Source organism: Arvicanthis niloticus, chromosome 24, assembly GCF_011762505.2.
Source record: "Arvicanthis niloticus isolate mArvNil1 chromosome 24, mArvNil1.pat.X, whole genome shotgun sequence".
NCBI lineage: Eukaryota > Metazoa > Chordata > Mammalia > Rodentia > Muridae > Arvicanthis > Arvicanthis niloticus.
Window position 1 is genome coordinate 3,622,865 of NC_133432.1, and position 131,553 is coordinate 3,754,417.

At 49.3% G+C, this 131,553-nt stretch overlaps 1 protein-coding gene across 2 annotated transcripts; it reads right to left on the minus strand.

Annotated features, from left to right (window-relative positions):
- Positions 1-1,509: 1,509 nt before the first annotated feature.
- Grk3 (G protein-coupled receptor kinase 3) lies at positions 1,510-97,399 on the minus strand. Of its 2 annotated transcripts, XM_076922412.1 has the most exons (21): positions 97,202-97,399; positions 72,387-72,463; positions 57,503-57,576; positions 51,428-51,529; positions 49,326-49,400; positions 45,834-45,895; positions 42,178-42,229; positions 40,180-40,271; positions 39,048-39,147; positions 32,023-32,101; positions 30,780-30,910; positions 27,506-27,600; positions 23,641-23,748; positions 16,635-16,701; positions 15,636-15,736; positions 12,549-12,615; positions 11,243-11,338; positions 7,279-7,441; positions 5,953-6,089; positions 3,535-3,648; positions 1,510-2,755 (listed from the first exon to the last, which is right to left on the minus strand). In XM_076922412.1, exons 1-21 carry the CDS (start codon positions 97,312-97,314, stop codon positions 2,594-2,596), a joined length of 2,067 nt encoding a protein of 688 aa, XP_076778527.1. In that variant the 5' UTR covers positions 97,315-97,399; the 3' UTR covers positions 1,510-2,593. The 2 variants fall into 2 exon arrangements, with proteins under 2 accessions (XP_076778527.1, XP_076778528.1); XM_076922413.1 differs by lacking the exon at positions 72,387-72,463 and having other exon boundaries at positions 2,450-2,755; positions 97,202-97,250.
- Between the last annotated feature and the right edge of the window lie 34,154 nt (positions 97,400-131,553).

The following is a 131,553-nucleotide window of genomic DNA, read 5'->3' on the forward strand; positions in this document are numbered from 1 at the left end:
TAGCAAGACAGGTTCCTCCATCAACCACTACGAGTGGCAATTTCCACAGGTTTTGTTTTTTTTAAAAAAATTTTTTTTTAAATCACATTTGATTATGACCCGGAGGCAAAAGCAGGACGCCCCAAGGACAAGAGGGAATTTTAGGTTAAAATAAGTGAATAAACAAACTGGAGCTTGCCAAAGGTTTTAATTTGGTGTGTGTCACACAGAGGCTTTAAAATCACCTAATATCCTTGGGCTTTGTGCATTGATTCTCGCTTTATGAAACCAAGCCTATGTAGAGCATAATTGTCTAAAAACAGCATCACGTGGAACATCCCCGACCATGTCAAGTGCTCCAGTCCAGAAACCGCGAGTCACCAGAATGTATGGCTCATCCTGTTAACGGTCTAAGTGCAAGAGGCATCTAGAGACCTGTCCATAGGCTGGGAACTCTGGGAACTCTCGTAGAGCTGTGCATAACAACCCCAGCTGGTTTCTCCTTCCACCCTACGAACCCTAGCCATATGCTGGGTTGGAAGGACGGCCTCTGAGGTGGTGTTAGCAGATCCATCACCAGCTCATTCGAATCTCTAGGACTCTGCCAGGGACCATCTGCCTTCTCTGTCAGTTCTGTCCTCGAGGGAAATGGGGTTGAGGGGACAAAATGGTTTACTTGGAATCTGAGGCAGGAGAACTCATAGGAAACGTCCTTCCACCACACACACACACACACACACACACACACACACACACACACACACACACACACTTTTTCTAAAAGGGAAGGAGCCTTAAAATTAACTTGGCCAAACTTGGCCAAATAACAACACATGATATCTGCGACAGTCTGGCGTGACTTTGTGCAGGTGCAGGATCCCATGACCCTGTGTCACCTTAAAAGATTTTGGTACAGCTATAGCTCCAATAAGAGATTTTTATAGCTAGCTCAACACCTGCTGGGGTCAAGCCCCCTCCCAATGTGGAGGGATTGGGGGGGGGGTCTTTATATGCCCTAAAGAGGCTGGAGATACAGTTTTCACCCTTGCAGGTCTGATTGAGCATGTGTGAGCTGTCCATTCTAACCATGCCTACACAGTAACCACCATAACTCTGTGTGTGTGTGTGTGTGTGTGTGTGTGTGTGTGTGCGCGCGCGCGCGTGCGTGCGCACATGCCTGCACACAAGTGCATATGCATGCGTATGTATAGTAGAATCTGAATACTAATCTTAAGCAACCAGGGTACCCATGCTAGGTGATGCCACATTCTCATCCCAGAAGGCAGTGAACAGTGTGGTACTGTGTGTGAGCTTGAACCCTGAATGTTCAGTGAGACAGGCTCTGAGCCTCACAGGTTCTTCGTGCACCTGCAGAGTAACAGACCCTCTCCAGAAATTATCTTCCAAACTCTCAAAGGGTAATTGCAATTAAAAAAAATACATATAAATAAATAAAACACCTTATTTTTCCCCAGCACAGGAACATAATACATACTGGGAAAACGTCAGGAAGATCCAGAACGCAAAGAATTCTGCTGTCAGGTTTATGTGCTCAGGAGTTCATCTGGAGACCCAGAAACACCACCCCCAAGGGATTTGACAAGTCCACAGAGACCTTGCAGGACTTCTCTCTCCGTGTAGTGACATGGGGCCTTGGCATTTATTTATTCAGGGCAGCAGTGGGGAAAAGAAAACACCTTTAAGGGAAAGGGGGGCTGGGCAAACTGCTGCCAGAATAACCCAGCACACAGTGCATTAGTGACAGAGGGTGTGGGGTGTTGCCAGGGTGCACAGGGGACCACTGGACATTGTCCCACCAGTGTGAGATCATTATAAATTATACTGAAAGGCAAGGCAGAAACCCTTCTCTATCTTGGGTACATCTTCAAATGCTCCCCAGGTCAAACAGGGGGAGCAGGAGGACTCTGTCGTAGACCTAACCATCAATGGTGACCCCAAGTTCATGTGTACCATGCATGGGGGGGCACTGTCTGGTGGGTTACCTATGTCCTACTTGAAGTCCTGGTCATGCCCACCAGAAGTGGCCATGATGGATGCCGTTGGAGTTTCTTTAAGGGGACATCCTACCTCTTCCCTCTGACTGGTATCTCTGGAAAGAAACCATCAGAGGCACATGATGCTCAGGGCTACCTCTTCACCTCAGGGACAGCAAGGAGTCAGCCCCGACCTACCAAGAAGCTTCCTCCAGGACCTCAACCCCCACACCTCAGGCAGGCGCTCAGATACAGCAATGCCTAGGACAGGCCACTCTAATCCCAGATACTGTGATCCCACCCCAGATATGCTCCCTGCTAGACGTAAAAGCTAGAGAGGTAAGGACCGTTTTGCGTTCTGGGTCCATGGATACCAAAGTCAGAGGGTTGCACAGAGAAATGCCTCTGCTTCTTCAGTAATTTCAAATGTGGATAGGCCGGCCCAGAAGATGTCCCAGCTCCCCAAGGGCCGCCCTGGTGTCATGGGCCTCCTTGGCCTGGAGCAGCCCAGTGCTCAGAACCACTGTGTTTCAGCCCTACATGGTTCCCCGTGGCTCCACTCCACTCCTGGGCTGAAGAGCTGGGGCCTCTCCTCTAGGCCCTGCTGCTTGCTCTGTGGTTCAGAGGCCACTGCTATTTCTGTGACACAGCGGTGGCTTAGAGAACTCCAGGATGTTGGCACGTGGTTTGTTGAGGAACTTGGGGGCACGGCGCAGCAGTCTCTGGGCCTCAGTGAAGGTGCATGTGAGCTCCTTCAGCCACTGTGCAAACTCGGGGTCACTCTGCAAGGAGATGTAGGTGAGAACTGGGGTGTATCTACTCATCTGCCAACAGTATCTACAAATGGAGTCTGACACAAGACATATGCTACCTGCACTGAAGCCTGACCCCCTACCTTAAGGTCCTCTGGCACCTGGTGAGACAGAGGGAGAGCCGGCTCTGGGCTCTTCTAGTAGGCTCCCTGCACCATGTCTACTGCCTTAATCTACTTAGGGATTTTTCTCTAGGTCCTAAAACCACAGCCTATAGAATAATAGTTGGGGGAGGGGGATCTGATACTTTGAAATGGTCTCTCACATATCTAAAGTAGTTATAGTTACTTAAGGAGAGTGTGAGCACAGGGGAAGCTGAGCCAGCAGAGACCAGAGTTCCTGGCCACCCTGGACTACATAGTAAGACCCCTGTCTCAACAACAGGCTAAAGGGCTACCTTGTTCTACTGGCTTCTCTGCCTCTGCTCAATGAAAACACGCATGTACACGTGCCTCAGTACACCAGGGTTAATTTACCTAAACCTCACACTCCTAAATCTGTGAGAGAGACAAGGGGAAGCTTGGGGTCAGTGTCCAGGGCCACTGTTTTTATTCCAGAGGATGTCAATAAAAACTTAACTTACCTTGCATAATTCTGCAGAGACTTGATGCACCAGGGTGGGAGTGGGAGACACCCTCTCAGAAGTGAAGGGGAGAGTGAATGGGGGAAGAAACCCTGTGTGTGTGTGTGTGTGGGGGGGATGGAGGGCCCTCATTTGGGATGTAAATTAATTAATTAAAAATCCTTACCTCGCATTGCAAGACAAATTGCTTCCCTCCCTTTATCCTGAGTAAAATGCACTTTCTGTCTTTAATCTGGGTCTCCTCCACAGACATGATCTGTTCCATGGTCAGTAGATTTTGCTAAACACAAATAGTTAATGATTACTTTGGTATTTGGTGCTCTCTTGGGATAAATCAAAGAGTGTGTTTTCAAAAGCAAGTGGCATTACTTTTTCTTTCTTGCCCAATAGTCTAGAAATAAGGAGAATGGCCATAATGACCCAAAAACCAAGTTCAAAGTGAAACACCAGGACAGCCACACTTCTGTGGAGGCCCATGGTCTGGCATTGTGGATGGCAGTGTTGGTCTGTGAAGGGCCGTGGCCCAGCATTATGGATATGGATGAGTGTCAGTCTGGTCAACTGTGAATGTGCAGGGCCATGTCACATGTCACAGGAGCATCTGCCACTGTCCAGCCATTATCAGAACAGTGAGTATGGCAGGTGACAGCTGAGGCATTGAGATGGGCTGAGACACTATAGCTATCTTAATCTGTGTCAGAAAGACCTAAGGCAGGTGACATTCTTGCAGGATCCTCACAGGAGATCTATTGTGATGGCAGGAGGCCATCACACAGTTCCTTCCCTACCAGGGAGGTTGTTTGGTTGTTTATATTTTAGATAAATTCTATAAAAATCTGGAGTGAAAAAGCATAATGAGAACTGTCTCAGTTCTCATGTCTCTCAGAGAGGCAGTGAGAAAGGTAAGAGAGAGACAGAGAGACAAAGACAGACAGACACAAAGAGGCAAAGAGAGACAGAGAGACAGAGAGACAGAGAAACAAAAACAGAGAGAGATAATGTTCTCGTTCTGCCTCTGTTCATTCTGACAGATCTACCTCAGGGACTGCCCAGCTTCACACAGAACACTGAATGGAGGGAGAGAGGGAAAGACAGAGAGACAGAGATAGAGAGACAAAGACAGACAGAGACATAGAGGCAAAAAGAGACAGAGAAAGAGTCAGAAATAGAGACAGAAAGACATACAGAAAGACAGAGAGACATCACACAGAGACAGAGAGACAGTGAGAGAGGCAAGAGAGAGACAGAGAAACAGACACAAAGAGGCAGAGAGAGCCAGAGACAGAGAAACAAAGGCAGAGATAAAAAGGCAGAAAGATACAGACAGAGAGACAGACAGAAAGACAGAGAGACAGCATACAGAGACAGAGACAGGGAGAAAGACACAGAGAGAGACAAGAGAGAGAGAAAGAGACTGAGACTTCGTTGCAACCGAGACAGTTTGCTGTGGCCTCCTCCACGAGGCTTCTAGAGGACTGTCTACCCAGGCTCCAGGAAAACACTTCAACACCCACCAGCACAGAGCTGCATCTTGGGGCAGCCATAAGACACCCAACTTGAGTGCATCAAGTCTGACCGACTTTAATTTCAAAGAGCTTCCTGGCACAGCAGGGAGGTGACCACTGGCTATTGCTACCATTCATAACTGTCTTGGACTTCACCGGCAGTTAGCAAGCACCATGGCTCAAAGTCAGGATCAAGGAGTTGAGCCTCCTGCTTGGCTTCATGGACTGGGGCACTGCTGAACCTCAATCCTGCTTCCCAACACACACACACCGTGTTCTGACCCTGGGATGGACCAGGCCTGTATTCACAGCACTGAACCCTGTCCTGCCTCCCCGGTCCATCCACCCAGGGGACTCCTTCCCTGGCTTCTCACATGGTGGGTGTTTAATAAAACACCCTGACTTATCCCTTTGCTAACAGAAACCTGAGAAAGGCTCCGAGGGACTATGAAATTTGCCTAGAGTCCCCGCAGGATGCAGATAGCATGGGTTGGTGTCCTAGCCACTCTACATAGAGCCCACTGGTGGCACTTCGTGTAATGTGACCTGGGGAGAGACCGGGAGAGCACAGGCAGACCTGAGTCAGCATCCCTCCCCACCCACAGTAAGTTGGCTGTGCCCTTGGCTGCCCTGGATTCCCCTCAGTAAATCCAGTGTTGGACCTTGGAAACCACTAAACCAGTGAGTTTGTTTGCAGCACCTAGCCTTGGGTCAGCTTGCCTTAATTATAGGCGCTCTGAGGCTTTCTGTGTCTCTAGCTTCTTGATGAGGAAACTGAGGCCCAGAGAGGCACCTTGGGGTGTCCTGAGTTCTAAGAGCAGTGAGCTGGGGTGGCCCTCTCCCCGCTTTGCTCTTCTTGCAGTCCACCCATCCCCTCCTCCAGCCTCCATTGGCCCTCCCCCAAGACTGCCAGACTTGGTCTCAGTCTTTTCCTGCATCACACTAGAGGAGGGGACTCGACTTAGACACTTAGAAGTTACGGCAACCCTTGTTTCTGTGACACTAGACACTGGGTATAAAGCAGGTATGAGGGGGCTGCTGCACCCCAAGTCTGTGCAGGGCCCACCCCTGGGACTCACCCGAGACTCGCTCTCTCCTCGCCACTCCAGTCTGTTGGGGAACAGGTAAAAATAGCGTCGTTGCCACTGTGTGAGGAAGGGGTTCCCCAGCTTCAGCATGTACCCGTGCATGATGCAGTCCTTCCCCATGGCGTAATCTGAGGGTAAAGATACAATATTACTTAGGTCCTGAACCAGTGCCACTAAAACAGGCTCTGGGGCTGGAGAACCGGCACGGGTCTCCACAAAGTAACTCATTTTGAACACCATTATCTCAGACTTTGGACACACAGGACCTGGGAATTGAGAAGGTCCCAGACTCTTGGTATTGAACCTGCAGTGCCTACTGAGAACTCTGATAGAGCAAAGGTCTGTTCCCAATCCATTTAAAAAAAAAAAAAAAAAAAAAAAACAAAAAAAAAAAAAAAAACAAAAAAAAACTATGTGTATAATAATGACTACCAAATAACAGAGACTATTTCATTGTGAATTCTCTCTAAAGTCCCATTGCCACTGGAGGGGATTGTCCCTTAATCCACTTTGATCCTGCGAATTGTTCTGAAGCCAGGCCTTCGCTCTCCAAGGTTAAGGTGGCAGCCACAGCAGACTCATCCTCAGCTCACTGAAGCAGCTCAGAGCCATGCTGGGCATTGACTGTGTCTCTAAGTTGGTCCATTCTTTAAGGAAAACTGGGACTGTTTCAAATCATCATCAAAGCCTTGGCAACTGTGTTAAAACCACTCACTCATCCAGCAATGCGCCCACGATGCCACGGAGGCGAGGCAGGGGGCTATGCTTTGTGGGTGCCAGAAACAACAAATGAAAAGAGATAAAGCCCATTCACCCTTGGGAGCTTCCTCTCCAGAGAGAGATCACACTCAAAAGGCTGAGACCCACATGTCCCCCGAGATGGAGACAGGCAGGGGTTGGCATCCACAGGATTGCCCTTCTGACACAGGCTTGCATTTCTGGGAAGACTTAAAATGCATTTATTGCTGTATCTGTCCTGGACACTGGCACCTACAGTGTACACTCCTGTCACAGAGACTTGTGGAATCTCCACGGACCTGTTCCTGACTCTGATGCTCTGTCTCTAAGGACTAAGTTGTTAAGCCTGCTCTCAAAGTTCCAGGGGGTGAGGGTACCCCAGAACTGAGACAGCATTGCCTCCCTCAGTGGGCACCTTTATCCACCTGGTGACTGGAGTTTTTGAGAAACTCAAGTTGGCCATTAAAATCCACATAAAACCCAAGTTGGGTGTGCTCCTTCCTCTGCCGGGAAGTACTGGATGACAAGAGTCCGTGCTCTCCTCTGCCGGGAGAGCTGTGGGGCCACAGAGTGTTTTACCTTCCTCTTGACCAAGTAGTTTATTTTTAGCTCTCTTCCTGGCCTCGATTTTATCGGTATCGGCATTGACGGCGTCGTAGATGGTCTCCACCACTTCCTGCTGCCAGCGCTCAGAGATCACCAGCGGGAAGTTCTTATAGAGGTCCTGGTCACAGTCCAACAGCTGGGTGGGGAAGGAAGGAGGAGGCCGTGTTCTAGCACCTTCCCAGATGCAGGGCTTAGCCAGCACTGTGGTCATGGGACCCCACCATGACCGCATTCAGGGAGGGCTTCACCGTGGCTCCCAGCCATGCAGCCTAGGCCTTCAATAGTATCAGGTATTTTTGCCAATGAAAATAAACATGTTGCCGGGCAGTGGTGGCGCACGCCTTTAATCCCAGCACTTGGGAGGCAGAGGCAGGTGGATTTCTGAGTTCGAGGCCAGCCTGGTCTACAGAGTGAGTTCCAGGACAGCCAGGGCTACACAGAGAAACCCTGTCTCGAAAAACCAAAAAAAAAAAAAAAAAAAAAAAAAAAAAAAGCAACAACAACAACAACAAAAACCAAAAACAAACAAAAAAAAAACATGTTGATTTTTTAAAATTAATTTTTAAACAAGTTTTGTATGTGGCACAGCTATTCCTGTGTGTGTAAATGTGCATAGAAGTACATGTGTATGTATGTGTATGTGCATATATATGTATGTGTGTATGTGTGTGAGAATGTATGTGTGGGCGTGTATGTGTGTATATGTGTGAGAATGTGTGTGTGTATGCATGTCCATGTGTGTGCATGTGTGAGTGTATTATATATATGCATTGTGCATGTGTGTGAGAATATGTACATGTGTCTGTTTATGTGTGTGTACAGGTCAGAGGTTGGCATCTTCCTTATTTATTTATTTATTTATTTATTTATTTATATGTGGAGAACAGAGTCTCTCACTGAATCAGTGGTTAGCAACTGAGTAAACCAGCTGGTTAGCAAGACCCAGGCTTCTCTTGTCTCTGCTGCCCCCTCACTTCCCAGTGCTGGGTTACAAGTGTGCACCACCATGCCAAAGTCCTGCACATGTGCTAGAGCTTTGAACTCCAATGTTCATGTACAGCAAACACTTTACTGTGTATCTTCCCAGCCCCAAATACTGGGTTTTATTTAGGAATAATAGAGATTTTGATAGCCAAGTGGACTTTCAGTTGTGGGTGCTGTATTTGTAAAACTGGGGACATGGGTCTGCACAGAATTTAGAATCTGATAAGAGAGAAAAAAGCCAGGCTGGCTGACCAACCTCCCTCAAACACTCTGAAAAGTGGGGAAAGCTTGTTGCAGAGTGGGTCTGCCAGTATCTCACAAACATTGACTCCCCCACCACCGTGAATGGGTGTTTAGATACCAGTATCAGAGAGTGCAGGCACTGGGCCTTCGAGAGCTGCAGGAACTCAAATGTCTCTGTCCCACCCTCTGAGGCAGGCTTCACTGGGAAGCCAAGAGAATGTGGTGACTTTACAGCTCAACCCCAGGTAGTGGGAGCTGCACCGTTGGAACGACCTCTCTGAGACCAGTCCTCCTCTTGCCACTGGGAGACGGAAGACTGACCAGGACAGCAGCAGGCAGGGTGTTTAGAAGGCAGAGAGGAGGCTGAGGCCCTGAAGGGAGAAGAACTTATCCCCACATCCATTCAAATGACCAAGTTAAGCCCAGAGCAGAAGTCCTCAGTTTTTCTGAGTGTGACAAGAGACATGCATACGTGTGTGTATGTGCATATGTGTGTGCATCCATGCATACATGTGCGCACATCCGTGTATAGATGTTTGTGTGTGTGCGTGCATGTAGTGTATACAAGTGCATGTGTCGTACGTGCACACACGTATACATGTTTATGGGAATGCATGTATGTAAACATATGTATGTATACCTGTTTGTGTGTGCATGCATGTATCTGTGTATAAATGTATATGTTTGTGTGCATACATGTATATATGTGTGCATGCCTATGTACAAGTTTGTGTGTGTGTGTGTATGTGATCTCTGGGTAGCCCTAGGATGGCAGAGCTTAGGAAGTCCCTGGACAGAGAACACACACACACACACACACACTGCATTCCCAAAACAACCACCACTCTGTACAGACACATGGTCTCACCTCCTGAATTTCTGAAAGTTCAGACGTGTACTTTGCCCAGGCTGTTAATAATGACCTAGATCAACAGGACAGGGCACACCTGTCACTGAAGCAAGCAAGGAGGGACTTCTCATTCAAGGCCAGCCTGGGCTACATGCCAAGTTTGATGCCAGCCTGGGATATATAGCAGAAACTCATCTCAAATAAAAGAAAAAAAAAAAAAACCCTGAGGAAGAAATAAATTAGGATAGGGGAATTTATGTTGCTATGAGATCATGAAAAACATTTCTTTTTAAGAAGAAAAAATAATCAAAAAGCCCAACGGAAAATGAACCACCATGTATTTCCAGCTGTTTTAAATCATAAAGTACGGAGCTCTTTCCAGCTCCCTCCCTGGTCACAGCTCTGGCTCCCTGCTTCATGCTGGACACAGAGGTCATCTCCCTGCTCCCTCCCCCCACCCCCGGTACTCTTTGCAAAGCCACAGTGTATCACAGGTGGGGAGATGGAGGCTTGTGGCTCAGGCTCGTCAAGCGCTCATCAACCAAGAAGCATCATCTTCAAACCCAGTTTTGCCTCTAGCATCTTTGACAGGGAACCTTGCATCTGATGGGGAAAATGTTTGGGTGGATCTGGAAGTGGACCAACCTAGTACTGACCACGTGCAGTACCTGCACACCTACACCTATGTGTCAGGTGTAAGATGCTTAGAGAAGCCTGCAGGCCTCCAGCCACCCCAGGTCACCGATCCAAACCTCACAAAAATGAATCTGAGTTGGTCATCAATGTTGCTCAGGGCTCTTTGCCCAACACAGGCTCCATACTGGGGGTCACACCTGTAATACCCCGTGGTCTCCTAGGGACAGCCTCTTCCTTAGGAGCCTCTGGCTCTGCCCGGTCGCCCCTGTGCACAACTGCTTTCAGCTCACAGTTGCTTCTGTCCCCTGCCTCTTTCCTCCAGCCGCTGTTTCACCCCACTCACCAACACTCCTGTGCTGTCCCTGTGACAGACTCAGCCTGTGGCCATGATACCCACTGTTCTCTCTCCAGGTAGCAGGTGTGGGTTTGACACTCAGAACCATGGCCTGCCACTGAAGGGAATGCTTTTAGATGAGAAAGTGTGGGGATACACTCAGGCAGCTGAGAAGTGCCAGGCCCGGGGATAAGCCATCAGAGTCAGGGGCAGATGACAGGCTGGCAGGCAGGCAGGCAGTGACCTGCTGACTTGGGATTTTTGAAGATGGTAATTTTCCGTCATGACTCACTCGCTGTGAGTATGTCTTGTCTCCACTTGGAAAACTAGAGCCATGCACCAGTGTCTGGAGAATGCAGGAGGTGACTCTAAGACCACAGACAATTCACCCTTGATTGACAAGGGCAAAGCTTCCTGCTGTCTGCACATTCTCTCCTGACACAGGGAGACCCTAGACTTAGAAGCACGAGAAAGCCATGCATTCTTCTGCTCTGGGTGGAATGCTCTCTCACTCCCAAGTTGGATTTCAACTGCAAATACCACATGCCAATCATAGCGACACGAGCCCCTCCCTCTGTCGCTCGGCAGTGTGAAATGACGGGGACAGAGGAAGCTGCCGAGGTTTTGAGGGTAAAACTTAAGCCATCCCTAAGTTTAATGAATTCTCTCCTCCTCAAGCCACGAAGGGAGGGTGGCCTGTTAGCCCAGCATTGGGCAGGCTGAGGAGAACCTGGGGTTCAAGGCCTGCTAGGCTGCAGAGTGAGATCAGAGGCCGGGGATGGAGCTCCATCCTAGTAGCGTGCTTGCCGAGCAGGTGCGAAGGTTAGACCCTAGCCAACTGCACACACAGTGGTTCTTAGCAGAAACCTCATACCCGGAAGAGTGTGTACCTTAATGCCTTTGGTGTCTTCCTCATCAAACGAGCCGATATCGAAGGCATCCGCAGCGTTGACCTCTCCCCGGGGAGGGATTAGGGGTGGTGGGTACTAAAAGATGCAATAAATAGGTAAGGCCCAGTTATCAGCTGACAACAAGTATCCCAAGACAACAGTCTATAAAAAGAACACAGCCCAGCCTTCAGTAAGCGCATGCCCGGAAAGCCCATGCCCACAAAGCGCATGCCCACAAAGCACAGCCCGCCCAGAGCGCCACACTGCCAGCTCTCATGAGTGCTGTCTGTCTGGGTGGTTGGAGCATGGCAGGGTAGGCAGGAAATCCCCCCACCCCCCATAGAAGCTACTGCTCTGTATCAGGTTTCACACAGAAACACATTTTTAAAAATTCAGCCATTCCAGAGGTCCTGAGTTCAATTCCCAGCAACCACATGGTGGCTCACAACCATCTGTAATGGGATCCGATGCCCTCTTCTGGTGTGTCTGAGGACAGTGACATTGTACTCGTATAAATCAAATCATTTGGAAAAAACCTCAACCAGGGTGTTCCCTGTACCAAAGAGAACACAGCAAAGCTTTAAGACAGGGGAAAGGGGGAGGGGCAGCTCCATGGGAACGAATGTGCTTAGTGGGAGACAGGCCTGGGTTACAGCTCCAGCATAAACCATAAAATAAAAAGTTTTAAAGACTAGGAAGGGGTGGAATGGAGCCAGAACATATGTATATTCAAGTCAGATGTTCCTTGCACATGTTGAGTCTGACTCTACACATATCTCAGCCGGAAAACTGCTATAGTGTGCCTTCTATTCATTTGTTGAGAGGAGATCACCAAAAATTTTTATATGGTTGCCCCTCAGCCCCTCCAGGCCATGGCTTGGCTACAAGGTCCATGGGTGAGCATTGAGGATTTGCACAGAGCCTGCGCACAACCTCTGCAGATGTTAATCGCTGGGTGACAGTCTAAGTAAGTGCCCTGCAGATAGTGCTCAGTCTGTGCCGTTGTGACATGAATGACCAGGAGGGAGGTCACGTGTGCTCAGAACACCTGTGAATTTTTTTCCCCTTGAATATTTTCCATCCATAGCTGGCTGAACCACAGATGCAAAACTAAGGCACACGTGCTCTATATGAAGAAAACGAGGAAGAGGAGCCTCCCCTGTGGACGTTCCCTACGTGGTGATAAGTCCAGGCAGAACATGTCAACATGGCAGAATTGGTGTGGGAGGGATCCCTGGTGGGACAGAGTCAGGAAGACAGCAGCAGAGAGACACAGAGAGCGGGCTCAGGGGGTCTGGAGGGATACCTTCCGTAAGTACACATACTGCCAGTCGATGCCCTTGAAGAAGATGTGTTCCTTCAGCTCTTTCGCCCTGGGGAAGAGGAGAGAGAGTGAGTCCTGAGGACAGGCACTGCACCAAACTGTCCCCCAATAAGAACCACAGGGAAAGTTCCATCTCATTCAGAAACCAACAGACTGGAAAATGGCTCAGGGGGGTAAAGCGTTTGCAGTGTGAGCATGGGAACCTGATCAGGGTCCCTGGCTCCCGTGTAAATGTCAGACTGCCACAGTAGCAAGAGGCAGAGACCAGGGATGCCCCAGGGCATGCAGCTAGCTAGACCCAATCAAGAATCTCTGGGTTCTAGGGAAAGATCTGCCTTAGTATACACTGTATAGATAGCTCCACAAGGAAGATACCATCAATCTTGGGTACACACACACACACACACACACACACACACACACACACAGAGAGAGAGAATCACATGTGCATGTACACATACACACAGAGTCACATGTACACACACAGTCACATACACATGTACACATATACAGAGTCACATGCACATGTACACACATACACACAGAATCACATATACATGTATACATTCACATACACTGTGCCCTTCCCCCAGGCCTGAGCAGGCCTGCAAGTCATTTACCACAATAGACCAAGCAACATTAGGACCTGAGAGGCATTGCATTACCAGCCTTGGTGCCTTGGAGCCTGCTACCTGAGCTAAGAAGAATGGACTGCCTGCTGAGCTAGCCTTGACACCTTCAGGACTGCTATCTCCTTGCCCAGCCCCTGGGATGAACCGAGAAGAGACTCTGAGGGCTGGGGCTTCCCCTTTATGTGTGAAAGCAAATTATTAAACTTCAGGCCTTGATCAGAATACTTTGTCTTGGCCCCACGTTTCTCTTGCCCTCCATTCCCGTTCATTCCTAGGCTTCGTCTCAGGAGAACCCGGTAACCTATAGCTTCAGACAGCTATAATACATGTACACACGTGCACAAGAAGCATGCGCATGTGTATGTATGCATGTGCATGCAACTGTGCACGTGTATATAAGTGTGTGTGTGTGTGTGTGTGTGTGTGTGTTCAGAAACCATAGACCAAAGTCTTTACTGTCCTTAGCCAAAGCAGCATGGATCCCCCTCCAAGGCCTCTCTCTCTGAGGTCCGTTCCCTGCAATGCTCAAACCTCTCTTCACAGGCTGGTGCTCAGTGAACCACCTCCAGCACACTGCTGTGTGTGTTACCTCACGGCTCCTCCCTGAGTCATTGACAAGTGCTCGGAGCCAAGTCCTGAGCTGATGAAGGACCCCAGGGCAAGGCTGGTACCCATGTCCTCAGCATCCAAGGGCCTTGTCTGGTTCCTGCCTACAGCCTCTGCTGTCTATATACAGCGGATTGAATGTGTGACAGGCAAACTAGCAAGGGGGCTAGAGTCTAGCCTGGCTTCTTCCCTTCCACCCACAGGAAATGCTGGGTGAAGCAGCACAGAGACACGTGTCCATCAGAGAGGCAAGCAAGAGGGGCTGTGCAAAGGTAGATGGGAGTGAACAGAATAATCTACAGAACCAGCAGGTGGCAGAGCAACTGCCCTGGGATGGATGCAGTGTGTACTAACTTCCAGGCTGGTGTGTGTGTGTGTGTGTGTGTGTGTGTGTGTGTGTGTATGTATGTATGTGTGTGTACGCACATGTGCATGTGTATGTGTGTGCATGCTCATGCATGCGTGTGTGTATGTGTGTGCGCACATCAGGGCTGGAATTCTTCAAGGACACACACACACCATACACACTCACACACACATACACACTCACACACACATACACACACACACACACACACACATACACTCATCCCCACACCAAACCTTGTCCCCACCCCTGAATCCTCAAACTCCCACAACTAGTTGTGTATTCAAATAGGAGAGTAAACCCTGGAAGGTTTGACATTTGAGAAACAAAACTTGCCAAAGAGCTTTTTTTTTTTTTTTTTTTTTTTTTTTTTTTTTTTTTTAAATCAATAGATGAGTTAGGTATCTAAATGAAATGATCAGAGAATAAAATAAGGAATCAAAGGGAAGAGACGGCTGACACAGGAGATCAGGAGGACAGAGGACCATTCTGCCAATCATAATAGGAACGGGGTGGGGTCGGAGGAGATGGCGCATGCCTCTTGAGCTGAGGGACACCAGCCTTGGAGAAGCCCCAGGATTCCAGAGTAGTGCTGACAGCATAACGCTGCAGACTCAGAGCTTCAGATGCCTCTGCTAAACTGCAACATTAGGCTGGTTTAAGGGGGGAGGGTTCACCCCTCAGTCCCTCTCTAGGGAGCAGCTACTTGGGGACACATTGCAGCTAAAAGACAAGGGCCCAGGAAAGAGGAGGGCTTGGGGTCAGGTAAACAGCAGACCCAGGAGACACAGGGATAGTGAAAGGAAGAGACAGGCTGCGCCCAGTTCTCACAGAATGTGGTAGGAAAAATAAATCCCTCTCCATCTCCCTCTCCCTCCTCTCTCCAATCTCTCTCCTTCCCCCTCTCTCTCCTTTCCTTTATCTCTTCTCTCCTCCCTCCCTCTCCCCCTCTTACTTACCCTCTCCCTCCTTCTCTATCCCTCCCTCTCTCCTCCTTCCCTTCTCCCCTCCTTTCCCTGCTCCCATGCCCCCCTTCTCCCATCATCCTCCCTCTCCTCACCAGCTGTTTGAACACTGGTTTCCCAGCTGGCAATACTGTAGGGGGGTGAAGAGAGGCTGGAGTCTTTAGCAAGTGGGGCTTGGCTCCAAGAACAGATTTACTTTGAAGAAAAGCCTCCCAGTTCCCCCATCTCTGCATCCTGCTCTACTGAGATACAAGCCTCGCCCACTGTGCCCACTGAGGACTGGCCCTGTGCTTTGACTCCAGACTCCTCTAAAACCATGAACAGAAGCAAACGTCTCTTCCCTTAGGGCATTTCCATCTGGTGTTGTAAGGGCAACAGGACAGACAACCAAGCAACTCCCATGTGACCCCTCCCCCCAGTGGATGAGGAGGGCTCCTAGTGACTTGATACAAGAGACCAGCCTTTTCCTTTGGAGTGGAGACTCTGAAAGATGGCCCACCCTCCTCCTCCGCAGCCCAGCCGTTGGCTCACGTCCCGCTGGAGCAAACCCTCCAAGAGGGACCTCAGCTCAGGGGAGAAGGCATCTGGAAGCTGCACGTTCTAGGGAGAGAAGAAACAAATTTCAAAGGTCCATCCTAAGACAGTGGCCTCATACCCAACCCAAGTCAAGGGTGGCCCTTAGGAAAGAGACAAGCCAAAGTCACAACAGATTAACATTAAGCCTCATATGGTTATGGTTTGTTTTTGGCAGATCTAAAGAGCCTACAGCCCTGACCTCTTCTGTATGGGGGTCATCTCTTCTTTTATCTGGTGGCCATGTCTGCTCCCCACCATTTAAATCTTTCTCTGTTCATTTGTAAATCCTATCTTTTGCCCTGGCGTGTATTTCTGTTCTTTTTTTTTTCTTTCAAAATTTCCACTAGGAATGGAAATTCCTTCATGTGTAATTTTAACTATGCAATTCTCATGTTATGCATGCAATAGTTTTCATATGTTACATAATATATTTTATGTTTTATACATGTGTTTTAAATATATTGTTTTATAATTCTTTATACCCTATGTATTGCATGGTTTTGTATCCGTCTTTATTGTTACTTTGTATCCATATCTATGAATCAAGAAACAGTGAGTATTCAAATAGGTGTGGGTGTGCCACGGGGTGCGCCATGGGGCCACGTGAGGAAGGAGGGCAGCCTCGGGTGACTGTCCTTGTCTTCCACCTGTTGTCTTCATTGCCTTTTTGCTGTGCACATCAGGGAGAGGAGCCCAGCATCCCGAGGCCTCTGATGATTTTCCTGTTCTCAGCAGACATTTTGTAACTCTCCTGCTATTACAAATGTAGCAACTGCATCTGACTTCGTGAGGGTTCTGGGGATCAGAACACAAGGTCTAGGTCTGTGCGGCAGGCTCTTTATCCACAGAGCCATCTCTTCAGCTCTAGGGTACCTTATACTATTCTACGGCACATTTACAAGCCTCTCGATCATCATCTTACCACGGTCAGGGTCATGCGGTCTATCTCGTGCTTGTCTTTGGTTTTATGCTGCCTGAAGGGGCTGTGGCTGTAGAGATAAGACATAGTTCTATTAGAACATGGCAGGTGCTGACCAATATTTGGGTAAAATGAGACACATCTACATTCAGAGATTGCAACATTTGTCATTTCTGGAAACAAAGCCTCGCCACGGAATAGACTGGGTCCTGAGCAAGCCAGACATGTCATTGGTCCCCACTACAGCACAGTGACATTTGTGACAGTAATTAGGCTGCTTCTACCAAAATCACCAGCAGAACACAGGCCCCAGGCAGCCATGCGCACTGAGAGGTTAGAGCAGCCATAGCTACAGTGCAGACTTCTGTAGTCTGGCTCCTGAAACAGCCTGGATCGCTCCAAAGAGTCCCCAGGTGAGTGTGGATCAGCTTAGAAGCTGGGTGCCCAGCATAAACACAGCCTCAGTGACAAAGGACCACACCCGCAGGCCTAGGTTTGTTTCACCCAGGAGGAGTCAGGAAAGCTGGGGTCGACTGTGGCCTGAGGACGCAAACCTTCCGTAAGGTTCCATAAGGTTCCTGTGGACAATGGCTCAGGCTACATGTCTCACAGAATGTGTGGAACCAAGACTGTGGCAGTAGACAGTAGGTGCCAAGTATGGCACTCGGTTGTCAGGTAAGAGCCGAGTCCTGCTTGGTAAGTCCCGAGAAGGACTTCTCTTTGCTATGTTGTTTATATTTCTTCCTTTTACTTTTTAAGCTATCATGTTGTTATTCTCATACAGAGATGCACTAAATGCACTAGGCTGTTTTCAGGCACATACACAATGTTGCCCTGCTCCCTGCTTCTCTCTCTCTCTCTCTCTCTCCCTCTCTCTCTCTCTCTGTGTGTGTGTGTTCCCCCTTCTTCCCCTCTTTCCCATTCCCGCTTCTCTCTCCCCATTCCCCCGACTGTCCCCATGCACTCCTCTACTCCCCTCTGCTCTCCAGTTTCTTTCCTGTAATTCCTACATACATGATTTTCATGTCTCTCTAAAGTAATCCACAATGACAAGATACACATAATGTTTGTCTTTCTGGGATCGACTCGGTTTGTTTTATGGGATTAGCTCCTGAGCAACCATTTTACTACAAATGGCTGATATTCATATTCCCTCATGGCTGAAAACAATTCTGTACTGTCTTCATCTATACCTCTGCTGATGGACACCTGGGCTGCTTCTACAGCCCAGCCGTGGGTGAGCATGGCTCCGTGACCTTGTGATGTGCTCAATATGAAGTTTTGCATAAACATCTGGGAGTGCTATATAGTCATATAACACACATTCATACACATACGCATACATACCCATACATATACATTCATACACACACATGTGCATACACACACATGCATATATGCATACATACACATATGCACATATACATACAGATACAACATACACATACACACATGCACATACACACCCCAGGAAGGGTCTCTAGGCAACCCAGGCTGTCCTCAAACTCACTTCAATCCTCCTGCCTTAGCTTCCAATGTGCTGACATTTCAAGTGTGAGCCACACCTTTTGTGTCTTTGAAATTCTGGGGAAGCGAGCTTTCAAGGGAAATGTTATCACTAAACAGCATTTTAAATTTGCAAGTTAGAACGAGTGGCCTATTGATGTATTTGAAATTGATGAAGGGCCATCTAGGACTGGGGTTTCCTTACAGAAAGGCATGTGTACGCAGTGACCCCGCCCCTTTACAAGGTAAAGCTTTAAGGCAAAGCAAGATTCTATAGAAAACATCTGGAGGCGGATTTCCCAGAGTGCAGCAGTGCATAGAATCCATGGATCCAGCCCCACTTGCCCCAGGCTGCCCCTCCCTGATCCAGGCAAGCTTCTTAGTGCCAGACTCCTTTCTCCCTCTGTGTGAGAGAGGGCGCTCCAGTGTCTCTGCAGAACCACCAAGTAATAGCCATCTCCCAAAAGCACTAATTTGAACAACAACAACAAAAAATCCCAACAAGGCAAATTGGCACTAACCAAGGACATGCTGTAATCTTTAAATAGATTTGATTGGAAATATTCTTTTCTCCTTGTTTCCAAGGAGAAAAATGTGCAATTACTGTGCTCAAAAAAGGAAGTGGAGAGTCAGGCGTGGTGGTGCATACCAGCAAGGGAAGTGGGAGAGGCAGAAGGATCCAGAGTTCAAGGCCATCCTCAGCTAGCCAGGCATTCCAGTCAAGCATAGACACCACCAAACAAATAATAAAAACTGAGAGCACAGAAGACGGCCTTCCCTTGTTCCTGGTGACACCTTGCTTGGCACTGGTACACTTCATACACAGATGCTTCTCTTTTGTATAAATCCACAGAAATATCAGCGTGCTGAGGTTCAGAGAGCGGGATGGCAGTCTGTCTGCCAACCTTCTGTCTCGACCTCACAGTGTTTCTCATGGTTTGAGGGATAGGTGAGGGCTTTGAATTTAAATGTATGTTCATGGCTGTGAGGGCAAAGCCAGCAGATTTGACCTCTGACACGGTGTGAAGGTCATCCCCAAATGCTGCTTAAATGTATCAGTTATGTGAGAAGGTAGGGTCTCTCAAAGTCAAGGTCAGGAGGGCTGCAGTTCCAGAAAAGGATTGAGGTTGTTATTCATGGGGCCAGTTAGAGAAGTGAATCTGGCTTCCAGGTCTCTCCTCACTCCCCTCTCCTGTTCTCTCACACAGCACCCTGGCCAGGGCCTGTAATGATGGTATAGGAAGTCCCTTAAGTTGCTGACTAAACCCTGGCTTCCAAGAGCATGAGCCCAAATAAATTCTGTCTGTTATAATTCTGTTATGATTCTGTTTCGGCTGCACAAAATAGTCAGAGTCAGAGAAAGACCCCGGTTTTTCCTACACCAACCTTCCTACCCATCCCTCGGTCCACAGGTCCCTTCCTTCTGCAAGTTCAGCGACTCCACATCTGAGTCAGTGAGCACCATGGGAAAGCTCCTTGGTCTCCAGCTCTTCATCCTTGTGCTGCCTCACCGGTAACACTTGAGGTTAGAGGCTCGTTCCACGCGCGTGTGCCGCCTGTGCGATCTTGATTACTCTTTCTGAACCAAGCCAGGAATTTGGCTAATTTCCAAATATGTTAAAAGAGGAAAAACAACCCTTGGATAGTAACGTCTCCATTTGGAGGAGTGACACTCACAGACCACGGATGGCAGCCGTCCCCTGGTGCAGGCTCTGTAGATGAGTGTCCCACACTAGGCTGTCATCAGCAGAGACACACTCCCCAGCACCAGGCGGCTTCTGACCGCAGGAGGAAATTTAGGAGAGGAAGCCCACACCCCAAGCGCAAGCACAGCGCTCTTAATTAGATAGTGTTGTTAGATAGTGCAGCGGTGAACACGCCCCCCTACACCTGCCAGGAAACCAAGGAGGCCCACCCACTCCTACGACAAGACACTTCAAAACCCACAGGGTTGACTCTGAGCCCAAACTGATATGACATTATGATTAAACACTCCCACAATTTAATTTTAGAATGCAAGAGAGACGGCATGTCACATCGAATATGCCTTTGGAGTTTGAGCCAATAACAGTAAAATAGCTACAAATGATCCCACCTCCCCCAACAGGAAAAAAGCCAGTAACTCCAGGGGCACTTAACCCCACCCCCAGGCCTCAGCCCAGCCTCTATCCTCATGGAAGACACATGCGGGGGAGGGGCCTTCCCCAGAGGGAGAATTCTTGGTTCCCACAATTCTGCTGGGGACAGGGACTCTCCTATGCACTTGGATACTTGAGTAGTGCCCATGCATCCAAGCTATGACAACCAAAGCTGTCCCCAGGGAGTGCAGAGTATCCCTGGAGACTGAAGCCAAGTGTTGATGGTTGTCTGGCTATGGTTGGCCTAAGATGAGATAGGAAAGGAACAGGCTGCCCCAGGCATGCAGCATTCCTCCAGACCTAAGCTCTGTCTACTCAGTGTCCTGCCCCAATCTTGTGTTCCTCCAATCTTCTGCCGCTGAAGCACACAGCATGGTGCCTCTCTGTGGGTCTCTCGCTTGTGTCTCTGTCCCTCTGACACTATAATGCGGCTTCCAGAATCATCTTACTGCAGATCACGTGGTCCTGTCATCCCTTTAAAAGCTCCCACTCCCCTACACCAGGAAACAAGGCCACCATGGTCCGTAGCATACACAGAGGCTCTCAGGTCTTCCTTGCTTTCTTTAACACTCCCTCTCCGAGACAGCAGGTGCCACTCACTGGACCCCAATGGTGAACTGCTCCTGTCCCTGAAACACCTTCTCCATCTTGAGAGCCCCGTCTCCCACACAGCCAGAGCGGGCCTCCCATTTCTGAGCTTCCTAGCTCCCAGGACTTAAGGGAGCCTCCCTCTCGCCTACCCTCCTCTCCACTCCATCGGGCAAAGGCCCTCGTGTGCTTTAAGTACTCAGTAAATGTGTATCAAGCTCAAATCACCAGAGTTGGGACTCATTTACTGTTCTTTGTTCGTTGTGTTATACAACTGCCTGGAAAGGCTTTTGAGTAAGCAGCAGAGAGAGAAGCTGGGTGGGGAGGATGCATCAAAGCCCATTTGCCAGACATGCCCAAGATTCCTCCTCCAGGTTCGGGAAATAATCAGTAGACAGTGACCTGGAACTAGCTATGGAGAAGGTCGAACAGATTCCTTTGGGAAGCTAGAGGTTTGCACACACAACAGATTCTTCTGTGATGTCTTCAGTCTTTTCCTTGTTCACACTCATTCTCCCTCTGTGTGTGTGTGTGTATGCGAGTATGTGCAAGTATGCATGTGTGTACATGCATGTGTGCATGTGTGTGTTGAGGGCATATGTGTGCAAGTATGTGTGTATGTGTATACACAAGTGTGTGCATTGTGTGTGTGCATGTGTGCATGCACGTATGTATGCGTACACGCACACATGCATGAGCGTGCTAGGGTGTGTGTACATGTGTGTGCGTGTGCACCTGTGTGTGTGTACACACACATGTGTGCATTGGGGTATGTGTGTGCAAGTATGCATGTGTGTACATGCATGTGTGCATGTGTGTGTTGGGGGCATATGTGTGCAAGTATATATGTGTGTATGTGTACACACATGTGTGCATTGTGTGTGTGCATGTGTGTGTGCAGGTATGTGTGTGTACATGCACACATGCATGTGTGTGTTAGGGTGTGTGTGTACACACACGTGTGTGCGTTGGGGTGTGTGTGTGCAAGTATGCATGTGTGTGTTGTGTGTGTATATGTGCACACATGCATGTGTGCATTGGGGGAGCGTGAAGGTCAGAGGACGACTTTAAAGAGTTGGTTCATCTCCTTCCACCATGTGGGTCCCGGGGATTGAAGTCAGGTCCTCAGGCTTGGCGACAGGTGTCTTTACCTGCCGAGTCACTTCACCAGGCCAATCTTTGTCCTGTCTTCATGAGATGCTTTTTTTAAGGGCTGCAGTCTGGCATTTTGGTCACCCAAGCTGTGCCCATTCTCTGGCTTCCAGCTCTCCCACATCTCTCCACAACTGTCCCTAGGACCACCCTCAGAGGCCTTTGGGTCTGTGACAAAAAACCTCCCACCACAGGAGATGAGGACTCTGCCAAGGACTTTTATCCCCTCATTCAGACAGACTCAGATTAAACAGTGGCTCTGTAAAACTCACCCCGCGCGATGTGCAAACCACAGCTGCACGGGACGAAGGTGATAATTAGACAAGCTGACTCTTCAAACACAAAGTCATGTGATCACGGACCCTCTCCAGGCTACAAGCATGGGCTGTTTTACAAACAGCTAGGCAATGAAGAAGCGAATCCTAGCCTTGCCAGGCTTGCACCGTTTCCCTGGGGTACTTTATTGGGAACTCTTATATCTTGTATCCTGTGAGTCAACTTGGACTCTGGAAGCTCAGACTCTGCATCTCCAGAGAGGACTGGAGGAGATCCTGAGTGTCCCCCAGAACCTGCATTGACTGTAGTGCGGGGGCTGGGGGGAGAGAAGGGATCCTCCCTGGGAAATGGCTTCCTCTGGCTCGCATAATCGCTAATCAGGTCAGCTAGTCTGCCCACAGAAATTAAGGGCGCCTGGTCTCCACCAACATGGTACTGGTAATACAATTATGGAATAACAGACCCGACTTTCTCAGCGGTAATAGAATTTTGGATCATGGGGGAATACAATGGGCATAGCGGAATTGGATTACAGAAGCACCCAGGATGTACTGAGTCGTACTTGGAGTCAAGTTGGGAGGGTGGTAGAGTTCAAACAGCTCTTCAAATGCACCAGATAGTTCATACGGCGGCCACAGTACATTCAATGAGTTATCCCAGGAGTGCAGTAAGCCCTCAGCAGGCTGTGGAGCCAGGCTTCTTGGCAACTGATAAGAGGGAAATCTGGATAGGAAGTGGGGACGAGGGCCTTTCCTAGACCTTTTAGTGAGAATGTCTGGGTTTCACTAGACTCACTCAAGGAGAAATGTGGACTGTTCGGGAAGGGCTACTTTGGCTCTTTCACACACATGCCCCACAACTCCTCAGATGTTCAAGGCTCAGGAATCACAAGAAATCATCTGTCTGTAGGTGGGGTCGGGACAGGGAGCCCCACCCCTTTCTCCAATCATCCGCGCTTTCATACTTTTGCCTAGTTCCAGAACACCATCTACAGTGGAAGTGCTTCGAACGTCCTCCTGGTTTGCTCTATAATTTTAGCTTAGACCTACTGTGTGGCCCCATGGCAATGAAACAAAATATGAAACCACAGGCTTTGAGTTCTGAGCCCTCAGGACAGAAGCCGGCCTGAGTAAAACAGAAAAGTGACTGTGACCATCACCCACATCAGTGTGGCTTAAAGGATGCCCTGTGCTTTAACAAGACATCTGGTAGTAATTAGGTGATCTTCTCATCCCTATGCTGAGGATGGAGCTCTCATGTACATGAAGTAAGTCCTCTACCACCACGCTAACCTCCACCCAGGAAGTGCCACTTGATTCCCCAAGACAGGATGTCTGTGTTCCACTCACCCCCGCAGGAGCTTGAAGAGCATGCAGCCCAGGGAGAACCAGTCGGCACTGCTGTCATAACACGTCCCCTTCTGCAACACCTCGGGAGCCATGTACCCATGAGTGCCCCTAAAGAGGGAAGGGAGACTGTCACAGGAGTACACTCACTCTGAAATCAGGATGACCAGTGCCAAGAGGGCAGTGACTGAGCACAGAGGAACAAGAACACGCACTATACTGAGCGTCCTGTGGGAGGTAACTGTGAGTTCACACGGGTCAGACATGTCACCCCACGGACCACCAGGGTGGATTCAACTGCTCTGGCCAGCTAGGTGGTAGGTGGGTGTCTAGATTTAACTGTCCTGGCCAGCTAGGTAGGTGTCCATGAAGACCCAAGAGTTCATACACTGTGCCCGAGGTTTGTCCAAGGGACCCAGGGAACAAAGCCCTTATCTGTAGCTGATCTGTCTTTAATAAGAGGATGAAAGTGCTCTGAGGAAATGCAGATGTGGCCAGGACTCAAAGAAGTCACAAGGTCCAGGAGGTGAACTGACCTCATGCAGGACAGGAGGCAGGTTCAAATCCCAGGTTCCCTGTGGCGAGTGCTACTGACTTGCTTAGACACATGGAGGATCGGCTCGGAAACCATTGGCCAGTAAGGATCATGGGCGATCACTGGAGCCCACGGGAGAGGCTCGAAGAAACTGCATAACTCGTGATGTAGGTGCTGCAGGTCACAGCCCACGTGGCTCTCTGTAAGGCGCCAGCATAAAATCAAGAGAGCTATGCCGGGAAGAGAGGAGACCTCTGCCAGGGCTTCTAGAAACATTATCTGGGAAAGTTGAGTTTCAGCCTTGCCTGGAACCCCTTCGAGGTGACTTTTAGGTGGCATCCATGACTGAACTCCAATTTGGGAGTGGAGGGACATCCTCCAGAGGCATCAAACGGGCTGGTGGAGATGGGTGGGCTCTGCAGGTGTTCTCTAGAGCCAACCAGAGTCACTGCCACTGGGGTTTCCCTCACTGGCCTGCATGGCAGCCATGCTCATTGATGGGCAGCTGGGCCACTGTGGACACAGGAGAACAGCTCAGCAAGGACACGGTGGCACAGGTAAGATCTGCACTCCTCCATAAAGTAAACACAGGCTCAGAGTAGTCCTGTCAAAGCACTCAGTTCTGGAAGTTTTTCTTTCCATCTGCTAGGGTTCTCCACAGCTACATTCACAGAGGCCATAACCCGAGAGCCTGCAGCCCAGGGGAGGGGAGATGGTGCTCAAGATTCACATCTGTGGCTTTGAACAACAACAAAAATAACCAGGGGTAGGGTTGGGGTAGGGGATCCTGGCCACATATCTTAACCCCAGGCCCATCAGTGAAGGCAGTCGACTTCAGAGCCTGAGTCAGGGAGTTTCCTCTACCTGGAGTGCAGCCATCTCCACAGGGCAGAGGAATTACAATTGTAGCCCCCACTGTGCGCCTTCGACTCAACTTTATTTCTTTGTACCTTAATCTGCACATTGTCAGCAATGGCTATTAATGCCCATAATGCATGGGGTGTCTTGTGCAGACACCATATTGAATGCAGATAGCTAGGCACACCTGAAACGGCTGAGATCTGGACCAGGACACACACCCAGTCTTGCCGGATTCCCTGGCACCCCAGTAGTCCCTATCTGCCTGAGGTGCTGCCAGCTGCCAGGTCCAGCAGGTACACAGACTCATGCCCAAAATTGTCACGGGAGGGGCAACATCCCCATCCTCTCCTTGCTGCAAGAGAGAATAGATCTCTCAGGAGGAAAAAAATTCAAACCCAGGTCTATGACTCCAAAGCCTTCATCCAGCCCTAACCACAAAATGCCTCACTAGAAAAAAAATTTAAAAAGACATGCTCTCTATCCCCTTTTCTGCATAAAGTGGTGGCCCTGGTACCAGCATTTAAACCAGGAGCTTGTTATCCTCAGTCCAATCTATTTGTGAATGCTGTTTGAGGGGTTCAGTATCAGCTGTCAACATAGAGGATCTGGAGCACCTGGGAGACGAGCCTCTAGGCACACCCAGGAGGGATCACTCACTCTTGGGCATGCCTGTGACTGTATTGGTTAGGTTAACTGAGGTAGGAAGACCCACACTAAAAGTGGGCGGCACCATTCCCTAGGCTTGGGTCCCAGGCTGTATTAAGAGGACAAAGTGAGCCAAGTGTGTGCTGTTTCCAACATGGATGTAATGTGTCTGGCTGTCTCCAGTCCTACAGCTGGGATGCCTCTGCCAAGACGCATTTTAACCCAGAATTATGAACCAGATAAACCCTTCCTCTCTTAAGCTGCCTTTTGTCAGGGCATTTTATCACAGCCAAGAAAAAGATGCCAAGACACTGTTCAAATACAAATCCTCAAGAAGCAGGCAGAATGGTCCTCCATTTGGAGCTGGTGTGACTCTCAGGATGGAGGCAGCCAGGCTAGTGGGATAAACAAACTACATACAAAGCTGAGGTTCTGGGAAGATGAACTCTTACAACCTCCTCTACTCAAGGTATAAGTACAGTAAACTGAAGATGTTAGCACACCAGAGAGTGGTAGCATTAAAAATTCAAAAGCATCTCTCAAAAACAGCCAATGAACCACCTGGGAGAAGCGCAGGTAGCCACACTATGGCAGAGCACGAATGCTTTCAGAGTCTTATCCCAGCCTCTGTGCAAAGAGCAATGCATTCACATAAACTATGGTGTTTAGTATCGCCCTAGGAACCCGTGACTGGGGCTTTCAAAGATGGTTCTGATTTAAGGCAGCCCCTGATAAAGCACCACAAACCCATCCCTTCAGTTCTAGTTACAAAAGAAGGGTCTGTGGTTTATTCTTCACACAGACACACGGAATGAGAGCCTGGGGACTTATCTCCAGATAACCACTCAGCAGAGAGAACACTTGCTCAGATAGCAAAGTGTGATTTTAGTCGGTGTCTGTGTGTACGTATGTAGGGGGGGCATACTCAGGCTACAGCTTGCCTGTAGGGGTCACAAAACAACTTACAGGAGTCAGGTCTCTCCTCCTATCATGTGGGCTGCCGGGGACTGAACTCGGGTGCTCGGCTGCATGATAACAAAGTTGTCTATCCAGTTAGCCATTCACAGAGGAAAAGGAAACATTGTAAACAAAGCAGAATGGGAGTTGGGGTGTGGCTCACCAGAATGCTGAGCTCAGAGCTTAGCCTATCTATGCTTTTATCTAGAGGTGGTCTCAGGCCAGGTCACCTGCACTTTGCCACCACTATACAGGGTTCTGAGCCCTCAGAGATTGCTCAGGGCTGCAGCCTCAAGACATACTTCCCTTGTGGCAACCAACTGGTTCACCCTCCTGGGCTAACAGCATGACCTGTCAGTAAGTAGGTGGCTGGCTCCCAGAAGTTCCTGATTTCTCAGAAGTGCAGCAGAGGGAGATGGGAAATGGGTCCCGAGCCCTCCCTGGGGCATTCCGGGCAGCAGTCACATGCCTCTCTGGGGCATGGGCCCTGACACACACTCTGGCAATGGCATAAACCAATTTATTAGCTTTATGGAAGAAGAGACCGAAGGTCAAAAAAGGTGAACAGGCTCGCAGAGTCTCGCAGGCAGTGTGCACTCAGCCTCTGCAGAACCAGGTCCTTTCCCATCAATCAGTCAGTTCTGCGTGGGGCCGGCTCCCAAGGAGCCAAGTCCATCTCCCCAGACCTTGGAGCACTCTGCCTTTATCTCTGCTTCCATCATTGTGATACTGAATACAACACACAGCATCCCAGCTGGTGAGGGAGGCAGGCGGGGGGGGGGGGGGGACAGACGGCCAGGCGGTACGGCCCGAACACAGGTGCCATGGTGCCAAAGGAAACACAGCAAATGGGGCAGACGTGATACTCACACACTGGCGTGAGGCTTCTTTTTGGAGAAATCGCAGGCGAGGCCAAGATCCGATATCCTCACATGTCCATATTCATCCAGGAGAATGTTCGCAGGCTGAAAGGGATAGAGGTTCAAGTCCCCAAGAGTCCCCCAAGAGCTCTGGGTGGTGCATCTGAACATCATTTCATCACGGATGGCGTGACCTTCATGGGGTACAACTCAACATCACTTCACTATGGTCACTGTGATCTCTACAGGGTGTGTACCCCTATGTCATCACTGGGAACTCTGGTGTCCTCAGACCTAGGCAGCAGGACAATGAACCCAGCTCCACTCTGCAGACTTCAGCAGGAAGGGGCTCTGAGAGTGAACCCCCCGCCCCCGCCCACTCCACCCCTGTCACAAGAGAGTAACACCCAGTGGTAGGGTGCAGGGGCAGGAGGGTTCCCACCATAGGCTTGAAGCATGCCCTCCCCATTACTCCAAGAGCTTTAGTGTAACCAACACAGACATCCTAGCAATGGGGCACCGGCTTCATGCCACCTGCAGACTGCAAGGTTTCAGGGAATACGGCTGCAACGACCTAGACAGGGAGGAATCGTGCATAGACAGATGTACAGCTGCTGACCCAAGGGCTGGAAGTTTCCCAGAGCACCAGGCCAGTCCTGATGGACAGCCATCACTGACCAAGGGCCCTACCAATTGGATCTGACCCTGACTCTGATCTAATCTGTTTCCATCCAGATTCAACTTGGTCAGTGCCAATCACAGAAAGAAAGGACACCCCCACCACCCACCCACCCACACCCACACACACCCACACACACCCACACACACCCATACACACCCACACCCCCCCACACACACACACCTGCAGTCACCTCAGGAATATCTTTCTGCCGTTGGAACACCTATTGTTTGGCCCAAAATAAAAATAACAGCAAGCTCTTAACAGCACTAGAACATGAATAAACATGAGAGGCTAGAATTAATTTGAATGAGAATTAAATGACATCATCGCCGGCTAATAGGAATGGGAGAAGCCATTTCCAGGGTTTTCAATTAAGACAGGGGGGCAGCAGCCCTGGGCTGTCTGTGTGTATCTGCTTCCTCATAAAATTCATGCACAACTAGTGAGCCAACCAGCATCTGGCTATTTCTAGTTCAATAAAAAAAAAAAAAAATCTTTGCTTCTGTACGTTCACATAAAAGCTAAGACTAATTATTTTAACTCCCCAAACACTTTGAGTTTCACAGAAGAAAAAAAAAAAAACTTATGTGCCCAAATCAAAACGTAGCATTTTTCCTTCCTAGATTTTAACAAGTCTATTAGTAGCAGGGCCCAGTGGCACGTCTGTCATTCAGCCACTCAGGAGGTTGAGGCAGGAGGATCTCAAGTTCTATGCTGTCCTGGGCTACCTAGCGAGGCCCCTCCTCAAACACACACACACACACACACACACACATACACACACACACACACACCACACCTTACAGACTCTAGGAGAAAGGAACGTGACTTCATTCCAGCCCATCGCGTGTTTAAACCATTCCAGAATGAAACGAAAATGAGAGACAAATACTCCAGGTGTTTTCCCATCCCATGGGTAAACTGTCACCCTCTTGCAGTTACTTACCCATCTACACAGGTGTGGAGGATTGCTCTGTTGCTGTGTATTGTGAGGCTAAGTGCAGGCCCCCAAGACCTGGTTGCCCCCAGAGACCGAGATTCTGCACGTAGAACCCATGGGATACTGTGCAACTCTGACCCCAAGTTATTTCTGATTGGTGAATAAGAATGCCAACAGTCAATAACTGGGCAGGCAAGATATAGGTGGGATTTGGGGGTTCCCGGGTTTGGGGATCAGAGGAGAACCATGAGAGGGAGAAGAAGGTGAAGGAGGAAGGATTAGATGCCATGGGTTAGGAGGCAAGAAAACGGCCCTGAGGGCTAGCCAACTGGAGTTAAGAGCAGTCCAGATAAAATAAGTGATAATTTGGGGTTATCGACAGGAAAGTAGATTCTAACAGCATAGAGGGCAGGCAGCTGCCCAGCTTTGTGCTGTTTAAGGCTTACTGTAAATACAAAGGGTGTGTGTGCCTTTTATCTGAAAACTACAAATGATCAAGGCAGAGTAGAAACTCTGGATTGGGATCAAATAAATTCTACAACACACAGGTGTCTATATTCTGTCAGGGTCTTTGTCCTGGATTACCTCGCTTGTTTGCTTGCTTGCTTTGTTTTGTTTTGTTTTGTGTTTTGGCAGGTTTTGCCAATTTGACACAAGCTGGAGTCATCTGAGAAGGGAGAACCATAACTGAGAACCTGTTTCCATAAGATCAGGCAGTAGACAAGTCTGTAGAGCACTTTCTTCATTAGTGACTGATGGGAGATGGCCCCGCCCATTGTGGGTGGAGCCATCCCTGCGCTGGTGGTCTTGGGTTCTATAAGAAAGCAGGCTGAGCAAACCATGAGGAGCAAGCCAGTGAGCAGCACCCCTCCATGGCCTCTGCATCAGCTCCTGCCTCCAGGTGCCTGCCCTGACTTCCCTCAGTGATGGACCACAGGTTATAAGATGAAATTAAACCCATTCCTCCCCGTGTTGATTTCGGTCATGGCAGTTTACCACAGTGACAGAGTGCCTCAGTAAGGCAGTCCCTCTTTTTTTTTTTTTTTTTTTTTTCCTTGCCTGTCTGCATCACACATCCATGCACTGCGTCACCATGGACACTCGGAGCAACCGCCCAGATCCTCCCTTCCTGGAGAGCCTATCTCAGAACACACCTCTAGAGTGCAAGTCACAGTGCTTGGAGGCATGGGTTTCTCAGCCCTGGGGCAAAAACAGATGTGAGCACAGCTCAGAGAGTAGCCACCACGAGACGTCCCCAGGCTGAGCTATACTGCACAACTCATCCTTCTCCCTCCAACCAGACTTGTCCACAGGAGTCAGGACTGCATCTTTATCCTGGCTCACAGTCATTATCCCTCTCAAGCGCCTTGCTGTGCGGCTACTGAGCGACAATTACATATACAAAGTGGGAAATGCCCAGAAGATGCTGCCCAGCATCCCCTTTATTGTGTAACTCCTTGACTTAGTATGAGCTGCACCCAGCACCTTAGTAGGCACTGAGGTTGCCATGACAACGGAGAATGGACACAGGTACCACCCCCAATGTAATCATACAGTGGACCACTCTGCCAGGGCTGAGACAGAGTTGGGAAGACAAGGACAGGGCCCTGCTGCAGAGAAAGGGGCACCCAGAGGTCCTTGGGCGGGCTGTGCCCTCCTCACCTTCAGGTCTCTGTAGACTACGAAACAGGTGTGCATATGCTCAAGGCCCAGGATAATCTCACTGGCATAGAAGCGTACCTCCTTCTCAGAGAACACCCCATGCTGGGAGAGATGGTAATGCATGTCGCCACCTGCAACCAGAGACCCAGAGGGCAAGTCATGGAGACAGAGGTCACCCCACGTAACAAGGGTGCTAGAGAAAGGGGGAATGGCTCCTCCTTTTGCCCTTAACATATGTCTTTGATTCTGTTAATTTGGCTAGAGGTATTGATCATTACAGAAACAACTTCAAGGGGATAATGTGGAAGACTTTGTCTCATGGATGGGATAGAGCCACCACTGGGGTTGCAGCTCAACAGCCAGTGACACCATTGAGCGTGGGCCAGCCAGCAGAACCTCTGGAGTATTTAAACCCCACCCAGTAACTGAACCCACCCATGGAGTCCACTCCACACACACACACACAAATAACACAGACCACACCCACATACCCACACACCCACACACGGCCCGCACTGTTGGCTCTGGCATCGTCTGTAACTCACTACCAATCTTTGTCCTTCCTATTTTGGTGCTAGATGCAAGCTAAAATCACACACGCAAAACATAATAAAACCTAAGGGGACTAAAAAAGAAAGAAAAAAAAAAAGCAACTGAGCATCTGAATGGTTCATATTTTGTTTCAGCTTTTCCTAAAAATACTCCGAGTGCTCAGATCCCGCATTCTCACACTGAAAGCATTTTCTGGATGAACATTTTGTGTCTGCGCCATTTGGGGTGGCTGTTCATGGTTTCAGAGATGAACGTAGAGTTCCGAGGACTCAGAAGGCACAGAAAATAAAAAGCAGAATCCACACAAATAAGCCCTTGAAAGCCAGCTTCTAAATGCATGTCTATCTTTGGCCTATGTTCTTGGGAGATATTTCATTCCTAAGAGTTGAGACCAGGAAATAAACTAATTAAAGCCGGAAGCCGGTTGCAGTCCAGAGGGCAATACTTCACGGCCAGTATTTATCTTGTGAGAAGTTTTGAGACTGAGCATCCGAGGCAGAAAATGGCAGGCTGAGAGAAATCACAGCCAGTGTTGCAAGATAAAAAACAAAGGGCAAAGATGCCCTTAAACTACAATGGGAGTCTAACTACGGGACAGACTCATGGAGCCCAGTGTGTCTGGGGGCCACCGGCTCGGAGGGAACACCATGCAGGGCTCACATGGCAAGCCAGACATCTGGGACTTGCTTACCGTTCATCAGGTCCAGGATGAAGCAGAGTTTGTCCGGCGTGTGGAAAGCATAGGTCATGCAGACGATGAAGGGACAGTCCTAGAGTGGACAGACAGAAACTGAAGTGAGACGGACAGAAGATGCCCCAGATAGCATTCCACTGCCAAACACCCCACGGTGGGACTCCTGCTGAGCCCTCTCTCAACGAATGGTTGAGCTCACACTGGGGATGCAGAGAGGGAAGGGTCACTGGGGTTCACTGGCCATCTGGTCTAGACATCTCAATGAGTTCCAAGTTCAATGTGAGACCCTGTCTCAAAAATCAAGATATAGAACAACCAAGGAAATCAGCATGCTATGACACATGCTGGCCACCTGAGGAGCCACAGAGCAGCGGATCTAGTAGATGGCAGAGCCCACTGATGGAACAGGAGGACGTGGGGTACCCTATCACCCTGATTCACCCTGGCACTGTCCTTTTTGCGTCTGGGCCCCTCCAAAAGACCACAGCCACCAGGGATGCTGTTACCCTACTGGTCTCTGCTGTCTGAGGTTTGAATCCTGGCCAGCCAATTATGAATTTGAATTTCTGCTTTGAACTCAAGAGAGCCAAACGAGAGGGCAGTTATTTATCATTTGTGCTATTAGAATGAAATTAGCTTTTGAAGGTGGGAAACATGCTGTAGAGTGACTGACTGACGTGAGTAACTCAACATAAATGGGTGTTCGTGTCCCGTGAATCGTCCGCAGAGCCCACAGAATCCTAATAGAAATGAGCGTTGACACGTTGATTAATGTGTGTGGGACTATAAACAGTCAGAAAGTATAGACACGCTTTAAGAAAAACAAGCCAGGAAAGTCACGGCGCGGTAGACGTGGTGACTCCTTATGGAGCTGGGGGAGGGTCCTGTAGGGACCTGAGCTCACACACCCCGCACACACTGGGGATGCAGAGAGGAAAGGGTCACTGGGGTTCACTGGCCATTCGGTCTAGCCATGTCAATGAGTTCCAAGTTCAATGTGAGACCCTGTCTCAAAAATCAAGATATAGGACAACAAAGGAAATCGGCATGTACCTCTGGCCTCCACAGGCACGCACGGGTGAGCATCCCATACCCCTCTGTAAAGGTTATCATGCACTCACGTGTGCATGCACACACACACACACATATCCACACATGCATACACAGATACATACATATATACACTCATACACACACAGATGCACACATGCATACACACATATACATGTAAAGATGCACGCATACATGCTATTTGCACATGGACACATGCACACTCATGTATACACAGAGGTGCATATATGTGTACACAAATGAATTTACACAGGTACACTCATTTATACACATATAAGGACACACACTCATGTACACGGCACAAACACGTATATGTATATGCACATACACATGTGTACGTGTCCACACACACATGCACACACAGGTACATGTCTATACATGCATTCACATACATAGGTATGCACACATGTACACAAAGACACAAGTACATATATGTATATGCACAAACACACATGCATATGTCTATATACACAGGTATACACGCAGGTAAACACACATACACATAAATGTAGTTCAGATAGCATGGCCCTAAGCTCAAGCACAAAATGATTAACAGAGGAGCCCTGCTAAGAACACGCATGTAGATGGTCCCTTGAGTGCAGTAAACATAACATAAAAGGCCAGGGTGGGGTCAGTGTTTTCTATCTATTCAACAAATCCCAGCCATGTCTTCTGCATGACCACCACCACTAGCGCCATGGTGCTGAGCCAGGACCAGCTGTTTGGAGCTATTACCTGGGTTGTGCATTACATGACTTGGCCACTCCACCCCGAGTTGACAGTCGGTGGCCGTCTGCACTATGGGTGCAGGAGGGCTATCTCAAGAACTGTCTAACATCTCTGCTTGGATTAGCCTAGCCTAGAAAAGGCCTCAGGGAAAAGTTGGGGAGGGGACACATGACTGTGGCACAAGACTCTGGACCTCAACATTAGCTCAGGTTCTCCCGACCACACACAGTGTCTGACACTGATTCTCTGTGTCCTTTCCTTACAAAGCCTCTAGATATGGGTGAGACATTCTTGGCTCACGGGTTGGCTTTGGCGACAGTGTCACACAGTTCTTGCCAACCCTGCCATTCAGGTATTATGTTATATACAGCAGCATGGGCTATCTCACACTCCCGGGGAGAGAAGAAGAAACAGCCACAGGTGTGTCCAGGCTAACAGCAGAGATAGCCACCTTGGGAGAGCTCAGGAGAGGCATGGCCTGGGCAGGGAGCTGGTGTCTTAAGCCTCGGGGTGACTTCAGGACTTCAGCCTTCTGACAAACCTCCATCTCCTGCTGACCATTTACCAGCTCTCAGATCCTGATTCAGCAAGATTCTCTGCTGGACCCTGCACAGGATCAGTTCAGACTCTTCCCACGTTCTTGTCACTAGCAAGCTTCAGCAACAATATGACCTTCGATGCAATAGAGCCTGCCATACAAGATGGTCTTTCTCAACACTGTGAGCTATTAAAATTCAAAGAAGGGTTGAAGTTTCCCCAGTATAACCTTGCAGGTATACTTTTTGAAGCTACTTTATCGGGTTCTTATATCTACCATCCGTCTCCACCTCGATCTCTTCCAACCCCCAACACTAGGTAGGAGGGAAAGAAAGAGGGTGTAGGGGGTGCAGCTCTCTTTAGACAACTTGCTGCTGACTAGGGGTGTTGAATCTCGAGAGGCAAGCCCAGTCTCAGTCATCAGGGTATCTCCAACCAGCAAGCCAACAAAACAGCAATCCAGCAGAAACCAGCAGCAGCAGCAGAACCAACAACTACCCCCAGCCCTCTGGGACACTCGTGTTTGAGTCCCCAGAATTCCAAATGTAAACTGTACGCAGCTGGCAAAAATCATGCCCCTCCTGGAACATGAGATAATCATAGTTAATGGCTGTGGGCAAACTGAAAGAGCCCCGTGTCCCACACCTGGGATTAAAAGAAAAACAAAATCACATAAGTTTTCACTACATAACTTCCTTAAAACGTCAGTGTTGGGGAGACTCTCAGTCTGTAAGATTCTTGACATATAAGCAAGACAATCTGGATTTGATCTCCAGAACCCACATTAAAGAGCTAGGCATGATTGTATGCACTTGGGATCCCAACACTGTGGTGGCAGAGAGAGGTGAGCCCTGGGCCTCCTGGCCCAGCTGGCCTAGCCCAATTGTTGAGCCCCAGATCAGAGAGAAACTCTATCTCAAAACACAGGAGAAAGCCAACAACCCAAAGAGTAACCCCTGACATCTGACCTCTTACTCTGACCTCCACACTGAAGCAAAAGAGTGCACACACACCCACACACAACACTCGAAATAACAGACTCTGAAATCTCCATGTTAAGGGTATGCAGATGATTTCAAGTTGGTATGCGCTATAAACTATGGACGTACAGACTTGGACTTATTTCCCTAAGTCTTCTAGAGAAAACTAGGTCAAGATGACTGACAGCTTCCTCTGCGGGCCTCTGGTCTGCTGAGATGGTGAATTTACTGACTCTGAAATGTGCATTCTCAAGTACATGAAGCACAGAGCCATCTTCCCATAAGCCAGTGGCCTTCTGGGACCCTCTCGGTTAGGGTCACCATTGCTGTGCTGAAACCAAATGACTGAAGTTAAGTTAGGGAGGAAAGGGTTTATTTGGCTTATACATCCTAAATCGCAGTCCACTGACGAAAGCCAAGATAGAAAGAGGGCAGGAACCTGGAGGCAGGAGCTGATGCAGAAGCCATGGAGGGGTGCTGCTGACTGGCTTGCTCCTCATGGCTTGCTCAGCCTGCTTTCTTATAGAACCTAGGACCAATTGCCCAGGGATGGCCCCACCCACAATGGGATGGCCCCACCCACAATGGGATAGCCACACCCACAATGGGATAGCCACACCCACAATGGGCTGGACCCTCCTCCACCAATCACTAATTAAGAAAATGCACTGCTTGCTTACAGCCTGACTTTATGGAGGCACTTTCTCAACTGAAGTTCCCTCTTCTCAGCTTGTGTCAAGTTGACACAAACTAGCCAATGCAGGCCTCCGTGCTTCTCCAGATCTTCCCGCGACCTTCCCATGCCACACTTACCCCCTCATCCTCAGTGGGCCCCCCTAAACACATGCCCTGTGACCTAATGGTCAACTCAGTGGAAAAGAGAAGGAGGTGGACCTGAAACTCAGCAAAGCTAAGGTCTTTCCCACCTGGGATGGGCAACAATAACCAGGACATCAGACAACCTCACAGGGGAGATCCTGGAACACAGTGGCTTATGGTCCTTCTAATGACAGCCAGCCCAGCATCTTTAGCAAGATAGGGAACAAGACTTAGAGTTAGAATTTAGAATTAGAGGGGGGAAGAGGAGGAGGAGGAGGAGGAGGAGGATGAGGAGGAGGAGGAGGAGGAGGAGGAAGAGGAGGAGGAAGAGGAGGAGGAAGAAGAAGAAGAAGAAGAAGAAGAAGAAGAAGAAGAAGAAGAAGAAGAAGAAGAAGAAGAAGAAGAAGAAGAAGAAGAAGAAACACAGATGGTCTCACTTCCTTGTTTAAAGACCAGCAAGCCAAGCCCTGAATGGGGAACTTCTTGCCTGAGGCCACAAAGAAATGGCCAGCCAGCCATGATGGAAGCCCCACGTTCTCTGAGCATCCCCCGAGACCCCACCCCCAACAGCTCCTTATAAGGTGGTTTTGCCCAGTGTCATGTACAGGCTCCCCTTGACCCAGTTCCAGCTGGGTAGATTTGAGTACTTTTTTTTTTTTTTTTTTTTTTCACCAGCCCCAGCCCTGACCATCGAGTTCTGAGCACTTGAGCCATTCAAATTTAAGTCTCTTTAACAGACAAAGCTTGTTTCCCTAGCCTCAGACCACATCCCTTGGGATGACTTCTGCCCACCTGGGAAAACCCAAAGCTACTGCCTCTGGCCTGGCCACCCTGCCACCACAGCCTTCCCTCATCTCTGTGGGAGAAGTCACAGCCTGACAGCAGCCAATGGCAAACTCAGCTGGACCGCTGAGGGTCATCTGACCAAACTAATAAGACTGAACAAAACATCTGTGGCTGGCCCCTCCCACACCTAGGAACACCCCCCCCCCCATTACCCCCACACTAGTCTGGAGCTCGGTTGCTTCCCTTGGGTAGTCTCCCCAGTGAGACTAGAGAGAACACTATTGGCTGCAGTCTCACTAGCCTACCACAAGCCCTATGGTGCTTTTCACTGACACAACGTGAAACACACCCAGCAGGGGAGCCTCATTGATCTGGGGGCTAAGCAGACACCAGAAGGAGGGTCACATGGTGTCCAGGACACACAGAACTGAGTGCTTACACTCCCAAGTCACCTTACTATAGCATGGTGCCAGGCTGAAGCACCTGGGCCGTCGTTAGCAAAACAGTTCAGCATCTGAACGTGTGTAGGATTAATTCTCTTAAGTTAGTTCAAGTTAGTGGCCCAATACAACCTGGATTTCAAGCTTATTTCATTCAGGTTGGACCAAAGCAAAGATGGTGTACTTCTCACACCAACACCCCCTCGTCTGAATAAAGGAAATATTAAGAGAATACACACAACTTGGCCTTATACCTTTCCAACATAAGAAAGGAAGGAAGGAAGGAAGGAAGGAAGGAAGGAAAGAAGGAAGGAAGGAAGGAAGGAAAAAGCCATTCTCCATCAGACGTCTTAAAAACCAACAGGGCTTTGGAATAACTCATTAAAAATAAGGCTAAATGTCCAGAGTTAGAAGACAAACTTGCGTAATTAGGGGTTAATTAGAGCCCCCTTTCCCCTCATTTCATTTTAGGGTTCACCTAAATGAAGTGGTTGTTTTACTTCAGTAGCAAACAGTCCTAGAAACTCCGAAAAGAAGTGCTGGAATCATTATCAACCTCAATTCAATAAAAACAGGTCACAAAAAACAAAAAACAAAACCACCCCCCCCCAAAAAAAACCAAAAGCACTTTGCCTCCAAAAGAATGATCTGAAAGATGAGCTCAGTGTGGCCAAGAACAGGAAGGGGGGCGGATCTGTTCTGGGGTATCCACAACCCTCTTACCAGCTGAAACAGGTTCTTAGCCATTAAGGTTTGATGCCCTTCAAATCCTTTAGGCAGAGAGGACTGTGCATAGAATCCAGCTGTGTCAGTCAGAAGGGCCCCACAGAAGGTGACCGCCTATGGTCTGCACAGTGACAGTCAGAGGCCTCTACTTATATTACAGGGAGGGTTAACCTGCCAGCCACACATGCATAGTATGCTCTACCATGGTACAACTCCATCCTAAGGCTCTGGCCAGCTCTGAGCACTGGCTGACAGCCATGTGGTGTCCACGCACCTGCACAGATTTCAACAAGGAGAGCTATCTTGGATGGGCTGTCTTGTTTGGTGGCTCTGTACAAACATGTAAAGGCCACTGAGGGGTTGTGGTGGTGGTGCTTGTGGTGGTGGTGGTGGTGATGGTGATGATGATGATGATGGTGGTGGTGGTGTTTGCGGTGCTGGTGGTCATGGTACTGGGATCAAACCCAAGGCCTCATGCCTGCTTCTCAAGTGTTCATTCTCCAAACCGCATCTCCAGCTCTGAAGCTGAGGCTTGTATGCCTAACACCATTCCCAGACAAATAAGTCAGAGCTGAAGCCCCACCCTCTCTGCCTGGCTTTTGGCGGGCAGGGCTCGGTCTTTCCTCGTCTGGCTAGCTTTCCATCATGAAGGCCATTTTAAAATCACATTGGAGTGTTCTTATCATCATAATTGTCTACCCTTGGGGCACCACGCTCTGCAAAAAAGGAAGCCAGGAGAAGGGAAACTGTTCTGGGGGAGGCGCTGGTTCTTGAGGCCTCCCCTCCAGCTCAGATAGAGGCACCACACCCCACCCAACCAGCATGAGCCTGTCCTGTGTCACACCCTAACCCTCCCCTGGTCAACCTACTTTGTGATCAGCTGGGACAGACAATAGCAACTGACCAAACACCAGAAGCCACGGGACCTACTCACCCCAGTGCTGACGAGAGACAGCATGATCCTCTCGTTCAAAGCCAGCGTTTCTCCCTGCTTCATCTTCACCCTCTTCTTGTCTAAGCACTTCATGGCATACCTGGGGACATAAAGACGAGGGTGTGGTCTAGGCCGGGAACCCACGCCAAGCTACACCAACTTCCAGGTTATTTATATCACGGCAAGAGGAAGCAAGATGGCGCCCAGGTGACCTCTGGGGAATCTCCACTGTGGGGAGAAAGCAATTACACGGTACTACAGGGATCTCTCACGCCTGCCGTGTAGATAGAGATGCATTAGATAAGCAGGGCAGAAGCAACAATAATAAATACTTAACATGTGCTCTGGTGTTACGGAGCAGGGGAGGTGAATGCACGGATCGGATTTAGCTCCTTGGACTCCTTGCTGGAAGATCCTAACTGGGTTCTCCTACACTCACACGTGGTCTGTGCTCTTTCAGGTGACAAGAGGATTGATTTTTCATGTCCGATCCCGGCTATCTAAGGGGCCCGATGACAACTGAAAACTTGCAAGAACCAGTAACAACTCAGAAAACTCATAGCTCGTTAACTGAAACACAGTGAGCACAGCGTGTCGGTGAGCGCGCCGAGGCAAAGGCAAGTGGATCTCTGAGTTTGAGGTCAGCCTGGTCTACACAGCAAGCATCAGGTCAGCCAGGGCTACATGAGACTGTCATGTGACCTATAGAAAAACAGTCTGTGAGGCAACAAGAAGCTTAACCACACCATGGAGCCCAGAGAACATGGGAAACAATGTATCCCTGATGAGGGAGGGACCTTCAAAATGTTCCCCATGCTGCTCCAGTCTCCACCCTTTGCCAGGATGGTTTTCATAGAATCTCCCACTGAAGAACTAGCAGTCAGTACAGTCAGGTCCTGGGCACACACTCAGCAGGATCCCAACATGAGGGAAGACACCATGTCACTGGATCAAGCTTGAAGGGGAGCGGTAGCAATTCCAGGACAGGCTCCCTGCTGCAGGCACTCCATGTTAGCTTCCCAGTGGGCCCTAAGAAGCGAAGGGCCAGGTTTCCTGACCAAATCCAAACATCTATTTCTTTCTGTGGACCGAGGCCCCCTCAACAGTCCCGTGAGACAAGACAGAGGCTCACATTTTACCGGTGTCTGCTTTCCTGCAGCCGTAAACTTCCCCAAACCCTCCTCGGCCGATGATCCTGTGCACACTGAAGTCGTTCATGCTCAGCTGTGGAGGCCCAAGACAAAAGAAAGACATAAAATCACATAAAGTCAGGGTAAAGACAGGTAGTCCAGTGTCACCTCCCACTCCCAGGACCTCCCAATACCGATTCCTTAAGCTGAGAGATGAGACTGCAGGATGCTGTGGCCAGGAATAACCCTCTGCCTCAGCAGCCTCCCCATGGCACCCGAGGTCCAGCATGAAGACAGGTGTGGGGGAGGAGGAAGTGAGGGAGAAGACTGTCCCTCCACTCTTGAAAACCCTAAGTTATACAAGCTCTGACATGGGGCAGCAGAAGTGTAGAATTACTAGTCTATATGAGAGGTGATTCCAAGCACCAGGAAGCTTAGAGTTTGGGGGCAAGCAGACCCTTCTTCTCCACACTTGTCCTGGTGGGAAGGCACGAGTACATGTGGAGGGCAGCTGTTTCAGAACAAACACCCTCTGACTGGAAATGCTGAGAGGCAGGCCATGGGAGTTGGGACTCCTCACACAAACATAAAAGAGCCACAAAAAGAGACTTCATTCACACACATTTCCTCCATCGACAGTCCAGGGGCCAGGAAAGGGGTGTGTATGTGTGTGTGGGGTGTGTGTGTATGTGTGTGTGTGTGTGTGTGTGTGTGTGTGTGTGTGTAAGCCTGTGTATATATGGGTGCACCCTTCCTTGTGTGTCTGTGTATGTATGTATATGCCTCTGTGTGACTGTGTATATGTATGTAAGTATATGAGTGTGTATGTCTGTGTGTACATGTGTGTGTAAGCCTGTGTGTATATGTGTGTATGCTTGTATGTCTGTGTGTATGTGAGTACATGTGTGTGACTATGTATGTGTGTGTGTGCATGTGTATGACTCTATGTGTGTGTGGGGGGGTTGATGTGTGCATGTGTTACAACCCCTTTCTTTTAAATCATCCGAGACACATGATGCAAGGGGAAGGTTTAAAAAGCCCTTTCCCCACAATACTGCTTTAAGTACAAACCTTTCCTGAAAAACAAAAATACAACTGATTCCTTTATCCAATCCAAATCCTGTATTTCCAGAAGATCCATGTGAGGAGAGGGGAGGGTGGAGACAGAACTGTGCATCCAAATGTGCTCCACAGAGCAGTCCTTTCCTAGAGTGACTGACATTTCAGCTTAGAGGATGGTGAGATCCCTAGAAACCACACAGCGGGCAGCCTGTGGTCAAGGGTCACTCTGTTGTATTTCCCTGGGTTTGTTGTTGTTGTGTATCTCTCTCTCTCTCTCTCTCTCTCTCTCTCTCTCTCTGTGTGTGTGTGTGTGTGTGTGTGTGTGTGTGTGTGTGACAGAGAGACAGAGAGAGAGACAGAGAGAGAGAGAGAGAGAGAGAGAGAGAGAGAGAGAGAGAGAGAGAGAGAGAGAGAGAGAGAGAGACTGGCTAGCCCAGTGTTCTACCATTGAACTGAATACCCAACCCCCACTTCCTCTTAGTCCAAAGCGAGAAAAAGGAAACCAGACCCTGAAACGTTATTCTGGAAAACTACTCTGCTCATTTTATTATATCCTCTAGTAAGACAGGTGAAGGGAACTTCACAGTGTGGCGAGAGCCCAGACCGAGCAGGCATGATAGTGAACGGAAGGCTTCCATTACCACTGTTATTTTTGGTAGAGGGTCAATCAATTGCAACCTAAAATAGCCCTTCTTACGTACATAAGCTCCTTCTCACACTAACACGAGGAAAGAAAGTTAAGGTCGCAACTGCTTATCACCGAGCATGGGAGCCCAGCTTTTAGTTCCACGGATTTGTATGAAGCACATCTGTGCTGCATTGCACTGTGCTGCATACCCTTGGGGAGAACGTTCCAGAACAAAGCATTTTCTCACGACATTAGGGCAGAGGAAGTTTTTATTTAAAGGGGGGGCGGGGCAGAGAAGTATGACACTCACGTGAATATTCAGTTCCACGTTCTTCCACTGACAGAATCTAGTGAATTTATCGCTGAAAGAGAATATAAGTAATTACTGGAGAGTGAGCACCTAACTGGAGTTCTAGAAGAGCCTATGGGATGGAATCCAACTCTTGTGCTGCCTCTCACACAGGAAAACACTCTCAGACACCACAAACCGGCATGCCTCCAACACAACCCCTGTACCTGTAGCTCAGGAAAACCTTGGAAGAGGAGCAGAAAGATTATAAGAGCAGAAGACCAATGTACGATGGGGACACTGCACCCACGAATTCTTAGCAATATGGTTGCCGGAACAAGACCAGCACAGCGGCAGTACCAGGTGACCTACCAACCGGGACAGGAGACATTTCACATGGTCCCACCCCTAAATGAAAACCAGTCTACTCCAAGGGTAAGCACCCACATAGGTTTAATCCTATGTGACCAGTTCTGCACACATATACATGTGAGCAAAGCGAAATGGACTCAGGTTACATACCTGTGTGAATATGTGTACACATGCACTTATACATGTAAATTCACATGTATATACACATAGCAATAGCCATTATAGACAAGACCATGAACTTGGGAGGAGACAAACAGGAGTAGCTGGAGGGAGGAGGAGTAGCTGGAGGGAGGAGGAGTAGCTGGAGGGAGGAGGAGTAGCTGGAGGGAGGAGGAGTAGCTGGAGGGAGGAGGAGGAGTAGCTGGAGGGAGGAGGAGGAGTAGCTGGAGGGAGGAGGAGCTAGAGGAAGGAGGAACTGAAGGGATGAGGAGTAGCTGGAGGGAGGAGGGCAGGTATAATGATATACAACTCACAAAATAAAATATTTTTCTGTTTAAATGAAAGACTCAGTGGCTCTCCTCAACTGTCCTGTGCCCATGTATAATTTGATTTATCGGTGGTGTATTGATGCAAACCAGTGCAATAAAGTTACTACTTTGAGATCAGTGAAAATCACTACCTTCCAGAGCTGGCTTCTTCTGTACTCGAGGGACATTTCAATTTGTAGCTACGGATGACTCATGACCACTCGTTTAGCCCTTCTGTTCTAAACAACCAAAAAGACAAGCAATGCACACGAATAATTCTAAGAGTAGCAAACACAGCCTGTGGTCACTGCCTGTCCAATCCACAAGACTCAGTGACTCCTTTCAACAGCTCTGTGAGCCGGGGCAGTCTGACCCCACTTTACTAAGAAGACCAAAGCCAGCAAATGGAGCTGGGCAAAGGTCATGTGTGGGTGAGCAGATGGACCCAGACCAACAGGCTCCTGAACTCTCAGAGACGCATGGAACACGGCAGAGAGCCCCTCACACTGCCTTCCCTACTGCTTGCTAATCACTGTCTTCATTCATGCATGCTTTTCAAACACGCACGCTTGCTGTGAGTGTGGAGATTGGGTTTAGAAAGCACAGGCTTTGACCATCACCAGAGTTGTGCAGGCAGGTGGGTGGTGCACTAAGGGGCTGGAGGGCTTTCCTGTGAGCCCTGCCATCTGTTGGGAAGGAGGAAAAACCTTAGCAGTGTAGCTGTGGCTTCCTGTCGCTTCTGGGGAGCACAGAAGCTGAGAGCAGGGAAGCTGGGAGCCCAGCTGGCACGATGACCTTCTTGTCCTGAGCATCAGAGTCAGTGCCGGAGTGGCAGCAGGTGAGCCTGAGCCCCTCCCACAGCCAAGTTTTTCCCTCTTAACCCTCTGACCTCCTGAGGACCTTGGGCTCTGGCTGCCAAAGGTCATTGGTCCCTAGAGATTTCCACTTCTGTTCTCAACAACCCCAAGGACAAATGGACTCAGTGGACACACGTCTACCCTCCTTCTTCTTAGAACAGCCATTACTATGTTTGCTTAGTCATCAATGAAAGGGATATTTGTGTGGTGGTGTTATTACAGAGGTCCAGAAGAAATGCAGAATGCGGGCTGGGGAAGTGCAGTGTGGTGGAAGAATGTCTACCTGACAGGGTCGGGCTCTGGATTCAATCCTTAGAGCTAGAGAAAGAAGAAAGGAGTGAGAAGTAAGGAAGGGAGGATTGGGGGAGGGAAAGAAGGGGAGGGGAAGGAAGGAGTGAGGAGGACCAGAGGTTGCATCTCACCTAATCCCTGACTGATTCCCCATAAAGACACAGAATCCAAGGTTCTTTAAATAGGGGGGGGGGAAAGGGGGGATCTTATAAAATCACAGGTGCCAGCATCCTAGGAGAAAGCTTAAGTTGCTAACTGCTGGGCCTAGGTGTACACACACACACACACACACACACACACACACACACACACACACACCAGGGATCACTAAACAGACCCTGAATAAAATGCTTCCAATGCCGGTGACCCAAATCTCAGTGGTCTTTTTGAGCACACAGCAACTTTCCCCTTGAACCTGAAAATGGCCTCTAGAGGGTCCCCCTCTGACCCTCCCACATCTCTACAAGGCTCATGGTCTAGGAATGCACTGGTTCATGTGCATTTGGGACTCCTCTCTTCTCAGAGTCTGGGCTCCACAGCATCTGACACATTTACAACCAGCCTTAGAGTTCTGGTCAACTCAGGGGACAGAATAGCCTGCATGTTGGCCAGCTAAGCATGAAGTTGCTGAAACAGACGCCTCAGGGGGCCCAGATGTCCCCTGGCTGTGCACCAGAGTCTCTGCTCCAGGGTCACCTGGGCACAGAGTGGGACCAGGGCCTTTGGCAGCCTAGCACTTTATTCAGAGTCTGTTTAGTGATCCCTGGTGTGTGTGTGTGTGTGTGTGTGTGTGTGTGTGTGTGTGTGTTGCCTACAATGCAAGTCACACCCCTGGTATCCCATGATGGGGAATCACCAACTCTTGAAGTAAAGACAGACCAGGCTCAAGGCATGGAACAAGTGAAACCCAGTCACACAAGACTAAGATGGACTCAGAGGTGGGAGCCAGATTTGAGAAATCTAGGCAGCGGGGCTGGTCCTGGATGAGGCCAAAGCTCAGCTGTGAGCCTGCATTCCTCCCTGGCTTTCCTGAGCCTCTTTCCAGAGCTTTCTGCTGACCCCAGGATCAGAGGCCAAGGATCACATATATAAATGTCAGTCCCCAAGATACTGAGTGCATTCCAGGATAAATTATCTCTCCATTCGAGTAGAATCACAACACATACAGTCAAGGGAAACACACACAGGGGGCTGCTCTCGGAGGCGCGGAGGAGCCCTGTGTGCGAACTGACTGGGAGACACATGCATAAACGCCTCAAGGGGAACCGACCAACTTAAGAATATCAGATGACACACTACTCTGCAGCCTGGAAACCCATGGAGATGAATTCATTAAGTGTGTGAATGATGCCCGTGAGTACACAGTCTATCCTTTCCAGCTTGTCCTGCCTTGGGAGACATGTCTCGAGATCCTAAGATGCGAATCGGACAAAACACAACCACTATGCCAAATTAGCAAAGGCTTCCCTTATGATCCTTTAAAACGGAAGTTCCCTAGGCTGTCCCACTCTTAGAACATGATGAAGTAGAATGTGGGGGCCAAGGGCTACACACCCCAGAGCTATAACATAAAGCATCAAGGGGGAAGTGTGACAAAGGGCTGGCTAGGGGTCCCTGCCAGGAAGGGTCTGTGGATCGATAAAGCAGCACACACCGGGGAAATGTATTGTGCACACACCAAGCTGCATACCTTTCCATAAACTTTTGGAAAATATCTCCTCGAAGGCTTTCGCAGATTTCTTCTATGTATGGCTGCAAAGAATAGAGAAGAAGCGACACCATGTAAATAGGAACGAATCAGAGAAAGGCTGCTTGCCAGTGGCCTCGGGCCTGAGGTCTGCAACCATGATGCCCGAGATGCTGCCCATGGGATGCTGTCCCCATGCTTGTCCCTCTCACTGTCCCCTCGGCGTGATCAGGCTCATTCCAGGGTTATCATCTCCATCAGCTCCTACCTCGTTGCACACAACTCTTCACGAGCTGCTGTCATCTCCTTACTGACCGGAGTTGTCTTCCTAAGGCACGTAAAGGGTCCCAGCCCTTAGCTATGTGGCCCTCTGTCACCATCTTGGAATTCTGACTAATTTCTAAAAAGGGGGTTTTGGGTTTTCACCTGGCACTGGGCCCTGTGAGTGAGTTTCCCAGCATGCCTTGCTATGGTATGCGTCCACGTGGACTGAGTTTTAAAGACCAGAAGCTGATAGACCCATGGTTAATTGTCCTGATTGGCCCTGTTATTAATTAATTAATTAATTAATTAATTAATGTTATGCCTTTTAGACTCAGGGAAGGGGAAGGAGGCTGTGGGTGGGGCAGAGTGGGTGTGGTCAGGGCTTCTAAGGAGTATCCTGGGAGATGCTGAGAGCTCAGGTTCCTCCAGTGGGGATATCACTCTCTGCCTCAGCTCTGCTTCATCTTCATCGCACTGAACAAACAGCCAGGACTTCTGTCCCACACGCTCCAGTTGAGAGCAAGAAGTTGGCAGATGGCCATGCTTCAGAGTTCACCAGAGTCCATTAGATCTTTGGGGAAAATATCTTGATATGTTTGATGCATTGGATGATGGGAAATTTAACCCTTTCTGTGTCTTCACTCAAAAGTATATCAAAACAAGTAGAGAAGGTAGGAGAAGGGAATGTCCTGGCGGCAGGAAGCTCAGGTGGGGGACTCGCTAGTGAGATCCCATGTTCCTCCAATAGACTTTCTCCACTGGGAACAGTGTGCTTATTCATAGTTCATGTTTCTGTCCCATCAAATGCTCCATTCTTCCTTGTAATCGAAGAGCAGCACAGCCTCTCTGGGACCCCTTGACCACAGCCTGGCGACGTTTTAACAAATCAAACCTGCACTAGTAGCTACTGATTGCCAACCTGAGAGGATCCAGAATTGCCATGGAGACAGATCTCCTGGCATGTCTGTGAGGGAAGAGCCAAGCGGATGCAGAGAGCAGCTCCATTGCAGGAGAGGCTGCTTCTACCCCTCTTGGCTTCCTGACTGTGAACTCCTGTTACTATACTTTCTCCACCACAATGGCTGTGTCCCCGTGGACTGCAAACTTCAACAAACCCTTCTGTCCTTAGGTGGCTTTTGTCAGGTACTTTTCAGAACCAACACACACGCATTCAAGCAACAGACATACTACTCACATACACATTCACATAAGCACACACACACAAACATGCACACATGCTCACACACACTATTCACACTCACATGCACACTTACACAAGCACACATACGAACACACACACATGCTCACACACACACTACTCACACATGTACACATGTACTCACACATGCACTCTCACATGCACACACATGAACATGCACACATACATGCATACACATACACACACACACCAGTGAAGGGAGAAAAAGTCAGCATTCAGCAGCTGGGGGGTGACAGCACACAACCCCTCTAGGATGCCCAGTTACCTCAATCTAAAAGTGGGAAGTCACATCTAATAAATGACAACCAAGTAAGTGAACTGTAAGAATGTTACCTGTGGAGCACAGGGTGGAGCACCTTTTAGTCACCCGCCAGCCAGGCCTCTCTCCCACCTCCAAATGTGCTTATGCAATTATTTCTCTCTAAAGCAGATTGGCAAACACAGGAATAACAACTGATCCCTTTGCATTGACTTTGCTACATCATGTCACACTGTATCCTTTGTTACTTCACAAGACAACGTCCCTCCATCAGTCCTTCTAGGCATGCATCTAGTTCCTCACTGGACTGGGAGGATGCACTGAGCTGCACTGACATCTTCATGTGCTGAGGAAACAGCTTGTAGGTGGGTCTGCCCTGGGGTTCAGAAGCTGCAGGGGAGGGTAGCAGGCCCAGAATGGAAACATAGACTTTTTCTGTAAAGATGGGACAGGGATGAGGACAACCTAAAAAGATACTGTTTCTTCCCTCAGCTACCAGGCTAGGAGATAACAAAGTAGCAGAGAGCTAGAATTTCCCAGGAGTGTCATGCTCCCAGGAAGAGAAGGCTGAAGCCCCGTGCCGGCTGGATGAGGAGGAGATGGATCCAGTGATTCTACGAACTCATCAGTACACAAATGTGACAGACATGACCGCCTCATCACCAGGGCTGCTCAGCTATGCATACAGCTTAAACCTTATCCTCACGTCAGGACCCAGATGATGGGCATCGGGGTGGCCTTGCTTCAGAAATTCTCCTCCTCTGTGTTTCACTATTAACTTGGCTTGTGTATATTTCTTGTTAACGACCAGTAGTCCAGCCCAGCTTGTCAGGGTAGCCTAGGAACATGGGCTCTGATCCTAACTCTGGGAACATTCTGGAATATGCAGACAACGTCTGATGTGCTGCTGGGCAGGTGCTCAGCATCTGAGAATTATCGATTTTGTTTTGCAGACGTTCACCTTGTATTAAGACATTGAATCCAGAACCACTAGGGTACAGTTATGTGCACCTGTAATGGCTGTGGGGAGATGGATGATCCAGGGGCTAGCCTGGGCTTCACCAGTGTATCTCACTGTAAAGAAGCTGGTAATCTGATAAAGGATGAATCCATTCACTTCACTTTTGAAAATTGATTAATGAGATTTCTGTTTCTTATAATTCACAGAAACATAAACATATTGCTACCCATCTGAGACTCCGACTGTCCTCACTCCCATGGCTACCTCTACAGAAAACCTGGGCTGGAAAAGCTTCTCAGGGGAGAAGCCTGTCAGCCTATATAGCCAGCAGCAAACACACACAGGCCTGTCACAAGGGGCCAGCTCTTGGTTTAAACCTTTGTAATGTTCAGGATAGAAGCAGTCAAGTGGTATGCGACCCCAGAACGCTCAGAGCATCACCTCTAACTCTGGAACATAAATCTCACTTAATCCGGAAGATAATCACCACAAGCCACATCACCCCCACTTATCACAGACACTAAATGCCAAGCAGGAGGAAGGCTCAGCTCTGTCTTAGCTCAACGGATTTCCAGAACATTGAGTTACGAGACCGCCGCAGTCAGCAGCCCCTTTCTAGGAACATCTGTAACATCCGTCAGCACTTGCAGCAGGTTGCAGCCAGAGGACCTGCATGCTCTGAGCAGACAGCCACGCACATCAGTGTGTTTGACAAGCTGGGGAAACGTTACCAGGTCTGCTCAGGAGGCAGGTTGGGACATTTGTTGAAGATTTGAAGTAATCTTATCTTACCTGAAAAAGAGTAGCTGTCACCTGCTTCTTGGAGAGATGGCTCTGGACATGTTCTACAGCTTGCTTTGAGAATTGCTTTAAAAAGAAAAAAAGAAAGAAAGAAGGAAGGAAGGAAGGAAGGAAGGAAACAGCAATTATTTTTAATAAGGAGGTGACATGTCTTCAGATCATACAACAGATGGTTTGACATAACGATCCCCTAAAAGTGACCCGTGGGCTCTCAGCAGACAGTCCAAGCACATACTATCCTCTGGGTACCCAGAGTCCTTCATTGGGTGCCCAGAATAGACCCCTCAGCAGGTCAAGGTTCCCATGGCAACAGAGTGTCAGGAGGCCTACCACTGCCTGACTACATACATAACCGTTTCCTTCCTTAATGAACAGTTCTACAGATGTAAGCTATCTGCTGTGTCAGAGAAAACAGATGCAGGGTCATGCACCTAGGAATTGAACACAGGGATTACAAGCCAGGCCACAGTGGCAGATGGCTCTGGGGCCTGGAGGTCTCACAGAGCCCCAGTAGAGTTTATCGGGGCCAAACAGAACGGAACTTTCGTTGATGTGGGTTGTAAACGGTGTCTTCCAGAAACCTTTCAACATGGTCTCCTTTATTCGAATTATTTCTCAGTGGTTAATGGGATTCCTGTTTCTTATAATTCACAGGAACAGGAACATATACTACCTACCTGAGACTCTGACTGTCCTCACTCCTGAGACCGCCTCTACAGAAAACATGGGCTGGAAAAAGTTTTAGGGGAGTAGTCAGTCAGCCTAACAACCTGTGTAAAAACAGCCTAGCAGCAAACACAGGTCTGTTGCTGAGGGACCAACTTTCAGAGTCTCAGTTTAAACCTTTGTAATGTTCAGTATAGAAACAGTCAAGCGGTATGGGACCCCAGAGTGCTTAGAGCCGTCACCCCTAACCGTGGAGCAAAAACGTCACTCAACCCCCAGGGGGAGATGGTGATCTCCACAAACATTTGAACAAAACCCACCACTCTGCTGAAGTGCCCCCCATAGCTGAGCTAAGGAAAGCCAAATTTACACAGCCTCTATGAACTACGTGTGTCCTCGGGGGCTCAGCCGTGTCCAGCCAAGGCACCAAGGTACAAAGCAATGAGCATGTGCCAGGCTCCAATGTCTTCTCTACAGCACAGTGAAGCAACAGAAGCTTTGAGAGAGGCCAGCGTGTGCCACAGCCACTCACACACACACCACCATGAACTGTAACTACATCCTAAGTGCTGAGGCGTGACTGGGCCATCCAGGCAGCCTTCCTGATCAGGTACAACGTCGTACCTTTGCGTTGGACCTTTGTGTTGGGAGCCTCTGGCCACACGGAGCTCCCGGGTACTTGGGACACAGCTCATGGGGAGCCCAGAAGTAACTTCAACTAATATTAATGTCTTTAAATAAACTCAAGTAGCTACATGTGGCTTGTGGCCACGGCCCTAGACAGAGTAGGTAAAGACTGTGTGTGTTGGCATAGAGACACCCACATTGCAATTTCTACCTTGCTAATTAATCCATGTGCTCCTAAAGTCACTTCCTAGGACCTAGTTTATCCCAATTAGACTGTTTATCCAACTTCTAAGGAAGACAATAGTTTCAACCATCACTTAACTACTCATGAATAAAATTAGCATAATAATTATAATTATTATCCTGATCAATCCCTAGACATCACTGAAGATTTATATTAATAGAACTCTGATTCACCCAATTTGTTAAAAGTTCAGCTAAATTTAATCCCATGAGGCAAGGCTAGGGCGATGGCTCCGTGGTATTTGCCTAGCAAGCATAAGGCCCTGGGTTCAATTCTAGACCCCTAAATGATACAGCAACACTAATCCTCCTCCTCATCACCACCACCACCAACATCATCATCATCACCACCACCACCAACATCATCATCACCACCACCACCATCATCATCATCACCACCACCACCATCATCATCACCACCACCACCACCACCATCATCACCACCATCAGGGTGTCCGTGTGTAGGAAGCTGTTGAAGATCAGCCAGGTTACAGACAGAGACCCTGTCGATGCCCTGCATGGTGCCATCTGGGGATCAATCAGGATGGGACACTCACGTGTGTGCTGGATAGAAGCTCCCTCATGATATAGGCGTCGTACATCTGCCGGCTCCGGTGTAGCCTGTCCTCTTCGTTGTCCAGTTTCTCGTATTCTTTTATCTAGATTTCCAGAGGTTGTCAACATTAGTTCGTGACTTCCCAGAAACTGGCTTTATTTACAACTATGGCTGACCCGGGAGGGAACCCTTCCCCATGAGATAAAACAAATTACCAAAAGCAGCGATTCCCCTAAAAATGACTGCTTTGCAGGAGGAGATAACGAGATTGCCACAGGTTAGACCCAGCTAGAAACACAAAGGAGTTTCCCTCTGTGATGACCCTGAGCATTTGAATGTAGAAACAAAGACTTCCCTGGCCACAATTATCCCACACTGCATAGAAGCCTGGGGCCACTTTCCTGGTCAGTTCTCTCCGAAGCACAAATCTTCCAAAGGTGGCAGGACTTCAGCTCTGAGGTGGAGCGTGCTCACACTCTACCAGCTCTGAGGTGGAGCGTGCTCACACTCTACCAGCTCTGAGGTGGAGCGTGCTCACACTCTACCGGAGTCCCAGCAGGGGAAAGTAGCCAGAATTTATCAGATTTCCACCTTCACATGGGGGAAGTGTGTGTTTGGAGTGAACTCCTAGATGAAAGCATGATTTTTACAACCCTACTAGTTATCACAGGCCAGGTGTGCTGTGCATGGCTGGCATCCCGGGCCTTGGTAGGCAGAGACAGGAAGAGTCTGTCTGAGTCTAGCCTGGACTAGATAGAGAGACAGTTGGAAGGAAGGATCCACTGTGTTTCTAGCCGCTAGGAAAGGTTGCCCAGCTGGCCTTTGGGCTGACTAAATAGTGAAAGGGGATTTTAGAAGCACCCGTGGCGTGTGGGGGTAATGAAATTATGCCACTTATTGTGATCTGATCTCGAGAGGTCCCTGGTCAGAAAACTGTCCCCATTTCTTTATTTTTTTGTCTCCATGTCTTTATTTATATTTTGACAACTCAAGGCAAGACTAAAAACAATAAAATATAAAGGTCAAGACACCTTCCGCATGCCACCCTTCCGTGTGCGACCCACTTACAGTCACTGTGTGACACCTGAGAGCTGTCCCTTTGGGCTGGCAGAAACGGGACTTGCTCCCCATGGGGATAGCTTTGACCTTACAGGCTGGTATTCATACACTGGAATCTAAAACCAGTCAATCCTACAAAGATTCCTCATGCAGATGAGGTCACAGTTTGGGGGAGGGGGAAGAGAATGTCACCACAGAGGCCCTGTGACAACTAGCCAGTTTACACACTGAGGTGTTACCAGGATCCAATCGGCAGTGTAGCGTGGTGGCTGGCAGTCATGCCAAAGGGGCTTCTGGGGCTAGGAATGGGGTCTTCATGGGGCAGATGACACTGTGGGACTATCCCAAGAGGATCAGAAGGTCTCAGCAAGGCTGGCATAACCAGGTCCAAGCATCCTACCTCAGTCTCTGAAAACTAAGCACAAAGCAACCACATAGATACGGCCATTGAAAGGGAGACAATGTCAGGCACAGTGCACCCAAGCCATCAGAGAGGGTGGGGCTTAGTCGGTTCCTCTGGTTGGTTGACTCCTCTGGTTGCATTTTGGTCTTGGAATAGTCAAAAGTTAAAGCCAGAAGGCCCTAACGCAAGAACAGATAGATGCCAGCCAACCAGAGGCCAAAGCATGTCCCTTGGTAGACAAACAACCTGGACCAGCAGTGCACCATCCCAGAACTAATATCCTGAACACAACCACACAACCGTAAAGGGATGCGTCCAGGGGGCCCATGAGGCACAGTGCTCCTGGCGAGTCAGATGCTCACTCCTAGAAGTTTTCACGATTTGTCTCCTGCAGCAACACAGATAATCCTGGCTTCGTGAACGAATGAAACGCAGCACTGAGTCTGTGCTCTGGGACCTGAGTCTGATTAACTCCGTGTGAGCACCAGACAGCATAGAGAGAGCATGGGGTCAACAGCTGAAAGAGCATGGGCTCGGAGGCTGAGAGAACAAGGGGCCGCGGCTGAGAAAGCACGGGGTCGATGGCTGAGAGAACAAGGGGCTCGCTCGCAGTGGCTGAAACTCACATCTCGCTTTCTTTCAGAAGGCTCGCTAAGGAATAAGCTGTCCGCCATGACGTGGCTGCCCAAGGGACTTCCTAACCACAGCACACATTTCATAATGGTAGGAGAGCTAACCTGGTGCTCAGGTCATGAGCGTCTCCACTGCAGAACAGGGGTGATAGCATACGCGCATATACAGTCATTCTCTGCTTGGCCACACATATGACTGTGCATGTCACACTGCCCAGCCTGCCTCTGCGTTCCAGCCTCACCTCTCTGGAATCGGAACTCTGCATCTCCAGGATTTTGTTTTCATTTCTCAGTCTCCCATTGACTTCAGAACCCTGGACATCCTGTGAGGCTGGCACTAGCCATGCCGTCCTTAGAGAAAGGAACCAGGCCCTCGAATGTTGGGGCAACATTGGCAGCCACACATCTGATGTTTCCCGCTGGGTATCTACAGAGCAATCCCACGAGAGTTCATGTAGAGGAGCCCCGCCTCTCCTTGCCGTCCTTACTTGCCGTCTCTGCTTGCAATGGATCACAGCCACCCTGTCCCACTGGATTTCTCTGTCACAAAACCCAGCTGAAAGGAGGGTCGTCGTTGACTTTTCCCTTGGCCTTCATGCTGCACCCTTGTGTCTAGCCCGTCAGCCCGTCACACCCGTGCTTCATTCAAAATCCATCACAAACCCCAGACAACCTGCTTAGAGCAGAATGGTCCTCCTGAGACCACGACTGTCAGTTCAAGGAAGCATGATGACACACCAGAGAGTGACCTAACAGGCACGGATAATGTGAGAAGTTGACAAAATCTGGTGCTGGAATTTGCAACTCCAGTAAGCCCATTAAAAAAAAAACCCATACAGTCCAGTTATTATAGGTTATATGCCAAGGTTGGGCAGATCTAACACTATACTATACTAACTTATTCCCCAGCTATGAAACCCCTGGCTACCTGCGTTTTTTCCTGGCTACAAGGTTCTGGTCCATCATGGCTTCCTCCTCCTCTTCTTCAGTCCTCTTTCTTTCCCCTCTGTCCCCCCTACCCCGTCCCCACTCTCAAACCCCCAGTCCCACCTTTTCCCCCCACTGCCCGATCACAGGCTCTAGCCATTATTGGCCAGTTAAAATGGAGAGATGGCTCACATGACATCACCTGAGTACGCAATGGTCTGCTCCTTAGGCGCAGCCCCTCTTGAGAAAGCAGAATTAACATCAGAATACAAACAGCATCAGGACAACTCACAACAAAAATCCACATAGATAATTCTGTCAAGCACGCTGGACACCCAATGATGTATGAGCATCTGCGCATGGCCAACCTCAATAGCCAAAAGGCTGAGGGGCTGAAGTCACTAATGGTATACCACAGAATTGGGGAGAGCTGGGCTCAGGGTCTGCTGGCACTAAACTACCCATACCCTTTGCTGGAGGCTAGGGGCTCATCGATCAATCGTCGATCACACCAATGTATATATGTGTTTTTGCTGTTCACCTGTGAAGAAGATGGGCCCACACAGGAGAATGCAGGCCAGCCATGAGGTCCAATCCAACAAGACCGGGGCTGGAATTATCAGGCAAGGACTGTCCATCAGTGCTTATAATTAGACATAGTAAGCACATACCTGTGTGGTGGGTGGCAGTATAAAAAAACAACCTTGCTACTTAGTTTTTGCCTTCAACTTGCTCCAGCCTGGTGTTACCCAGGAAGACAGGAGTACTGAAGCATTTTCTATAGTAGGTGGCCTGTCTAGGGAACACTGTCTTGATTGTTCTTCTTACAAAGCCTCAGCCCATTCATGGAAAGCACTTCCCTGGGTGGAAGAGGAGGCTCCTGAACAGTGGGAGGAAAAAGTTAGCCTACAGCAAGGGATAGCCTTGGGGTCTTTCTGCTCTTGACTGTAACGTGACCAGCTTTGAGCTCCTGCCTTGGCTTCAACACGGACCGACTGTTACTGGGATTTTAAGCAGAATAATCCCTCCCTCTTCTCTGTTTCTTGTCTGGGCATTTTTATCACAGCAGCAGAAACGAAAACCCGAACAGTAACTATCAAAAAAAAAAAAAAAAAAATCAACTGGGAATTTCAGAAGCGGAAAATATAAGTTACAAAATAAACCGGTCAGTGGATGGATGGGAGGGCGAGCCCTGGAAGCTGAGACAAAGGGTCAGTGGGTTCTAACACAGATGAAAGATATTATCTCATTTCTAGAAGGGAAAAAGAGTATCAAAAAGTAAAACTGAGCACAGTTTTGGGGCCAGCACAATAATATCCATCGGTCAAAAAAATAGGACCGGAATCTGGGAAGAGAGGGAGGGAGTGTTCTAAAAAAAAAAAAAAAAAAGTAGCCCTAGTTGTTTCTGATTCAGTTGAGGATGTAAATGTAGAGGCTGAAGGATTTCAGCAAATGTTGCAGAGATGATTATGGTACCTGCAGTCACTGGGAAGCAGACATTGCCAGTACGGGGATGAACAGCCGGCCCGTGTACCTACAAAGCAGCACCATAAAGACCCAAGCCTGAGAGAGACCTCCTCCCCAGAACCACAAGCACCGGTGGCTGTGTCCATAGCATAGGGAGAAAAGAGCCACAGAAAAGGTTCAGATGACGGGCAAGTCACTTCACACTGTGACATCGTAGCGATATGTCTGTGAGATTGACCACAGAGCTTCAACGTACAAGGAAAAGAGACAGCAGGAATCAGGAATGCATTCCACCATCCGAGTGGAAGATTTTAACATCTCTCTCATGCCTGGTGACAAAGACCTGAGGTAAACTGGGTCAGGGTGAAGAAACCCAACCCATGGCAGAGGCACACGGAGCAGCACACCCAGGACACCTGCCGTATGCTTTAGAATCAGAATCTGCCACTGTTGTCTGTAGATTTGCTCCCTGTCCTCCCCCTCCCTCCATGTCCACGATGCCCTCCTCAATTTCACTTCCTTGTGTGCCACCCCCTCCCACCACAGTAGCTGTGTGGCCTCCTGTGTCCTCCGAACCCACCCAGAGGCCAGTCTTGTCACCCGAGCTCTTATTTAAATGTCACCTTGCTGTGATGACCTTGGACATATCCACATTGGGTAGCCACCAACCCACAGTGCCTGTTCTGAGCCGCCCTGAGTGGTTGTGTGTTCACACTGGACAGGACACTCCCACCAGGGTCTCCCTGGTTTACTCGTTCGGCTCCCAGGATGTCTGCATCCTCTAACCCCACGAGGCTAAGTTAGATTTTGATGCACTTTCCAGAAACTTCTACACTAACTCTCCAGGCCCCTCCAACCCCAAACTTCACCCGATGTCTTAGGGAAAGCAGATGTGTTTGTGAGACCCATAAAGTCATGACTCTCAAGTCCTCCAAGATACCCAGCAAGCCCCACGTTAGCTTCTCTTTCAAACCCAGCAGCCCCCAGCCTCACCTCTCATGGACGCAACCAAGATATAAAGATGGCCAAGAGCCAGGTGTCACCTGTGACCTCCGAACAACTCTGGAGCCTCTGGAGTCTCTCTCTCTCTCTCTCTCTCTCTCTCTCTCTCTCTCTCTCTCTCTCTCTTTCTCTTTCTCTCTTCCACTCCAAAGCCTCTAGGGCAGTGGTTCTCACCTTCCTAATACTGAGACGCTGTAATACAGTCCCTCATGCTGTGGTGACCCCCAACCATGAAATCATTTCGTTGTTACTTCATATCTGTAATTTTGCAACTGTTGCGAATCATAATGTAAACATCTGGCGTGTAACATAATGTAAATATCTGACCCATGACCCCTGTGGAAAGGTCGTTCAACCCCCAAAGAGGTTGCCATCCACAGGTTGAGAACCGCTGCTGCTTTAACGCCTGAGCCTTGTGTGCATCGGCCCTGGCTTGTGGGCATGGCCACCACTGCTGAGACATCTGCACCAGGAAGGATTTTAATGAACTTCTGAATTACATAAGGTGTTTACGATCCTTAAGATTTCTCCAACGCTCAGCCGAACACACTTTGGAAGGGAATTTCAAGAGAGGCCTGAGTCTTACCTCTTCATAAAATTTCACCTGAGGCACCGCTTCGCCAATTTCGTTCAAGCAGAAATCTTTAAATAGCAGGAAGCCTAAAGCGAGGGAAAAAAAAAAAAAAACTTCAGGCTAGGAAATGAGGAAATTTTATCCCATGGGGCTTCCCTGAAGTAATATGTTCAAGGCTCAGCACCTTGAATTAGACAGCGACCTCAGGTGACTGTGCCATGCCTGTTGTATTTTAGAAAAAAGAAAAAGCCAAGATGTTTTGGTAGAGGCAAGGTGTGGTGTGGGGGAAGAGGGTGCCTCAGTGGGGCGCAGGCAGGTCCATGCCAAGGCATCTCTTCCCTGTGAGGTACCAGCCCATATGATTATTTTAGTATAGGATAGTTTATTAGGGCATGGGGAGGGGAGTTGAGGAGGTTGTAGGGACAGAGAGATGGGGAGGAGAAGGAGAGGGAGAGGGAGAAGAGGAGAGGCCAGCCAGGGATGTGTGGTGAGAGAGGGGGCAGTGGAGAGGGGAGAGAGGGAGAAAGAGGGGTTAGGGAGAGAAGAGAACAAGAGTAATGGCATTTCTCCTCAGCTTATGGCCCCTCCCATTATGTAAATGAGCACTCTCTACACCATCTGAGGTCCTAGGTGACCATATGGAGTAGCAGTCTCCAAGAGGTCAGAGAGCAGAGACAGTTCCTGTGGAGACAGGGCTGGCCGCCTGAAGTGGGTCCAGCTTACCTGGCCCTTCCCTCAACCGTCTCTCCTACCTCACATCCCAGCAAACACAAAGGCCACAGCAAGCTCCCCATTCTCAAGGGGTTCTTGGCTCAGGACACCAAAACCACCTGAAGCCAACCATACCTCATGCCTGGAACACCCCATGCCCCACCCAAACAGTTCTGAGATTCTTTATTCCCTCCAAAACTGCCCCAGGAGCCACCTGTGCTCTGAGGTCTGCCCTGGAAGAGACAACTCCAGGGTAGACTCCATATGGGAGAGGGGGTGTCACTGTCTGTGCACGATTGCTCAAAGGTGAGTGTGCAGGTAAGTGTGTGCACATGTCTGCACATGTGCGTGCCAGATGTCAATTCCAGGGGTCTCCTGTTGGCCCTGGAATCGACAGTGTGGAGTTAGAGGTGAACGCAGACACACCGGGGTTTTCAGATGGGTGCTGGGCGTCTGAATGAGATACTCAAGTTCCCATCATAGGCTCATCTCACTTAATTGCCCCTCCCCCAGCCCAGGAGAGGGTAGCCCTTTCCACAGCTTCTCTGACAGGCCCCTAGGGAGACACCTGCCACTCTAGCTAATTTTCTGCCTCTGAAGTCTCCTGTCATTCACAAACACAGCACCTAGCAGAAGCCTCAGAGTCAAGCCTGAGCCAGCCAAATGCATTAAGGGTAGAGACAGGGGAGTTAGAAAAATACAGAAAGTTGGGGGTTGGGGAGATGGCTGAATCAGTAAAGGTGCTTGCCTGCCAAGCCAGAAGAGGGTGTTAGATAACCCTTGGAGCTGGAGTTAGGGGTGGGTGCGTGCTGTCAGGTGTGAGTTCTGGGGTCTGACCACCCTGGTCTCTAGAAGAACACACAGAGCCACCTTTCAGCTCCCAGATGAAACTCTTGTAAGTTTTGAAACAGAAACACTCCAGTAAAAGAGTGGGTAAGCTGTCTGGGTGTGAAGGTTGAACACTTAGGGTGCAGGCAGACAGAAGGGTCCTGATGCAGCTGCTATTCTCTCGATGTAAAACAGGACCTCTGAGACTCCCCCTCCCAACCCCTAGACAGCCAGGTTACAAAGACCACACTCAGCGTGGGCCTCCCCCATTGCTGGGGAGGGGTAGTAGTGGCACAGCACCTCCCACTTCTGAATGCAGGGACACAGAAGAGACTGTGCTGAGCGAGTGAAGACCAAGTGCCTTCGGATGGAGACTCACCAGGGGATGAGAAAGGATGCTATGTGGGAGGCGGTGCCTATGCACTCAGCTCCACTAAGGACCAAAGACTATGGCAAAGGAATTAAAGCCAGTGGGAATTGAGGCTCAACTCAGAGTGGACCGCTCAGGATCCAGACCCTTCAGGAGTGAAGGTTGTTTCCCCACAAGACCTCAGTGCAGGAGTGTAGAGCAGCAGAGGGGTGGGGGTGGGGGATAGAGGCAGCTGTGTCTGCTAGCCAGGACCAACTAGCCAGGCTCAGAACCAATCAGCTGTAGTAGACTCCACGAGGAGGCATGAGTCTATGTAGACACCAAGCAGACGGCTCTGCTTTCTTCCCTCGTTTATCTGCTCACCAGACGGACCAACTTCCCCTTCGTGTGTGAGCACTGCTAACTCCATGTGGCTTGTGGGATAGAGAGGAGGGGAGAACTGTAGCCTTTTCTCCAGGCCTTTGTACCCTCATGGAAAAACAGTTACTGCGTTCTCAGTTGTACAAGGGACTTGGACATGAGAAGAGAGACACACAAGGCAGGTGCAGCAGCTGACACCCACCTGAGGAGGCAGAGGACTGACTGTAAGCTGCACAGGGTAGCAGAGAAAGGCTGTACCAAGGTTACCCTTCCTATGACTCTGTGTGTGTGTGTGTGTGTGTGTGTTTGTATGTGTGTGTGTATATGTATGTGTTTGTGTATATGTCTCTATGTGTCTATGTGCATGTTTGTGTGTATGTGTTTGTATCTCTGTGTCTGTGCGTGAATGTGTCTCTGTGTGTATGTTTATATTGTGTGTATGTGTGTATATATGTGTGTCTGTGCGTATATGTGTGTGTTTGTGTCTGTGTATATGTGTGTTTGTGTGTCTATGTGTGTATATGTGTATTGTTGTGTATGTGTGTGTCTATGTGTATCTGTGTGTTTGTGTACATGTGTGTCTGTGTATGTATGTCTGTGTGTTTATGTGTATGTATGTGAGTCTGTGTGTTTGTGTGTGTATTGTGTATATGTGTGTCTCTGTGTGTACGTGTATATATATATATATATGTGTGTGCGTATATGTGTGTATATGTATGCATATGTGTGTATATGTGTTTTTATGTGTGGGTATGTGTGAGTATGTGTGTATGTGTTTGTGTGTATGTATATGTGTGTGTGTATAGTATAGATTGTGTGTTTGTGTGTATGTGTGTGTGCACAGAGAGCTGTAACCGACAACCACAGTCACGGATGTTTCATGGAACAATCATCCCATGCACTTCCACAATGAAAATCCCTATAAACCCAGGGAAAGCTGAAGGCTCACCAGGAGAGAGGATGTGGAGACAGACGACGGAGGACACCGAGGCTCGGGTGTGAGCCGTGAGCGGGTCAGTGCTAAGTTCCTTGGTGGGTGTGGACTGTGGAGTACCTCATCCGTGAGTTCCCTGGCACTGTACCGTGTGTGGACCCTCAGAAAGGAGCGCTGCTTTCAGACACACAGGCTCATTCACACAGTGTCTGAGGGTCATGGCGCATCTGATTCACCAAAGGACACGCACACACAAAGTAACAACAAAACCACAAAAGATCATGAAGAGATGGGGGAAACAGCGCACAGGGCTTCTAGGATGAGCCTCCTCGGGGCTAAGGACACTTAAAATGACAGAAAATACAAAATTATGGTTTTTTAAAGAAGACAATCTAGAGACAAGTGGTGCCCACCTACAAACCAGCACCCAAGAGGCTGAGGTAGAAATACTGTTAAAATGCTGGACCAGCCTGGGCAGCAGTAGAGTCCAGGCTAGCCTGGGCTACAGTGTGAGACTATGTCTGAAATAAAACAAACTCCAACACAAAAGGAAACAGAGGTAAAATAAAAAGTAATTTAAGGTTATATAATACAGGAGAAGCTATTTTATTGTGCTGGAGAAATAACCAAACCCTTGCCTTTAACAATTAAAAATAATTTTATGTGGCCATAATAGGAATAAGTGATATCGTGGCGGGTTTCTAATGCATGTTGCTTTTATAATTAGCAATTACCTAACCACTTGAGATTGTTGAGCTTGGCATTAAAGAAAAAACAAACTTTGAGTACATTATATCCTTGAGCTAACACACAGGGGAAAAAATGTAAATGCTAGTACAATTTACCGGGAGTGCATTTCAGATCCACTGCAATTAACCTGATGTCGAGAGGGAGGGAAGGAGTTGCCATAGAGCCAGCCAAGACCACATGCTCCAAGAGCTCTCTAAAACACCTTTGGGTGGCTGTTTCCACCCTCCACATCTGCATCTTCAGGAACAACTGACGAGCCTGCCCTCTCACACTCTGCCCTGCCATCTTGTCAAGTGGCTCAAAACAAATGTCTTTATGCCAGTATCATGAACAGATCATGTGAATTACCCTGAAACACTGCACGTCTATTGAGCCTCAATAAGGTGAACAAGCTCACAAAACCCAATCTCGGGTGCCTCTAGCATTTGTATATAGTTCAAGTTTAAAAAGAAAGAAAAAAGACTTTGGTCAGGTGAGATGGCTCAGTGGGTAAAGGAGCTTGCCACCAAGCTGACAACCTGAGTTTGATCACCAGGACCCACGCAAGAGAAGGAGCAAAGTGACTCCAACAAGTTGTCCTCTGACCTCCACAGATGCACTTTCATATACACAGACACACACACACACACATACACAAACACACACATATACAAACATGCACATACACAAACACACACATACATACAAATACACACATACACAACACATACAAACACACACATACATACAAACATATACACACATACATATACAAACACACATACAAACACACACAGACACACACAAACACATGAACACAAACACATACATATAAACACACACATACACACAAACTCACACATACACACACATACAAACACACATACACAACACACACACAAGCACATACACACACACACACACACACACACACACACATACACATACATACACACACAAATAATGCAATTTTAAAAAGAAAAGAGTCTTGGACCAATTTCCAGAGGCTTTCGGCTCTCAGATTCCATTTCTTCTAAACACAGCAAACTTAACTGAACAATCCCATTATGGGATGGGTGGTGGGACATCAGCATAACTAAGAACCATGTTGCAAAGACCAGAGGACAAGGAAACAAAAGCAAGTCAGAGACTCAGAGACACCTCGAGCTTGGAGCCTCCAGGCGGGAGACGCCAGAACTGGATGGCCCCAGAATAAAAATAAAATTACCCGAAGGGCAGACAGTGAACACTTGCCATCATCACTCTGTATGGAATAACAAATCACCCCAGTAATAAAAGCATCAAAGGTTAGCCAAGAAGCTTCAGATGGAACGCAAGCTAAAACACCGTCTTGAAAGAGCACTGTCTGTCTAGAAACTGGGCCACGATAAAATAAAATACTTCCCTGTGGCAGGTTGAGCTAACTGAAGAGGTTCACGTTGGCTTTCGGTACACAGCACAGGGAAATGTACGTGGCGGGGCCATTCATCATAACAACAGACAGTGCAACATTAGGGACAAGTCTAGCCAGATGTGTAGGACTCCTAGGCTAAATGTCCAAACCACCCGTGAATAAGACCAAGAGAACACACATCGGTGAAGAACAACATGTTCCTGGGCAGCAGTGACTAAGCCTGCCTTTGACTCAGTGTGATCCCGGCGTTCAGAGCTTTTGCGTTTGAACTTAAGCCTTCATAGGGAGAAGCCACAGGGAGGGCACTGCCACTTTGGAATCCTCAACTCAACTCAGGGTGGCCAGGCTACACTTGTTGAAATCCAGGCCCCAGTGGTTCCCAGGAAATCCAGCACACTCTTAGGGGAGTTGATGGGATAGTTTAGTCATCATGACGTGACTCCTGTGACCAAGAGAGCAAATGGCTGAAGGACAAATCCGTGGAATGCCCTGGACTGGATGCCAAGACAAAGGAAAACAAAACAGGAGGAGAATTCTAGAAGGCTGCCACAGGGAGATAGCACCTGTCCCTGCTGAAAGCTGGACTCCTTCAAGCTTTATGAAGTAGCCTTGTCGAGTAATGACAATTTCAAGCCACAGAGCAGGGCAGGCTCCCTCCAGGTTACAATCCTCTCTTCACCCTTCTCAGTCCTAGGCTCCTTGTCTTAGGGTTTCTGCTGCTGTGGGAAACGCCACAACTAACAGCTGATTTTGGCTAACACACCACAGTCCATCATGAAAGTCAGGACAGGAACTCAAGTGGGGCAGGAATCTGGAGGCAGGAGCTGATGCAGAGGCCATGGAGGGGTGCTGCTTACTGGCTTGCTCATCATGGCTTGCTCAGCCTGCTTTCTTATAGAACCCAGGACCACCAGTCCAGGGCTGGCCCCACCCACAAGGGGTTGGCCCCACCCAAAAGGGGCTGGCCACACCCACAATGGGCTGGCCACATCCACAAGGGGCTGGCCACACCCACAAGGGGCTGGCCACATCCACAAGGGGCTGGCCACACCCACACGGGGCTGGCCACACCCACACAGGGCTGGCCACACCCACACGGGGCTGGCCACACCCACAAGGGGCTGGCCCTTCCTCATCAGTCATTTAGTAAGAAAATGTCCTGCAGGGTTGCATCCAGACAACCTCATGGAAGTTTTCTCAGTTGATGTTCCCTCTCTTCAAATGGCCCTAGCTTGTGTCAAACTGACAGAAAACTAACCATGACATTCTTCAACAGCACAATCGCTGACAATTAAACAGATTTCTAATGATTCAGGAAGGAATAGGAATACTCAAATAAACAGTCCAACATTACTCAAAGGCCTGTGTAGAAACATCCACCCACACGGGTATCTGCGGATATCAGGCAGGAGAGTGTCACAGACCATGAACGCCCAGCACGTCCAGCCTCAACATGAGGTAGCCAAGAGCAGCCATCGAGCAGATTGTGGCCCCTCTGTGCTCCGTGCTGACTCTGAGTCCCATGGGGACATCTTTCCAGGGGTACCACATTCCAAACAAGTTTCCTGAGAGTAAAAGAATTCTGTGTCCCACACGTGTGTCATACTACACATATGACTGGGGAGCCCTCAGAGCTGTCATGCACTGACATGCATCCAGAGAGCCAGAAAGCCAACAGCTGCCTTGAGTACAGGGACAGACTGCCTCCTTCTGATGCCAAGAGGCTGCAGCCCTTCTGTTCTCCAGTGTCTTTTCCCACCAGTCCGTCCCCAGTCACCCAGACCTTGCCTGATGTTTTAGTTAGGGTTGTACTCCTGTGAACAGGCACCATGACCAAGACAACTCTTATAAGGACAACATTTAATTGGGGCTGGCTTACAGGTTCAGAGGTTCAGTCCATTATCAACAAGGCTGGAACATGGCAGCATCCAGGCAGGCTTGGTGCAGGAGGAGCTGAGTGTTCTACATCTTCATCTGAAGGCTGCTAGTGGAAAACTGGCTTCCAGACAGCTAGGAGGAGGGTCTTAAAGCCCATATCTACAGTGACACACCTGTTCCAACAAGGCCACACCTCCTCCAAGGCCACACCTCCTCCAACAAGGCCACACCTCCTCCAACAAGGCCACACCTCCTCCAACAGGGCCACACCTCCTCCAACAGGGCCACACCTCCTCCAACAGGGCCACACCTCCCCCAACAAGGCCACACCTACACCAATAAGGCCACACCTCCAAATAGTGCCGCTCCCTGGGCCAAGCATATACAAACCTGACATCCTGGTGATTTTCAGATTCCAGGGATGCTGCTGGAAACATTAGAAAACAGACATTTCCCCACAGCGCACACCTGCTTTGCCCCACAAAGGATAATCTCCCCAACCTGCCTGCCCAGGCCGGCCAGTTCCAGCAGATGGGCTCCCCCTGCCATATTTACATACTGTATTTACTGTACATCTGGCCTCCATACCCGCTAATTCTCCACAAGACATTCCTCAGCCATCCACCCTCCAACTTCAGCTGGCGAGCACTCACTGTGCCCACAGGACTTCAAGCAAACTTCACATAAAGCGGCAACCCGACTGACCCCTCACAGGTCCAAGAAGCCATCCATTTCCTCTAATCCCCCTGCACTGGGGTCCTAACCTTCCCAAGACAAGGTCTCAGGATCTGGAGTCACCAAGGAAACAAGCTTCCATGCTTGCCTGTGAGAGGTTGTCTTGTTTGAGTTAACTGAGGCAGGAAGACCCACCCACTGTGGGCGGCAGCATTCCCTGGCTGAGGTCCTGGACTCTGGGAGTGGAGAAGCAGACTGCATTCATCACCATCTGCTTCCTGCTTGAGAATGTGACGTCATCAGCTGCTCCAGGCTCCTGCTGCCTTGAGTTCTATGCCACGACAGACTGTGCCTTGAGCAAACCCTTCCTCCCCAGAGTGCTTTTGTGAGAGTGTTTATATCACAGCCACAGGGAAAGGAACAAAGATTTGGGCTGTCCTCATATCTTTCTGCTTCCCCCTTCCCAAGTTCAGGGACTGTGGGCATGTACCACCACCCAGGGTTGGGAGTCTTCATGCCAGCTATGGAGAGCTATGTGTCCCCCACAGCAGCCTGGCAGTCTGTTCTGTGGGGTTACCATGACAGAGGGGACTATTATGTGAGCCCTGGGTCAGTATGGTTGATGTGTATGGTCTTTCTCTGCTCCTTCCCACATTCCTGGAGTGATAGGGAGACCACTCATGTTCCCTTGTCCACATGTCACAGGCTTTGGAGATGACAGCTAGGACTATGTTCAGAGAGTCGCCCCACCTCATGGGGTAAGTAGCCTCTCTATTTGCTTCCATTTGCCTATCACCTGGTCAGAATCATGTGAGGACAGGGCCTCCCCATCTCCTCTTTGTCCCCTGGTTAGGGTCAACCCAAGTCAGAACTATGGAAAAATCAGTGTGGCCATGGTCAGCAATGGAAGGTTCTAGAAGGAATGTGTCAGCTGGGCCTGGATGTGTGCACAGGCCACAGAGAGAACAGTGAAGGCTCTGACACAGGGACTTTCCACTGAGATGGAGCCGTGACTTCAGCTCAGAAGAGTAAGTCCCTGTAGGGAAGTGGAGGGTAGGACTCATTTGCCACACTGCCACACCGCAGGGTCTCCAATGTGCTGTTAGAGCTGCCGCATCCAGCAGCCCAGGGACCCATTTGCAGGAAATCCACATTTGATATTTATCAGCTGGACAGTATCGTGTTTGCTGGAGGCTCCCAACTGCCAAAAGGCCTGTGGGGAATAATTCTAATAAAGTGGGCAATCTGGGTTTTTTTAAAATATATATATAAGATATGAAGATTCAGCTTGCAAGTCCAGAGCTGAAGATATTTGAGCCAAGACACCGCCTGAACACTCAGCCCCGAGCTAAGCTGAAATTTCATTGGGGAATTCAATTCCTTCACCACTGGTCCCAAGGAACATCATGTGCGTGCGCGCGCGCATACACACACACACACACACACAGAGAGAGAGAGAGAGAGAGAGAGAGAGAGAGAGAGAGAGAGCACAAACTACATTCTCCACAGTAATTGTCAAAAGTGCCAACGGATGCTTCAGAAAGAAAGGGCTGCAGACACTTCAATGAACTGATGGTTCATCCGAGGCATTGCTGCCCATCCTCCCGTGCTCCCATCATCCTATCCATCCTCCCATCCATCCTCCTGTGTTCCCATTGTCCTTCCACCCATCATACCATCCTCCCATCATTCTCCCACTTATCCTCTCATCCTCCCACCCATCATGCCACCCTCCTGTGCTCCCATCCATCCTCCCACCCTCCCACCCCCTCATCATTCTCAGTGTGAAATGCTGAGAGGATGGCAGTGCTGCTGCAGTGTACCAGGAACAAGGACCAGGAAAAGTCGGCAGCACCCAGCACTGGGGTGATTCACTCAGGCACTTCCGGTCTGCAGCTTCCTGAGCCTGCAGGAGTAGAAGCTGCCTTGGTGGACAGCAACTGTTTTTAAACCCAGGCATGAAGTTGTGAGCTGAGCGCTGCTAAGGATTGCCCAGGGGCCATTTCTCAGGTGGCAGGACAAAGGAAGGGAAGAATCTGGAGGGGGCAGAGGTGAATGGCGAAATGGAAGAGAACAAAATTGCCGAGCCTCTTTTGTGGACCCGAGTCACCGATCCTGGGAGATCTATGCCGGCTCAGGGTCACAGAAGGAGCCCGATGTGACATCGTTCGTCTGGATAACCACAGGCAGGGTAACAATCTGTCAATCACCTGCTAGACTGTTGGGTCCCCAGTGGCCAGAGTACAGGAGAGTCATCAACACCCACAGGAAGCAGAGGTGTGAGCACACGTGTGCACATGCACCTGTGCGTGTGCACTATGCTGAATACATGTGTGTGGGTTGTATGTACGGGTCACCCGTGAGTGCCGTGCATAGCCTCTGCGTGGCAGTGCATTGTGTGTGCTCGGCACATGTGCACACACTTGCCTGTACATACCTATGCATTACAGGTACTGAGTGTATGTTTGGGTGCCCTGTGTGTCCCTATGGCTCCGTGTATGTGTGTCGGGGGCTCACAGGGGCGTGTCTGCATTGAAGGCGAGCAGCCTGCCAAACGAGCCTCGGCCTCAGCTCTCTGGATGCACAGCTGTACGCGTTGTTTGCTAGTTTGGCTGTATATGGAGAGAGGAGATGGTGGCTGAGGTTAGCTCAGTGGTAGAGGGGCAATGTCACATAAACAGCACGGCTCCCTGGGGAGTGAGCCACACATGGAGCCGGCAGTCGGGGGCTGAGCCTGGTCTCAGGTGCTCATAGGAGGGAAGTCTACCTTTAAAAAAAATAAACACAGGTCGTTCTGCCAGCCTGTGAGTCATGGATCCAAGGTCAGGGACGAGGAGACACAGCGTAGCAGACTCGTGACTCACTAAACTGGGCCTTTCCCCAACCTTCCTCTGGGCAGTGACAATCATGCCCACTTCTAGACTTTGAGTAACTGACAGGGAGACAACCGGGTTTTCCTGTGAGGTGATTATGATCTACCGTAGGCTTGCACCTCAGACCTCTGATTGGTCCACAGTTCTCAGGGATGTAGAGGCTGTGGGGTGGGACAAACAGATGCCGGGTAGCTGACCCCAGGTTGACAGAATGGTTGCCAACACTACCTTGCCAGTGTCAAACCAATACCTCTTCTCCCTCCTACTTCCATCTGTGTGGCTTCTCTACCCAAAGTGAAAGCTGAGGTGTCTGTGACTGACCAGCCCAGTGCACTTCCTGCTGCTCTGAGGCCTTTTCCATTGAAAATCCAATTAGCAATGCTTAGCTCAGTGTCCATCCCTGCTGGGCGGGGGGGGGGGGGGGGGGGGGTGGTGGGGGGGATGGGGGGAGGGGGGGGTGGGGGGCAGGGGGACTCAATGCGAGCCTTAATTCTCCCCTGCAGGGGAAGCCATACAAAGCCTAGATGCTGAATCAAAGCAGGACCCTAGTCTCTCCTCTCTGGTGGTGGAAGGTAACTCTGGACTGGGGGACGCTGTGCCAATGGCATGGGGATGGTACCAGCAGGAGAGGGTCAGTCCAGGGAGAATGGGGTGACAGGATAGTCACAGACACAGAACCCACTCTAGGACTACAAGCAGAATGTTTAGTTCCCAATGGACAGAGGCTGCATGGCTATAAATGCCTATAGATCCTAGATGTCTATTTTGCTTTAAGGCACAAAGCATTGCAAATAATCACCATATGAACCATAAAACAGATGGGTAGCTTTGCCCATCGAGATCGACAACAATGAATCCTAAGCTGTTCTCTTTGTTTGTAGACAGGGACTCAAGGAGCCCAAGCCAACCCCAAGCTCACTGTGTAGTCAAGGGTATCCCTCAACTTCTGTTCCTCTGCCTCCTGAGTGCTGGGGTTATGATGAGACAAGAGGTGTTAGCCACCACACCCAGTTTGTGAAGAGTTGGGGATCAAACCCAGGGCTTCATGGATTAGGGGCAAGTGCTCTACCCACTGAGCCACACCAGCGGTCCCTAGAACGTCTGATTCGGCGTTACCTATAGTTTCTAGTGTGCCAGTGGTTCTGTGTGGGCCATCACACTTACTAGAATAAGACCCGGCATGAATCTGTCTCTGCAGGGAGCTCTCAGCAATGCTCTCTTTTTCAAAAGGATGCTGTGAGGCCGTGGCCTCTGCTTCACCCACTTGGTCTTTTGTTGTTGTAAATCGGAAAACACACACTATTGTTCTCTAACCTTGTGGCAAGCCTAATTCTTATGCCTGGCCTCCCAGAATCAAATGCAATTTGTGTATTCTTTCTAGATAAACATTATTTTAAATCATGCTGCTACAAACAATTGAGAGAAACATTTAAAAAATTAAGGATTAATGTGAAAAATGAAAACAATACAGACAAAAAATTAGAAGAAAAAAGTAAAACTCCATTAGTCAGGCAGGACATAAATGTTGTGCATGTACACATGCACTCACAGGCACACACATGCAGACATGCACACAGGTGTACACACAGGTGCACACACACAGGCACACACAGAGATATGTAAACAAGTGCACACACATAGGTACACAGACATGCACACAGGTGCACACACACGGGTGCATACACACACATACAGATCACACCCATCTGCCCACAGGTATATACACATGCACCCACCCACACACACACAGAGGAGAGTGAACAGCCAGACACAAGCACATAAACACACAAAAGCACACACACACAGAGACATGAACACAGGTGCATACACACACATACATGCCACAACTGTACCATAGACACATTAACAGACACACACACAGGAGCACATACACACATGCAAACAGGTGCACACACACACATACAAACCACAACTGTACCACAGACATAGCAACACACATACAGAGGAGCGTGAACACACATAGGAGAGCCACACATAGGCACACACATACACACAAGTGCACACACACAGATATGCACACAGGTACACACATACATACAGACCACACCCAGCCACAAGTATGCACACACACACACACACACACACACACAGAGAGAGAGAGAGAGAGAGAGAGAGAGAGAGAGAGAGAGAGAGAACTTTACTAGAACTAATATCCTAGTTCAGACTCCAGAAGCTGCTAGCTGTAGAACACGCCATTATTTCTGCATCCCAACAACGAGCAATCAAAAGTGAAACCAAGACAACAGGTCCAGCTCCAGACTACAGACAGGGTCTTCTCACTTAGGAATAAACTCACTGAAGACTGCAAAAGGCCAGCAGCGGTGCCTGAAGAAGCAGAGGCTGTTCACCAACAGTGTCAAATGGGGGCTCCCAGCAGCACAGATTCAAGGCTCTCAATCACAGACCCAAGGGAAACTGTAAAGTGATTGCAAAAAAAAAAAAGAAAGAAACCTCACACAGAAATGCAAAGGGTCCAGAGCAACCCCAAACAACCCTAAAGCAAACAATCAGATCATCATGGGGACTTTTATTTCTGGTTTCAAACTTCGCTCTAAAGTCTTGGGCCTAAGCAGACACAAGGGTAGACAGACAACACCAGAGGCCCAACTAAGCCAGTTCTACAGTCAGTTAATTTTCAGCAAAGATTATCAAAGACAATCCGATGGAGAAAAGACCGTGTCACACGTAGAAGAGGGGAAGGGGCAGGCGAGATGGCTCATCTGATAAAAGGTGATTTCAGCCAAGCCAGACAACCTGAGTTCAATTCCAGAGCCCACATGGCAGCAAGAGAGAGTCGACTCCAGGAAGTTGTCCTCTGACCTCTCATGTAATTCTTGGCATGCATGTGTGCCCCCAACATGCGAATACATAAATAAATGGAGAATAATTTATACAAATAAAACAATCCCAGTAATTTAGACCTACATACTATAAATTAAACAAACAAAAAACTTGCTCAATAAGCCAGATGCTCAATGTAAGAGAAAAAGCCAAAACCTTTAGTGTATGTATATATATGTATACATACATATATACATATATATACGTATATATGTATATGTGTGTATATATATATATATATATATATATATATATATAAAATATGACTCCAGACTAGGATCACAGAGAAAAATGTACAAACTGGACTGTGTTAGGATTTAAAAGCTTTTGGTTTCAAATGCCACCAATAAAGTGGAAACGAAGCTATCGACTACAAGAGAACATTTTCAAACATGCCGTTGACAATGACAGAGGTAACGTTGAGTCCTAAAGAGAGAAAGTGTAAATACAGGTTTCTCCAACCACCATCTAGAAACGGGGTTAATTACGCAAACACCCTCAATACCATTAACTGTGAGGGAAAGAGAAATAAAATCCACAATGAGATGCCGCCTCAAACTCATGAGGTGGCTGCAAACACACAGACAGACAGACAGACAGCAGCCAGGGTCAGGCGCTGAGGACTCAGGAAACCAGACCTACCATCAGGCATAAGCAATGGCACAGGGACTTTAAAAAGGAGCCTGGAGCTTTCCTCAAAGGTTTAAAGTGAGTGGAAAATGAGAGATAGAGAGACAGAGGCACAAAGAGGTTTGTAAATAATTCACAGGCTGCAGCACCTTTGTTTAAAATGGACAAAATGTGGAGAGACTCCAACCATCTATCACCTCATGTATGAACAATCACACTGTACGGACATACCACTGACACGGGATGAACTGCTAACACGTGTAGCAGCGGACGAAACGAAAGCCCATTGTCAGTGAGAGAGGCCAGACACAGAATCGCAGGCTCCATGGGGGTGGGGGTGGGGACTCGCTCTCCCTGAGGAATATCCAGACCCAGAGATCACAGGGTCCATGCACAGTGACACCCTCTCTCCCTGAGGAATATCTTCAGACATAAAACTCAGCCACACAAAGCAAGCCCGACCCTTCTGGGTGCACTCTCACCGAGAATGGGAGTGGCTACACGTGGGGGGTGAGGGGTCTTTCTGGGACATAACGTATGTCCTTCCCATGGGAGTAGTCTAGGTCACTGTGACATCACCTGATACCTCAGCTGCCGTCACAGTTCCAGAGGGAGAAGCCGACGGGACTCACCGATTTTCTGATTGAAAATCTTGTCGAAGGTGATTTCGTTTCTTTCTGCCAGATACCTCTGCATCACGCTCCGGATACTGCAAGATAAAATTAGCTGTCAGGGTGCAGGTGCACACAGCCCTCCACATGCTCCAGAGTTTACTGTGCCCTAGGTAGTGAGTGACACTGTTTGCGGAAGCTGGGGAATGTTCTGGAGATGGGACCTAGCTGCAGGAAGTGGGTTACTGGGAGCCTCACTTACTGACCAATCTCAAGTTTTGTTGATGCCGTTGTTTGGATTTTTTTGTTTCATTTTGTGTGTCTTTGATTGATCCAGATGTGAGCGAGCAGTCTCAACCTCTGGTAGCCACACCCATAAACTTCTCCTGCCACCATGCCTTCCTGGCCATGACACCTTTTACCCTGCTCAGAGTTACTGTTGATACGATAAACACCCTGGCCAAAAGCAAGTTGAGGAGGATTTACTTAGTTTACACTTCCATATCAAAGGTGTGGTGGCTTGAATAAGAATAACCCCCATAGACTCATATTTGAATGCTTAGGGAGTGGCACCATTAGGGGGTGTGGCCTTGTTGGAGGAAGTGTGTCACTGGGAGTGGGCGTTGAAGCCAGGCCCAGTGTCTCTCTCTTCCTGATGCCTGCTGAGCCAGATGCAGAACTCTCGGCTCTTTCTCCTGCACCACGTCTGCCTGCACGATGTCGTGCTTCCCGCCATGACTATAGTGGACTGAACCTCTGAACCTATAAGCCCTTCCCAATGAAATGTTCTACTTATTAAGAGTTGCCTTGGTCCTGGGGTGTCTCTTCACAGCTATAAAAACCTTAACTAAGACAGTAGGCCATCACTGAAGGAAGTCAAGACAGGAACTCACACAGGGCAGGAACCTGGAGGCAGGAGCTGATGCAGAGGCCATGGAGGGGTGCTGCTTACTGGCTTGCTCCTCATGGCTTGCTCAGCCTGCTTTCTTACAGAACCCAGGACCACCAGCCCTGGGATGGCTCCACCCACAATGGGCTGGACTGGGCCCTCCTCCATCAATCACTAATTAAGGAAATGTCAGATTTTATGAAGGCATCTTCTCAGTGGATTTCCCTCCTAGCTTGTGTCAAGTTAACATAAAACTAGCCAGCACAACCTTCAAACTATAAATCAACACAAAGCCTTCCCCTCTCTTGCTATGCACCTAGTCACACAGACCCAAAGGAGCGAGTGAAGCAGAGGACCACTGCTGAGACAGGGACATGGCTGTGACTGCCTGGCCATGCCCCTTCTTAGGCTGATGACCCAGTTAGCAGAGGAATTTGGAGGAGCTGAGACCTAGAGGCCAGAGAGGCCCACCATTGCTTCCTGATGCATCTAGATGTGAGCAAGTGGCATCTCATCCCTGCAACCACATCCAGAAGCCCCGCCCCCCACAGCCACTTTGTCTCCACTGTGCTGGATCTCACCCTCAAACCTTGAGCTGAACCTGCTTTATCTGGTTCTCTCCGGCATTCCGTTACAGCAAGAGGGAGATCAGTCCTTACGGTGGCAGGTTTTAGAAACTGTTAAAGGTGCAATGTGAGTAACCCTGATCTACAGAAAGACGAAGAGTTGGCCACTACCACCCAAGGACATCAGCTGTTGCAGAGTCCTCCCAGGCCTACCCAAAACTGCAGGAGCTGTGCAGGGTCTGACAGGGGCCAAGGCAGACACTCCAGCCGCCACCCACCCCCTTTCAAGACCTGGGGCCAACTCTAAATGTGGCAAATCCATTTCAGAGTGTCACATGAAGATGCCAAAACTTACCCTCGGTATCACCTCTCTCTAAAGTGTGCATGAGCCTGTGAACACACACATGCATACTGCACACACAGCCCCATGCATGTGTATATATACACACACATAAACACCACACAAACACACATACACCACACAGCATACAATACACCACACACATACCCCACACAGTCCCATGCATATATACACACATATACACATGCACACACCACACACATACCCTGCACAGTCCCATGCAGACACACACACACATATCACACACACCATACACACACCACACACACACCACACACACACACACTATACACATACCACACACATACCACACACAGTCCCATGCAGACACACACACCATACATATAACGCACACACCACACTCACATACCCTACACAGTCCCATGAACACACACGCACACCACATACCCGCAACATGGGGCCCCATGCATGAACACACATATTCCTCACACTACCCTATACATGCACACATATTCTACACAAAGACCCATGCTTACATTCATATCCCACACAGTTACATACATGTACACACACCACACACATACCTGACACATGGCCCCATGCATGGACACATACCCTGCACACAGTCTCAGATATGCACATAGCCACATGTGTACTACCTACACAGCCCTGTGCACATACACACATACTGTACATATACCCCCACACAGTCCCAGGCATGCATTTGCAGAAAACGCTCCTTATCAATCTCTTCCTAAAACAAAAGCAAAAGACCCCCCCAGGTACAGGATTGGTGTTTTGAAATCACTTCGGTACACCACCAGTTCAAAACGTGATTAAAAGAAATGAGTCTAGTTACAATAAAAAAAAAAAAAAAAACCCTGAAACGCCTCAAAATTAAAACCTTCCAAATTTATGCACGAGACATTTACGGGAGGAATTATAAATCACAGGGAGGGGGAGACTAAAGAGTGGAGAAACGGTTATGAGCAGAGAAATTGAACATTAGGAACACTCAAAGACCTGCCAAATTTCATTACAAAGTCGGTCTGAGCCCATCAGGACCCCGAGGGGACTATCACGGGATGCAGAAACAAGCAGCAATTTATATAAAACAACACAGAATCAAGGGCAAGGCAGTGCACTTCTGAAGGAAGAAGTAAGATTCCGAAGCTAGGTATGAAAGGACAGCCAAGCGCCGGGTGCAGGAGCGGTGAGCTCGGAAAGTAGCTGCGGACACACTGAGCCATGAAGTGTGATACAAACAGGGGTGGAGACGGGAAATGGAGAAGGGTGGGCTTTTCAAGTGAGCCTCGGGGCACTGACTCGGCTGGAGTGAAATGCAAGTGTGCGGGCCACTGACTGTGAGCGTGCAAGCTACTGCTACACTTCACACGTAGAGTGTTATCTGTACCTGCAGTGCAAGTGTGGACGGCAGAGGACAATGTGTGGGGCTCAATTCTGCTCTGCCTGTGGGTTTGGGGTTGTAATTTCTATTGTTGGGCTTGTCAGCAGGTGCCTTTACCCAATGAGAATTACTTTTTAAAAAGCCTTTCAAAGGGCTAGAGAGGTGGCTCAGAGGTTAAGAGCACTGACTGCTCTTCCAGAGGTCCTGAGTTCAATTCCCAGCAACCACATGGTGGCTCACAACCATCTGTAATGGGATCTGACACCCTCCTCTGGTGTGTCTGAAGACAGTGACAGTGAACTCATATATATAAAATAAATACTTTTGATATGTAAGTCATAATTAAATGCATATTTGGTAGCACTGTTGGGTGAGTCCTGCACACGTACACACACCCTGTAAATGCTTGTCCTAACAACAGACATCAAAGTTTTCCATCAGCCCCAGAAGGGTGAAAGGCCTCCCCCAATTCCAGAGTCCAGGCATCCAGGGATCTTCCACACAGGACACATGCTACAGGTCAAGACTGTGTCTCACACCAGCCTACATGCTGGGCTGTCTCGTGTGCTTGCTTTTCTCTTTAACCAAGGGGCTACACCCTCAGCCTTCCCCCCAGCCAAGCTTCTGTTACTGCCTGGGGCTTGCCAAATTCCTCCATTTTTTTGTGGACGTCTGTGTTGCCACCACCAGTTTGGGATCATTATGAATAAAAGTGCCTTAAGTATCCATGTCCCTGGCATTTTAAGAACACATGCTGTCATCTCTCATGGGGAAATACTGAGAGGTGAGAGAGCTGGTCACGTGGTTAAATCCTACCATCCTTCTAGGAAAACCATGAACCCTGCAATACCAAATGTTCCTGTGGCCTCCCGCCCCCATGGACCATCCGTGATGTTTCAAGCCGCCCCTCTACCCTGCCAACACGTAGCTCATACTCTCTACGTTTAGACACCTTGCTGTGTGTGAAGATCTTGTCTCAGTTTACATTTTAACTTTCATTTCCCTCGTGAACCGCGACGCTGAGCGCGTCTGTATGTGCTGACTGGGATCAGTACGTCTGCTTTTGTGAGGAGCTTCATCAAATATCCCGCCTTTTCACTAAGCTGTTTGCCTGGCTATTGAGTGTAAGGCTCCTCCTTCACATAGCCTGAAAGAAAATGCTATCGGATGTCTATATAACTCTGTGGTCTCCTCTGAAGTGGAAACTTCTAGCCCTTTGGAAAGTTAGTTATGTCACATGATGGCTTACTGGGGCACACAGGTGAGAGGATGTCTTGCTAAAACAAACACGTGAAAGAATGCTTTCCTGAAGCAGACACAGGTGAAAGGATGTTTGGATAGAGCAAACACGTGAAAGGACCCATAATGAAGGAGTATGAAGATGACCCCACAGACAGTGGGAGAGGAGCACTGAGCCTTGGTTTGCTCTGCCTTGCTACTCTTCAATAAAGACACACACATATTGGTTTGCCTTACATAGAGTTCAATTTTCAATAACACCGCCATTGAGAAAACCTACCCCAAGAACTGCTCTCAAGGCTCCTGCGGTAGCCTGTCACTTTAGCAGCCTTACCTCAGGCTGGTTGGCGAGCCTGGTGGTTCCTTCAGGGCTGAACTATAGCTTCGTGGTGTCTGATTGCCGAAAGGACTGGACTGTAGCTGCCGGTTCGTGCCTGGTGTCTGCCTGCCTAGAGGGCTGGTCTGCAGCTGCTGAGTTGTATTTGGTGTTTGCTGTGGGACTGAACTGCAGCCAAAGAAGATCGAGCTCACTCCTAAAGAACTATTGCCAACAGGTTCACTTCCCCCATGCCCTGATAACTTTTCTCTTCCACTACCTCTGCTGGGTGGTGGGCTAGAGGAGAGGTTGAACCCTTATTAAAAGTAGGTTGCAAAAAAATTATGTCTATAATTCCCCTAATTGGTCTAAGCATCTTCTGTGTTTCTCATGACGGACTTCACTGATGACTTCCAATTTATTGATCATTCCTTTGGTGGCCAATCTGTGCCTTGACATCTGTCCTTGGACCCTCCAAGGCCATTCATATTTCCCTTTAGAAGGTTTCGTAGCTTTGGGAGCTGGAGAAACAGCTCAGTGGTTAAGAGCACCGGCTGCTCTTGCAGATGACCAGGGTTCTGTTGCCAGGCCTCCATATTGGTGCCTTACCAATGTGCTCCAGTTCCAGAGTGTCCAAGGTCCTCCTTTAGACCCACGCACAGATGCATACACTTAAAACAACAAAATAATTCTTTCAAAACAGAGAGGTTTCTGAGCTGTAGCTCTCCTGTCTGAAACAGCGTTCACGTCAGACTGACGTCTGGGTAGAGGTGAAAGTCTCGGCTTCTGTACCATCATCCCTAACAGTTCCCCGCCCTGTGACGAGACCATCATCGGTCCCCACTGAGTCATCCGGGAGCCTCTTCAGAGCCAACAGCACAGATCTGTGTTTGCCCTGCCCGGCTCCTCGAGGAAACACCATGTGGTCTGGTTTCATTGCTCCTTTCCTGGCATAGGGACTTATACGGACGACCTTAATTCCTTCTGAGGTAGCCTGGCAGTTACTGAGTTCCCTCTAGGTGGTGATGTAACTATATCCCACAGCTCGTGACACACCTGCTTTAGTTTCTCTCCCCATTTGTGTGGCTCTTTACTTCCTTTGGTACTTGCTTCCCACTCTGCAGTTTATTTACACACATGTGGCTTGTTTCTGAGTTCTTGGAGACGTCAGGTATCCTGCCAGTTATTGATTCTGGCTTAATTCCATGGTGGCTGGAAAGTACACACCCAACAGTTCTGCTCTTTCTAGACTTGTTGATCTTTGCTTTACTACCGGCACGTGGTCTACCTGTGAGTCTTCCATGCGCACATGTGAGCAGAATGCACATGTGTCAATACCGGAAGAACAAACTAGTAAGTGCTCACTGGGTCAGGATGAGTAGAAGAGCCACTTAGATTTTCCAGATTCAGGATCACCGAGTTCCTGACTTATTTTTCCATAAGTTGCTGGGGTGACAATGCAGAACTCTCAAACTTTAGCCCAACGTTGTCTGTGTCTGCTTTTGATACCACCTGCATTGTCTGTCTTGTAGCTCAATTAGACTCACAAGCAGGGTTGCTACGCCTTGGTGACAAGGGACCCATCATGGTGAAGCTTTTCCTCCTGATGTCGGTCACAGGCTTGTTTCTTCTGCCCTTCTTTCACCAAACTCTGACCAGGTTGTTGCAAGTTTCTCTTGGCTGGTGTCTGGGTGGGATCTGCTAAGTATCTGTGTTTCCTATCTGGCTGAGTTGAGTTTCTGGCTTACAGCACACAGTTGGACCTTGCTTCCCTGTTCTCTTTGGCAATCTTAGCCTTTTAATTGAAGTATGTGGGCAACTTTCACTGACTATTAACTATGTATGTGGGTCCGTTTAAGTAGATTATACTGCCATTGAGTTCTGTTTCAGAGGACAAACCATGGGGAGTCAGTTTTCTCTTTCTACAGTGTGGGTTCCAAGGCTCAATCTCAGGTCGGGCTTGTCAGGAAACACTGCTGAGCCATCTCACCTGCCTGACTTGTATGATGTTAAATAAACACAGCTTAATCCATCCTAAAATCATTTCAGTGTTTGTGTAAAGAGGATCCCTGTGCCCAATGGAGATCTAAGCTCCCAGCACAGGCTAGCCATCCATTGGCCACGAATTGCTGTACCTCGTGACCTCTAGAAATTCCATGTAGAATCGTGCCATGTAGTTTTCATGTCTGACTGCATGTGCCGCTCGTCTTCAACATTGCTGAGGGGAATCCCCTGGACTGCAGATACCACATGACTCACCTACCCGTGATTCCAGAACACATGCATGCTCTCCACATGGAGCCAATGCCACAAACACACTGTGAACAGTGTCTGTCTTCTGGCCTCTGTGTGAGCCTGGATAGTAAATTAGGCAGAGCAGACCTAAACATAATAAGTACTTTATCTGTTGCTGGTGTGTCTTCCGGGCTGGAATACCTGCAGATATTTTGCTCACTTTGAGGAGGTATTTGATTATTTAGTTCTTTATATATTCAGGACTCAAGTTATCATGTATTATTGCTGTAATGCTGTATCAGTGATCACCTGGGGAACTCTCTCACTGAGGGATTGTCTGGATTAGGTTAGTCTCTGGAAAAGGGGGATCAACTTGATTGTGTTAATTGACTCAGGAAGACCCAGCCTAAGAGTAGGCAGCACCATGCACTGGGCTTGAGACTTGAATGCTATAAAAGATGAGAAAATGGCTCAGAGTGTATAAGCATGCATGGTTTGTCCTTGCTGTTCTTGTCTGTGGAGCAGCCATGGCTGCTCCAACTTCTTGCGGCCTTCACCACTCTGCAGGAAGGTTGTAACCCAGACTTAAGACTTCAGAGTTTCTTTCCCATGTTGCTTTTACTGAAGTATTTCCTCACAGCAAGTAGAAAAGAAACCATGTCAGTTATTTAGTTTCTCAGAGTTCAGAGTTTGTCTTGAAATTGCCTAATGTCTTTGAAGGGCGATAATCTTTGAAACTTGATTAAAAACTCAAGTTGTGCCGGGCGGTGGTGGCGCACGCCTTTGATCCCAGCACTTGGGAGGCAGAGGCAGGCGGATTTCTGAGTTCGAGGCCAGCCTGGTCTACAGAATGAGTTCCAGGACAGCCAGGACTACACAGAGAAACCCTGTCTCGAAAAACCAAAAAAAAAAAAAAAAAAAAAAAAAAGAAAACACCTCAGACACATAGGTTTTATAAAGATGGTAGCTCCTTCCCTGCCCCAGGGCATCATTTAAAATGACTTTAAAGTGCTTGGAATTAGGGAGGCGGCGGGTGCGTGACTGTTGACCCCACAGATCATGACGGACAATCACAACCCACCTCAGAAGGAAGAACGCACAGGGGCTGATGTTAAAAACAGCCATCACAAAGTGTCCACGGGGACACAAGAAGCCAGGTGCTCAGCCGAAAGGGGCAGACAGGCTGGGTAGAACAGGGTGTCCAGATCCAGGGGAGGAGAGCACCGTCACATGGACTCTGCCTTTCTGGTATTGAGTCTGTATTCATCACGGGATTTTGCTTTGACTTTTAAAAATGACTTTTTAAAAAAAAGTACTCATTCAAAGTATTCTTTATTTTGATCACGGGCTGTTTCATTGTTTCCCAGTACTAAGGAGTGGCCCCACGGGCCGTGCCCAGCCTCCTGCCCTGCCCTGGACTACCTAAATCAAGTCACAGTCTGTAATTGGCTTTACTTAGCCACTGAGAAAGTAACTAAACTTCTCGGATTTCTTTCACAGATGAAACCACCAAATGTTTCCTTATCATGGATGTGATTGGTTGGCCCCTTCCCATCCCCCACATCTAGAGGGCGTACTTGGTCCAGTGCATTCCCACATCATGGGCATGCACTTTTGCCCATGAGTCCAGTGTGCCATCCCTAGAATGCAGTCTGACTCACAGTTATACAAAGGGTGACCATATACCTCAGTGACCAGCCAGCGAAGAACTCAGAACCCAGATCCCCTGTCAACAGGGAGACCAGCCTGGAGCCATGCTGGGGGCAGAGGTCACCAGACACCTGTGTGTCCCCAACTATGTCATTGCTCAAGTCCATGACCCAGCTTCAGAGTTAGCAACCAGCATAGTCCCCAATGTCTCTGCACGGCCGCTTTTTAAATAATTACTACAACATGACTCCACCATAGCCTGTCAGAGTAGCCTCTCTGAGGAAAAACCGAATTCCGTGTCGGCGAAGATGCCGAATAACCACTGGGAATGGAACAGGAGCCGCAAAGAGCTTGGCAGTACCTTGAAGTTCAGCCACGTCATCGAGCCTCAACTTCCGTGAGACCCACATTCCTTTCCTGGGCACTCATCTCGAAAATGTGCCTGCATACAACCAAATAAAAGTTGACATATGACTGGCTGGTGATTTCAGCCTTCTCCACAATGGCTAAAACCTGGAAATAACACACATTCCCACGAGAGCTGCGAAGACACGCACCTAGTGGAATAGTGCTTGGCAATAAAAAGGCAGAACAAGGCAGAGGCAGGTGGATCTCTGTGAGTTCAACGCAGCTTGCTCTTACATAGTGAATCTGAGACTATCCAGAGCCAGTGTCTCAAAACAGGGCATCGGAGGGAAATGAACTAATGTTTTACACACCAGACAGCAGAGACGGGTCCTAAAATAATTGCATTGACTTAAAGAAGTGAAGTTCTCAATCTCCCACAAAACAGTGCACGCTCCTTTGATTACAGAGAACCGAACCAGGCTCTGAGACGGAGGATGTGTGTACGTGTGTATAGCATTCCCTAGTACACGTTCTTACACATGTATTTGTATGTTTAACTTGGCAGAATCAAACATCAGATTTTCTTATAGTTCACAGTCTGTCTTCTTCGTTTTTTAACTTTTAAATATTTCACATGTATTGGTGTTTTGCCTGCATCTACCTCTGTGTGTGTAGTATGTCTATGTGCATGTACATGTGTGTGCATATGTGTGCATGTACATGTGTTGTGTGCATACATGTGTGTGCATGGGCATATGTGTGCACATATACATGTGTGTGAGTGTGTCCACGTGTGACCATGTACATGCATGTGCATATATGTGTGTGCATGAACATGTGTGTGTGCATGTGTGTGTACATGGACATGTGTGCGCATGTGTGTGTGTGTGTGTGTATGCACACGTGTGGGTATGAATATGTGTGCCTGGTGCCAAAGGAATCCAGAAAAGAACATCAGATGCCCTGGGACTGGAGTTACAGGCAACTATGAATAGCCATGTGGGAATTGAACCACATGTGACTTGATTGAACATCTGAAGAAATTTGTTGTATCTGAAAAGAATAGAAAGAGCTAGGGTGTGACAATATGTCTGCCTGGATGCATTTGGTGGAGGGAGATGAAAATGGCCAGGTGCTTCTAGCAGACAGACAAGGCCAGAGTAGGGGTGACGGCTTTCATGTGAGATGAACCAAGTTATGCAACAGATACTGATTGGAGTTCAGTGGGTACCTTCAAATTTAATGGCAGCTAGGTAGAGAGACAGCAGCACTGCCCATCAGTGCTATGGAGAGCCTGCTGAGTGCACAGAACAGTCAGCTCCATGGATCAAATATCTCTGTTGCTAAACCAGGCAAAAGGGCTGGCAAGATGGCTCAGCTTGTAAAGGTGATTGCTGCCAAGCCTGACAACCTGAGTTCAATATCCAGGACCCATATGGTAGATCCAAGCTGTCCTCTAACTTCAATGTGCACAAACACACACACACACACACACACACACACACACACACACAACCACACACACACCTAATTAATTGAAGGGCCAGTCACCTAATCTCCTCAGGCCACAGGAAGAAAGGCAAGTCCCAGTGCCTATTGGAGAAGACTTAATGGCTGATCTAACTGTGCAGCTTCCACAGTTAAAATCAAGTTCCGCCTGAGGTCTGGCTGTTTTATTATAGTGCATAAATATTTTACCCGGTAGGCATCACATTCCTGTAAAAGTCTAGATGCACAGGAAGCAGGCGGGGAGACCAGGCCAGCTGGCGTGTGTATGCAAGTGCTCTGCACACCCAGACTGCAGTGGCCGCTGTTCATCAGGGCCACAAACCACAGGCCAGCTTCTTTAAGAGAAAAAGAAAGGACTCGGCAGTCACTTCAAACTTTAAGCCCTTCAAAAGGAAACCACAGGATTTCAGCATTCTGTTTCTTAATGTACAGTTGCTAGAGATTTTCCACAAACAACTCATTAGGCACACAACCCAGAAGGAAATATCCAAAGTCACCATGGAAACTTGGTTCCACTGTTTAAAGCCACCAGACCACACAGGCTGTTCAGTGTCTCGCCACGCAGATGAGGGCCAGCTCCTCCCTGATCTCCCTCATCCCCCAGCTCCTCCCTGGTCTCCTCTATCTCCAGCTCCTCCCTGGTCCCCTGCATCCCCCAGCTCCTCCCTGGTCTTCTGCATCTCCCAGCTCCTCCCTGGTCCCCTGCATTCCCCAGCTCCTCCCTGGTCCCCTGCATCCCCCAGCTTCTCCCTGGTCTCCTGCATCCCCCAGCTCCTCCCTGGTCTCCTGCATCCCCCAGCTCCTCAGCATTGGATCTTACATAGAAACCTCACAGTCTTGGACAGTCCAGCCATTTGTCCCTGAGAACACACCAGCAAAGCTCTGTGACTTCAAAGCTCCTCGTGGTACTCCAGCCAACCTGGACAGTCAATGCCAAGTCGTGTGTGTGTGTGTGTGTGTGTGTGTGTGTGTGTGTGTGATGCAAACATGCCCACACACTCATGTATTCAAGCATGTGAAGGTCAAGGTCTATAGATTTCTTCCTCTCTATATATAGTGGTCAGCCACACTGACCCCCAGACTGTTAAAGATCACTCCATCTCCTGCCTTTTTATTCCGTGCCTTTTTCTCCTCCACATGGGAGCCTCCAACTCAAGCCCCAAATTCCCTTTCAGAGTCTTCAGAACCACGAGGCCTTTGACGACCTCCCAGGGCCAGCCCGCAGGCTACTCTGCCTATCTCCCCCTATCACTGTGAGCCTCTGAGGAGCGGCAGCCACCATCCTGGCATGGAATCACACCAGTCAGTACATACCCATGTATCACCATGGAATGTCCACAAGAGAAGGAGTGGAGAACTATCAGTTTTCTGAATAAATCCATGAATAAATCTGAAAAAAACCCTCATGTTGGTTCGTGTTTACTTAGAACGCAATTCAGGCTGAAAGTAGTCTTTCCTTAAAGATACAAAATAAGGAAGCCATTCCTACATCTGCCACCCGCCCCCCGCCCCCAGGACGTCCTCCACATTCAGATGCTGCATTCAGTGCAACTGCCGAGAGGGAGGTTCACTGACGACGGTCCTCCACAGTGCGTGCTCCCATCGATGGTCCTCCACAGTGAGTGCTCCCATTGATGGTCCTCCACAGTGAGTGCTCCCATTGACGGTCCTCCACAGTGAGTGCTCTCATTGGTGGTCCTCCACAGTGTGTACTCCCATTTACCCTCTCTGAATGTGTCAAGATGACCCAGGGTTCCCAGGGGTGTCACTAAATTACACCTTGTCAACTCTCTGACAGATCAGAGCCAGGAAGAGTGTATGGAGATTGAGATCCGAACCCTGAAGGTCCCGATTGGCCAAGGGCAGCTTGTGACTCTTTAGATCCAGGACCCTTGATGCTAAGGGGTCACATAACCAAGTTCTCATCGGAAACCTGACCAAAAACGGGCAAGCTCCTCCATGCCACCTCCTTAAAAGGAAGTTGGCTTGCCCTGGGCTCCTCCCTCACTTATGCACATGAGCATGCACACACACGCACATCCACATGCACACTCATGCACACACACAATTACATGCACACTCATGCACACTCATGCACACACATCCACACGCACATCCACACACACATCCACATGCACACTCATGCACACTCATGCACACACATCCACATGCACACTCATGCACATCCACATGCACACACATGCACATCCACATGCACACTCATGCACACACACACCTACATGCACACTCATGCACACACATCCATATGCATATCCACATGCACACGCATGCACATCCACATGCACACTCATACACACACATCCACATGCACATCCATATGCGCACACACACACACACACACACACACACACGCATGCACAGATGCACATCCTGAGCCTCTCCAGTGATCTTGATGTAGTCTTTTCTATCAGAGCTGAACCCACACCCTGCCCAACAGCACTGACCTCCACCAAACCCCCAGAGAGCACCCAGTTTCCCTTTGTCTCAATTTCTCAGACAGTCAACACCGGCGAGGCGGGCTGCCAACTGTGACATCCTGTACTCATGGGGAGCCTTCAAAGTTACTTTTCAAAACAAATAGGCCTCCTAGGATACGTTCCCCTAAGACTCCAGGCTTCTAACTCCCCAGCCTTGCCCAGAGCCCAACAGGTTCTACGTTCTACTTCATTAGTCACACCAACGAACGCCCAGGCCCCTCAGCTGGTATGTCTCCCATGTAAGGGTCCCCAGAAACGTCTAGAGAGATGGATTCTCGCCGCTTAAGAAAAGCTATTGAGCCCAATGTATCCAAATCTGCAGTTTAAAAATAATATCACCTCCTAGGGCCGTGTTTCTCTCTTCCTAACAACGCTAAGACCGTTTAACACAGCTCCTCATGTGGTGGTGACCCCTAACCATAGACTTGTTTTCTGGTGGCCTTAAGTGATCCCTGTGAGAGGGTTGGTTATTCACCCCCACCCAAAGAGGTCAAGACCAACAGCTTGAGAACCATTGTCCTAGGACATGGTTTTTGCACATACAAAGAAACCGAGGAGTTCTGGATGTCACAAGCATGGAGAGTCCCGCCTTATACACTGCTGTCTTAGAGTTCACTGCTTTGGCAAACTCTCTCTCTCTCTTTGTAGGGACTGAACCCAGAACCTAGTACATGTTACACAAGTACTCTTTCACTGAGATATATCTCCATCACCCCTCTTTATGAGACAGGATCTCACCATGTTGCCCACTCTGAACTTAATCTATCAACCTGGCAGGCCTTCATCTTGTGAGCCTCCTTTCTCAGCCTCACAGATAGCTTGTATTACATGTCTGCGCCAGCCTACCATAAATTCGTGCTCTCCCTGGGAGGAAGAGGTACAGACAGTTCATTCGGTTGCTATTCATTCATTTGCTCAAACTCAGCCCTGGGCTGATGCTTCCTGGCCGGCAGGGCCTTGGTCTAGAGAGGAGGCGTGAAGTACTCAGCCAGAACAATGGGGTGCACACACTCTCACGCTGTGCAGGGCTGCAGTATCTGAGGGGTACCCCACAAAGACAAAGAGAAGAAGCAGGGCCCAGAGGTGGCTGGCTTGCAGGCAGGAGAACACAGCAAATAAACACGCACAAAAGACCAGAAAGCTTTCTTTAAATACAGGAAAACAGCGAGCCGCAGTGGGACTGGTTTGCCTGCACAGCCATGTGAAGACTCCTGAATGCCCAGCACAGCAATAGGGCCAACGTGTCTGTTGGAGGAAGAAGCACCTCCCTCCTGTGAGGAAAAACTGGCCAGCAGACCGTCACTCGTCACTCGCTGAGAGAAAAGGCCTGCTCCTCAGTGACAGCTGCCTGCTGTCTCCTCCTGAAGCAATGTAAGCCAAGCAATTCAGCAAGTATGTTCTCTAACCCAGTAGAGGGTGGTCACCCAGTGCACCCCAAATCTGAGGACCTGGAATTCAAAGTGCTTCAAATCGGAAAGCTTTGTCTGTTTTTTTTAGTTGGTTGGTTTGGATTGCTTTTCTGCTTTCGGTTCTGTGTGTGTGTGTGTGTGTGTGTGTGTGTGTGTGTGTGATTTATTTCAATGCAGGCTTAACTAAAAAAAAAAAAAATGTCTTTTGGGGTCATGTGTGGGAGGTGGGTGTGTGACACAGTTTCCTCTTCGACTAGACTCACGTCCTCAGATACTCAGACGTCCTTATGGACCTGCAGATATTCCAAAATCTTTAAAAAAAAAAAAAATCCTCAATCACCTCTGGTTCATCCACCCCTCCTAAAGGCACTCGAATCTTTCAAGCTGGAGGATGACAATCTGAGTCACACGAGAGCTTCTGCTTAGCGGGTCTTCATATGCCTCAGTCTCCCCAGACACAGTCTGTAGGCTCAGTTTGTTTAGGAAAGCTGTGTCCCCCAGGCCCACAGACATGCTGCGTTCCTTTGAATTCTGGTGCAGTGCTTCCATGAAGACTTTGTAATTAAGATGCTCTAGAAAGTCATTTTTTTGCACACGACGTAGGGTTATAATTTGGCACAATAGGGACAGCTATCAGAGACCACCAGTCCCTCACAGCTCAGAGCTACTTGTTCACAGATCGAATCCTCGGGCTGGAGACGTGGCTCCATCACGCGCCTTACGATCTTTCAATGTCCTATTGGTTTGCCTCTTCTCTCTTCTGGGTCAGCAAGAACCCACTTACAAAGTGCCTTCAGCACAGTGGTTCTCAACTTGTGGCTTGCAATCCCCTTGGGGGTCAAACGACCCTTTCACAGGGGCCATGTATCAGATATCCTATAGGTCAGATGTTTACATTACACTTCATAACAGTAGCAAAATTATACTTATGAACTGTCAATGAGGCTAAGTTTATGAGGAGCTGTGAGAACCACTTCGCCGACCTTGTTCACTGGTGGGGACGGAACCCCACGACTGTGTTCCCTGTGGGCAGGTGCTCTCTGCCACAGATGAGGTCCCAGCCGCCGTGTTTTCTGGAACGCACACACTATCTCGAGCTTGGTCTGATATCTGCACAATGCTACACCTTCTCTAGAAACTCTGTAGCGCCCCCTACCCAGATTCTCGAATGCGGCTTTGCTTCTCCTCGCACTGGTCTGTTTGGAGACGCATACATCACTGTGAAATGTTAGAGGAGGGTTGTGCGCATGTCATGGTGCAATGCGGAGGTCAGGGGACAACTGGTGGAAGCTGGTTCTCTCCTCCCGCCACGTGGGTCCTGAGGATCAGACTCAGTTCACCAGGCTTAGCCTCAAGCACCTGCTGAGCCAGCTCTCAGGCCCTCGGGTAATTTTAAAATAGAAAATTGTTGCCGGCATCTTATTAAGAAGCCGTGGGGGGTGACAGTGTGAAGCGTAGTTCATCTGAACTAGCCAGCGTCTTCCTCCCTTCCTGCCAGGTTTTATCTTCAACACTTCGACTCTAGATCCTGAGGAGGCTCAGTGAACTTCTTTGCCCCAGGAAGTTTCAGAACACTGTGCATCTGCGTGACGCTGTCATAGTCGACGTACGTGTGACAACTGAGGCCCTTCATCCTGCAAGAGTACAGCTAGCACCTTTGATACCTCACCATCACCACATAAATTCCCAAACCAGAGCTGGGGATGTACCTCAGGGCACAGGCTGCTTACCCAGCAAGTAACAAGCCCTGGGTTTTGTCCCCAGCTCTGCCTAAACAGGGCATTCTGTAAGCCCGGCACTCTAGAGTCTGAAGGTAGGATATCAGACATTCCAGGTCATCCTTGGCTCCAAAGTGAGGTTGAAAACAGCTTGTGTTATGTGAGATCCTATCTGTAGTAGTAGTAGTAATATAGTAATAAAATAATAATAATAATAATAATAATTTATTGTTTAGCAGCAGCAGCCAGCAAGTATGGAGGTTAAGGACACCCAGAACCCATCCTTAACAGTCACCATTATTTTGAGATCCCACACTTCCTCCATCTTTAACTAATTTTAAAGCACATCTCCGGCAGCAGGTCCCTGATCCCATACCACTCTGGTTTTGCAGTTCTCAAAACTGTGAGCATTTCCTCACACGGACACAATGTCCTCTGCCCCATGCCCTCCGTCCCAGAGCTGTGACTCCTGAAGATGCATAGGTTGGTCTCTCTCCAGACGCTAGGACCATGCGAGGACCTGCCTTCCCATGGCTACTGGGCTTGAATCTGCCAAATCCATATCATCAGATTGTCACCCACTGCTGTGGCTCTGCCCTGACCCAGAGCAGCCAACAGTTAAATAGTAATTTTAAATTTAAGTCTATGACTCAACAGGGGCCAGCGGGTCTCGGGTCTCACGTGCACGCACATACAAGGGGAAGTGGGAAGTCAGTCAGTCATGGTAGTCTCTTCGGTAAGGACAGGTCTACACCTCAGATCCAAACCCATTTCAGGAAAGCAGAGGGACCATGAAACCACAGTCTCGTCACCTCTTCCTAAATGGACTCTGCCAGCACGCTCACTGTCCCAGACAGCTGGGAGAGGGAGACAGAAACCAACACTGCTTGAAATGGCAGTGGTGCAGAGCCGCCAAAGAGAGCAGCCTTGGTTGTGTGCTGCGTTTTCTGCAGCAGTCACGGAAAGGCCACTTAGTCTACAGCACAGAAACCCAGGTGGCCATCTGTTCTCACGTGGACCTAAGCAAGCCAACCAGCTGCTGATTAGACCCTGGATGTGTCTGTCAGAGTGGAAGGACAGGAGTCAGCAAAGTCACTGGCCAAGACACCTGCCAGTCAGCCGGTATCCCTCCTGAGCCACCACTTAGCCCTTCCTGAACACGGTCACTTCTGCACTGAGTGGATTGCAGAGCGATGTGCACACTTGAGTGTACAAGGAACCAGAGATCTCCCCCCCATGAAAGCCAAGGCAGGATGGAGAGCCACCATGCTTGGAGGCTGTGTTTGGAGAACCACAGAGAAACCGAATTAAACCTAGCGTTTAGACTGCGCTACAGGACAGCCTTGTGACACTATACACATTCCAACAGTGTCAGCGATGTGTGACCGGACTTTCCAAGAGCTCCTTGGATAAAGAGTGGGGCTCTCTGAGTTTGCAGGGTCTGCTCAGTCTAAGGGAGAGTAGAGGAACCTCCTACAGAAGCCTGCAGCCTCATACCACGACGGAAGGAAGGCACAGAGTCAAGAGGCTGTGAAGAGCCCAGATCTCACCAGAGGGATGGGGGGGGCAGTGCAGGGAGAAGAGAGAAAGGACAGAAAGAGAGGAGGGATGACTGCATAGAAAGGCCTAGATACACGAGGCCACAAGAGGCAGCTCAAAGAAGAAAGTGGAGGACACATCAGGGGTGTGAACCTAGCTCTGCTTCTAAGCCCAGCTCTTCCCCTCACCCAGCCAGTCATCCCCACAACTTTCCATGGTTCTGTCTCCACCTCCTCCAGGCATCCTGGTGCCAAAGCCTCCCATACTCTGCTTCACATTCACTGTTGTCTTGTTTGAACACCCCCCTCTGTGTGTGTGTGTGTGTGTGTGTGTGTCTGTCTGTCTGTCTGTCTGTCTGTCTGTCTGTTTCTCTCTCCCGTTCCCTCTTTGTTTTTGAGACAGGCTTCCATGTAGCCCAGGCTAGCCCCTAACTCACTATGTAGCAAAAGATGACCTTGACAAACCCCTGACCCTCTGCCTCCACCTCCCCAGACTGAGACTACAGATGTGCGCACCCCACCTTGTTTACCAGCTGCTGGGGAATCAAACTGAGGGTCTCGGGCACGCTGGGCAAAAGCTCTGCCAACTCATCCCCACTCCCAGCCACCGCCATGCTTTTCTGAAAGCCTGCTATTCACGCCATACGGTGCACAACCCCAGCAACCTGGGGGTATAGTGGGAAACAGCCTTTTCCTCGCAAGTTACCAGTGCCTGAAAGTCTTTAGCAGCTCTCCCCCCCCCCCGTGTTCCACGAGGTACGAATGAGTGAATAAAAATGCTTATGATGGGGCTTCTGTTGGGACCTGTTATGGTCAACAATGAGCAGATGCTGTGTGTGGTAGATGGGGTGGGGGGTGGGGGGTGACTGTCCAGGCTCTTGGCGCCTATTCTGGAACCTTCTTTTCCACCACATTCATCACAGATAGGAAGGAGGGCACAGGAAGGAAAGAGACCTTGGTGGCAGAGGGCTTTAGGGCCCCCCCAATGCCATCCCTACTTCCTGCCTCTAACACCATGGAAAGAGGAAGCAGTGTGCACAGACTCAAGGCTGAGTCCAAGCTGACCTTCACCAGCCACGGGGTATCTGGGTAAGCAGAACCCCCGCTCCCACGGCGTCAAGCATAGCGTGTATTTAAATATGCGCATGACTGGCCAAAGCTCAGAGGACCCAAAAGATGAGTTCTAAAATTAGAAGTGACATTTACAGGGTGTGAGGACGGACCCACGGAGTAATCAGAAGGCCTGGGAATTCCAACTCTGCAGCAATGGTGAGAAGAGAGAATGCGAACAGAGAGAGGGAAGATGTAAGAGATTGTAGCGGCTCGGGTAGAGGGGATACCCAACCCCACTGGGTGCAAATGGCACAGGAAGGCATTAGCCACCTGGAAGAAGCTGCCTCCACCCTGAACACAGAAGAACCTGAGTCCAGATTCCCCAGCACCCACATAAAAATCGTGTGTGATAGTGTGTGTCTAACCCTGGAGGGGGTGCTGGGGTGTGTGTAAGTTTGTGTCTAACCCTGGGGGCTGGGATGGAGCTGGAATGAGAATTAGAACCCTACAGTTTGCTGGCCAGCCAGTCCTGTCAAACAAATAAATCCTGGATTCAGTGAGAGATCCTGTCTGAAAAAAAAAAAAGGTGGAAAAGCCAGGCACAGTAGTAATTGCCTTTAATCCCAACACTTGAGAGGCAGAGGTAGGTGGATCTCTGTGAGTTTGTGACCAGCCTGGTCTACACTGTGACTTTCAAGACATACACAGACATGCAAAGCTAAAAGTGCCCAGTGTCTTACTATCACCGTGATGGAACACTGTGACCAAAAGCAACTCAGGAGAACAGGCTTTATTTGGCTTACACTTCCATATCACTCACTGTTCACCACCCAAGCAAGTCAGGGCAGGAACCTGGAGGCAGGAGCTGATGCAGAGGCCATGGAGGGGTGCTGCTTACTGGTTTGCCCCTCATGGCTTCCTCAGCCTGCTTTCTTATAGAACCCAGGACCACCAGCCTGGGGATGGTATCGCCCACCATGGACTGGCCCCACCCACAATTGGCCAGCTCCACCCACAATGGGCTGGCCCCAACCACAATGGGCGGGACCATCCCTCATCTATCACTGCCCACATGGTTGCCTACAGTCTGATCTTATGGAGACTTTTCCTCAACTGAGGCTCCCTCCTCTCTGATGACTCCAGCTTGTATCAAGGTGACAGAAAACTAGCCAGCACACTGAGTTCGTCCCTTCTGTTCCAATGGCCAGATTCCACGGAGTGATGGAGGGACGGAGAGACGGAGGGACGGAGGGACGGAGGGACGGAGGGACGGAGGGACGGAGGGACGGAGGGACGGAGGGACGGAGGGACGGAGGGACGGAGGGACGGAGGGACGGAGGGACGGAGGGATGGAGGGATGGGGAGACAGCCATGCTCACAGTACACCATTCCCCAGGAGTAGTCTTCATAACTCATTCTTCTCTACTAAGAAAAGGTCGTTTGGAATCATTATTTTTATTAATAATGCTAAATACATTATCTTTGCCTCTTCAACTTTTTTCCTAGAAATGGCGAGGGGAGAGAGGAGGGGATCTTGAACACAGCTCCCCATCACTCCAGAAAGACTTATGCGCCACCCTGTTCTGCGTTTTATGGAACCCAATGCTCCTCGTGGGAAACAGGGCGCCACCTGCAGGCTCGCCTAATTATGATTACCTTCCTCAGAGGCCCCAGAGGAGTTGCTGCTCTCTCTCAGCCTCCGAGGACACTCCCGATATCCCAAAGCCACACCAGGGTCTCCCAACACGATATCTCTCCACCCCAAGTAAAAACAGAAAGTTACATCCATTCCCTGCAAAGTAAGAAGCGAGGTGGTTTGTCCAACCATTGTGGGTGGTGCTAAACTGCTCAGCGGGTAGAATGGGGAACCCGGCTCCACTCCCTGTATCTTGCATCTCTCATCCTGGATCCTGTGTACGGTTACCTGCCTTCCCTTCCCTGGTCTTCTTGAGCATGGATCTCTCTGAGAAACAGGAGAATGGTGTGCACACCTGCTGTGGCTACAGTGGCAACACCTGATGGCACCCAGACCTGGCAGAGGAGATGTGATGTTGGTTCCTATGCCAAGGTGTAGCAGACACCTTTCCTTGGTCGGGATTCTCAGGAGAAAAATCCCCAATTGCTTCCAATCTCACTTCTCCCCCTTGGCATCCATCCACCCATCTGCTGGCAGAGACTCTCACTGCGTCTCCCCCAGCCTTGACATCCCTCCCCGAGTCTTACACCTGTTTTCATGGGAGTTTGGCAAAGCTTCATGGGAGTTCCAAGCAAGTGCTTCAAAAGCCTGTCTAAGAACAGATCATCAACTCAGGGACTGCCTCTACCTCAAAGAGAAGCACAGGGCTCTGATTTAAAGCATCTTACAGTGTTCCACAGGGCAGGTCCTTGTCCCAAATTAATTGCTCCAGAATACCTGTTTCCAAGAACCCACTCCCCACCCCCAGCCGTAAGCAGCCCTTGCCTCTCTAGGTCACTGGCACAAATTAACTTTGACCAGGAATGAGATAGTAATGGAAATGTCAGGACAAATTTGCCTTTTCTAGTCTGTGTTCCCCACTCTTAGAATGACTCCTGTCAGAAACAAAGCACCTTCCTCCCAGGCTCTTTGGGGTTGGTTCATCTGCAGCGCTGTGGATGGGAGGCTTGTGGAGGGCCACCACCTGACTACTTCCCATCCCTCTCAGCCCTTACTCTATTCTTCCATGTTAGGCTGTGTGCACAGAACGAAGCCAGGGAACGCCCTGAAGGCTGAACGAGGAAGGCTCTCTCCAGTGACCACAGCATGAAAGGGCCACACCCTTTCCAGGTTGGTCACGGGGCCAGCCTGACACATAGGAGACATGAATGGCCTTACCACTTAGGCATTGCCAAGCCTGGACAACTCTTCAAAGGTTATGAGAAAGTGCATCACAAGCATAATGTGTTCTACGAATACAGAACCAGAGAATGCAAATGATGCCCGTCTGGGGTTAAAGAGAACAGTGAACACCCACTCTCGAAAACAAGCCTCTTGCCCAGGTCTACTGCCCGTGTCTCTACTATCAGAGGCCTCTCAGGACAGGCTGTGCAGTGCATCAGAACTTTCCCCATACCAGCTTCTGAGAAACGGGTCCACAATGGCTACCCACTTAGGGTCGGAAACAATAAACAGGGTAGGGAAGATGGCTTAGGAAGTAAATCAAGGGTGTGAGAACCTGAGCCCCAATCCCCAGAGCCCACATAAGGATCCACAAGTTAGGGTACATCTACAATTTCAGTGTTACTGTTACAGCAAGATGGGAGATAGAGACAGGAGAAAGCCACAAGCCTGTGAGTCAGCTGTCCCATCTATGAACGAGAAGTCCCAGCATGAACAAGGTGTGACTCAGACAAGCTGGGCAGTGTGGACCGATGACTATGGTTGTCCTTTAACTTCTATACATCCTTGGCATGCCCACAGCCCAAGCTGTGTTCTTTCTGCTCCCCCAGTTATTGGCCTGAACGATTGACAAGAGCTGCCTCCCAATGGAGAGCCCAACATTGTCAGCGTCCACTCAACAGAAAGGGGCTCTCCAGGGAAAACATGGCCTCGTTACCCAACTTCCTTCAGCCACATGTGGCTTCAGGTCAACTCAGTAACATTCAAACCAGAGAAATGGACCCAGTGTGAAGAGCTGTCTTAGCCTTGGCAGGATTTAGAAACTGACTCTCTGGGCCTTCGCCCATTAGCCCATGAGTTAGACCCAATTCAATTGGGACATCTCTCGTCACCAGGGCGAACAACGGACACAGTATATAAACACCCTGGTTAATGGGGCTGCAAGGGTCACGGCCACCACCCCCATTATCACCTCTATTAGCTCAACAAATGTTTGGGTGAACTAAAGCGGAGATGTGATTTGAACAACTAGTCCACCTTCGGAGGATTTACACCCATCAGCCTGTTAATTGAATAATGTGTCAACATAACATAACAAAACGTTTGCTTCTTGCCTCTTCATGGGAGGCCAAGTCTCCCCGTGTGCTCCATGTTCCAGGAAGGGAGGCTGGGCCCGACAGACCAGTTTTGTTGTAATGAATGAGGTACTGCTGTCTGTTGAAGACTGGGAAGAGGCAAAGTCACCGAGATAAGGAAGCACAAAGAATACTGACGGTGACCATATAATTAGTTAGAAATAAATTTTAAAAAAATGGATAGCAAAAGACCAAGGGGCGAGTTCAAATGCACTCTCCTCTTTGGAAAACGCTGTTCCAAACAATGTCTTCCAATAGTCAAATCCCCACAAGGAACCAGGAGCGTCTGTGGCTGGGTTGTTGGTTATTGCTTGGGGGCTAAAGCCACTGAGACAAAAGGGCAACAGACTCCTGCAGGGAGACAGACGGTCTAATTCCAGAGTCTACCTGAGAAAACAGCAACAGAATAGCAGTCCTCAAAGGACTCCGTCCGAACTCGATTCTCCCATAGACATCCCTCAACCTTAGGATGTCGGGACTCACAAACGCAACTACACCACATCTCCTTTGAAACAAAGTATCACCAATGAAGGTGTCAAAGCAGAGGTGGTACTGTATAGAGAAGTGAGGGCCCTGGCACTGGAATGTGTGCCTAAGAGCAAGCATGCATAGAGAAGTCCAGCTAGAAACACCAGGAAACAAAAAATGATGAGCAGACAGACATTCCTAATTTTAGTAATCTCATATTCTCCCTTCCCCATTAAGCTCCTCATGAGTTGTGATTTATTGGTTTTATATATAGAAACTATACATAGTTAAGATTCCTTGCTCCTCACAGGGTGGGGGCAGAGAGAATGGAAGAGAGAATGATATGAAGCGTCCCTCCTCCCAAAAGGGAAAGTTTTCTACTGAAGTTTTCTGCTTGGTTGTGACTTGGGGAGTCCTGGGTCTGGTCCCTCCCACTTACTGAAGATTTCAATCAAGCACCGTTTTCAGTGAGCTTCAGATAGGTTAAACTCCAGGAGGAAGTGCACTGTCCAGTCCACCCAAGTCTCTCCTTGTGCCTGGTTTACTCTGTCAGGAGCAACATCCTCCCCCCCCCCCCCAAAAAAAAAAAAAAAAAAAAAAAAAAAACAGCGAGGGGCCAAGGCTTGGAAGGGAAGGCAAGCCAAAAATACCCAGCTAGCGCAGCTGTGTGTACAGTGTGACTCTTCCTAGCAAACACAGCACAGGGATTTCATGCTCCCTGGATCACGGGGCTCACAAACATGCTTGGAAAAAAATAATCTGACCGTCGTGCAGCATTGAAAGGTTCTCTGAGAGCTATGCGTGCTGCTAGGTGGACAGGCTATTTACCTAGTGTGTGTGAAGCCCGGGTCCTATCCCCACTACCTTAAAAAAAAAAAAAAAAAAAAGAGTAAATATGTATATTTTCCCTCACATGAAGGTAAGTAACATTGGCGCCACATGGGTGTGTCACGATTGACCATTTGAAAGGGGGCACAACTTTGGTTTAGATCCTTAACAGAATTGCATGGTTCAGGGGTGTCTATAAAGTCCGAACCAATTTTTATCATCAACTCAGGGAAGCCACACCGGCTAGACAACTGGTAGTGGAATCAACTAAGAAGTGAGCTCACAGCCCCACTCTGGAACACCGTCTGGAACTCCCCGGGACAAACACAGCTCCAAGAAAGCCATCACACCTCAGAAAAATCAATAATAAATCCGTAGTGATATTAAGAGCAAGTTGGCAGCGAGTGGCCAGCCTGAGCCAGTGCAGAGGGAACCGCCAGTCTTGCAAGACCAGGCTAGGCTTAAGTGGCTCTCCTGTCATCCTTTTCAGAAAGGGCAGGCCGCCAGGGGTCCAAGTTGAGGAAAGTGGTTCAGGTGATGGCGCTGGTGACAGAACTGAGAACTCAGGGTCTACTTACTACTGCGGGGGGGGGGGGGGTGCAGAGGATTGGGGCAGGGGTGCTGACAGACAGCCCTGCAGCCAGCCCGGGACAGCGAGCAGGGCAGAGGGGACAGGGTGTGGGGGACCAGAGAAGGAGGGAGAGGACCAGAGGGGACAGGAGGGGGCTAGAGGAAACTGGAGGGGGCGGGAAGTGAGGGGGGGAGAACCAGGGGGCGTCGGGAAGGGACCGGAGAGAGCGGGAAAGGACCGAAGGGGTCTGAATAGGGCGGAGAGGGCCGGAGCCGTACCTGGGCTCCGGCAGGACGACCTTCTTGCTGGCGCGCGCAGCCGGCGCCGCCTTGCTCTTCTCCATGGCCATCAGGTAGCTGACGTCGGCCAGCACGGCCTCCAGGTCCGCCATGGCGGCTCCGCAGCTCCCGCCGCCCCGACGGGGCCACGGCGCGCCCGACGCGCGACCCCGACGCGGACCCCGACGCACCGCCCCTTCCGCGGCTCCGCGCCCCAGTCCGGCGCGCCCCCAACCGTCCGCGGCCACGCGCTCCTGACCCAGCCTCTCAGGCACCAGGGACTTCCTCTCCCTCCTCCTCTCCCTCTCCCTCTCCCTCCTCCTCTCCTCTTTCTCCTCTCTTCTTTTTCTTCTCTTCCTCACCCTTAGCTCCCTAAACACAGTCCAGATGCCCAGTACTGAGTGGACATTCCAGGAGGTCTCCAATAGCACCCTGTCCTGGAGGGGACACCTCGGGAGCTACCCTGGAGTGGTTCCACCTGCTCTTTCGAGTGGTTGCCAAATAGAGGTCAGAGCTACAGCACTCAGGGGGTGTCTCCAGTTATTAGCCCCACCCTAGACCTGCCATTGTGAACCAAGCCAAGAGACACCAGCATAGAGGAGAAAGTTGCTTGGCTCCTGCCGTGCAGGGTGAAGTGGGGTGAGAGTCACGCCCTGAAGCAGAACTGTCCCTGGGGACCCAGCTGATGGAAGCACTCTAGGTTCAAGGTCATAGCTGGCTTGCACTCAGGTGAAAGGCCTTAGGGTGTGTGTCCAGTGTGTGTGTGTGTGTGGGGGGGTGTCTTAGGGCATCCTGGCTACTGCAGGCTCTGTACCAACTCAAGAACCACAAGAGGAAGTGCCCCCATGAGAGCAAAAAGCCTCCTGGGTTTTCAGGGAAGTGGAAGGGCTGAGGCCCCATTCTGGCCAGTAGGGAATTTCCAGGGGCCTGAACCTGTCATGGTGACCTTTTCACTACTCCCCCCCAAACCCTACCTAGGTCCCTTCTTCATTTCTCTGCAGCTGGGCACGCAGGTCCACATTCAAAACCATTGTGGCACCTGTTAAGAGACCAGCAAATCTGGAGACATCCTAAGCTTGGGGGGAGGGCTTTATCCAAATGATTAGATATCATTGTGAACCCCAGATCGACCGGGGCTGGAGTGAACTTCTGTCCATAGTTGAGGGGATTATGGTCACGTTTTGGGTTAGTTCTCCCGTTGTCCCAGCAGAAGTGGCTTGGGTCTGCCACTAGCTTTTGTTTTCTGTCTATTCTGTTTCCCAAACGACCAGTTTTACCAGAAGTTTCTCCATCCCCAAGACACAGTATTTGGAGGGACTAGAAACGGTCTGAGTGGTAAGGGGTGGGAACGTCCTAGGAAGGAGTTGGGTCTGTCATAGACAGCCAACATCACCCCTACAATGCCCACTCTATAATGGGGCAGAGACAGGGAGAGCCCAGCCTTCAGTTGAATTTGTGAGTTCCATCCACCTTTTCACCCCCAAATGGGAACACAGATGCTTTGTCCACCCAATGCGGAGGGAGTAGTAAGTTCCCCCAAAAGCATGCTGCTCCTTCATGTCTGAATCAATATTGTTTCTTCCAAAATGTTTTTTTTAAGTCATCTGGGATCTTCAAATGATCAGATGACAAACTACCCTCCCACCCCCCACCTCCCACTTTCCTGGTCCTTTTTGATGTAGGAAGATACTCTTTGCCTCGTGTTCTTTTCCCAGGTTGTGGTATGTAGTAAGTTATGAACACACGCATTCAAACCTTTAGTCTCTGCTAAAATGGCTGAGAGACATCAGAGGCAAGGTCTCAGCTCTCCGTGGCTCTGTCCTCTTGAGTAATGAGACCAGTTCTTTTGAGTAAACAGAGGGGGAGGGCAGCATCTAGAGATGTTGGTACCTTGGGCTGGGATGTGCCAGCCACACAAAAATGAGGAACTGAGTTCAACCGCCAGAACCCACATAGAGTGTGTGGGGGCACATGCTTGGAATCCCAGCACCAGAAAGACAAGACAGGGAGAGCCCCGGGGCTCCGCAGCTGGCCAGCCTAGCTGAACTCATGAGTTCCAGCCCATCAAAAAAACCAAATGTCAGAAAACAAGATGAGAGGCAGACAAAGTAGCTTAAAGACCAAGTAAGGGCACTTGGCATAAGCATGGAGTTAGTCCCTGAGAGCCCCTTGGTGGCAGAAGAGAGCTAACACCTGGAAGGTGCCCCTGACCACTGCGTGTGTGTGTGTGTGTGTGTGTGTGTGTGCTCACACAATAAATAAATGTAATTTTTTTAAAGGCCAAATGGGGAACAACACCCGAATTTGTCACATGGCCTGCCCATGCACACACATGTGCACACACACACACACACATGCACACAATGCACACATATGCACATACACATGCACACAAAGGAATTCACACAATGCACACACACAATGCACACACACAGTCACACACATAATGTACACACACATGCACACAGGTTGGCACACAATGGACACACACACACAGGCAAGCACCTTGCCTGACACCTAGTAGACCCTCCGCCAAGATCACCTTCTGTTCTACTCTCACTTGGCCTATGCTGGGGAAGATTCCAAACCAGCAACTCAGAGTTACACACTGAAGCAGGAAGACCCCCTTACCAAAAATAACTTTTCTCTAGGGCATTTCTAGGAACCAAAAATGGCAACAGTGATGTCCGTTTATAAACATAGGCGATTGCTTTTCTAACAGAGGGAACAGCGTGTTCAAAGCATGTCCATGTTTCTGAAGCCCCTCACCATGTAGGTCAGCTGACCCCATGCCCAGATATTGCTTCTGGACAGTAGTCAGCAGCCCACTCCAGCTGCCCTCTGCTGGCTCCCAGCCCTCTCTCATAGCTGGAGTCTTTCAAAGTGATACAGCTTTTCATGTTCACCGAAAACAGAGGGTATGGATGACAGTGACACAGTTGTCACAGCTGAGCCTCAGACTCCTGTCACTAGACAGCATCCTCGCCAGCCTGCAGTCTCTAGAAAGATGCAGAAAACAAATCACCACCCACGTGTGTGCTTGATGGGCAGGACTCGCTGGCAAACCAGCCCAGCCCAGCCCCCTCCACCCCCAGAGGACCGAAGCGCTCAGAGCGCAAGCTGCTTCTGAGAATTGCCAGAACTCTAGGGTTCGCAGCATGGTCCCTCCCCCCCCCCCCCCATGTTGCATCATTAGGGGAGATGTGGCTGAGACTGGCACATTCAGGGCATGACTCTCCGGATGGCAAGAAGTCTCTGAGGGTAAAGTTCCATCTGTGAGAGTCGCCTGGTGAAAGTGAGTGACTGTCCCCAGCAAGCTGCCCTCTGACCTGTACATGTGCTCCTTGGCTCAAACACACACACACACAGAGAGAGAGAGAGAGAGAGAGAGAGAGAGAGAGAGAGAGATTGGTTAATGTGAGAACATGCTATGCTTCTGGCCCACCAGAGTATATTCTAATAACAGCCTCTGAGGAAAATGCTAAGGAGAGAACTAGCTGGTTTTCTTTCTTGTTCTGAGGTTGTCGGGACTGCACACACCATCCCTGGGTGTTGAGTCCCGGAGGAAGAACTGCAGAATGAAAAGATCGTCACAGATTGAAATCTACTCAGATTGGAAGAGTTTGAAGTCAGTAGATATGACCCCCAACCACATACACACATCACATGCCACATACACATACATGCACACATTCTTTCACACACACAATATACACACACATCACACAAAGCACACACACATACACACCATACACCATAAACATATTCACACACACACTCATTCCCACAACATACACACCATATACACACATCACACAGAGTGCACATATGCACACACTCACACCACACACACACACCATACAAACATTCACACACATACTCACACTCACACACTGTTTCCACCGACGCCTGCTGGAGAGTTTGAATTACAGCCGCAGACATGAGGCCCACACCTGTAACTCTAACTCTAGGGATGTGAGGCAGGAGGATGGGACTGCAGGGTTGAGAGCAGTCTGTGTTACACGGTTCCTGTGAGGCCAGCCTGGACCACATAGAAATACTCTATTTCAAAACACAGAACACGGGGTTGAGGAGGCAGCTTGGTAAATAAGGTGCTTTGTCACACGAGGACCAGAATTTAGATGCCCAAAACTGGTGTAAAATGCCACACATGGCAGTTCCTGTCCTTAATCATAGCCCTGGGGGGTGGGGACAGGCAGACACAGGTGGTAGGCTGATCAAAGCCCATCAGTGAACTCCAGGTAGCTATTTTTCTCAAAATATAAGGTGGACATTGACTAAAGAAAATACTAATGTCAATCACTGACCTACATTCATATATGTGAGTGTGCATGTACATATCCACATACACACACACATACACTGTGGTGGTTTGAATATGATTGGCTCAGGGAGTGGCACTATTAGAAGGTGTGGTCTTGTTGGAGTAGGTGTGGCACTGTGGGCTTTAAGACCCTCCTCCTAGCTTCCTGGAAGCCAGTCTTCTCCTAGCAGCCTTCAGATGAAGATGTAGAACTCTCAGCTCCTCCTGCACCATGCCTGCCTGGATGCTGCCATGTTCCTGCCTTGATGATAATGGACTGAACCTCTGAACCTGTAAGCCAGCCCCAATTAAATGTTGTCCTTATAAGAGTTGCCTTGGTCGTGGTGTCTGTTCACAGCAGTAAAACCCTAAGACACAGAGAGACAGAGACAGAGACAGAGACAGAGACAGAGACAGAGACAGAGACGGACAGATGGAGACCAAAAGAACAATAAAAAAAGAAAGCCTCTGTGAGGTGGAGGGCTAGCTCAGCTGTTAACAGCTCCTGCCCCTCCAGAGGACCTGAGTTCAGTTCCCAGAGCACTCAGTGAGTGGCTCACAGTCACAGGTAACTCTAACTCCAGAACTCAGGCTCCATGGTACCCAGAACATTCACAATTCTCACCATCAGGAGTCCACGAGGGAGACGAGCTCTCTCCATCAGCAGGCCTATCATTGTTCCCCAGTATCTGAGCCACTACACTGCCTGCACAGATGCTGACAAGGATCAGCTGTGGCCTCAGAGATGCAGCTCTCGGTACGAAGATTATCCATGAGATGACAGAGTCCTGGAGACGTAGCTCAGAAGTGGACCGCAGGGCCCTGGGCTTAACGTCCAGCACTGCAAAAGACCATACGCAAATGAAGAGACATCCTACTTGAAACCCAAATGGCCGTTAAAAGAAGGAGACTAAGCCCTGAGTGCCAAGTCCCTGCCCCAAGTGTGTCCTGCCACAGTCCTCCTCAGCTTAGCTGGATCTGAGAGCTTCCACTCTGTGTAGAATGGGTAGAATCCCTCCTCCACCAGAAGCACTCAAAAGGGGAGAGAGAGAGAGAGAGAGAGAGAGAGAGAGAGAGAGAGAGAGAGAGAGAGAACCCTGTGTCCAAGAACCCCCAGAGATGGGAGGGCCTACAGAACATTCCAGAAGTCTGTTCTAGCTTTTGTTGGTTGATATGTGCATCAATGCTGGGCCTTTCCCATGCCCGCATGACTAGATCAGAATTGGGGTGTATACCGACCCCAGGGAAGGTAGAGAGCCAGCTTCCACGCCGGGATCCACCCAGGACAGGTGTGGATGTAGGAGCAGGGTACACACCAGGCAACGGGACTTGGGCAGAAGTATGCTGGGAAAGCCGGTGGGGTGCTGGGTAAGGGGTGGTCTGAGCCTTCTCATGGGACCCTTCCTGTCACACTCCCTCTGAAGACTCGTGTGCTGGTCCCCTGAGAAACGAGACTGAAACCAATCCTAGAACAGCCCTCAGACCTAAGCCTGCTAGGCACGGTCTTGAGAGATGCCCACATCACTCTTTAATAAGCTTCAGCCATCTGGGTGCCGCTGGTCTTTCTGTGCCCCACCATGGAGAGGTTGACTGTTCCTGGTCAGCAATTAGCAGTGACTCACTCTACCCTCTAATCAGAGACTTGAGGTCGCTTCACAGCAAGTGTGGACAGCCCTGGACCACCGCCCCGCCCCCTCCCCAAGAGCCTAGAGCAAGACCCTGGATGGAAAAGAACAGGAAGAAGAACCAAATCAGCTGATGCCAGAATCTCCAGGGTTGGAGGAGCAGGTGGAGCACCTGACTGAGCTCCTCCGGGGGCAGAAGGAAAAGATGAAATAGGCCCCTCCTCCCTTCAGCTGCCTCTGACAGGAATTTCTAAGTGAAGAAGACTAAAGTTTCAACCTGCAACCGCTCCCCTGCCCCATCTCACCAGCCTGGCCAGCATGAGAGTTCCATCCATCTTCCACCCCAGAAGTCTGTCTTTCAAGTCTCTTTTTTGGGCTTCTCACAGTGCAGCTGTCTGCTGTGGTGTGTGTGTGTGTGTGTGTCTGTCTGTCTGTCTGTCTGTCTGTCTGTCTGTGTGAATGTGTGAATGTGTCTGTTTGTCTATGTGTGCATGTATTTATCTGTGTGTCTGTGTGAATGTGTCTGTGTGTGTGTGTGTGTGTCTGTCTGTGTGTCTGTCTGTGTCTGTGTGTCTGTGTATGTGTGCATGTGTTCATCTGTGTGTCTGTGTGAATGTGTCTCTGTGTATATCTGTCTGTCTGTCTGTCTGTGTCTGTGTCTGTGCACATATGTGTGTGTGTGTTCATGTGTGTACCTGGGCATCTTTCTGTGTGGGTGTGTCTGTGTGTGTCTGTCTGTATACATGTGTGTGTGCCTGCCTGCCATGTCTGTCTGTATGCACATGTGTGTGTATACATGTGTGTGTGTGTGTGTGAATGTGTCTATGTGTCTGTGTGTACATGCATGCACCTGTGTGTCTGTCTGTGTGGATGTGTCTTTGTTTGTCTGTCTGTGTGCACATGTGTGTGTCTGCCAACCTGCCATGTGTGTGTGTGTGTGTGCTGGCATTCCTCAGAGAGAAGCCGTTTGGAAGCAGCCTTGCAGATGTTAGAAGTCCGGCGTTAGACTCTGCCCTTCCTGACCCTTCCCCCCCCCCCCATTCTGCTCTCTTCCTCCCTCTGTGCCTTCCATCTCCCCTTAGTCTCCCAGCCCTGAGGACACTTATCTCCTTATGTTCTCCTTAATCCAAACTGGTTTTCCTGGGTATGATGGCATATGCACTCCAGGAGCCAATACAAGGAGGGTTTTGAGTTTGAGGCAAGCCTGAGCTACTTAGCTAGACCCAGTCTCAAAACAGAGACACAAAGCTATTTTGAGGATCAGGTAAGTGTTGGAGAGAGGTGGAAACAGATGCCAGGACTGAATCTGTGAGGTCAGGCCATTAGGTTTACCCAGGGACACAAGGGCTTACCCAAGGATCTCTTGCACACAATCACTTGTGGAAGGATCAGAGCAGAGAATGTTGAAGGAGCCACCTAGACTCCTGGAACCCTGGGGTCTCCCATGTGGCACCCTCACTTCCAAAGAACTCCCTCCTCACCCGCCAGGTAGATCTGATGTGTTCCAGACCAGACTAGGGTTTGGAACTGCTCCAGCCTGAAGCCCTCCCTTTTGTCTTGCCTCTTCCACTGTTCTCATGACCTTTGGCAGACCTACCACATGACAGGGAGTCCCTGTCAGGTCACCAGAAAGAGGGGACTAACATGATAATTAAGTCATCTCCCATTGAGCCTCCTCAAAGAAAAAGTGAAGATTCTAATGCAGTAATGCCAACCGCCATCCATCCATTCATTCACAAATCTCTGTGCGACGGCTGTCATTCATTTAGGGAAATAACCTCAGGCCTATTGTACATGGAGCATAGCCCCACCCACCCATCCCCCACCCCCGCCCCTTCCCTAGCCCCAGCTTTGTGAAATAATATTCTTCTAGACAAAACATTAATGGCAGTTGATTGTTTGACTAAAGGGTGTTAACATGGCCAAAGACCACAGAAGTCCTATAATAAGACTACTCAAGGGGGTGGGGGGGGAGGTCTTCTCTGAAGAGATGCACTTAGGCTGAAAGGTGAAGAGAAAGAAGGGTTAAAGTAGTGAAGTGGGCAGAAAGCCTACCCTGATCCATCTCAGTATACAAAGCCCTGGGTTCTATCTGGGTTTATTGTCTAAACCAGGCATGAAAACACACACCGACAATCTCAGCATTTGGTCGGTGGGTGTGGAAGGACCCAAAGTTAAAAGCCTTTCTGGCTCTGTTGTATATCTGAAGCCAACTATTTGGGAGACCTTCTCCCAAAAGACAAAATGAAATAAGGGATTAGGGAAATGGTCTGAGACCCTATCCCAGCAGGGTAAGAGAATATGAGCAGGAATGGAGATGAGATGAAGACGGAGGCCTGGGGACATGCATGAACGAGCCCAGAAAGCACAGGAAGGCACGTGACGCCATCCCACGCCATTGTAAAAAAAAGAACTGGCCACTCCTTGACAAACATCTTCTGTCCCTTTAATACGGTCCCAAATGAGACCAGAGAGGAGTGGGGTGGGGCGGACCTTTCACAGGGCTCTTCCCTTAAACTGCTTTACAGAGAACCCCGGAAGCAAACAAATGACGGGCTGTGTCTATCCAACCCTTCATTTCTCTAAACAAACAAGCAGGGAGCAGGCTGAGCCCATCCTGGGAAAGCTGCTCCAGATAGCATGCAGGCCTTGGAAAGAAAGAAGTTAGCTCTGCCTCCTTTCAGCAGAAGCATGGGACACATGTGCACCATGCAAATACAGCCACATGCAAACCAGACGTTGAGCTGATTGGCCCAGGGCCAGAGTTCCCCAGGTCGCTGTGGCCTCTCACCTTGGCTGCCTGCCCCTGTGGCTCCATCAGACCTGTTACTGCCGTGTGGACACGGAGCACATGACGAGGACTTTCCCAGCTGAAACCTTCTTCTAGAAGCACTGCTACAGCTATAACCAGCCACCCACTTGGAAGCAGGAGCCAGGGCCTCCCTGATCACACTCAGCACCCAACAAGCAAGCCAGAAAGTGGTTTCCTGAGATGTGGAACTGCAAAGCAGATGTTAGTGGTTGTCTCTCTCAGAGAGTCTCATCTGCTGTCCACTCGTTCCCAGAGGTTCCATCCCAACCTCATTTGGAGAAGGTTCTGGAGGAGATCTTACCTTCCTGGGCCACTTGGCTCCTGACCTGTTATTTGTGCTGTGTGGCTACCCTCTTGACAGCTTCACGCAGCTCATGCTGACTGTCCCCCCAGTCTCTGAGCCAGGAATTTAGGTGGGGATCTGCAGGGTCCACTTCCCAGGATCTCATAAGGGTGTGATCTAGGGTCGTTTAGGGTTGTGATGTCACGGGAGGCGTTGGTCAAGAATCCATTGTCAGGTTCACTTGGTTGCTAGGTCTACTGGATTCTGGGGCTTGGATTGTCACTGATGGCTGGTTTGGGGATGAATTCTCTGTACCTAGAATGAGTTTGGCTCAACTGTCTTTTCTTTGCCACAGGAGCATCCCCTATCTGGTTTCATGTCCTCAGAAGTCCTCAGGATAAGAACGGCAAACATCGGATGAGATGCAACCATGCGATCAAATCCACTCACACTTGGCATAGGCAGGTCAGCTCCAGATTTCGAATGGCTCTTGGAGTTCTCAATGCCAGCCCCAAAACTCTCTGTCCTGCATCTCCTCTACCCACAGCGAGGATGCCTCATGGGACCTGTTGGTAACCCACACATCTGGTTCTTCCTCTGCCTTGCTCCGGCACTAGAGATGTTAGATCCCTCTGCCCCAGTGTTTAGATACCAAACAATTCTTCTAAGCCCCTGATGGCTGTGTCTCTCTCCAGGAACTTCAGAGACACCTCCACCTCTGTTTCAAGAACAATGACCTGGTTTCCCTTGCCGTTGGTCTCCAGGGGAGACATCCCCCTCCCTTATGCTCCCATATTCTCGGTTTCACCACATGATTAAGACCTCTTTGACATTTTCTTTGCCTCTCCCCAGTTGAATACACTGCTAGTGCGAAGTAAATCACAGCAATTACCCTGCTTGGCAGGCATTCATAGGTTGGGAAAAGCCAGCTTCATAGCAAAGCCAACGGGCCCAGAGCACAGATCCACCTAAGAACCTGCCTTGAACCGCACCCACCAACGGCCTCCTTGCAGACTGGGACATCAGAAGTGACATTCTGATTACCAAGCTTAACTCAGTCACCACTGGGACTCCTGGCTTTCAAGGGTAGGTATGTTTTAGCCTGAGATTTGAGCCACTTGGCAGAGTCTAGAAAAGAAACTGTAGGCTAAAGGTTGCATCGTTAAATACTGAACAGAGAACGGAGTCAAATTCTAAAGAAAACCACGTACACGGTGGTGTTTTAGGTTTCAAGTGATGCATGAGCCTGTGTGTGTGTGTGTGTGTGTGTGTGCCCATGTATACACGCGCTGTGTGGCTGTGCATGTGTGTGAGAACATGTGTGTACACCTGTGTGTATGTGAATGTATATATGCATGCACATGTATGCATGTGCTGTATGGGTGTGCATGTATGTCGAAACATGCCCGTGTGTGCAGACGGGTGTGCATGTGAACATGTGCATGCACATGTATGTGTGTGCTGTGTGCTGTGCATGTATGTTGGAACTTGCACATGGTGCATATGTGTGTGCATGTGAATGTGTGCATGCACATGTATACATGTACTGTGGGTATGCACGAGTGTTGGAACGTGCATGTATGTGCACACATGTGTGCATGTGAATGTGTGCATGCACATGTATGCATGTGCTGTGTGGGTGTGCATGTGTGGGTGAACATACAAGTATGACTGTGAGCATGTATGTGCCAGGCTACAAGACAGACATAATTTTTCTTTGTTTACTGATGCTGGAAATTGAACCCGGGACCCCAAACATGCAGGGCCAACATTCCACCACGGGGCTCTGTTATTTTATTTCACTTTTTACTGGAGCAGACCTTGACCTCGAAATCCTCCTGCCTCTGTTCCCAGTGTGAGTGGAACTGCAGGTGTGTTTGCAGACTCTACTCTATCTTGCCTTGGGCTGTGCTCCCAAAACACCCAGAGCTGCTGCCCTTGATAAGGAAGCTACAGTCACTCAGGGTCGCTGTGAGAGGTGCGGTGTGTGTCACCCTCACAGCAGCCCACAGAACGGACTTTCTGAAACACTGACCGGTCTCCACCAGTCAGGAGTCAGCATGGAGCGCTTGGGGCTCGGGGAGAGAAAGTGGGAGCTGTATTTACTTGGCTATGCTCGCTTCCAGCCAGACTGGACACTTGGGGAAGGAACACGGCCAAAGCTAACTTTAATTTGGAACATCAGCTTGACAGGAACCACCTAGGAAATGAACCTCAGAGTACGTCTGTGAGGGAATGTCTATGTTGGTTCAGATGGGAAGATCCACTCTGCATGTGAGAATCACAGTCCTCACTCAGCTGAGGTCCTAGACTGAGAAAAAGGATCCAAGGAGCTGAGCACAAGTCTCCCCTCCCCCTTCCCCCGCTTCCTGACCACAGATGCAGTGTGACCATCAGCCTCTGCCTTCTCACCATGATGGACTGTACCCTCCAAGTGTGAACCAACAAACCCACCCTCCCTTAAGTTGCTTTTTGTTGGGTGGTGTGTAACAACAATGAGACAAATGCCATTGCAGAATGGAACCAGGTGGGGGGGGAGGAAAAGACAGAGGGAGGGAGGGAGACAGGAGAGGGAGAGCGGGAGGAGGGAAAGGAAGATTGTCGCACCATATATCACACATCAACTCTGCCCCACAGTTCTTTAGACCTCTCTGCTTTCCTTCCAAGGGTGTGTGTGGGTGTAGGGTAGAGGGTGGGGTGTGTGATGTTTATGTGTGGTCTGTGTGATATTTGTGTGTGGTGTATATGGTGTGTGTGTGGTTTGTGTGGTGTGATGTGTTTATATGTGTGGGGTATGGGGTATGTGTGTGTGGTGTGTGTGTGTGTGTTGTCTGTGTGGTGTGTGGTGTGATGTGTGCTTCTATGTGTGAGGTGTAGGGTGTGTGTGTGTGTGTGTATGTGTGTGTGTGTGGTCTGTGTGGTGTGTGGTATGTGTGTTTGTATGTGTGGGATGTGGGGTATGTGTGTGTGTGTGTGTGTGTGTGTGTGTGTGGTGTGTGTGTGTGTGTGTGGTGTGTGATATGCGGTCTGTGTGGTGTGTGATATGTGTGTTTGTATGTGTGTGTGTGGTGTGTGTGTGTGTGGTGTGTGATATGCGTGTTTGTATGTGTGAGGCGTGGGGTATGTGTGTGTGTCTGTGTGGTCTGTGTGGTATGTGGTGTGATGTATGTCTGTATGTATGAGGTGTGGTGTGTGTGTGTGTGTGTGTGTGTGTGGTCTGTGTGGTGTGTAGCGTGATGTGTATCTGTATGTATGAGGTGCGGGGTGTGTGTGTGGTGTGGTGTGGTGTATACGTGTGGTCTGTGTGGTGTGATGTGTGTTTGTATGTGTGAGGTGTGGGGCATGTGTGTGTGTGATGATGATGATGTGTGTGTGGTCTGTGTGGGGTATGTGGAGTGTGTCACACAGGGTCAACCCATGAAGAACAGTGCTGGCCTAGATTGGGAGCCCTGGTGTGAACAATGTCCTCATTTGTTTGATGGAGCAGCCACCATTCCCTAAGTGACATTTCTATGCCTAGACTACTGTGAGCACCTTCACTGCCTGGGAGTCTCTCTGAGCCTCATACATCTTAGAACTAAAAACAGCGGCTGAAAGTCATCTACTCTGCTGTCATTTGGTATCTATTGTTTCCTTTGCTTCTCTTGGGCACTAGGTATGACTCTTGTCATCCTGATGAGCTGTCTGTCAAGGGGCAGGCATGGGGGGAGGGGTTGTTTGGGCTCAGTCTGGGGAAACTCAGAAATTAGCAGGGAGGGTGGGCATCTGAAGCAGACCCTCAGACTACTGGTCCAAACTCAGCCTTCAGAGGCTGCAGGGGTGGTTCGTAGCTAAGAACACTGTCTGCTCCTGCAGAAGACCTGGGTTTGGTTCTCAGTACCCACACAGAAGTTCACACCATCTGTAACTCCAGCTCCAAGGGATCTGATGCCCTCTTCTGGCCTCCACAGGCACTGAGCGCGCATGCTGTGCACAGATGCAACACACAAAACACCCTTATGCATGCATATATGTGTGTGTGTGTGTATGTGTGTGTGTGTGTAGCTATATATGTGTATGTATATCTATCTAATATATATATTAGATATCTATCTTATATATATTATATAAATATACATACACATATATAGATAGTATATATTTATAGATATATAATATATAGATATTAGATAGATAGATAGATAGATAGATAGATAGATAGATAGATGGATGTTTAAATCTCACAGGAATATGTTCACCGCCAGGAAGATCCTTAGACACAGCCCATCAGCAGTGGTGAGAACCCAAATCTTGTTCACTTATCACCATAGTACAGTTCTCAAAACTATTGTCAAGGGAGCTGGGCACCTACAACTTTAGTGCTTGAGAGGCTGAGGCAGGAGGATCCTGAATCCAAGTCAGTCTGAGCTATCATGAGATCTTGTCCAAAAACAAAAACAAAAAAGACAAAAAATGCCAAGGTCATCAAAAACAAAGACTGAGGAATCGTCCCCAACCATGGGTGTCTATGGAGGCATAAGAAATAATGGGATGTGGCAACTTGTGTGGGACCCTCAAGCAGAGAAAGGATGTCAAACACCAGTGGAGGTGATCTGAGAGCGCAAACACAAACCAGGGTCCGTATGCTCCTAAGTTCACCACTTCCTGCTGCTGCTGTAAGTAGCTGAAATCATAGACTTACTCAAGGGAAGGGTTTGGGCTCTCAGTTTTGGAGACAAGGTCTTCCCCTATGAGGTCTCCCCCTTCCAATGGTGCCACGCTGAGGATCAGGCCCTGGTCATGTGGACTTGGGGAGGCTTTAACCTAACAATGGCAACAGTTTGTCTGAAATCACACTCTCTCCAACATAAAAGCAGACTAAAAATACTAAAATCAACACAGACATAATGATGAACACATTTAATCCCAGCCCTCAGGAGGCAGAGGCAGAAGGACCTCACACGGCTTCTTCATGTGTCCTTCTGACAAAGTACTCCTCCTTACACCAAGTTGGCAGTGGCTGTGTAGACCAGGCAGCCAGCCTAGAGGATTCTGGGAGATTCTTCTTTCTTTTACTGCCACCTCATAAAGGCAGCAAGGTTATAGACATACTATTGTACCCCATGTCATGTGAATCCCGAGGATTTGAACTTGAGACTTCAAGGTTTGTGCTGCAAGCCACTGAGTCTCTCCCTAGCCCTACAGTCATTCTTTTTGTTGTGCTGACTTTACACAGAGGCAGCCAGTAGTTTGGACCTGAGAACTTTCCAGACAACCACAGCAGTCTTGGCCGGCTTCCTTGCTTCTGATACAGTGGGACAGTCAAGTCATATTGCATATTTCCTGCCCCATCCTGAAATCAGCTTCATCTCCAAGGATCACTGGCTCCTTTTACCAAGAAAGTCTTACAGAGCAAAACATGGACCATCTGTATAAATTGAGTTGAGTCTGTATAAATTCACAATGCTGAACCTAGAAGTACAAGTTGCATGTGTGAGTGTGCACATGCATTTGTGTGTGTGTGTCATGTGTGCATGCATGTGTGAAAATGCACGCGCATGTATAGCATAAGTGTGCGTGCATGTGTGTGCACATGTGTGCATTTGTGTGTATCACTCATGAACACATATGCATGTTCATGAGTGTGTTTTCATGTGAGCATGTGCGTGTACATGTGTGTGCATGTGTATGCATATGTATATCTTGTATATGAGTGTGCACACATATGCATGTGCATGAGTATGTGTGCAGATGCATGTATGTGCATGTGTGTGCATGTGTGTGTGTCTTGTATATGAGCATGCACACATATGCATGTGCATATGTGTACAAATTTGTGAGTGTAGAGAGTGTGCTCACATGTGTGTGGAGGACAGAGGTCCACCTCAGGTGTTCTCCTCTGTTGTTCACCCCTTATTTCTTGAGACAGAACCTGATTCTCACTAATTCAGATGGACTGGCCGGCAAGTCTCCCATGATCCTCTTTTCTGCATCTCCCCAGCTCTGGAGTACAGACAAGTGCCACCATACGTGGCTTTCACATAGGTTCTGGGGACACAAACCCAGTTTGTCATGTCTGCATGGCAAGCCCTTTACACACCCAGCCATCTTCCCAGCCCAGAACTGTTTAAGCTTTAGAAAACAAGTTCAGGTTTGTGTTTTAGTTGCCTCTGTCCTTGGGGTGTCTCTGCTTGAGGGTGTGCCATTAGAGTCATTTGGAGGTGCTAAGTCACCAAGCGTCCATTTGGACTCTGCAGTATTGTTTCTCCTGCATTTTATGTTTCCACAGTTCTAAGAGAGACCTCCACACACAGCCGCAAAGCCAGCTGCTGCCCTTCTCTCCACAGGCTGCCTCTCCTGCAAAAAAGACCTGTCACCCGCGAAAAGCGAGGCCAGCATCATTCAGACTGCCAACGAGCACGGCGTTTCTATCCACAGTATTTTGACTTTTTTTTCCCTGACACTAGGCATTTTTGTTTCACCTGCCCGAGCCTGCACGCCGGTCCTCCACAGTTTCACAGCCTGCTGCGAAGCCTGAATGCAGACTCGCTCTCCTGATGATCAGTGAAATCAATTCAATGTCAAGGTTTTCCTGCCAGTGCAGAGCTTCCAGGAGGCAAGAATGCTTTTCAGAAACTCTTCGCTCCAGTTGGTGTCTCTTTCCTTGAAGCATCTGGAATTAATGTGACAGCTTCCTTTGAACCATGTCTGCAGCTTGCTTTAAGGGGTGCACAGACCCAGCACTCGGTTGCCACTGCCCCTGTGAGCAAAGGCCCCAGTAGAGGACCTGCCTCCATCCTGGCCATTCCTTCATCCTCTCCCTGGCTCATTGACTCTACCACTTGGGATTCCAGAAGCCCAGCCTCCAGCTCCTGCCTGCCTGCCTGCCTCCACCCCGCTGCTCAGCATCCTTCCCAACTGACAACAATACCAGCCTGGCTTATCTTCAGTTTGTCTCTCCATGTCACCACTCAAAACATCTTCCTAGATAGTCACTGAGTCAACCAATGGACTTTGGAGCCAGCTTAGGAAATGGCTGCCTGTCCATCAAGAAAGGCAATCCAAAAGTCTTAGCAAAGTGGTTCTTTGTAATCTTGCTCCAATCTCATTTCTCTGGTCCAACATCCGATGTCAGAGTCTCTGAGGACGCTGGTTTATTTTTATTCAACCCTGCCTTTACTCAAACTGTCTCCTTAACTGGAACATTCAACTCCCCTCTATGCATCCACATAACTAGTTCCTGCCACCCCATCCCAACTTATCTCGCTGCCTCTAACCATGAACTAACCCTCCTCTTACAGCTTGAATCTGAAATGTGCTCAAAGGCTTGAGAGTTGAGTGTTCTTTGGTCACTGGCCCAACCTCTCCCTAAGACTGTACATGATTGTTGCATTCTTCTTCCTCCAAAGCATGGCAGAAAAGCTCTTCCTCTCCTTTCCTACAGCTCCTTTCCCCCTGGGACCTGGAAGTCCCGCCTGTACCTTCTGCCTAGCAATTGGCTCCCAGCCCTCTTTATTGACAAATCAAGAACCATTTAGAGAACAGGACTTTGACATCAGAACCTTCGCTTACACTCAGGAGGCATGGTGAACACCTGGCAGGCCATGGGAACATGGTGTCAGTGGAGGTGGATTTGGGGTTTGGACTGGGTTCTTAACCCTAAGGTATCTACCAAGTGTTCTGAAATGAAGTCCTTCACATTTCTGATCTTCAGTGTGTCCCTGTGTGCTCTTCCAGTGTCTTTCAGTATCATTGGAATCAGAGCGGTTTTGGTCTCAAGGGTGACTGAGGACACGGTCCCTCTTCTGTTTCTAGAGCAGGGTAGAGTGCTGCTCCCTTCCCTTCCAGTGGTTAGCAGAGCTCATACCACCATTCATGGCATCCTGGCTTTTCTTTATGGGGTCCTTGGTGATGACGCCATCCCTTGTCATATTCTAGGACCGCACAGAATTTCTAGATCTGTGCTTTTCAACCTGTGGGTCACAACTCCTTTGTCCTTTGGGGGTCGAATGGCCCTCTCACAGGGGTCACCTAAGACTGTCAGAAAGCACAGATATCTACACCGAGATCTATAACAGCAGCACGATTACAGTTATGAAGTAACAACGAAATAATCTTACAGTTGGGGGTCACTGCGACACGAGGAGCCGTATTGAAGGGTCGCAGCGTCAGGAAGGTTGGGAGCTGTTGCTCTAGATCCTTTTGGGGTTGTGTTTGTGGTTTCTGTTTCCTGCTTCATATAGGTTATCACGGTTGGGGACCACTCCAACAGAACATAAGGTTTAGCTTGTGAGCCGTGTGACAGGAGCCTGGAGGAATCAGTCGGGCCTGATTCCCTTTCTGCCACTTGTGGTAAATCCCCTGACAGAAACAACTCGGGGAGGATGAGCTTCCTTCAGTTCAAAGCTTCCGAGATCTCAGTCTATCTCAGTTGATGGTGTTTTCCATGGCAGGAGACTTCAGTGGGTGTGGATCAGGAAGCAGAGAGCAGACAGAAACAGAGAGGCTCCATCTAAAGGCTTCATACCCTTCCCCAACAGGCGGTCATGGATGGTTGGCAGGAGCTAGGTGGGACTAGCCACTAAGTTTAGGGCAGGGGGAGAGACGGAGATAACAAATTGGTAAGGGCATGCTTTTCCAGGCGGGGGATATCTGTGCTCAGCAATTGTGCCTAGAAGGCAAGTTGTAAAATAACAAGCTGTGTGTGTGTCTTTTATCCAAGGATTCACAGGTCTCTGGAGTGTGCTGGTGGAGTGGTCACCTCCTGGAGCTAAAGGCAGAAGAAAGGGAAGCCAGGAGGGGCTGGTAGTGTGGCCCTTCCCAGGGGGAAAAGGCAGTAGTGTTTTAAAACTACACACAGCACCTGTGTGTACAACACCGCATTTCATACATGTTTTCATATGATTATCTAATGCATTTTGACCCCATCCCCCACACACATCCTCCCCTTTCTCAAAGACTTTCTTCTTTACCTCCCTCCCTGTCTCATCTCTCTCTCTCTCTCTCTCTCTCTCTCTCTCTCTCTCTCTCTCTCTCTCACACACACACACACACACACACACACACACGAGTTTATGTGTCTGTATAAAATATGGAATCCACAAATGAGGGGGAAATATCCAATATCTGTCTTTCTGAGTTTGATTTAAATTGCTAAATATGATCATCTCCAGCTGCATCACTTTCTGCAAACGACACTGTCTCACTTTTTATTATGTGCATTGCCATATTTTTTTATTTGGCCTCTGTTGATGACACGCAGGCTGATTCCACAGCTCAGCTATTACCAACAGTACTATATTAAACATCAATGGAATCCTGTTGCTGGATAAAATACCCTGGGGGGTGGGGGGAAATGCACTTTAGGGGAGAAGGGAGCTCATTTCAGGTTACAGTTCTGACTGGTAGTCAGTCATAGCAGGGATATCACAATGATCCGCACACTAAACAGCTGGACACGTCACATCTATAGTCAAGAGCAGAAAAGAGATGAATTCTTGCATGCCCCCTTGTGTGTGCTCAGCTCCATTCCTCCTCTTGTAGACAATTCAGGTTCCCCTGTCTAGGGAATGATGCCGCCTATAGTGGGCTGGGTCTTCTCATATCAGTTAGCTAAATGAAGACAATCTCCATGGACATACCAACAGGCTACCCAATGTAGACTTCTCCCATGTGATTTTTTATGTTGAATCAAGTTGACAGAGCTGCTCATCACCAACTCATAGGTATCTCAGGGCTAATAACTTGGAGTCCGTTGAGCAAGTACATGGGAGTGGTGTAGCTGGGCCTCAGGGGTCGTTCTGTTCTCAGCCTTTTGAGAAACCTTTGTACTAGTTTGCATGGTGGCTGCAGTCATTCACATTTGTCAGCAGAATCTAAGGGTTTCCTTCTCTCTGCTTCCTCACCAACATTTGCTCTTTTTTTTTTTTTTTTTTTTTTTTTATGACAGCCGGTCTGGCTGGAGCTAGAGGGAATCTCAATGTGTTCTTAATTTGCATTTCCCTGATGGCTAGTGGTGTTGAACATTTTCACGCATTTGCTGGCAGTTCCAAGTGGATCAAAGACCTCAGTGTCAGACCCAGAACTCTAAAACTGTCAGAGGGAAAACACAAAAACCACTTCAAGATATATAGACACAGCCAGGGTCTTTCTGTAAAAGACTCAGGCAGGAAAAAAGTCAAGAGCCAATGAGTGGGTTTTGTAAGACTACAAAGTTTCCAGCAAAGAAACAGCTGAGTGAAAGGCAGCGACAGGACAGGGGAAAAAAAAAAAAAAAAAAAAAAAAAAAAACAATGTTGCCAGCTACAACCTAGAACATACAAAAAGCTCAGAAGGGTAACTGCCAAGGAATCAAGCTACTTGACTGGCAAATCGGATACTGAAATGGCCTCAGGAGCTCAGGTGCACCTGGGTGCCAACCCGTCACATGGTCGGGTGTAGAAATGACCATATCTGGCATCACACGTGTGGTCTGAAAAGTTCAGACCACTTTGGATTTTAGATTTTTGGTTTTAGGGATGTTCTGTGGTTCACATGCTGTCACCAAAGACAGACAGTCCCTAAGAGAGGCGCTGTGGCTTCTAGCACCAAGCACTGCCCTCTCCTCCCCACCTCCATCCTCCTGTTCCATACAGGCTCTCCTGGTCGCCGTCCCCTGGGCAAGCAGCCACCCAGAAGCCTTTACCTTGAGCCTTTACTTCCTGGATAAATACAGCTGATGTCTGAGTCCAGAAGAGGTGGCTTTGTGTCAGTTTTGTCCCTGGTCACACCTCCCACACTTAAATACCATCAGCATACAGTATTACCCAATAAATAAATATTTGTGAACGTAAAATAAATCTTCCGGGCTCTGTGCTACCCACTCTTCCTGGATACTGTACTTTCGTTTTCAGTGGGCTGTGACGTAGATGCTTATTTTTCATGTGTACTTTACTCAGGCTCAGAGATGTAAAGAATTGCCCAAGATCACTCTGCTGGGACATGAACACAAACATGCCTGACCTACACTCAGGTCACAGTGCTGTGCTTGGATTACTCCTGTTACCCTCCCACTCACTACTCATTCAGAGATTTTATTTCTGTTTTTAGTTATGTGTGGTATATGTGGATTTGTGCACATACGTGAAGTAAACTCAGAAGCCAGAAGAGGGCTTGGGATCCCCTGGAGCTAGAGTTGCAGGTGACTGTGAGCCATTTGCTGTGGGTGCTGGGAACTGATCTCAGGTCTTCTGGAAGAACAGGCAGCATTCTTAGCTGCAGTCCCAGCATTGGCCTGGCACGTGCAAAACCCCCAGGTTTCATACGTAGAGTGGGGTCTGCTTTTCTGAAGAAAGGTTGCACACAGCATCTAGCAAATTCTCAAGAGATCACGGACCGCCCAAAAAGCACGACGAGCCACACACTGACATAAAAAGAAAAAAATCCGAGTGTGTCTGTTCACAGGTGTGAGCGTGGGCATGTCATAGCAGATGTGTGAGGTCAGAGGATGACTCTGGGGGTCAGTCCTCCTCTTCCACTTTGGTTCAAACAGGATCTCTGCCAGGCTGGCTGGCTCTCCTGCCTCCCCCTCCATCTCACAGTAAGAACACTGGGATTACCGCCTCCTGCCACAGCCTACTTTTCTAAGGGTTCTGGAAACTTTAGCTCCTTGTGCTTTGGGACCAGGGCTCTACCGGATGAGCTAACCCTTTGCTCCTGCCATGTGACAGCTTTAATGTCCTCCATGTTCATGACCCACAACTTGAGCTGAAGGTGTTTCCCCCTCCCTCTTCCTCATCCCCTTCTCTTCCCCCTCTTCCTCCTTTACTCCCTCCCACCCCCCACTCAGCAGGCAAATATTAACTTTAAGCTTAAACCTTAGAATCCTAACTGAATAGCCACAGCTGCTCTGGAAATAGGCCCCAGGGATGGATGGCCTTAGCATCTGCCCTCAGGGGAGAAAAATCAAGATAGAAGAAGTAAAAAATCCGAAATGAGGATGAGTGACTTTGATGGCTTTCTCCTCCCGTGTCTTAGAGCAAAGCCTCGGACTCATTTTGTAACCTGGTGATCTTTGAACCTTGACCCCTGTACCTCAGCCTCTCAGTGTTTTCCTGTGCCAGCCGCAGCTGCATTATAATAATAATAAAAAAAACTCTTACCTTCTAAGAGGCTGGAACTTTTGCTGAACCCCACAGCGGAGTTAATATGACCCCTTGAGGTCACTTAAGACTGCTGTCCTACTGTGGGTTCAGCCTTTCTGTTTAAACTGCCATTAAGGGAGCAGTGTAGCAACCAACCTTACTCCCTGAGGCTTTCCCGTGTAATCAGCTTTTACAGCCTAAGCCAGCACAAAGCTGTGATCGTAAGCTATGTGCTCTTTCATGCCCCGAAGCAGAGTAATGCGCGCAAGTTCTAATAAGCATTTGCTGAAAGCAGCAGACATAGAGGTTAAAAGAAACTTCTGAGATGAATATCCACTATAAATGTTAAACAGAATGTTTAGATATCAGTCAATGTCTGAGGGTTTCATTGCTGTGAACAGACACCGTGACCAAGGCAACTCTTATTAAAGTCAAGCATTTAACTGGGGCTGGCTTACTGTCTCAGAGGTTCAGTCCATTATCATCATGACGGGAAGCATGGCAGCGTGCAGGCAGACATGGTGCTGGAAGAGCTGAGAGTTCTGCATCTTGATCTGAAGGCAGCCAAGAGGAGTCTGTCATTTCACATTGGGCATAGCCTGAGCTTTTACGTGAGACCTCAAAGCCCACTTCTACACTGACATACTTCCTTCAACAAGGCCACACGTCCTAATAGTATCACACCTATGGGCCAAACATTCAAACACTTGAGTCTATGGAGCCCATACCTACTCAAACAGCCACCGTTAATAGACAGTGATACTTGCTATCTGGGTCAGTTGGGTCTGTTGGATCCAGTGACTTAATCCCTTGTAAAACTTGGCTAACGTTTTCAATGGAGGATCCTATTCCTCTTCCCCTCCCCCATGCAATGATTTCTGTGCTGTCCAGTAAAGACAAAGGGAAGCCCTTTGTGAGGGACAGACATAAAGACAGATTCACACACACAGAGGCACATGGGGACAGATACAGATTCACAAGATAGCCATATATTCAGACTCGTGAAACAGACAGAGGTCAGAAGGCACGGAGAGAGTTAGGTAAATTCCAGTCTGGACTCCATCTTGGTTAGTGAGTCCAAAGCTAAGTGCTTTAATATTTTTTTTCCCCTCAAAGTGACAGCAACACATCATTGGTGACTCTGAGTAGACTGTAAATACTCTGAAGCCCACTGAATTTTTCTCCAACAGTGAGACTGCAGGTGCATAACATTATGCCCACTTATGCAATACTAGGGGGGCTCACACTACCTAACAGCCCCCACAGCCCCCGAGGGTCTTCTGCCTCCTTCTGTTGACTCCAGCGCCCCTGAGGGCAACCCAGTCTGGAGTGCCACACTCCTACTCTGTCTGAGGCACACATGGAGGGAGCAGCAACGTGAAGCCTCCCTGAGGCTCTCCAGGCTCCCCTGCCCATACACAAGTCTCAGAGAAGCCTATAAGTGTCTCCTCAAACAGGGATGGGAAGTGGGTACTACATCCCATTGGCCAGACCTTGGTCATATGATCACCATGGAATGGAGGTAGAGTCAAGTCTAGTGGCATCCCCTGAGGACTGAGGAGGGAGATTTACGTGAGAAAAATCTGGTTCTTAGTGGACTTGCAGTGTAGCATGAATACACACTATCCTCACCAAAGGTCGCCTGCTTCGCTGTGCAGTGTAGACAGAGTCCATTTGGAGACTGAAAATATGAAAGTTTGCAGAATCGGGAGTTATAGGAGTCAGAAGGCAAATCCTAGACAGTGACATTTACAAGGGCTAAGTTTAAGCTTGCGTTTGGGCCTTTTAAATGGCACACAGTGTAGACGGGTTTGTAAAAAGCCCACAGAAATAAAATTAACACATTCTTCTTGCAAGGAAACTGAATGTGAGTCAGAAAAGAACCCCCTCATTCAGACCATACTAAGAGAGGTAGGGGGTCTGGGAGAAGGAGGCAATGTTGTCAAACCTGAACCCTGAACTTGGTTTTATCTTCCCTCCTGTTGCAAAGGAGTGTGTCCAGGCAAGGAACCAGAGGTGGGAACAGCCTGTGAGACGTGGCGGAAGAATCTGATGTGTTTTCCTTGGAGCCTGTGAAGCAGGAGATTAATATGGCCATCAGAACCACAGAGAGCTGACACTTGTTAAAGAATAGGGAGTTGGGGGGGGGGTGCTGGAGAGATTATTCAGCAGCCAGGAGTACTGGGTGCTCTTTTAGAGGACCAGAGTTCAGTTCCCAGTGGCCAGTCACAGCCATCTGTAACTCCGGTTCCAGAGAATCTGACACCCTCTTCTGGCCTCTGAGGGGGCTGCACACATGTGGTGCACAGACATACCGGCAGGCAAAACACCCACGCACTTAAAAAATAAATAACATTTTAAAAAATTTGCGAGCTTGGTACACTTAGGGGTCCCATTGTTGGCTACATTAGTGAAACTCCCTCAGTTGGCTGAGCAGATGGCTCCCAGAGGAGAGGCAGGGTGGCCTGACCACTTCTAAGAATGACACAGATGGATCCACATTCCACAAAGACACTTACAGACAGACGTTCATCCTTCCAACAAGTACATCTTTCTTGATGGAGTTTGTATTGCTGTGATGAGACACCATGGCCAAAAGCAACTCGGGGAGGAAAGGGTTTGTTTCATTCACACTTCCACATCATTGTTCATCATTAAAGGAAGTCAGGACAGGAACTCAAGCAGGGCAGGAACCTGGAGGCAGGAGCTGATGCAGAGGCCATGGAGGGGTGCTGCTTACTGGCTTGCTTTCATGGCTTGCTCAGCCTGCTTTCTTATAGAACCCAGAACCACCAGCCCAGGGATGGTTCCACCCATAGTAGGCCCACCCTCCCACAACAATCGATAATTAAGAAAATATTATACAGTTGTATCTTACAGAGGCATTTTCTCTCTCAATTAAGACTCCTCCTTTTCAGATGATTCAATTGACATAAAACTAACCAGCAGCGCATCCAGCAGAACCCCAGAGTAAAAGAGCATAGAACAGGTTAGACTCTGCAAACAATAACAGCCTCCTTCTCAGACTCCGCAGAGCACAGTGACAGGCACAAGAGCTCAGCTGGCCAAAGAGCCATGTGGTTTTCATGACATCAGAATCTTACTTGACCCAGACACCTCCCTTTTGCCTCCTGGAAACATCGACTGGCATCAGTCAGGTGAGCACCCTGGAAAAGCGAGCTCCAGCAACACAGGAAAGTGCAATGCTCAGAGTGATACATTGTAACACCCTCAGCTCAAGGCTACACTGTAACACCCTCAGCTCAAAGCTACACTGTAACACCCTCAGCTCAAGGCTACACTGTAACACCCTCAGCTCAAGGCCAGTGTAGGCCCTCTTGGTTTGGTGCTGCCACAAAATGCTTGCCAAAGGCAACTGGAAACAGTGGGTGGTGAACCTGAGGGCTCTAAGGGGTCCTGGATGCCTGCCATACAAGCTCACCTGCATCCTGAGAGGCTGAAGAAGAGTGTGGCAGGCATTGAGGTGAAAGCTGGAGGTATCCCAGTGAATATTCTAGAAGGCCTTGGTGTAACTTTGGTTGGGTGTAGGCTTTGGAAACTTCGGAGACTGGGAAGAGTGACAGGGCTGGGGAGAACCGTGCTGAGAGGGTAGTGGCACCTCAAGGATATGGTGGCACCTGTGGGTGGTGATTCCTCTGATCCAGAAACTCCTACAGCCCAGTGCGCAGTCCCTCCGAGCTCACACAGGCATAGAGCCAAGCCGCCCTGTCTAGGGTTTTATCAGTTCCCTGTCTTTCCCAACTGACACCTCCAGCTCGGACTCCCTGGAAAACTCTGAGAAATGGGATACTCAGAATTCCCCAGGGAAAGAAGGATCAGCCACAGCTGGTCACACACAGGCACGCAGCGTGCCCACATCCCCCAAACAGGTACATGGCTTCCCACACACAGGCACACAACCCTGCCCCAACACACAGACTAACACACAAGATATGTGCATACAAAGGCATACGCAAGCACACATGGGCACATGCGCGCGCGCGTGCACACACACACACACACACACACACACACACACCCATGCACAGCCTTTCCCACATTCCCGGCATAGGATATACAAATACGCAGGCACACACACATGCATACAGCCATACATGTGTACACATGCACACACATAAGCACACATAGAGACCCACCTCCCTCCACCACAATCCTGTCTCCCAGAGGATCTGGTTTCCTCCTAGGGCCATCTGTCGCTGACTCTGCTCTAAATCCTGCCAGTCTCCTTGCCAGATTGCATAATTAATTACTTCAAAGCACCGAGGGCCCCCACTGCTCAAAAGGCTAGGAGCCAGCTGGCTCAGGGGGACTGATTTGCTGTGATAGGGCCAGGCCCTGCAGCTCCCACAGTGGGGCGACTTGGCCAAAGCCCCCACTCTCCCAGTTTCCACAGAAGCATCTGCTACTAGCTTGGCAAGGGCCAAGTTTTTGCAGTGTCTCGGTGACTTGGGTGGCACTTAGGCACAGTGAGGCCACATGCTGTCCATTACCATAAAAGGGAGTGAGCCCAGCCGGCTCAGCTGGGACCCAGCGCCATTTATCTTTGTCACTTAACTGCTAAGTTCAGAAGTTGTTCTTTCCATTCCAGCAGGGGTGACCGGACTCCAAAATCTTTGGGGGGAAATGGAGGGTTCAATTAAAGTGGCCATGGTGGCAGCATAGCTCAAGGGTATGGTGTTTGTGTAGCATACACAAGGCCTTGGCTTCAATTCCCAGCACCTCACAATAAAAACAGAACCCAGGAGCCCAGGGCGGGGATGAGTCCCACGCCTTCTGAGGTTGGATCTTGCCAACAGCAGAGTGTGATAGAATTCCTACTTGGCCAACCAACAATCCCCTTAGTACAAAATGCCCTTGAACACCCCTAAATGCAGATAGAATGGCCAATTGCACGTGGCAGAGAACTTGAAGGAAGAGGATGTAGTTAGCTTCGATGTTTGAACTGCCCAAGGGCTGATCTTCAGGTGTCAGGGACCTAAAGGGGCCCCCATTGATTTTATCACAACCCTATGTCATTTCCAATGTGCAGCTTGGAGTCACCTCCCTGTAAGGAGCCCACATCCCAGGAGGAGGCGCAGCAGCAGCAGCAGCTCTGTCTTTGAATCCTGAACTCTGGGGGTGGCAGGGGGGCAGCCCTGAGGGATCCAAGCCTGGCACACCCGGGTTACCCCACACCTAGGCCCATGAGTGAGCAGGCTGAAGGCTGTGCTAATTATGTCAGATGAGCACAGACAATCCACTCTGCATCCTGGGCATGGAGCCTGCTTCTTGGAAATTTGACAGTCAGGCATAAGTGGGTCTGTGAGTGAGAGTGTCTGCATCCTCGTGAATAGGGGGCTCTGTTTCTACATGATGTTAACAATGTCGATGGAAGTTCATGTGTGCACGGGGCCTCTTGCAAACATCCCAGGGGGTGGACATTCAAAGACTAAAGCGAAGCTCTGGGCCTCTGAGGGCCAAGTGCCCTTGCTACAGACAGAGCAATGTTCCTTAAATCCTTAGAAAAAGAGAAACAGAATTGTGATGACATCATCTGAGCCCCTGGATCAAGCCACACCTGAAAGCCACTCTCCTTTCTAGGCAGGCAATATACAGAGTCCTTGGGTACCAAGTGCATCCTTCCCAGACAACCAGCCCAGCTCTTGACCTTGGCACTTCCAGGGCAGCTGCCTGGTCCTAGGAGCTCTTTCCTGAGTGGCTTTTGCCTTCTCTCTTCCTTTCCTTACTGGTCTCTGCTCTCTCAGTGTCCAGGGTTGGACACTGAGTCACCCACACATGGGTTTTCTCTCAAACATTCCATCTCAAACATCTCTCAAACAGTGTCTGTGAGGAACTGTACAGTTATTAGACAGCAGACCCTAACTATCAGCACCAAACTGACCATCCATCCCTTCGCTACAGAGCAGAGAGGGTTCCACCTCCCATTATGCTTTGAGGTATGGTTGTCCTCAGGCATGGTCAGGGTCCTTCCCTCAGTGATAGGCAGTGAGAGCAGAAGACAAACTGCCATAAGAAACCAGTTCCACCCACACACAGTCCCTACCCAAGCTAATGCTCCTGTCCCAACTTATTCCCACAATAACCCCCCTGTCTGAAGTTGGCCTGTGGATGGCCCTTTTTCCTCTGAGAAAAAGGAGGTGTATCTAAAATAGGCCAGGGCCTGGGCCTATGGCCAAGTGTGGGTGAAAGTGGGTCAGGCTGGGGAGAGGGCAGGCTGGACGCTTCAGGGATGGGCAGGCAGGCAGCTTCAGCTGACGACACCTCCTTTGTGCTGGGCTCAGGGCTGCACACTCAATATCGCAACCTCATGGAGCCCTCCTTGTGCTGCTGTGGAGAGCCTTGGGATCTCCAGATCACAGAGGAGAAAACTGAAGTTGGGGAGTTAGGATAGGGGGCCCCAGATCCAAAGTCTGAGCTTAGAGGCAACGGAGAAGATTTCCAGGCTACACTGTGACAAAGAATAGCTTAGCCACCTGGCATCTTGATGCCAGCCAGACTGACCCAAGCCTGGGGGCCTGAAATGCATGCCCTCAGCTTCCTTTGCTGCCATTATTAAGTGGGGTTAAGAAATGAGAACAGCCAGCGATCATGGGGTCAGTGCCTTTTGAACCTCATCAGATACCCCAGCAATGGCTTGAAACCATTTGCCCAAACCCTAAAGGGTCTTTGCCTGCACCAAGACTATGGCACCTTCTCCCTGACAGACAAGTGTGAGGAGGGTGGTCATACCCTGACATCAACATGTGGGACTCTGGGGAATATTCCAGAACCATATGAGAGCAGCTAACAAGCCTCATGCTAAGACCCCCAGTGAGGCCTGTTGTAGCCTGTGAATGCCACACCATTTCTAACTCTGTAGACCTGGCCACAGGCCCGAGTCTCAGCAGCCTGAGCTCCAGACCCCACTGCGAGTCTCCAGAGCTTGCTGTTCTTTCTGCCACATTAACTGCTGTCCCTGTTGCTACACAGAACACTGACAAACTCGGCTTCAGAAATGGCTTACTGTGAGGCACAGGCTGACACGGTGGGAAGCCAAGGTGATGGGGTGTGAGGTGGCTCTCACGGTGCCTCTGCAGTCAGGAGAGAGAGAGAGGGAGGGAGGGAGGGAGGGAGAGAGGGAGAGAGAGAGAGAGAGAGAGAGAGAGAGAGAGAGAGAGAGAGAGGTGGGGAGATAAAAGCTGGTCCTCTCGGCCTCTCTGGAAACACCATCATAGACACCATGCTCAGAGCTATGCCTTCTGGGTAATTCTATCCAGTCCAGTCAATGAGGAAGATGCCCATCAGGGTGCACTGAGAGTATCTCAGGAGCCCCAGCAGAGCCTTGGCACCCTGTAACAGCAGCTCCTTCTAACCCACCCTACCCATCTGTGCTCAGATTCTTCACCCCCCTTGGCTCCATGGAGGGACCCCAGCGACAAGCTGAGCCTGCCTCAGTGCTGGCTTGGTCCCCATGCAGCTGTCCCTGTCTGCTGATCGTTTTCTTTCCTTTTGAGATCTGCCCACATCGGGCTTCTGAGGAGCAGGTGTCTTCTAACAACTGCAGTTTACCACGAGTATTTTTGGTCCCCCAATCTTGGGAAATTGCAGGGACACTGTTGGCAGCCTGAGGAGAAGACAGAACAGCCTCCCACCCCCCAAAACCCTTGCCAGCACGTGTCCTGAATAGCGAGAAAGGAACAGGACTTCTTGTCTGCTGCTGTGTGTGAGATGCCTGCAGATCACAGCTAAGAACAGTCCACAGAAGTCCAGGAGTGGCTCAGGCCTGGGGTTCTGGTCTCCCCTGAGGACAATCAGGGGCTCCCCACCTCCAGAGCAGTTCATACACAGCTCAGCTGGAGTTCTTGGGTCCTCACTGTGTGTCCTCTCCACACGTGCTTGACTATTATCTCAGTGTGGCAGCCAGTCCTGCACAGGGAGAGAGCACCTGGGAAACCACAATGTGTCTCATGTCTGTTACAGTTTAGATACAAAGATTTTAAAAGACTTGTGTGTTGAAGACCTGGGCTCCAGACTATGGCGCCTTAGGAGGCAGGGTATAGCAAGAGGAAGTCAGGTCACTGGGTATATGAAGTGGGGGATATAAGGATACACACACACATATGCACATACACACATGCATATATACACACATGCACACACACACATGCACGTGGACACACACATGCACATGCACACACACGTGCATGCAAACACACACAGAGACACATATGTACATACACATATGCATATACACACACACACACACACACACACACACACACACACACACAACTTCCTGGCTCCCAGCATCCATGTACATTGCACCACAGGTGCACAGTGAAAAGCCTAAGCAGCTTAGGTGGAAGCCTACAAAACCTGGACCCACAACCTTTCTTCTCTATAATCTCTTTGCCTCCAGTGTTTTCTTACAGTGGTAGAAAGTTGTTTACAAAATGTCCTATCGCTACAAGTCCCTGCCATTTCCTGCCACGCTTTCTGCATGACAAGAGTCAGCAAGTTCAGGTTACAGCCAAGAACACGCCTCCTCTCTAGAAAGCAACATGTGGACACTCTACAAAACAGAGCATATGCTATGGCGGAATGCAGCTCAGTTCCAAGGCTTTCCCTTCTGGGATTATCTCCATTCTACATGGCATAAGGGATGGAGAACCACAATCTACCCTTCCACACTAAATGTGGTCTGGTGGCCTTCTCAGGCTAAGAGGAGGCAGAAGTGGCCATTTGCCAATCCCGAGTCTAATCCTAAAGAGATATGACATATTTCTACTCACCTGTTCATCTACCACCATCAGTGAGAGAAGAATATGCCCAGGATAGCCCATTGACTTTATAAGAGGACCCAAGACATGGAGCAGAAGGTAACTATCCAGCAGAGGCCAGCTTGGCCTTGCCCACTCCCAGGAGATACAAGAACACAAGCGTGGATTAGCCTGTGGTACTGGAGTATAGACTTACAGCATTCCTGTAGTCACTCTTCAGGGACCCAGTGCACAGGCTCAGCAAACAACCCAGCCAGAATTAATGTCTGCCGCACTCCACAGCTGTGTGGTCCTGGAAATTTGCTACATGTCTCTGGGCCTCTGTGGCCTCATTTGTAAACTTGTAACAATCATGTCGGCTCCCTAATGGGTGTTTCGTAATGTTTAAAGATCTCCACATTCCACCTGTCTCCAGAGCTAAACCCACAGAGCCACTCCAACACAGCTTGTGAGCATCGCTCCACTGCAGGCCCTGTCCCTGCTCCTCGTGTCTCTTCTCCAGTCCTCTGCCTCCCTGGGCCACACAATGGCTGGCTGCATAACTCTCCAACAGCCGCACAGGGCTCAGGGTTGGTTCTCCTGTCATGGCTGGGTGACTTTAGAAAATGAACAGACATCTCTGTGCTCTTTTTCCTTAGTTGTAAGTGGGGATTCAAATGACTCAATGTATCAGGTGATCCTATTGACATGTCACCACCACAGCTACCATCACCATGGCCACTACCCAACAGTGCCAGGTAAAGGTGTAAAACGCTGCCTTCAGCCAATGCCCTGCCATTGCCAGGATTGTCTCTTGGTGTCTGAGGCTGGTTCTAGGATTCTGGAGAAGATAAAAGGAGGCTGCCAGGCCCTTTGGACACAATGTTGATGGCCGGGCGCAAGGACAGATACAGTGTTCACATAGTTCAACACACACACACACACACACACACACACACACACACACACACGGCACAGTCGTCTCAGAGGACTGACAGTGGAACCCTAGCTGGATGCTGTGGTCCATATTAGCCACCTGATCCAGGGAACAATTTCGGGGTAAAACAGTCCACAGTGTTTGTGTTAGTTTTCTGTTGCCATAGTAAGACGCCATGACCATGACAACTTAGAGACAAAGGTTTCTCTGGGCTTATGATTCCTAGGGATGAGACGTCTTAGCAGGAAAGCATGGCAGCAAGCAGCCAGAGCAGGAAGCCAAGAGCTCACATCTTTAACTTCAACCAGGAAACAGGGAGAGCCAACAAATAGAACAAGGTCTTTTAAATTCTCAAAGCCTACCCCCTGTGACGCACTTCCCCCCAAAGCCCACCCTCCCAGTGACGTACTTCCCCCAAAGCCCACCGTCTCCCCGTGACGTACTTCCTTCCAAAGCCCACCCTCCCAGTGACGTACTTCCTCTAAAGCCTAACTGACCCTCCGCAGTCGTACTTCCCCATCAAGGCCAGGCCATGCCACGCAAAGCTTTAGAAACAGTGCAAACTGGGAACCAGGTCTGCCAATGGCCAGGATTGTGGGGTGAGGGGCATTTCGTTCAAGTCTCCACAAAGTTCAGTGTGGATGTGACGCTTTCTAGGTGGTTTTGATCCAAGGGTAGCCGATTCAGAGGATATGGGGTCTCATAGACAGGAGTTCCCACGTGCTCTGATGATATCTCTGCTCCGCTGGAGCTGAGAGGCTGGGCTTCTCCCTCAGGAGAAGTGTTCAACTTTCCATATACATGCTTGGCTGTTTTACAACAACACATTTCCTTAAGAAAGTCTCGAGACCATCCGGTGGGATGATCTTCCACAGCCCAGCCCTCTAGTGCTCCACCAATAGGGGGCACAGAACCACCAGGCTGAGGCTCAGATGCTCCCGGGCTGAAGTGTATATAGTTCAGAGACTACCCAGCCCCTACCCAGATATTCTCCTCCCCAAGTGGTCCCCATTCCAAGTGGTCAACACCCCAGGTATTCCCAGATGTTCCCACCACAGATTCTCCCTACCACCCAAGATGCTCCCCATTGTCACGTCCCCTACTTGGAGTGCTCCCACGGAGATGCCCTCACCTCAGGTACTCCTTTCCTTAGGTGCTCCCCAACCGTAGATGCTCCCCAACCGTAGGTGCTCCCTGGCCCCCAGGATATTGAGGTACTTGCTTGCTTTGTCATCCCCAGAACTCATGCCCCCAGAGACACTGTTCCCTTTTGTGTATTTTGAAATGTGCTTCTCTACTCTGGGCACAGTCTGTGGCAGTAAACAACTTTGGCGTGGGAATTCCTCAAAAGGGATGCAAACCACAGACTCAGGTGCCCAACTCTCTCAGTGGGTCAGGTGATGGGGTCCAGGGAGTTGCTTCCTCTCCCGCCTTTCCCATCTTTTATTCCAAGCTTGTTTTGATCCTGTGGTTGCTAAGATACCAGCACTTAGTGGCAGTTTCTGAGAGGTCATGTGGTCCAGTTTGTATGAGGTCTACTCCCTGCAAAAACACCATGGGGGGGGGGAGGCAAGAGTGGGGTTCAGGCCAGGGCATGGTGGGGACTACGGATGAGACCGCATGTCCCTAAGTGCTGTGACACTGAGCCCACCAGCAGAGTCCACCTGGTCAGCACTCAGAGTTCACAAGTCTCCCAGCTCCTCTGAGCCTGTCTCCTTCCTCCAAGATGCCGTAACACTTGCCCAAGGAGTGTAAGCTCAAGGCCAGCCTGCACAACTTTCTGAAGCCCTGTCCTCCAGTGAGATTTTGGGAAAGTTGGAAGGTGCAAGAGAAAAGTGCTAGACTTGAGATGTAAAATAAGTCAGTGGTCGAGCATTTGTTTCCCTGGCATCCTCAGGACTCTAGATCCAACCCCTGGCACTGCTGAGATAGCAAACAAACAGAAAAGAAAGCTGCATGGATTAAATCATCATAGTTTCCCATACATCACATCTGAGCCTGTTTTTGTGTGTCACTTACACACACACACACACACACACACACACACACCTTTCTGAACAAGCAAAACTAGTTATAACAGAACACAGCATCTGTGGGAACTCTAAACAAAAATATCAGAAGCAGAAAGCGGAAGAATGCGTTCTGACTCATCGGCAGCTCGTGTAAAGAACAGGACCACAGAGCATGCTCACATAGGAAGCTCTCTCGTCTCCCACAGGAGCCCTCAGAGTTCTCACCCTGAACCCCAGCATCCCCAGACACATGGTGAAGTCTGTTCATTTTCTCACACAGTGGAGGTGAGCCTCAGCATCTCATGTCAGCCACATGCACTGTCCTCAAGGCTGTGGCACCAGGGGACACCTCACTCTGAGTTTGCCCAGAGCTCCCTGGTGTATGCCCTGGAAAAGGTGAATGCCTCTGTCTCCTGGCACCTTCCTGGAACCCTGTGTGTGTGTTGGTTTCCTTGTCTGTTGTTTTCTAACAACTTCCTGTATAAATCAAGACTGACCTCCAGTTCTTTTCATTAGAAACAACTGATGCCTAGGAAACAGTTGAGAGGCCAAACAGGCTGTCAGCCGTACCTCGCAGATGTTCCCTGGCCAACAGAGGTGCCTGCTCCACAGCCCACTGCCCACAGTCCCGGTCTAAGGCCAAAAGTCTGTGGACAGAGTTCAAATGAGCCCATGTGGGCAGAGTTCAAATGAGCCCATGAACACACGGAAGGAAGTTAAGGGTTAGATGCAGGTACAGGAGCACATGTGTGTGTGAGCAGGCACATGTGGATGGTGTGTGTGTGTGTGTGTATGTGTGTGTGCAGCCAGCCACATGTGGATGATGTGTGTATTCGTGTGTGAGCAGCCACGTGTGGATGGTGTGTGCGTGTGAGCAGCCACATGTGGATGCTGTGTGCGTGTGAGCAGCCACATGTGGATGCTGTGTGCATATTAACAGCCACATGTGGATGGGTATACATGTGAGCATCCACGTGTGGATGGTATGTGTGTGTGAGCAGCCACGTGTGGATGGTGTGTGCTTGTGAGCAGCCACATATGGATGGCACATCTGTAAGCAGCCATGTGTGGATGATGTGTGTGTGTGTAAGCAGCCATGTGTGGATAGCTGTGTGTGTAAACCGTCATGTGTGGGTGGGCATGAGTGTGAACAGCCACGTGTGGATGGTGTGTGAAAGAACACGACAGAGCTCCTTTCCTTTTTTTCTTTTCCTTTTTTCCTTTTGTTTACTTTTTTGAGACAGGGTCTCATGCAATTCAAGCTAGCCTTGAGCTCCCTATGGAGCCAACCATGATCTTGAACTTCTGACCCTTCTGCCTCCAAGACCCAAGTGCTGGGACTCCAGATACATGCCACCTGACTGCGCTGATGGTGCCGTGGAAGGAACCCATGGCTTCTCTCATGCTTCTAGCAAGCGATCACCTGCGCCTACGCTTCTTCTTTACCTGGCTGCCCCACCCCCATCCACTTGTAACAGTGGCTATGTAGGTGCATATTG

What these genes read in the sequence shown, in the direction of transcription:
- Grk3 (XM_076922412.1), bottom strand. Translation starts at nt 97,314, where the DNA reads ATGGCGGACCTGGAGGCCGTGCTGGCCGACGTCAGCTACCTGATGGCC. An exon ending in GTCGTCCTGCCGGAGCCCAG is followed by an intron (nt 72,464 to 97,201) that starts GTACGGCTCCGG and finishes TTTATCTTGCAG; the next exon opens with TATCCGGAGCGTGATGCAGA. An exon ending in ACGTGGAACTGAATATTCAC is followed by an intron (nt 40,272 to 42,177) that starts GTGAGTGTCATA and finishes GGGCCTCCACAG; the next exon opens with CTGAGCATGAACGACTTCAG.